Here is a 137,493-nt window from a genome sequence, read left to right on the forward strand (position 1 = left end):
GGGAAATTACTGCTTCTAATTCCTCATTTTATTGTCCTATGGTGCAGACAAGTTTCTGTGGTATCAGGGAATTTGCTGTCTATGCCAGGCACTCACATGGGTGAGAGATGGTGTGGAGTTTGCTGGGTAAAGAACCATTAAAAGTGACTCCAGGAGTCAATAAGCTCCCAGCTCCAGTTGTGTTATCAGTATTGATTCAGTTAAAAATTATTTATCTTAATCCCAGGCCTGCGGCTGCTGTTGGTTTAGCCCTTTGGAGAAGGCGTGTTATGAATGAAGGCATCTGCCCGGCTTCCAGGCTGTGAGAGGTTTTCTTATGATGGAATTTCTTAGGGATTTTCTGCTGGGCTGACCCAGGTGCTCTGCCTTGCTAACTGGCTGGAGGCTGAGGTGAGTGGCAGAGTGGCTGGCACTCGCAGGGATGTGAGCATTGATCCCGCTCTGTGGGGCTGGCAGGGACGGGAGCACCCTCATCCCCTTCCAGGGGGTGTCCATGACTGCACTGGTTTCTCCTAAGACATTCATGCCATTTCTTGGCTTGACTGTGCCCCTTCACTCCCCTTAACCTCCCCTACACCTTCCTCCTTCTTTGACTCTCCAGTATTAAACACTAGTTTCCTGTTTATTCTCAAGAAAAAACATTCTTTAACTCCTAATCGCTTTCCTAAAGCCATAACCTGCCTTGTCTGCTGTTTAATAGGGAATCAATATTGTTGTAATACAATGAAATTTACATTGATTTGTCTCATTTTAACTGGCAGCTAAACCAATAAGTTATTAGTCCATGTGCTCCCGCCAGGAGGCCCAGTTGGCTTCTTCAAGCCCAACGTCTTTGCTAATAATTAATTACAAAAATCTGGCATAAGGTTTGCAAAGCCGGTTAGGCACAATTACTACTTGCAGCACTTTTTAAAATTAATGCAAGAGTGGAACCTGTCAGATTGAGATGTCTTTTAAATGTGCTCACGCTGGCAGGTGCAGGCTGGACAAAGACACCCACCTTGCCAAATCATCATAGAATCCCGAATAGTTTGGGTTGGAAACAACCTTAAGGCTCATCTCCTTCCAGTTCCCCTATTACGGGCAGGGACACCTTCCACTATCCCAGCTTGCTCCAAGCCCTGTCCTCCAACCTGGCCTTGGAAACTTCTGGGGATCCAGGGGCAGCTACAGCTGCTCTGGGCACCCTGGGCCAGGGCTCACACTCAGAGCTGTGTGGAGCCATCAGTGAGTGCCCAGCATCCTGATGATCTTACACTTATGCTGACTTTCACTGCAACCGTCTAATTGCCTAATTTCAGCTCCCTGGTGCACACCCTGTTCTTCCACTAAAAACGTGGTTTTAGGATGAACTGCCTGCTCTGGGCACGGGGAGGGTGTGTGAGCAGTGGCGGTGCTCTGCCAGCCTCAGCCCCGCTCTGTCCCTGCCGCAGCACAGGCAGCAAAGTGTGGGCTGGAGATCCGAGCCTGAGGTGTCCGTGCCATGCTCTGAATGCCTAATTAGCCAAACAGCTTCTGTAATTACAGCAGCACAGCCTGCTGCAGGAGCATTCCCTAACTGGCAGCTTCGGGGAGCCCAGTGCGCATCCCTGGCGCAGGAGGGACCTGAGATCAGCCCTGCAGTGACACAGGCAGGGGAAAGGGCAGGGCTCCTGCTGCTTTTGTCTCAAGAGCCAGTGTGGATCAGCCAACAAGAAATCAGAAGGTAAAATGGATTTCAGGCCAAGGGAAAAGGATGTTTGTCTCTGACTCAGGGGACTGGGAGAGCCATTTCTCATTCTAGCAAAACAGTGATTAACTCAGAGACAGGGGGGACTACTCCTCTGAGGCAGGACTGCTCCCAGCTGCAGTTTACATGGGATCTACGGTAATTCTGTTGTATTAATATAATTACCAGACAATCCATTTCAATAACATAATCACAACCCATATTTCATTCCTCAATTAGAATTCTGATGAGAACAATTTCCAAGCCATAACCTCCTCACAAACCCACCACTAAAAAGAGAACAATCCAATAATTTGTCTCTGTGTTAAGCCAATTAGTCAGTGGCTACAGAGCAGAAGGGGTTTTTCTTACTGGGTACTCATCAGCAGTGAAAGAGAAGTTTCAGGGGAAGAACATCTGTCTCTTCAGAGGCCTATTTTTAAGACTGAGCCATTTCTGCGGTCTCTCAGTTCCGTCTTGGCTATCCTTTTCAATTTAGCTGTGAGGTTTTCCACTGTTTTTCCTGCTTCAGCTTCCTGCCCTTCAGCAATGTTTTCATGCTGATGATGACACCAGGCTTGGCCAGCTCCTGCTTCTGCACCCAGTGGAGGGAAGGGTAAGGGTGAGAGACAGCTGAGCTCAGAGAGGACTGAGACACCTGAACTCAAAATGTTTGGACTCTCCCTGTCTCAGAGCTTGATCTGTTCCCAGCTATAATGCAACAGCCTCCAGAGCCTGCTCTACCTCCTGCTCCAGAGCTGCTTCAGACACCAGCTCTCTATGTCCTAAATTTAAACAAATTACATTTCCACCTGTCCAGGAGATCACAACAACATGCATGGGATGAATCCTGCTTACCTCAGCACTGGAATTAAGGAGCAGAAATGTGATTGTTTGCCACAGGAAAGCAGTTCAGAAAGCTGCATATTACACATTGTCGTGTTATACATGATGGCTTTGCATTGCAAGTCCTTGGAGATTGTAATGAATAAAATCTTGACAACATTTTCTCCTGCATTAATCATTTTAAGCTGATCCTACAGGATACAAGGGCAAATTAAATTCTATTTGCAATTTCATGCATGATGCCCGGCACGGCCGGTGCCTGAGCCAGCAGTTTTTCAGTAAGACAAGCGTGTAAGCTGCAATTATGCAGTTACTTTCTCCCATGTGCCAACTCTCTTATTACTGACAAATTTATAAATGAAAATGTGTGAATGGTATTAAACTCACCTTCAAGGAAGGAGCAAATAAAAATGAATGGTTTATAAGACTATATTTGAAGAAAAACACTACTTTTAATGGTTAAAATGATAAATGGAACATGTGTGCATTCACAGACTGCAGGGACCAGGAGGTTCTGATTCCCACCTGCTGGCACCAGCAGCCAGTCTCACACCTGGGAGTAAGCAGAGGCACAGCTGCCTCCATGGGGTGGTTCTACCCTGCCCTGAGGTGCTCCCACCAGAAGTGCAGGGTGAGACACCCTGTTCCCAAGCAGGGCTGCACAGGCAGCTCTGAGGCAGCACAGGGATGGCTCTTCAGCCAGGTGGGATTTTCCAGACAATTCTGGCCCCTTGTAGTGATTCCAGCATGCTTCCTTCTTCCTTTTTAAACTTCCTTTTGGTCCCTTCCCCAAAGGACTGATCCTGTACCGTGAGCCTATGGCTGCTTCCAAAATAAGAATGCCCTGTTCCAGGGAGAAAGGCCCCAGGGGTGCAGGAGGCTCACGAGGGCTGGGATCATCCCTCAGCATCCAAGAACCAGGGCTCATGCTTACCGTAGCAATGGGTGAACCTTCCCAACACACAGAACCTGCTGGGGCCTCAAAATGAACCAAATGATTACTGAGAAAAAGCTCTTGCTCATCCCCTTCTTGTTTTGGTAGCATTATGAGGCAGAGATGAGACAGCCCAAACAGTTTCCTTTTAATTCCAATAGCTGCATTCTCCTCTGGTCTCGTGGGGCAGTCACACATCCACCAGAACCAGGGGTAGAGGTGTGACTCCATTTGGAGGCATTTAGGATATTTTTTCTGATTTTTGGATATTCTTCCTGTCAAGAAAGCTGCAGCAGTAAGCCCAGAGCTGCTGTTGAGCAGAGGAGGAAGGTCTTTCGTCTAAACAGAAAATAAGCAGGGAAAGAGCTTGGCTTAAAAACTCTGACCAAACTGCAAATTATTCTGTTTAAAATAAATGAGTCTGTTGGAAATTTCCAATTGGACAGTTTGGTTTTGAGCGTTGGTGGATCAAAAGCTGCTTGTCCTTGGTGGCTGGAGGCAGTGGAGTGTCAGAAGCAATTCCCAGGCTCTGTGGGGTCCCTGGGCTGGGCTGGTTATTTGCCTGGTGGCTTTAACAAGAGCTCACTCAGGCTTATCTGTGATTATTGGGTCTTTAGGCTAGTCATGGTGAAAATGAAATAACAGCACAGCAGAGGCAGACGGAGCTCCCTTTGCTCAGCAGACCCAGAGCCCCCTCCCTGCTGGGCCACCAGGGCGCTGAACGCTCCATTTAACACTGGAACCGAAGCCAAACAGGAAGAAATTTATTCATGGCATTTTTGCAGCTTTTGTTCGGGATCTGCAGGGGGGCGTTCAGTGTAAATGTGCCTGGCTAGGCTTTTGCTAACCCTTGGTTTTCCTTGAGTGAGGGAAAAGGAAAAACAGCTGCAGACAGACTGTGTGGCTTCTGGCGTCCTGTAAAAACCAGGAGTAAATTCCTGGAAAAAATTTCCCTTGAAATGTGACACAAGAGCAGACAGTGGAACAAACATTCTCCTCCTTGGCTCATGGGCTGTAGCTCAGCACTATTAGTGGCACAGGGCTCACACCTCCCCTGACCTGGCAGGGCTTTGGGACCTGATCCCGCAGGTTAGTGTGTGCTCCATTCAGAGAGAGTTCCCTTAGAGTCTCCTGCCCTACCAGCTCTTGTTCTCACTACACCACTGAGGATTATTTTCCTGATTTTTTCCCCTTTTTGTTAATTTTCTCCTGAATTCTCCAATGTGTTTAGAGCACAATTGCATTTGCAGCATTTATGCCCCATCCCTGGAAGTGTTCAAGGCCAGGCTGGATGGAGTTTGGGGCAACCTGGTCTAGTGGGAGGTGTCCCTGCCCATGGCAGGGATGGGACAAGATGAGCTTTAAGGTCCCTTCCAACCCAATCCACTTTGTGATTCTGTGACTGCTCTTCCCTTGCTGTTCCACGTCTGACCAGGCTGCCGAGGCTTGCCTGGAGGCTCTTCAGAAAATCCCAGGAAAGGGCTTTTGTACCAATTTATTTCACTGCTGATTTAGGCTTAGGAACGTGTCTTGTCACCTCGGTTGTTACACATCCTTTATGGCTTGGCAATGCAGCTGCCTCCCCTGGCAACACAGAACAGCAAAGGTGAAGAGCCTGGGAGGGTGAGGCAGCTAAAGACTTAGAAAGTGATATTCTTCAGAAGAGGTCTAGAATTAGCATTTTCTCCAGGGAAAGGGGCAGCGTCCCTGCTCCAACCAGCACAGCAGGGAAATAGGAATGGTCATAATGCGCTGGTGGTTGAAAGTATCCTGATGGACCAAATTTTTGCTCTTATGTAAACATGTCACTTTCAGAACAAGGTTAGGGTGTTCAGCCCTGTGGAATGGCAGCCAGCTGGTGTTTGAAGCTCTGTACATTTGCATTATAAAGGATCAGATTCAGATGCAAATTATATACCTTGTTTCAACAGAAGTTTTAAGCAGTGAAAATTTTCCTTTGAAGAGCTGATTCCTGTGATAACAGACCTGTACCACCCTTGTGAGGGGCTCACTCCCTTGGCAGAGCAGGGGCGGCAGAGCTGGTGGGGTGCGAACAAAACCAAAATCTCTTGCCAAGAGCCACAGCAAGGTAGGAACTGGCACTTTGCTGCATGGAGTTCACCTGGCACTGCTGGGCGCAGACTGTGTGAAAGCCTCCAGTTTTTGACAGCCTTTTTGAAAACCTGTAAAAGTCCAGTGCTGCCCTCATCTGCTTGAGGGACAGAGAAAACTCACTGTCATCATCCCAGGACTTGCACGGTGATTTCCCAGCTCCATAATTTTACTGGGCCTGTCCATGCCCATCACCTGTTGGGGTGGCTCACAGGTGTGCTCAGGAGGAGGCTGAGGGCAGGGGGACCCCAGCTCTGCAGTCACCCCTCATCCCTTCCCCTGGGCAGCGTGCAATGGAGCAGACTCTCCCCAGGTGGAAGAGAGGGAAAAAATGAATGTGCATGCTGTGGAGCTGGGAATAAATGCCTTTGCTGTCAAGCAGTTCTCTGGGTCTGGGGGCGCACAGGGCTGTAACCCCGGCTGGGCTCTGTGGCGTGCCCCTGGGCTGCTCCCCTGCCCTGTGCCCTGGCGCTCAGCCCTGCTCTCAGCCCAGAGCCCTGGGCAGCCCTGCCAGCGTGCCCGGGGCAGCTCCTGGCACAGGACAGGTGCGGGCGCTCCCACAGGTGTGCCTGGGTCTGTGGAGGTCCAGAGCTGCTCCCGTACCACAGCTCCTACAAGAGCCTTTTCTGTGTCTACGGGGAGATGAAGAGGTGGTTTCCACCCTGGGAGCCACAATCTGTCATGTTCGTATTTTTGTTGTCTCCTCTGAACATATTTAGAGGATTAGAGAAAACCCACATCATACTAGGGATTTAAAGGTTATTAAGGGAGAAATGCATTTTTCAGCACCTGCTGCCTGAAAAGTGTGCAGCCAAGTGTTTTAAATACCCTAGTGCTATTATTCATAGAAAACACTTTTCTTTCCCTTTTTTTTTTTTTCAGTATAGCTGTAGTCATCACTCAGCCTTATAACTATAATGGATGGTTGCTAGAAGCTTTCCAAACAAGGCAGCACAAGATACAGACAGTTAACCCACATCAATTCTCTAAGGAAATTTCATGTTGGGCCCTTCAATTCGCTCCTTTTGAAATTATTCTGATCAGTCAGTGCATAGGGCACTGCCGTAGGGAAAATATTGAACATGAAACAAAGTGGAATGAGATTTGAAATAATAAAAATAAAGAAAAAGCATAGAGAAGAGATTCAGGTACACTTCCAAAATTCTAATGAACTCATTTGCAGAGCCAAAAATTTCTCCGAGACTCCAGTTGATTCAAAAAGAAATGTACTTAATTTAAAACAACTCACTTCAGGGAGCTCTGTACTGGGATGAAATGTATTAAATAATTGATCAACCAGAGAATAAGAAAGAGGGGGCGGGGAGGGAAAGAAAGAAAAACAAAGGGAAGAAAGGTGCCTGGGTGGTGTGTGACCTGGAAATGAAAGACACCTCTACCTGGGGCGTGGGTGACACACTGAAGGGGTGACAGGGTTCCCAGAGCCACCACACTGTCCCCAAGGCTTGGTGGCACCAGCCAAACCAGGGACACATCCCTGCACCACTCCAGCTCTTCACCTCATCCCAAAACTGGAATAACACAAGTTTTATTACATTTCTTTCCAGTCCCAAAGTCACATAGAGACCCTTCATCCTGTGTGGCCTCTGCTGTGGGATTGGTTTCCTTTCTGCTTCATTGGGTGTTTTACAAAGAGTTCAAAATAAAAAAAATATATTTCATCCTTTCTCCTCAGCAGCTCTAAGGGCAAATTACGATGGAGCTGATATGAAAACACACACATTGATAATTTTTGTGCAGTGGCTTGGATTTGGATGTAAAATGGAAATACACATTTAGTGCTTGGCTGTGGCACTGCTGTGCATGCAAACAGCAATTAAAACCTGCAGCCAAATGCCATAAATCCACCAGTGACAGAATAAATGCTGTTAAAGACGGAAAATGAAAAGGAACTGCAGCTCATTTGCATTTTGTAAGAGTAATTTTGTTCAGGCTACAGTTGTTCTGAATGAAATGTAACTTCCAAGTAAAGTTTCACTGCACTGAGGCCAGTGTGTGAGTGCAAGAGTCTTCAAACACTGATGGGCTGCTCTGGAGACAATTCCCGAAACACCAATTATTTTTTGTCCAACAATATGTGGCATCATTCAACAAGTGAGCTAAACCCTTGGGGTGTAAAGCACACATTAAAGTACAGGACTGAAGTCAAAGTGAGAAATTAAAGGAGATTATTTCAGTAAGTATGAATGTGAATTTTTGGTCCTTTTCCTTTCCTTTGGCTTTTGCACTGTGCTCCCTCCCAGAGACAAAGGCATCCCTTGGAAAAATTACTGATTACATGGAAGTGGATTAACAGGAGGCAGGCAGCACCAATGAAAGCAGTTAACTGCTTATTGCACTTCCCTTTGCCTGGTCCCTGGTGATTTTCTCGCCAATGAATAATTCAACAGCCACTGACACATGAGTAACAGCTCCTGATTTGCATTGAGCATCATTCATTAGGAAGAGGGTGAAAACCTCATCTATCTGCCAGCTAACTCCTCATCCCTGGGAGTGTCCAAGGCCAGGCTGGACAGGGCTTGGAGAAACCTGGGCTGTGGGAAGTGTCTCTGCCCGTGGCAGGGGGGTAGAACTGGGTGAGCCTTACAAGAAAGCCCTTCTATTGCAAGCCAATCCATGATTGGATGATAATGCTGGTTCAGGTTCTTGCCCAGGACCTGGTGGCATAACATGAACTTCAGTGGGCAGGAGGGGAGCACCATGCCCTGATCCCAGGCACTCCCCATCCCATGGAGAGAATTCTGGGACTGTCACCCCATCCAGTGCTGGCCACATGTGGCCTCCAGCCTCCATCACCATGGCAGGGATGGGAGCCGGCCTCTCCAAATCCCCCTTATTCCCAGCATCAGCCTTTTGGTGTATTAAATCACTGGGTGCTATGCAGAGCTGATAATCAGATTTACTGATGGAGTTTCTCTGTCTCAGAGGCTCAACTAATCCCTTTTAATCCTTTTCTTAAACTCTTTCTTACAAGTGCTTACAACAGACTTTATCTTTCGGCTTTGCATCTAATTTTGGTTTCCAAATGTGTTTTTTTTTCAAGCAAGCATGTATCTCTACTTGTTATTTCTAAATGGCTGAAGTGGAACATATTATACTTGCTCTACAATTATTCCACTGCTCTCCCAGCTCATGAACCATCCTGAAAAATGCATCCAAACATACCAAAGGGGCTCTGAGAGTTGTGGACGTGGAGTCTGGCAGCAGCTTTGCCTTCCTAAAGGGCATGTGCCAGCATCTGCCTAACATGGGGCTGAGGCATGTCCAAGCTCCAGGCTGACAGAAGAGAGGTTTTTAACTCAGGGATCATTTTTTGGAGAGATTGGTGGTTTGTGGTGTGTGATATGCTGTCAGGATTGAAGCTTGGCAATCCTATGGCTTCTTTTGTTCCTTTCCATAGCTGGCAATAATCTCTCAAATGGAAAAAAGTTCCATTTTTAACCTGTGAATATTGGTTCAGCCGAGCAAGGGCAAGGGAAGGAACAGCTGACCTTTATGAGTAAGGTTTAGATTGGCTGTCAGGGAAAATTTCTTTGCTGGAAGGGTGGTCAAGCCTTGGAACAGGCTGACCAGGGGAGTGGTGGAACCACCATTCCTGAAAATGTTCAAAAACCATGTGGATGTGGTGTTGAGGGACATGGTTTAGTGGTGTACCTGGCAGAGCTGGGTTAATGCTGGACTCAATGACTCTAGAGGACTTTTCCAACCTTAATGATTCCATGATTCTAAGTTAAAGGTGATTTGGAAACTAGTGGACAAAAAGAAATCACCCATTTCCTTTTTTTTTCCTTCTTTTTTTGAGTAGGTGCAACAATCATTCCAACAAGCAATGAGATTGTTCTCCTGTGAACACCTCCTCACTGCATTCCAACTCCAGTGCCCAGGCACCTTTTGGGATGCTGCAAATTATATAAAAGCCCAGCCTGAGTCACACCAATTAATCTCTGCATCCGCAGCCCCACTCACTCCTTCTCTTGCCTCTCCTACGTGTGGGCTTCCAACCAACCAGCTCAGCCTGTTCCCATAGCAACTGAGCAGCACATCACCACAGAGTCAGGCTGCTGGGCTTTTCAAGTTCTCATCAGAGCTTTATTCCCCCTCAGAAGGCCAAGCTGTTCACTGTGACCAGGGACAGCCACTCTGCCTCGGCTGCCAGCACAAAATGGGACTCAGCAGCAATGGCCCCATGCCAGCGCCCAGCAAACTCAGGAGCTGAAGTTTGCTGTCAATATTTGCATCACATTAATCAATTCCAGCTGCAGATGAGGCAAGAAAGAGAGGATACAGGAGAGGGATGCTATGCAGATGTCTAGGGATGTCTTTTGTCCTATTGGCACTAATATTGCTTTCTTTACCAGTAGGTTAAAAACTGTTTTAATCATCTGCTATGAAGATCTTTAAGGTCCTTTCCAAGCCAAACCATTCTATGGTTCTAAAACTGGCAAAATTGCACATGCTCTTCCATCTCTGCCTGTTCCATGGCTGTGTCCAATGGCTGTGCAGGCATGGGCTGCATGCCAGCTCCTGGATCAGCAGGAAGATTGGGGCAGTCAAGTCTTTCTGCATCCCACCACTTCCAGAGCATCCCCCAAGGGCTTGAACAGGCTTGGGCAGCAGCAGCAGCAGCAGCTTCCCAGTGTTTCTCAGCTGGGGCTTTGGAAAGGGGAGGCAATGACCACTCACCAAGCCCTTCACACAGGGAAATTGAGTTCAGGCCCGCAGTTAGGGTGACAAGCTCTTGTGGGTCTAAAGGTCTTTGAGAAATGCTTCTGAAAAAGTGCTGTCCCTGGGTTCCAGGGGATCCCTCCACATAAAGCCAGGCAGAGTCACCCAAAAAAATCCCACTCCACTGGGGAGAGAAGCAAGAAACCAGCAAGTCTCAGAGCTGCATCTGATAGGAAACCTTATATCTTCTGCCTGGAGTTTTGGTTTTCTATCTAAAGCTGCTAATATAAATATTTACTGGCAATTTTCCCCATTATATTAGCAGCAGCACTTTGTGCAGGCTGAGTTTCTTAAGGAAATACTTTAAAAATTTACATATTCAAATTATCTCCAATTTTTTTTCCCTCAGGAGTAGAACTCTTGCACATATGGCTTTGCTTATACAACTAGTTTGATTAGATTTTATGTTTCCATCTGTAATTTATGGTAAATTGCCTACAGATTCATTAAAAAAAAACATCCTTTAAATATGTTCTGAATAATCTCTTCCATGTATTTTATATATAGAACAAAAGTGAGGTGATTCTGTATTCTAAAGGGACACCTACTGATAAGAACATGTTACATTTGTAGCAGTTTAAATGCAGGATATAGAAAATGTCTATCTTGTTGGGATTTTAAATCCCCACTAAAATGCATTTCAAGGAATCAATCAGTACTGAGTCACTGTACAAGAATTGCTTTAATAAATCTAGAGGTGTCAGACTCTAAGTGAATTGCACATTAAATAAAATCTGATTCTTCATTGAATGTATTGATTATTATCATTAAGAGCAGATCTGCTACTGTTGGCAAGCAGGAGGCTGACAGGATGACAGCAGCACTGCTGAGCTCCAGAGAAAGGATGTTTTGTGTGCAACCTGGGAAGCATCTCAGAATCTCAGAATAGTTTAGGTTGGAAGGGGCCTGAAAACTCACCTAGTTCCATCCCCTGCTCTGGGCAGCGACACCTTCCACTAGACCAGGTTGCTCCAAGCCCCAGCCAACCTGATCTGATCTGAAGTCAACTCCATGCACATCTTGCCAGCTCAGGGAGAGCCCAGGGGCAGAGCAGGAGCTCACCCTGGGATGGGGACTGTGGGGATAGAGGGGATGGCTCACCCCTGTGCTCCTGACACGGCACCGTGCCCTGCACTGACCCAAACCACTGAGCCATCACTGCGGCAAGTTCTCAGCTCATTGCTTGCACACAGGTAATCATTGTAATATAAAGTGTTCAACCCATTGCCCCTGCATTTTCCATAACTCCTTTAACCAGTTCAGGACCAATATTCCATAAATATATATTCTCCCCAAAAGGCCATTTTCCAAGTATGGGTTTGATGTAAAACGAACTATTACAATATCTGATTTATAAGGCATGTGAAGTTTCTAACTGAAAAAAAGAAGGATGATGTATTTCTCAGGTGTCTTGCTGATTTATTTGCCATGTGGCAATTGATTAGTCATGTCAGCAACTTCATAAGTAACATAATTAATTCTGAAGTTATCCTCAAGTTATCCAAGTCCTGTGTCACTGATGAATGTGTGATGAGTCTGAGTTATAGGTTGCCTCTGAACTTGACTGACTCGAAATAAGTCACCAAGCTGAGTTGTAAATCACAAGAGATGGATCTGAGTACATCGCTGAGTCACAAGCAGGTTTTAGATCACACACATCCCGATTTACGGGCTGGTGAGGTGGCCTCTGCTCTGTCTCATGGTTTGGGAGTAAATGCCACAGTGTAAATCTGGGATGCCAGTATCAAACAGCACCTTCCTTGGGGACACACAAGGTGGAACAGCACCCAGGCAGAGCTGCACTGCTCCTGTCACACCCAGCAGCACTCAGGAATCATCACTGATGCTCCTGTCACACTCTGGAACCAGCACCAATGCTCCTGTCACACCCAGCAGCACTCTGGAATCATCACTGATGCTCCTGTCACACTCTGGAACCAGCACCCTGCTCCTGTCACACCCAGCAGCACTCAGGAATCATCACTGATGCTCCTGTCACACTCTGGAACCAGCACCAATGCTCCTGTCACACCCAGCAGCACTCAGGAATCATCACTGATGCTCCTGTCACACTCTGGAACCAGCACCAATGCTCCTGTCACACCCAGCAGCACTCTGGAATCATCACTGATGCTCCTGTCACACTCTGGAACCAGCACCCTGCTCCTGTCACACCCAGCAGCACTCAGGAATCATCACTGATGCTCCTGTCACACTCTGGAACCAGCACCAATGCTCCTGTCACACCCAGCAGCACTCAGGAATTATCACTGATGCTCCTGTCACACTCTGGAACCAGCACCAATGCTCCTGTCACACCCAGCAGCACTCTGGAATCATCACTGATGCTCCTGTCACACTCTGGAACCAGCACCCTGCTCCTGTCACACCCAGCAGCACTCTGGAATCATCACTGATGCTCCTGTCACACTCTGGAACCAGCACCAATGCTCCTGTCACACCCAGCAGCACTCTGGAACCAGCACGGATGTTCCTGTCACACTCTGGAACCAGCACCAATGCTCCTGTCACACCCAGCAGCACTCTGGAATCATCACTGATGCTCCTGTCACACTCTGGGATCATCACTGATGCTCCTGTCACACCCAGCAGCACTGGGAACCAGCACTGACCTCTTCCTGCAGAGGGAGAGCTCCAGATGTGCCTCATGTTCCCTTTCTTCCTCTCCCCCCGAGGTACCCACAGTAAGCCTGACTGGTGCTGGCAGATATTGCAGGCTATTAATTAAGATGTCATTTACAGGCCCACTGGGTGACCTTAATTAAACTATAAAATGGCAAACACTAATAAGGAAGATCATATTGCTGTGGGGGGTGAATCAAACACATTAACCTCCTGGCGAGGAATTCTTTCTTCATCCGACAGGCATAAGAGACCTCGCAGCTTAATGCAAGGTGTCCTCAGGGTCACTGCTGGGCCGTGCATGGCACAGCTCCTCCTCACAGCTGTGGTTCCTCCTGTGGAGCACAGCTCGGTGCATAACCCCTGCAGACTCCACGCTGGCACAGGGACCTTTCCTCAGAGCATCAGACACTGCTCTCCAGGAGCATCAACATGGGGCTCCTTTCTCCTTGTCCTCTTTTTGGGGCTCTTCTCCCTTTTCTATTTATTACCACAGACTGAGGTGGAGATCACCAGAAACTCTGAGGCTGCACATGAAGCTCTTCTGTTTGTTTTCCTTCCTGTGCATCGCTCCAATGCTGCCACACTAAACACTCATTTCATATTCCCAGGGGGTGAGGGAGATGCCATGAGAGACACATTTACATCTGTAAACTGCAATCAAAGCTAATTAAACCAAACACAAATACTGATTAATAGAAGAGGGAACCTGATGTCAAGTCCCGTGGCTCCATACCAAGTAACAGAGGCTTCTTTTTTAAGACACAGATTTGCTTGTTCCCTTTAATTCCCAACATCTGGTGGCACATCTCCAGCTCCTGGCTCCAAGGCAGCTGTACTGCATTTGGAAGTGATACAGGGAAAAGCATCTGACAGCCAGAGCTCTGCCTGAAATGCAGCTTCCCTTTAAAAACTCACCACTGGGACACTACAATATGACATAAGCTCCATCCTTGTGCTCATTTTGCACCAGGCCACTGGTTTAATTTTATTTCATTAAAGCTGAATTTATTCCAGCAAAGCAGTTAAAATATTAATTAATAGACTTGCTGCATTTAAGAGTCCTGGATTCCTTGCTCCAGGCATCAGCTTTCCAGATGAGGTCTCAGATGGAAGTAGGTGCTAGCAGGAGAGATAAGGGTGCAGAAACAGCTCACACTGGAGTGAGTGGCCACAGCAGTTCCTGCACAGTTTTCACAACTCACAGAGAAAAAAGCCCTTACAGAACTGAGTATCCACAATATTTATTTTGCTGTTAATGAACATGGTCTCAGCCCCTGTAATAATCACAGGATTCCCAGTGTATTTAAGTATTATTGTATTTAAATAATTGATTGACTTAGAGCTCACTAATATGAATACATCCAGGAGTGTTTAATTGGATCATTACTTAATCCTGGCTCCGTGCACTGTATCATGTTACCAATAAATCAATTTTGCTTCTCTCTGCCTGTCAGATCTCACTGCTGATGGCTCAGAGGCCCAGGCTGGGCTGGGAGCACTGCAGAGAAGGTGACACAAGGGAGGTGGCCAGTGCTGCTCCACAGGACTCCAGGGGCAGCTGGGTCCTGGCACACACGGGGAAGCTGAGAGCAGAGAAAAGCACACCATTAGAAGGAAATGGAGCATGTGCTAATTTGTCTGTGTTTTCAGTTAGCACGCATTTATTAGGATGTCTGACTTGCTCATATCCAGGTCAGCCTGGTAATATATTAACCTCTGGTGCCACAGACGTGCACAGGAAAAAATCAAACCACAATTCACAGGGATTTTACACACTGCCCAAGGCACTTCGTGACCATGCCCAGCACTGGCAGCTGGAGGTACTGCTGGTTGCCACCACGGCATCTGTCACCCTGACGAGGAAGGGATGCAGAGGCTCCTGGCGGTGGGGCTCTGGGCCAAACAGCAGAGGATTGGACCCCTGTGGGACTGGGGACAGGGGGCTGAGATGCCCATGAGTCAGAGAAGAGGGGATTGAAACTGTCCTGTCATGGGGATGAAGGGATTGGGACCCCTGTGAGACAGGGACCAGGGCACTGGGAGCGCTGTGAAAGGGGAAGCAAGAGGATCAGGAAGCAGGGGATGCTGAATGGGTCAGGAGAGCCAGTGCTAGATCACAGACCGAATGCTCCTGCAAATGTCAACAAAACCATACACATATTTTCATTTCTACCTATTTGACCTATGAACTAACTGCAAAATTTCTCTCTAATCCCTAGTAGATGAGCATCAGAGCAGACCTAGGGTCCAGGCTAATCCCTTTATTATGAAGCAATGCTATGGAAATCAAATACCAGCAGTAAGTCAGGAGATTAACAAGCTGGGAAATGCACAAATTAAATTGCATCCTCCCTCTCTGCTCTGGCCCAGCCAATGGCTCTTTTTCTGCTGTGGCCACTGCAGCTGCCCCAGCAGGAAAACAAGGCCAGAAATCCCTTGATAAAAATGAGCCTCTATTTAATCCCTGATGCAGGTAGCAAGCAGAGTGTGCCCAGGATGAGCCCCTGTCCGTGCAGCCCCTCATGGTGGGGTTCTAGGGGATGTCCTGTGCAGGTCCAGCAGCTGGACACAATGATCCTTGTGGGTCCCTTCCAGTTCAGGATATTCTGTGATCCCAGGGATCCTCCTGGGGCATGGCAGGAGTCAGGCTGCCAGCTCTGCCCTGACCCAGCAGCATGGCGCATCTGCCTTTATGGCACAGGACCATCTAAATGAATATTTTATTCATTCCCTTAAGAACATCTTCACAAATGCACAGTTGAATAAAACATGAGGATGCATTTTTGGAAGAGCCATCTAATGCTTCCAACAGCCCCATCACAGTGTATTAACCAGAGAAAAGATTGAGCTGTTGTATTTTTATTTTAGTGATTCTGATGGAGTCCCATGGCATGCAAGGCAGTGGGGAAGGTGCCCACGGCCCCATCTCCCTGTGGCCACGTGTCCCCATGTCCTGGTGGTGGGGCTGTGGCTGCTGTTGGCTTCTGTCCTGAGCGTGGGAGGGATGGGGCAGCATGCCTGGGCGCTGAAGCCCCTTGGTTCACATCCCCAAAACAGGGATATATCTACTTGCAAACAAGCCAGACTGGGGAAAAATAAAGCAGTGTTCTTAGTGAAAGGTATTGGCAAAGTAGAAAAAAAACCTGACCCATGTGCTCACATCCAAATACACTCGTGCCAGAACAGCCACAGGCACCTGCCACCTCTGAATCCTGTAAGCTGGATGAGACAGGTTCTGCTTCTCATCTCTGATAAACCAGTTCCAGGTTTCTCCATTCCTGAGCACAGCACGGGAGATGCACAGGGATGTTTTTGCATGGCTGAGGTGATTCTAACAAAAATCTTTCTACTTCTGGAAAAGACAATTCTTTTCTTGTTTGAATTCATTGAAAAGCAGCAATTAAGCCAATGGGCAGAGAGGAGCAAGCAGAGCCACGGCAGGAGAGTGGAGGGGGCAGGGGTTATAGGGAATGGGAACCAATTAAGGCCGAGAGGAGGAAATTTAGCACAGAAACGTTCCTCCAGCCCTAAATTGGACTTGCACTCACCAGTGCAAGGGGCCACTGATGGTAGGTTCCTTGTGGGATGCCATAGGAGCAGCACTTGCAAAAGTCACAAGGGTGGCACTAGTTAGAGCAGCAAAGCATCAGGGAAAGGGAAACAGCTTTTGGGGAAGAGGACAGACCAGGTGTGGCCTGAATGCACCACGGCTGGGTGAAGGAAAGGGCACCAAAGATGTGACCCTTGGAGGCATCCCCTGCTCCCACAGTGACACAGAGTTCACCATCCAGGAGAGCGCAGCAACCCCAATGTGGACAAGGTGAGGTCCATGTGAATGTCCTCCCTTGGAAAGCTCCTCTTCTGGAATAGCTTGGCATCACTGCTGACAGGTAGCACTGATTTATAATGCAGAAATAAATGAGCCTGCTCTGCAATTTCACCTAATTTTGTCTCCCATTTCAATTTGCCATCTTTCAGCATAATGCTGGGTGGTTAATTATGTTTCCATCTTATTTCTTTGATAATACTGCACCTTGTACTGCTCAAAGGGTTTCATTTTACCTTTCATTTCACCTCCTAGCACAGCTCTACATTTAGTCAGCTTGTAATTTGGGGGTATTTTATGCATTATGCTTTTAGTATTTGTAGGTAAAATGGAATCCTTGTCTTTTAATTCACTCTCTAATAATTCTCCACCAAATCTTAATACAAAAGATATTTTTTTCCCCGAAGACTAATTGAATGGGGTGTAATTATAATACCCAGGGAGATGATATTGAAAGTACGTTAACTGTGACAGTTTCCTCTGACTAATCACCCCTTGGGCAACTTCAAATCTTGTCTGTGCAAGCTCCCAGTCAGATACTGCACAGATGTGCCAAGACAGAACTTGGCACAAGACTTTCCCACCAAGATGGGGACTTGGGCAGGGTGGATCTGGGACCCTGGCACGAGAGCTCGGGGTGTCCAAGCTGCTGATGCAGCTGCAGGGGTTGATTTGTGTTGTCATCTTATTGCAGGGGTTCTATAGTGTTGTCTCCTTACCACAAAAGTTTCATACCTTCTTGGTGTTTTCTTGTGGGCGTCTCCTCAGAGCACTGACTCTGTCTCCTTCACAAAGCAGCCAACTGACTCCAGTTCCCTTCTTAACCAGCCACCCACTCTTTTATAGCACTCTTCTTCTCACTGGTTAGAGCTGTGGCCTGTTAAAGTCAGGCCTGTTCCTAATCTTTGATAATGGGCCCAGCTGCAACTCCTTAGGGGTGAGAGTACTTTCTATACTATCTTTATTTTCTTATATTCCATCCCCCTGCAGATTTGTCCTTCAGGGACCAGCAGTGTGGTCACACGGAGAGAGAAGGGATGAGGGTGTCTGCTGGGGACCGTGCCGGTGGCATTGTCCCACTGAGGCGGTGAAGAGACAGGGCACAAAGTCCTTGTCTCAGCCCAGGGATGTTCCCATCACCATCACCCTCCTCCTCGGTTTATTGCTCCTGCTAGGATGTTTGTCTGCTTGGCCAAAGGAAAGCACTGAAAATACAGTGAGTGGAAGAAGGGCAGAGGGCCAGAAGTTGCGGCAGCTGCATCCTTCCCTGGCTGCTCAGGAGTCAGAGGTAACAGCAGCAGTCCTGCAGGCTGCAGTGCTCTCCTTGGAAACACATTTACCTGCCAGGAGAGGAGCAGCAATTTGCAGTATTTGTGTACTCTGATGGTGTGATAGCAGCGAGGTCAGCACTCAGCAGACACCAAGGGGCTATTTCCTCACTAAACTGTGGGCTGCAGTAAGTGAAAAATAAGCTTCAAGGGTGCCTATTATGCAGACAATAAAATGTTTTTATACCAATGTAGGTGTCAAGCTCAACACTTCCGCAGAGTGGATCCTTCACGTTATGAGCCAGCTATGAAAATGCTCAGCCAAGCAGGGAAGTTCCCATCTACAGCCTGGTGTTTCCTGCTGGAAATAACAGATTCTCCCTCTGCATCCGACAGCCTAGGTTCTCAGAGGGCACAGGACTCCAGCAGGGAACCTTTGAAATCCCAGTCTGGCCTTTGGCAGGGGGAGCATCTTCGGGGGCATGGCGCTGCAGCAGTGGGAGCTGTCACACAAAGGGGAAGCAACAGGAAAAGAGGAGCTCTCAGCAAAGCATCCTGTAGAAATTAATGCACTTTTCCTTAGGATCACTATGAGCTACTCAGCCTTTGCTGGCCACAACAGGCTTTCAGCTCTCCTCCGAAGCCATCATTGAAAAAGCTGGTTGGGACTGGAATGGCCGGGGCAGAGTCTCCAGTCCATTCACCTCAGATTCAGCAGCATGAGAAGCACTCCCAGAGACTCCTTTTTGTGATAAGCGAAAAGATCATTTGCAGAGATTAAAATGAATTTATTATTTCACAGTCTGGTATTTACATCACATCTGGAGAGAGTATTACATACCCCATTACAAAAACGTCTCAATAACAAGTCCTGTGGTGGGAGCCAGGGCAGGAGGCAGGTGGCAGCAGAGACAGCAGGGAGCCCCTCACTGCCATGGTCCACACCATCTCCAGCCCCTCCTGCACCAGCACATCCCCTGCAGGGTCCCAGAGCAGGGCTGGGGGTGCTGGTCCCACAGCCCCAGGGTCCCCAGCACCTCTGACACCGGGGGCACAGAGCTCACATTGTGCCCCACCTTGAGTTGCCACACCACAGGCAATGGTGGGTTCTGGAGAAGGTCATGAGCTCAGGGCCAGAAGGTAGTACATTTTTCTTTATTTTGGATTACTACAACAAAATCTAGCTTGGTCAGAGGACCTTTCTGATGCACCAGACACCCCAGAGCTGCAGACAGAGAGGTCGCCTCACACAAATCTGAAATTCAATTGCAAACACAAGCAGAAACTCAGTGCCTGGGATTTGCATGGTGGAAAACACTAAATTTGCGACCTGAATAATGCAATTACTGAGGAAGGAGAAACCAGCAGCATGCACCATGGAGACATCTCACGATCCCTGGGAGCCAACAGGGTGTCAGACACCCTCTGACTACGCTGCCACATCTGCTGCCTGTGGTCATGGTGGTGGGGCAGGGAAAGGCCAGGCTCTGAGACCAGAGCAGCCCTCAGTGACCCAGGATCAGGCTGGAGCTCAGCAGCTGCTCCTAGGAACCCCAGGGCTAGGAGCCACGTGGGGAAGGGTTTCACATAACCACTGATTTCCCGATTCCAATGCAACCTGGATTCAGCATCTCGGGGGGGAAAGGCCTCTCACAGCAATGATTTCAGCTATTCAGACTAAAGCCCACTTTGGGGGCCTGCTGCCTGTCTGTCTCTGCATTGTCAACAGCTCTTACATAGTGGGAGTATTTTATTTAGGAGGGTTAGAAAACGAGCCCATTTCTTGGTTGGTGAAGGTGTCCCCAGAAAAGGAGGAAACCGTGGAGTGACGGGATGCTGGCACTGCGCTGGGACCCCTCCTGCAGCCTCCAGGGAAGCTGGGGTGCAGAGGATGCTCTGATCCAGCAGCTGCCACAGTCCTGCTGGCGGGTGCAGCCTGGCAGCCCTGCAGCATCCCCCCTCTGTAGGGCCACATCCTGCTGCCCACGGGAGCACCAGACCCACGGCAAGGCTGCTCAGCCCGTGCCACGCTGCACGGGGGCTATCGAGTGACCTGTGGAGGAGAGCAGAAATCATCCAGTGCATCCAGCTGATTCCCCATCCATGAATTATCAGCAAACAGCCTCAAGAGGTGCAAATAAGATTGGCTCTTTACTTTAATTTAAAGGAGTGGCCATTCCAAATGTCACCTTAAGGATGGTTTGTGATTTTTGTGCTCTGGCTGCAGCTCCCACTGAGGTGTGCCTGCATAGGGGACTGAGATGCAAATCCAGCCCTTTGGCACCATTCCAAAGTCACTAAAGTCATCCAAAGTTACCGGAAGTCCTTTTGAAAACACAGGTCTGTGTTCCCAAACTGCTGCCTCCTAAGGAGGGGCACAGCACCCAAAAGCAGGTTGGCCGTGGAGGGGTCTGCTGGATGAGGCAGGAGAGCAGAAGCTCCCAAGTCCTGCTCCCATTCCAGATGGGAATGGTCCCAGTGAGAATTCAAGACAGCAAAGCCAGAGCAGAGGCTTGGTGCTAAGTCAGTTGCTGGGGGAAACCAACCAAACAACACTGAGAGGGGAAAAAGACAACCAGCTCAATGTAATGCTGTAGGTACTGGTCAGTGATGGATGCTCAGGGCTGGAGGAACCTTTTTGGGTGTCCATAAAAACACTTCAGCATGAAAGTGCTTTCTGTGCACAAAAATAATAGCAGCAATGAAAAAAATCCTGACATTGCTTACTGCGATAATTTTGTGGTGGGGGATGTGGGGTGAGGAAAACGAAAGCATGAGGAATAATTACACTCAACAGTATGAACAATGATTACAAAATTATACAACTGATTAACCATGGCATATATGTAATTACTAATGAGTTTGATAAAATTTTAATTACACCTTGTTCTTTGGGGTATTCAGCAAGCCATGAAAATAATAATCGTGTAGTGCTCTGTCAGAAATGATTGCCTCAGACAGGGAACAGGGACAGGTTCAGGGCTGTGCCACTGGGATGGGAAGGGCAACCCATGGCCCCGGAGCAGTGGGAAGTGCTGGGGAGCAACCTGGACACCCTGGGAGCACTGGGATGTTACACAGACACACCTGGGGTGTCTGCTCAGGGGCTGAGCCATCCAACACCAAGCCTTCCAGCAAGAATGATCAATTGGAAAAGCTCTGTGATGCACGCAGGGTTGTGGCATGCCTGCCAGCCCCTCCAGCACCAGTGACAAGTGCACAGCCCAGACCCTCTGCTCTGCTCCTTATCAGTGTGTGTGCCCTGAAGGAGCTGGAGCTCTCTCCTTCCCCCAGAGCTGTGGGTGCTCTCCTGGGTGTTGCTTGCTTGCCCCAGGCTGGGGAAGGCACACCTGGGTACCCCCCAGCACCTGGCAGGGACGTACCTTGGTCGTCTTCACTTTGTTGCCACTGCTGCAGCTCCATCCCGAGAGGTCAGGCAGCACTTTGCATTCCTCCCCGTGCAGACACGGCTCCATCTGGCACCACCACTTCTGCAGCACGATGGAGGCTGGGGAGAGGAGGGGATCAGCAGCCAGGCTGCAGCACAGGGCATGGAGGACCAGCTCTGCCCACCTTCGGGTGACACCAGCCCCTCTCTCCAGCACAGCTCACATTGAGGAGCCCTGGACCAGGAGCTGCTCCTCACCTGCCTGGCCTCACCTGGCCCAGCTGCTCCACCCACCTCCAGAACACCCTGTGTTCTCTCACTACCCAAGGAAAAAAAAGCCCAGTGTCCTCACTCCCAGGGAGGGCAGTGCTGTTCAAGAACCTGTTTCAAGCTCCACTTAGGGAGCAAAGGGATTGTCTCCTACCACTCTGCTCTACTAGGGTCCTGTGATTCATGGCTCCAGTCTGGGCAACCAGAGTGGGCTCTCTCATATTTGGGAACAATATGACCTGAGCAGCTGGGGACAGCAAGAGCCTTCCCTAACAATTTATTCTGGCATTACTAGGTGTTGCACAGAACTGCAGTCACAGGCCACTGGTTGTCAAGCAAATCAATACCATGCTGGCAGGGGCTAGTGATGGCTCTTTGGTCGTAGCACATAATGGCATTCAATAAAACATACAGGTTGTATGCCTGGTGCTCCTCACAGGCAAAGGTGTTGCATGGCTGGAATCATATCCCTGCTTCCAGCTGTGGCAGCAGGGCGAGGAGACGTGCAGGGATCAGTGCTGCAGACCTGACCCCAGCACAGTGATGCTGGAACCCCCGTAACTCCCCCACAGCACATAGCCCAGGGCTGCACAGAGTGGAGTATCACAGCCACACCAGCTCAGTGAGTGCCCAATGAGAAAGTGCCCCAAAATGTGCCCCCTTCCCCATTGCTCTGCTGCAGGATCCCAGGGCAGGTCTCCTCTGCTAATGCTAGGGACATGGAGACCCCGCACCTGTTTAACCCATGAAGATGAGGTCAGGGATTGAAAAGGAAGGGTTGCACCGTGGGTACTCACCGTCCACGCAGGAGGGAGCTGCCCGTGTTGTCCCTGCCACCTGCCCTGGGAAGCAGGAGCACTTCACCGTCTGGGAGCGCTCCTCGATCTTGTTCTTGTTGCAGCACCGGTGAGCTGCAATCACCTCGCACGTGCCGGGCTCCACATGCACTGCAGGAGAAACAGCCCCATGAGACCAGAGAGCTCAGACCATCCCCTGCCCGCTGCCCTGGGCAGCACTCAGAGAGCTCAGAGAGCTCAGAGAGCTCAGAGAGCTCAGACCATCCCCTGCCTGCTGCCCTGGGCAGCACTCAGAGAGCTCAGAGAGCTCAGGCCATCCCCTGCCCGCTGCCCTGGGCAGCACTGCTGCTGTGAGCTGTGACCAAGGCACAGGAGAGCCTGGTATGTGCAGCGGTGTCCCAGCTCTGGAATCACCTCTGGGGCTGCTGGTGACATACAGCTGGTGTCTGGGCACAGCATCTTCCCAGTCCTTGGGTAAGGAAAAGTGCTGGTACCTGCTCCACACCTCTCATATCTCAGCTCTTGCTCCTAATAGCCCTCACACGCAGGGTACCCTCCAAAATGCATCCCCTTTTGCCACGGCCAAGCCAAGAGCTTTATTGAAACTAACGAGCACATTAGCTAATTGCAGCTGATAATGAGATGCACTTTGCTACAAGAGGGGATGGTGCACTGCGCTGCTTTTGGCTTCAAGCACAGCACCATCCCTTCCGACCACAGCTACAGTCAGTGCCTCCACCTTGCCATCACCCACCCTCTCCCTGGAGGAGGATCGGGTTTCCACCCTGCAGCGGCAGAGAAATGTCATGGTGTTCATCAGCAATTCAAGCTGTGCTGCTCCCCCTCCCAGTGCCATTAAAATATTAAGGAAAATAGAAAACTACCGTGTTGGCTGATCACCTCTGGGATCAGAGTTTAGAGCTGGTCAGCATCTCAAATCAGTGCTCCAGCTGGGTAATGGCCCACACAAGCACAATACAAATCAGCCAAAAAGGGCTGACAGACTTCATTCCCACGACCCCAGAGATGCCTGCAGGTCCTGCTTAATGAGCACTGGGGCAGCAGTGCAGAGCCACACATGGGCACGTCCTGGGTCCTGTGGGTGACTGGGGACACTGGGGTCACTTTTATTCCCTAGCAAACAGGAGCCAGGCTGGGTAGAGGACAGGGAAGCTGCATTCCTGCAGTGTGGCATCCCAAAATGTATGCAGGTAAGCAGGCATCAGGGCATTCCTGGTTGCTCCATGCCCTCGGCTCAGGACACTTCCCACCGCACATGGGCAGGACGGGCTGCACAATCACCATGACACTAATTTACTCCATTTAGTGCTATTTCATGGTCATTTTCTTTTAATGAACCCTTACTTTCATTTCTGTCCATAATAATTGCACCATTATTATATGGAATATTTTGTAATAATATCTCTGGCCACAAATTTTATCTTCTCTTTGAAATGCCATAGTAATTCAGCTTTAATAATAAATTCTATTCTTTTTGCATACAGAAATGATAGACTTCGGTGAAAGTGAAAAGGAAAGCAATTCTTTGCAGAACAAACATGACTGTTTTGCCCTTTCCTTATGGTTCACGAGATTTTTCAAATAATTTGAGGAGGAAGTAGAGATCCTTGGCCTGGGCTGCCTATGAGCCCCCATTCCTCTCACACTGTGGTCCAGGACCACAAGGAATCACTCTTCCACCCCGTCCACCTCACCAGGGAATTTTACACTCTCAAGTCTCAGTGTTCACATGCAGTTACGGTTTTGACTCATTTTCAGAAAAGCTGCATTAGCAGAGCTCCTCCCGGGAGGGCTGCCCAGGCAACCCCTCTGCTCCCTTGCAGTCCTGCTCTTCGGCTGCTCATTTCCAGCTAATTTTAAAAGGTTCAGCCAAGGGAGAGCCAGGCAGCGCTGAGAAATCGGTCATTACAACCATGCAATAGCAGTTTGCTAACGTGTCAAAGCCCTTTTAATTTGCTCGGAAAGGTGCAGCTCAGAGATAAAGAGAAATTTGATTCCCTCTGCCTTATGGCAGCCAGCTGAGTGTGGGGCATTGCAGTGCCCAGAGTCCTTGTCCAGGCAGAGCTGCCTGTGTGGGGCAGGTACCCCATTGCCCTGGCACAGCCCCACAGCCCCCTTGGGGCACACACAGCCCAACAGCCCCTGGCACAGCCCCAGAGCCCTGGCACAGCCCCACAGCCCCCTTGGGGCACACACAGCCCCACAGCCCCTGGCACAGCCCCTGGCACAGCCCCAGAGCCCTGGTACAGCCCCACAGCCCCCTTGGGCACACACAGCCCCACAGCCCCTGGCACAGCCCCTGGCACAGCCCCAGAGCCCTGGTACAGCCCCACAGCCCCCTTGGGGCACACACAGCCCAACAGCCCCTGGCACAGCCCCTGGCACAGCCCCTGGCACAGCCCCAGAGCCCTGGTACAGCCCCACAGCCCCCTTGGGGCACACACAGCCCCACAGCCCCCTTGGGGCACACACAGCCCCACAGCCCCTGGCACAGCCCCTGGCACAGCCCCACAGCCTCTGGCACAGCCCCACAGCAAGGGCCCTACTGATGGCAGAGCTGAAGAAGCAGCACGCAGCATCAGGACTCATCCCGCTCTCAGGGATTTGCCTGAAGGTCTTAGAACTGTAGAGTCAGAGCCTGGCTAGGGTTGGAAAGGACCTTAACAATCATCTTATTCCATGCCCTGCCATGGCTAGGTTACTGCAAGGCCCATCCAGCCCAGCCTTGAACACTTCCAGGACTGGGTTCGAGGGCAGTCTGAGCCAGGGCCTCACCACCCTCACAGGGAAGAATTTCTTCTGAATGTCTAACCAAAACCTGTCTCCTTCCAATTTAAACCATTCCCCATTGCATTTTCTTCTGACAATCTGGCACCCTGCCCTGCCCTAGGACACGATGCCATTGGAAATTTGCCCCCTCCAGGTGCCAGCCCCCGCCCTGGCAGCAGGACACTGCATCTCCTCCCCAGGCCATGCATTTGAGCCCCTGGGCAGCCAGGTAGGGGCCATCCCAGCTGCCAAAATGCAACCTCAGCTCCTACACACCAGATTCACCTGTTTTCCCAGCCCTGCCACTCGGGGTTTTCATGTCCCATGCCTGGGAAGTGAGAGCAGAGAGGCTGAGCCCATGTGCAGCGTGAGCAGCGGGCCCCAGAGCTCCTGCAGCTGCTTCTCCTTTTGCTGAGCAGCAGGAAACTTGGAACAAAATGCGTATCAGATGGATGGTGTGTTTAACACCGACAGCAGGAAACCTCCCGAGAGCCTGGGATAAGTTCCAGAGCTTCTGGCATGCTTCTCCCTCCCATTTAACTGGCATTTCCCCACTGGAACCCATTTTTAAAAGACACAGGTTATCTCATGGAACCATGAAGAATTGTAAGAGCAAACAGCTTTTGAATCCTGCATGCAAAAATAAAATGACAATGCTGTCCTACTCTGATTGACCTTTAAATGAGCAGCAGAACATGGGGTTTTTATGGCATAACCCGAAATGACACATTTTGAGTATCTCAGGGAGTGTGGGCACAACCCCACATGTTCAGTGTAAAATACTGCTTGCTGGTGGAGAGCTACAAAATGAAGAGAGGTTGGATGCATGTAAGTGTCAGGCAATGCCAAGAGAACCTCATTTCCCAAAAGAAAAAATCCCAGCTGACTTTAATGCTTTTTTCCTTCTGCTTCAGGTTGAGTGATGAGCACAAAGGCAAAGACAGCCCTTTGATTATCAGCTTTAGAAGGTGCTGGGGCCACCTTTGTGGGAGTTGGATCCAGACATTCCAGCCTTGCTCATCATGAAGCCTCACCATGTTACATAGGGGATTAAACTGCTGGTGAATCATTCTTCACCAAGGAGTCTCTTATTCTGTGCCCAAACGACGTGCTTGATTCATGTGGCCCCTTAAATCCAAACACATTCTGCAGGAAGCAGCACTTTGCTTGGACAAAGCAGCATCTCCATGCGCTGGGTGGGCACAAGGGATCTCGGGCACGTGGTATGATTTGTGTGCAGGGCCAGGAGTTGGACTTAACGATCCTTGTGGATCTCTTCCAACTTGAGATATTCTGTAATTCTATTATCAGACCTGGTTGTCACAGTCAGACGTGTCCCTGGGTAGCAAACAAAGGGTTTGCATGTGGACTCTCTCTTCAAGAAATTTTTAAGTTTGAGGTCACAATTCCTCTGCTACTGATAATTTTTGGGTGGTTTTACGTGTGAATAAACACAATTCAAAGAAGCAGCTCCCTACAAAGTAATACCATGGAGGAGCAGGGCTCTCTGGCACTGGGATTGGGCAGGTTGAGTGAGCATTTAAGCTGCCAGCAGTGCCCATATCCCTGGCAGACCTGATTCAGTGCCAAAAAAGTCATCCCAGAAAAAAAGTGAAGAGTTTTCTCCCAGTTAGAATCACAGAATAGTTTAGGTTGGAAAGAAGCATAAAGCTCATCTTGCTCCACTGCCTGCCACTACCAGAGCCACCTTCCACTAGCCCAGACTGCTCAGAGCCCTGTCCAGCCTGACCATGGACACTTCCAAGATGGGGTATCCAGGGTTAGGAGGAGGGAAAGGCAGGTAGCTGCTGCCTGACTGGGTGAGGGAGGCACTCTGGAAGATGTGTTTTGGTTTTAAGCAATGCGGGTGGGGATTACAGGATTAGAACTGCTTTAACTGTCAGGCAAAAATGACAGAAATAGGACAGGGTTAGGTGTGGGGTCAATCAAGAGCGTGAATGGTTTCAAATTAACCCCTAGATGCCCTTTCCAAGCAGAGGCATAGGAAGCAGACAGCAGATGCCCTGGGATCTGAGTGCTTGCCTGTGCTGCCAGGTGCACAGCCCCACCAGTAACACCAGTAACACCAGCATCCACCCCCTCATACGTCCTCCCACTGTGCTCCAAGGAGCCTGTACAGATGTACATATGGATCATTATATGTGTCTCAGATTTTGCTATAGACATGAAGAAATTCCTTCTTTAAATCCTTAGACCATCCCAGCTCACCAAGCCACTGGTTTTAAATGCCCCATCATGAGTATTCACAACTTCTATCTCCAAGCAGCAGCTGCTATGGCTGCATGTTCCCACCCATCTTGAAGGAGCAGTCCCGGCAGTTTCCTGCACATGTGGACACTCCAAACGCCAATCCAGCAGCTGTCACAGTGGCACTGTGTTGTGCCTCTTCGTGTCCGTTTGCTGGATGCTGCCCCACACATTTGGCATGCTCATTCTTGCTGCCCAGACCCCAGGAAAAGGGATGGACTCTGAGCTCCTTGAGGCTGTCAGCATTTGGTCCCCAGGGATGCCCACCTGCTCCAGGTGTGCACCACAGCCTGGAACTCCTCCTCCCCCGCCAAGAAATGTGAGACAGAACTTCACCAAGCAGCTCATCCCCACGTAACCCCCACCTCAGGCATCCCATGAAGACCCCAAGGTACTGCCATTGTCATGGGGACCCAGGTGACTGCACAAGCATGTGACACATGCAGCAAGGGTCTCGCTCCCCTACCTGAATGGCTTCTGTGCTGGTGCGTGGAGGCCAGCGTCAGTCGTCCCCACAGCGTGGTGAGGCAGAGGCTGAGCACGAAAACCCATTTGCTCAGGCTCTGTATATCTCTCTCACTCATTCTACTGGAAACAAGAAGAGATATGTGGAGGAAAAGGGACTGAGGAGGGCTGGGAGGTGCAGATCCACTCACCGGTACAGCTCCTGAACGTTGTGAGCACTGGGGTGTCTGGCTGTGGGGACATGGCCCTGGGGGGTGAAGGGATTCACCCACCACCCTCAGATGACCTCAGACTTCATCAGCAGCATAGGCCATCTCAGCAGGACAGAAAGAGATCCCACCAGCAGTAGTACAGGTGAGTGATGGTTACCTTTTACTGGTGATTCACGGTCACATCTGTGCATCTGCCAACCTCAGGTGGGTCAGGTCTTTGCAAGGAGCAGACATCAGCACATCTGAAAGGAGAAAGAAGGACCTGGGCAGTGATACCTGCCATCAGCATGAGCCACTGTGTCCCTGGGAGTTTCACCTGGGAATTTCACCAGCCCCACTTCAGGACACACACTCTCAGGTGCATGAGCACGTGTCCATCGCACCACTGAAACTCCTCCAGGGGCTCAGCCCATAACCCTGCTCACCCCTTTAAACAGCAGGGCCTGCAGAGCTGCTCCTGATTTTTACTGCTGAGAGCACAAAATCAGGTCCTTTATAGTAGGTCGTTAAAGCAGATGACAAACACTAAATGCACAGGCAGTGTGTGTGGGAAGAGCCAGAGCAGATCAGCAGCAAGTCATTTCAGGTTCTGCCTTGTCTGTGAGTGGGTACGTGCTGTGACTGTCCTTGTGTCGCTGAGGTCCCTTGCAGTGATGCCCAAGGCTTGGCACTTGTAAAGCACTTGCTGACAAACAGGAGGATGGGCTGATCCCGTTGGATGTCCTGGGGCCAGCACCCACAGGAGGCAGGAATTGCAGCAGGAATTGCAGCAGACTGCCAGTGGGATACACAGAGCCCACGGCAGCGCCGGGACCTGCAGTCTGGTCTCCCAGGCATCACCTTCCTCTGGGGCTGCTCCTCCTGCCAGCACAGACACCAAATTCATGCAACCACACACTCAAAACTGCATCAGCTACCCCTGGACACACTGAGAATCTCTCTTGGCACCACACTGGCACCACTCCTACTCCATGCAGCGCATGCTGGGAAGAAGCCAAGTCTTACACCATCTGAAGCCCCTAGAGAAAAATGTAAATCCCAAAGGTTTTGTATTTTACTGCTGGGTTCTTTAAATGTGTTCTCTTCACTATTTACAGCCATTCAGATGGGAACAGCTCTGGCACTCCGCAGGCAGCAGCACCAACAGCCGTGTCACTGCTTGGCAGCTGCCAGGTGGCAGGGTGACCTCCCAGCCTCCATTATCACCTGCTGGGGTCTCACCAGGTCCAGAAAACAACTATGTCCCCCATAAAATATTAGTGCTGGATCATAACTTACTAACAAGACACCACAAAGACAAGTGGCAATGACACTGAGGCTGGGCAGTGCTGCCAGGACCAGCAGCAGGTGCCAGGGGTGCCCCTGCCCTGTGCCAACCTTGCACCCACAGTCCCCTCCATGGGCAGTGCACTGGACAAACCCACACCCCTCAGAGAAGAACTCTTAAATTTTCAACCCTGTTTGAAATTTCTATCTGCTCCAGACCATGAGACAATGAAACCACAGACTCCTCTAATGAAGAGGTGATGCTTCTTCACACACAATATGCTGACATTTTTAATCAAAATGAAGTGATTTGAAGTGGTAAAAAGGACATTTCTTGTTTGGAAGCATTTTGAAATGAATTTTCCTGTTTTAAACTGGCATTTCAAAATGAAAAATGCTTCATTCCGAATTGGTGATTTAAAGTGATATTTTGCACTTTGATTCTCCCATCTGGGAAACAAAAATCAGAAAATGTCATCAAAAGTGTTGACGTTTGCGCAGGAAGAAACCAAAGGTAGATTGACAAAACCACGTATTTTATGCTAAAAAGATAATTTAGAGGTAAGGGAATGCTTATAATTAATGCTGTGGGATGGTCAGCTGGGCCAGGAACAGATTGAAGAATGTCTGGCAGCATCCCACGTGCTGTCCTGACTCCATCCCTGCCCACTGCTCCAGCCCCTCCATTGCCAGGAAGGATCCAGTGTGGCTCAATGTGCAAGAAAACCATTGCTCCTCGAGGTGATGTGGTGGGACTCTAGACTCCTGTAAACCCATATTTAGGTGATCTCTGATGTTCTGGCACAATATGCTCTGCATGAGGCTTCTCAGAAGGGGATCATACAACAGCTGGTGCTGCTGGAGTCCCTTTAGAGACGAGACAGCCCACTGTGTAAATACGGATGTCAGCTCAAAGCATGCACTATTTGCTCAATGACAAAGCAAACAGCTCTCTCAGAGCTGCTCAGTCCTTCACCTGAACCCAGAGGCAGTGAGTGCCACAGCACTGCGCCCAGCAGGGAGTGGGGCACGTGCCCCACACCTGGGGCCACCCTGCCCAGCCACGCTGCACACAGCAGGAGCTGTGTCCCAGCTGTCTTGGCCCATGACGGGGCACAGCTGGCAGCCCAGATGTGAGGACAGCAGACACAATGCTGCTGCAATTTTTGCAACAGCGAGTCCCCAGTGCCAACACACCTCCCATGCACCTTCCAGCAGAGCAGTCAGGTCCCCATCAGGAGACCCTGGTTTCCTGGCTGCTGCTGCTGCAGCTCCTGCTCCATGCAGGGAGCACAGCCCAGTGCCCGGGCACCAGGCCTGAGCCCCACAGCACACACCAGAGTCCTTCTGGGGGAGCCCATCCCCAGCTCATGCCCATGGGACCCTCCAGGCCATGTGAGTTTCCAGGAGACATTCCTAAACCTCTCAGCTGGACCAAAACCCAAGCACTCCACTGGCCACTCCATCCCACAGGGGACAGCAACACGTTCCCAGTGCAAAGTATATTTAGCTCAGAAAGGCTGAGCTGTTTGCTATAGCCAAGGAAGCATAAATAAATTACAGTGTTATTATCAATAATGCAATCCACACTGTCCATGCCACACTCCGAAGGGAAACCACTGAGCTGAGCAGGAGCCACGCTGGGGGCCAGGAGAGCACAAGGGGAGCAGGAGGACATGGTGCATCCCAGTGCTCCATGCCGGCACAGGCACTCAGAGCTCCCACTCATGCCCAAACTCCCATTAGAAAACACAGCTCCGCAGGAATTGCTGTTTTGACAGTTATCAACCTCCAGTGTCGTGAGATTACAACTACAAATGTTTGGTCTGACTTGAGATTTTTCAGCCTGGAATGTCAGCGAAATGAAGAGTGGTGCTCTGGCATGTCAAAACATTTAATTTTGATTGAAGATCTTGGTATTCTCCATTCTGTTATGTGCTGTTTGGAATTTTGTGGATTTTTTCACTAACATTTTTTAGCTGCTTTTGCCTTTCGGGTCTGAGCTGGGACCTGAAAGAACTGTCAAATTCCCCAGTCTCTCGGACTGTCAATCTCAGTTGTAACCAGAGTGTCAGGAGTTGATGGTTCCTCTGTGAGGGCCCACGTCCCTCCCTGTAGGCACATGTGGGCATGGGCCATCATCCACATGGGAGCTTCATCGAGGTTCTCCAGCACAGACACACCACAGGAACAGCTCCCTGCTGCCCTCGCAGACAACAACCACTCTGCCTGTCACAGGAGCTATGGACGTTTTCCTCCTCCTCCGTTAAAGCCCCATGTGGAACTGTGCCCCTCCAGCCAGGGTCCAGTGCCCCACGGTGCTAATGAGGCGAATGAGCAGCCCCCCAAGCCCTCTGCAGCAAAAGGGATGGCTGATGAGCAGGAGGAGGAGATCGCTGCTTCCCTGCCTTGGCACCCACAGCATGGACAAACTCCCGACTCCAGAATGGGACTGGTGCAGCTCATGCTCTCCTGCGAGCCCTTGAGCCTCTGCTCGTGGTGGTGGGGCCATCTGAGCCATCCTGTGCCCCTCGAGGCACCCCACGAGGCAGCTGGCTCTCAGTGCCGCTGCCCTTCCAGAGCAACGGAGCATCCTTGGCCGCAGAATCTGGGATCTCTCCGGCAGCGCTTTGCCTCCCTGAAAGGCGGGTAGCTTCACAGCTCTGGCAAAACAGCCTCCGTGACGAGCCCACTCCCCGAGCTGGGGCCGGACCGGGCCCCGCCGGCTCCGAATCCCCCTCAGCCCGCAGGGACCGCGGCCGCCGCTGCTGTCGGAACCACCGGTAACGGGGCGCAGGGCAGAACCGGCCCCGTTAAACTCACTGCAGGGCCCTCCCGAGCCCCGCTCCGGCCCCGGGGAGCCCCGGCGGGGGACCGGGACACGCGGGGACCGGGCAGCGACGCACGGCGGCCGGGCGGAGCCGCGAGCGCCGGACCCCACGGCGGAGCCCTGGACCGGCATCCCGGTGCCAGCGGCACGCCGATCCCGGCGGCTCCCCGGCCCCGGCGGGACTCAGCGTCCCCTCGGAGCGGCGCTAGGCACCGCGGCGGGAGCGGCCCCGGGGCCGCCGTCTCGTTCCCCCCGCCAAACTTTCCGCACGTACCTGCCGGTGGCCTCGGGGCGGGCGGGGGCCGACGCTGCCCATGGCCGGGGGCCGCTCCGCTCCGCCGGGTCAGCGCCGCCTCCGCGGGCCGCAGCCGCCGGGGGCCGCGGGCATCGCCGGGCGGCGGCGGCGGCGGCGGCGCGGGGCTGGGCGGGGGCGGCGGGCGCGGAGCCGAGCGGAGCCCGGCGGAGCCGGTGCCGGCGGGAAGGGGCGCAGCGCCGCCTGCTGCTGCTGCCGCTGCCCGGGGACCGGCCCGCGATCCCGGGCTGGCACCGGCACCGGCACCGGCACCGGCTGTGCACCGAGCCGCTCGCCGCCGCCCCCGCCCGCCAGGGCGCTGCCCCGCCCCGGTCAGCCCCGGCGCCCGTCAAGGCTGTCAGGGAGGAGGAACAGCAGAGAGAATTAACGGGAAAAATTATTTACACACACAACCCCTTTCCATTCCCCCCAAAAAAACAAAGCGGGGGGTGATGGCCCCCGTGAGTTCCGAGGGATAGGGAACGGTCCAGGGATGGACAGATGGAGAGACAGACAGCCTGATGACTGGCCCTGGCATTCTCCTTCTCAAAAGATGAGCCTGATCAGAGCTAATTTACCCAAAAACTAATTTTCCCTGCCAAAAAAAGGTGTGATGGATCCGCGAGCACAGAGGGGTGCTAGATGGTGTGGGAATAGACAGACAGACAGATGGACTCACTCCTGCAGCCCTCTTCTCCTCAAAATGTGAGCCTGTCTTTGGTGTCAAACCACCAGAACTCAGCTTTCCTGGAACTGAAATAACATCACCAGCCTGGATCGGGCTCTGCAGGAGACTGTCCCTGACACAGGGGATTCCAACACCGGGGACCACAACACCAGCCTGGGCCAGTTCTTTCCCAGGGCAGCTCCACGTTTGTCCAGAAACTCTCTCCTGGTGCCCCCAGGGCACAGCTTGCATGGCTGCTCTCGCAACAGGCGGCAACAGGCTTTAAAGCACCAACAAACAGCAAGGGCAAAGGTTGAATTTTCACAGTTGCTGCCAAGAGTTAGACCTGCAACCTCAGCACAGCTGAGATGAGAGGCTGAAGTTCCAGGCACTCATTTTTGTTGCTTTGCTCAAAGCTATTTGCACATCGATGAAAGCCTTTGGTGTCTGAAGACAGCTCACTGCTTACACCTGGACCTTCCACCCCACACTCAGCTGGAAGCGTGGAGTCATTTCCAAGGCCAAGCTGAGTTAGAGGTGCGCAGCAGCTCTTCAGACAACTCACACGTGGGCAGTTTGCAAATCCCCCAGCCATTTGCCTTCCATGGGATCCCAAAGCCTTTGTGCACGCCCCCTCCCTTGGCCAGAAGCCAGCCTTGGAAAGGGCACTGCGGCGCGTCCCTGCCCAGTGCCCCGTGGGCACCACTGGCAGCTCCTCAGGGCACCAGACAGAGGGCAAGGCAGAGGTCCTGAGGGGACCCACCAGCTCCTGGGGCGCCCACGACCCCCAAAGTGCACACAGGTATCCAGGGGAGAGTACCCCAGCCCCTGACAAGATTAGGTTACTTTGCTATTTTGCCCTAGGAAACTGAGTTCCTTTTCCCCCTTTATAGAGTCAAAATTGCCATATGTTAAATTCCAATTAGTTAGACTTGGTTACTCAAAAGAAAAAGGAAAAGCTCTACAAGATTAACCCGAACCCCAGTAATAAGATATTAAGGAAATACAAGCATCTCATTCTTCAGATCAGAGGGTTTTAATAATAATGACAAAAATCAATATGAAACTAAATTAAATCTGCTGTTTATATTCATCAGGTAATTTGATCGAGAGCCTGCCAATGCAGGTCTCTAGTGCTGCGATAAGTAAATACAAACACACTACTTTCAGATCACAAAGTTTTAGTGGAACAATCAAGAGCAAATTAAATCAGAGCTATTTTCCACACCAGCCAAATTCCAATTAAATTAGGCCAGATTATTTAATAAGGAAGTGTAAAAAACTCTAGCTCTTATTGATGTATGATACAGAAATATAAACTTGTCGCTTTCCAGATCACAGCATTTAAATGCAGTGGAGGAATTAAGACTTCAGTAAAACTGGTTTAATTTAAATTCAGCTGGAAGTGAACATAGAAATTCCTTATCATCATCATCCTGACTTCTTATTGAGTGTCCAGCAGCACTGGATGAGGGCACCCAAGTTTCCAGTATCCATAACAAGCCAAGTTTGGAAAGGAACTGCCCAAGAAAACCCTAGCAACACTTCCTGATGTATCCTTAGTGAAAAATCCTGCTCCCATGTAAGAAATTTGTCCCATGCCTGGAATCCTTCTGTACCTTTCAGGTGAGCAACCAGCATTTTTTCTTTTTCAGGATGAAAACACATGGATTGGGGCTTGGGCTACAAGAAGGGTTAGGGGCAAATGGTCATGCAAAGGCAGATGCACGTGTTAGAAGGCTTCTAATGCTCAGTGCAATCACCTTATCTGCAGTTGATAATAGGCAGAAGGGTAGAAATTATTTTATTAAAGCTGGAAAAAGCAGAACTCCTGACATTTTATTCCTGGGGAAGATTTATCACACCCTGTTTTCAGTGGATCACTGAATTATGATCTTAATTCAGTTTAAGTTTATTTATTTCCTTCATCTGATGAGGCCCCAGTGCCTCCAGGCTGTCTCAGTACCAAGTACCAACATCTGAGGATTTTGTTCCCCTTTTAAAAGGTTTTGCTGACAACAGGGGATTTCAGTGCAGATTCCCAGCCTGCCAAAACAGCAATCCAGGCATAGGATCTCTGGGCACTGCTGCAAAAGCAGGCAGAGGTCCTGCTCCCTGCATCCTCTGGAATGTGGGTCTGAGCATCCAAATTAAAAAGTAAGTTCCCCAAAGGCTCCGTAAATTCCAGTGAGTGTTACTGTAATACATTTATTCTTCGTCTTCTGTATTTCTACTGTCAGGTAATATTAAATGAGACCAGGAGGCTCCTGAAGACTTTGAGAGCAGAATTGTGAATGAAGATCCCTTGAGAGATATGAAAATTGTATGGAAGATTTTGAAGCTGCAGAGGGGGAAAAGCCAAGTGACCCAAGGAGGTTAATGTGCCCCCTTCCCCCCTCCCCTTTGCAGCAGGGAAAGGGTAAAACCCTCTGAGAATCTGCACCAAATCCAGGTCATCTGCTCTGCAAAACAGTGATGTGCTCACCTGCAGAGAGGTCACAGAGATACCCAGAGCAGCAACGCTCCAAAGGCTTCTCTGCACTCCAGCAGAAACAGACAGGGAATAAAGGTGTGTGCTTGCAATCAAATTATCCCTTCAAAGAAATAACAAAAAATGCTGAACTTCCCAATTACAGGGGACATACAAACCTTGGAAACCATTAAGAACCACTTCTTCTGTTGATGAATTATCCAGAGTGCACAGAGCTATTTGCTGAGCTTCACTGTACTATGCTAATTATAAATTAATATATTACTCATTACACAGTAAGGCTCTACAGTCAACTAATGCAGTGCTGCAAAGAACCTGTTTTAAAACATCCTCTGGTACTTTTATGATCTAGATGTTTAATTTACTTCTGTTCTGGCTTAAATGCAACCAACATGTCATTCTTTCACAAAGAAATATCTCTAGCTCCATCCTACCTCCTCTGGGGCTCAGCAGCATAGATGAAAGAGGAAACTTAGAAAGGCTTTTTTGATGCTAAGCAGTTACATGAGAAATTAACTAAAATAGCATAATTTAAGACCAATTCCCGTGTTACTGATTTTTAAATCACTGTTTATCATGGCAGCATGCTGGAGTGCTCCACCTGAAGCTGTGTCCAGGGAAGGCGAGGATCTGACCATGCTCAGGGGTAGCTTTGGGTGAGATGGGGAGACAGGAAAGCATGAACATCCCAGGCAGGACCCCCAGAGGGATGGGGAGAGCGAAGGGCAGAGCTGCTGGCACCTGAAGTGGCTGTTTATTGGCATTAGTCTGACTCAGTCTACAACATCTGCATCCCCAGGCCTTGTGCCAGGCAACCTTGTGAAGAGGAACATCAGCCTGCAGATAAGGAGAAAACTTTACATGGATCTGTCTGGCAGGATGAATAGGGGGAAATGGAGCCCTCTTTCTTGGAAAACAGTCTTTAACATGGCATTGTTTCAGGGAGCATTCCTGCAGAAACGTGTTTATTTGTCAGACCATTCTTTCCATGCTGTGCTCAACATAACGGAAACAACAAATACCGAGCAGGGTCACAGAAGTGAGTCTGGAAACTGCCAATTCATTCTTTCCAAGGAAAGCATCCTGGTGACTCAGCAGTACGGGGCAGATTGGCAGTCCCACAGCGGGGAGACACATTCCCTGGAGAATCCAGTGATTTTCAGCCTTAATAACACGGTGATTTTGCACTCAGAATATCTAAGAGCACCCCACGCATGACCAGCAGCTGGACAGGGATGCTGTGAGGGGAAGGCATCAGGAGCTGAGGAGAGGAGCCATGAATGCTGGAGAGGAGCTAGAGGGGTGTTGGCTTCAGGCTGGAAGGGTTGGTTTGGAAGGGACCGTAAAGATCCAGAAGGGTCCTTAACCCCCCCAGAAGGGACCTTAAAGATAACGTAGTTCCAACCCCCACCGTGGGCAGGGATGCTGCCCACTAAACCAGTACCCACTGAAGGGTACTGAAAGAGCTATAAAGTGTACTGAAGACCTTAAATCTTGGGATTAGAAGGTGGAAATGCAGGTACCACTGAGTCACTTCTGTACGGTGATCCTAATAATCTGGTACAGTTTGAAGATCTCTGGTAGAAGATGACTAAAGCCTGGAGGGCTTCTCAGTGCTGCTTCTGTTTGTAACTTACAATGCAAAAGCCCCGTGCTGACAGGAATCAGTGGTTCCTCTGTGAAACTGAGGCACTGGGGCACACGAATTTTAAGAAACAGCCTCAATTTTCCTTTACAGTAGGCAAGCATTTTTTTTAATCTTTTTTTTTTTTTTTTTTTGCTGTCAGAGGAGGCAGGCAGGTGCTAAGGTCAGGCTGTGCGAGCGATGGTGTTTAAGCTGGCGACTCTTCCCCTCCCAGCCAGGGAGGGTATGTTGTTCTGCATCAGCTAAATCCGCATCCTGCTCACGCTGGAGCGCAGCATCCTGGGTGAAAGGGAGGGAGAGGTTCAGCTCTCAGCGCTCTCACGGCGCGTCCCTGCTGCTCCGTGGGCTGCGGGTTATTAATAGCCCGGGACGGCCGCGCGTGGGCTGAGGAGCCCGACAGGGGGGGCAGAGCGCCTGCCGCTGGACGGCAATGTTGTCCCGGAATAGGTGGCTCTGCTGGAATCTCGGGACGATCCAGTTAGGAAACTCACCTGTGGGCAGAGCGCGTGGCCATGGCCAGCCCGTCCCCGCGCAGCCCCACCTCCAGCCGGGAAAAGACTTTCCCAGAGCAGTTCCTGGCCGGGATGGCTCGTGTCCCCGGGGCTCCCGGCTGGGTGCCGGTCCCTCGCCGGGAGAGCTCGACCTCCACCTCCACCTCCACCGGGCTGCGGGATAACGGCGGGGTTCATTACCCGGGAGGGCTCGTTCCCCGCCGGCTGCGGGAGATGCGCGTACCCGCTGCGGCTGAGCTGCCGCGCCTGCTTCCCCCCCCGTGCCGCGGCGGGGGGGAGGCGGGGCGGGGCGGCGGGCTCGGCTCGGCTCGGCTCGGCTCGGCTCGGCTCGGCTCCGCTCCGCCCGGCTCGGCTCGGCTCGGCCCGGCCCGGCTCCGCTCGGCTCCGCTCCGCCCGGCTCGGGGCTCGGCTCCGCTCGGCCCGGCGCGGGATGCTGCTGCGGGTGCGCGCTGCCGTGGCGCAGCTGGCGGCGGGGCTGGGCGCGGGGCCGGGCGCGCAGCCCCCCGCAGAAGGCCGGGGCGGCGGGGCCGGGGCCGGGCGCGGATCGCCGCCGCCAGCCGCGTTCTGCCGGCCGGCCTTCCTGCAGCTGACTCCCGAGGAGCTGCGCCGCGCCGACGACCACACGGGGCGGGCGGTGCAGAGCCCCCGCGACGGGCGCCGGCGGCTGCCCTGGAGCACGGGATACGCAGAGTGAGCGGGGCCGGGAGCGGCGTGCGCGGCCCGGGAGGGCGGGAGGGATGGCCCCGCTCGGCACGGAAGCTCGGGCGCGAAAGTGGGTCGCGGCGGGCGGTGAGCTGCGGCTCTCCCTCTTCAGCAGCAGCAGCGGCAGCGGCAGCAGCGAGGAGCGGGCGCTGGGGGTGCCCGTGATGGGAGCGCGTCCGCCCGGAGCTGCGCTCTCACCGGTCCCCGAGGGGTTTAGGTTCTTCTGCCCGTTTTGTTTTCTGCTCTTTCTGCACAACACCCGCTGTCACCGACGGGTACTGAGGGCGAGGAAGCTGCGGCGCCTCTGGCAGGACTCGTGGGGAGCAGGGAGCTGGGGATTTCTTGGGAGTGAGACTCCTTGAGACTTCCCCTTCAAGGACCTGACTGTCTTCTTCTTTCACCTGTCTGTCACTTCTTTCACTCACTGAAAACTGCGAGTTTTAGCCCTAACTAAGGGGGAAGGTCAGACTTTGAAGGCTTTTGCTGCTTATTGCTGTCAGCCCACTCCCGCAATTCCATCCTCAAGCTGATCTTCCTGAAATCCTAGAGAGCTTTATGGGATATTGATTTTCCCTTGGAGATAGTGGGGTAGGAGCACCCAGAGTGAAAAAGTCTCTTTTTTGGTGTCCCAAGAGTTCTTTCTGCAAACCACTTGGGAAGTCTCCTGAAGAAAAATCACCCTGCTGTGTTTACATCTTCCTGTGAGCAGGTTCTGCAATCTAGACCTGAAATCTGCTGTGTCAACTCAGGCTGGGAAAAGTCACTGTGAATCTTTTTGCAAAAGTTCTGCTGGTTTCATCACCATCACCTTCTCCCGTCCTTCCCTGAGCCCCCTGCTCCCCCTAAGAGGTGATGGGACATGGGCGAGGCTGTGATTCTCTCTGTGTGTCCCAGGGGTGTATATCTGAGGCTGGTACGGGCTTTGAGGCAGCTATTCTGCCTGGGGCAGTCCAGGGACCTTCAGCAAACCCAGTTTGTTTCTGGTCACCTCCCCTGGTAGGTGTGTGGGCAACTGCTCCCCTCTGGACCCAGCTGTGGGTGGGACTCAGTGCTGCTCCTGGCCCCAGGTCAGCCCACACAACTGGTCTGAGACACCTGGGACAGGACAGGAGCACCTGTGCAGGGCATCCCTGCATCTCTGGGGGCACGGGGACATGAGTGGAGGGTTGGGGGTAAGATGTGCTGGGGGATGGCATTTGCTGGAGCAGGATGTGAAAGAAAGGGTCTTTACACCTTTTTTCCTCCTGGCAGGGTGATAAACGCAGGGAAGAGCCAGCACAATGAGGACCAGGCCTGCTGTGAGGTGGTGTTTGTGGAGCAGAGGCCCAGGCCGAGGGGCTGCCTGTCGGCCAGGGAAGGCAGCAGGGAGCTGGATGGGGTGAGACCCTGGTGCTTCACAAGCAGGGCCACGACAGGAAAGGTGCCCAGCAGCAGGGCATGAGATGGGGCACGTGGCCATGTGTGCACACTGGGGGTTCCCTTGGTTCGTGGCCCTTCTCCTCCCATGCTCCATCCCCGTGGGGCTTCACCAGGGCTGGCCCAGGCAGAGCCGTGGCCCCCGTGCCCTGGTGGGCTGCAGAGGTGGCTGCTGTGCTGGCACCGTGCTGCCTCCGAGGCACAAGGCATCTGATGCAGGGCTGGGCTCCAGCCAGGGCTCAGCTGTGTCCAGGCGCCCTTGGTCAGCTGCCCACACTGCTCCTGCCTGCCCTGAGACCCGTGAGACTCGTGTCACTGTCCTCAGCTGGTGGCCAGCTGCTCTCAGTTCCCCGTGCCATCTGCTTCCTTGCAGGCTCATTTAGCTTTCCCTCCTCTCCCTGCAGGGCAGGAAAGGTTTTTATTTCCACTACTGGGCATTGTTTGATGGCCATGCAGGCAGCGGTGCTGCTGTCATGGCATCCGAGAGGCTCCACCTGCACATCTGTGAGCAGCTCCGGGAGCTCGTGGAGATCCTGCAGGACCCCTCCCCACCTCCCATCTGCCTCCCACATGACACACAGACTGGTTCTGCAGACCCAAACCAGATGTCCAATGTAGAGGACCGTGGGGAGGTCCCCAACGATGCTGTGCCACGGTTTCACCTGGAGAAAGCAGTGTCCCATGAGAGCCTGGTGATCGGTGCCATTGAGAATGCCTTCAAGCACATGGTGAGGATCCTCTGCCTGTGGGATCATCCAGAGCACCCCCTGAGAGCCCCTCTTTGCTGTCTTGTCTGCATCAGCTTGACCCCACTGGTAAAAGGCAGCTCTGGGGACTGCAGGGAGGGCTCCAAGCATGGTGGTCTCAGAGAGGGCTCTGTGCTGCTCTGCATTTTGAGCTTTCAGAATGCAGAGGCTTTGGGCTCTGTGGTGCAGAAGGCTCCCCTGCACTTTGTCCCAGGAGGCCCAGCTGCTCCCCTCCTGTCTTGCTGTTCCCTGCCCCAGTGAAGCCACATCCCTGGCTGCCCCACAAGCCCCACAAGCCCTGCAGCCACTCCGTGGCACTGTGGCGAAAGGTGCCCTGGCTGGAACTGTGGTATCAGGTGCTCTCTGGGGCTGCCCCTACCCTGTCTGTCTCCCCAGGACGAGCAGATCGAGCGGGAGCGGGCGTCCCAGCACCTGCCTGGGGGCTGCTGTGCCCTGGCTGCCATCTACCTCATGGGCAAGTTCTACGTGGCCAACGCTGGTGACAGCAGGTACAGCCCCGCAGGGCAGCCCCCAGCTCTGCCCAGGAGGGCGGGGTGGTGCCGGAGGGATGCTGGTGAGGAACACCCAGCTCCATCCCTGTCCAGGGGAGGGTGGAGGTGGCACAACTGGGCAGGGTCATCCCCTGCCCGCTCCATGCCCCGGGGACAATGTGCTCTGCTGTGATCTCTGTGCTTGCCAGGTACACAGACAGGGTTGTAGAATTGCCTCCCAAAATCTGGGATGTGCTCCCTTCTTTCCTAACAACATCTTCTCTGCTACCCAGATGGCTCTGGGCACCCTGGCCCCTGCTGCTGGCACTGGCCTGGGCTGCAGCTTGGAGAGTGAAAATTGCACTCAGCAAATCTTTCAAAAATGTGCAAGAAGTCATTTTAGAGTACACTTCATACCAATGACCTATTTCAGGAGCAGGACACAAATCTGTGTGCAGTGGGAGCTTGGAGCCCAAGCACTTTAATTGCTGTGTGTATTTCCAGGGAGGGCTACTCTAACTGCCCCTGAGTGTGCCCACAGCCCCAAGCAATGGCAAAAGGTCCACCTGACACTAAAGGTGACACTGCAGGTGAAACTGGTTTGACCTGTCCTGTATTTATCATTGGATCAGAGAATGGTTTGGGTAGGAAAGGACCTTAAAGCTCATCTTGTTGCATCCGCTGCCATTTCAGACACCTCCCCCTAGAGCAGCTTGTCCCAAGCCCTGTCTGACCTGGCCTTGAACGTTTCCAAGAATGGGGCAGCTACAGTTGCTCTGGGTATTTACTGCAGGTTACCTTGTCCTCAGCAATGCCAGCCCAGCAAATACAGGCTCTGGTCAATTTTCTGAGGCTGGATGTGCTTCCAGCTCTGGGACAGAGGAGGAGGAGAGCCCTCGTTCTGGGTGCAGGTCCCGCTCCGTGGCAGCAGCAGCCAGGCACCAGCCATGCAGGATGTCAGCATGCACAGGGTGCTGAGGCTGTGGCTGTGCCTCTGGGGAACAGCCTGTGCTGCCTTCCCAGGCGTCAGACACGGCCAGAGCTGAGCCCAGCCCGGCCCTGCAGCATTGCAGGAGACTCACAGCCACCAGATCAGTGTTGGGGATCCTTGGGCCTACCATGACATCCAGAAACACCTCATAATCAGACATTTATGTTTTGTTGAGACATCAAGCTGTAAGAGCAGACTCAGCAGCAAGTGGCAGTGCTGGTGTGGGATGGGCACGTGTACCTCTCCTGCTGCAGGCAATTTCTGCCCCTGCTGTGTGCAGCTCCCCTCTGAAGGCAGCCTTCGTGCTGCTCCTTTTCTAACCATATTCTGTCCTTGGATTTGGTCTGCTTCATTCCCCTCTGCCCCATGTTTCTCTCCCATTTCCCCTTCCTCCGTGCACAGGAGGCAGAGATGCCATGCCCTGCCCAGGGACAGCAGTGAACCCAGGAAGCAGCCCCCACCTCAGGCTGGGAAAGGGCGGCAGCAGAGGGGAAGGGGTTGCACCATCCTGGGAATCAGCCCTGGAGAGCCAGGCTCAGCTCCTCAGCCAAGTCTCCTTCTGTCTAATCTCATCCTCCCATGTTTCATTGCAGGGCCATTATCATCCGTAATGGGGAAATCATTCCAATGTCCAGGGAGTTTACTCCAGAGACAGAGAGGCAGAGGCTGCAGTTTTTAGTAAGAAGGACCTTTCTTCTAACCTCATTCCTGCTGAAACACCTCCTGGCCTCTGCGCAGTCCCCTGTGCTGCCTGCTGGACTGCTGCCATGGTGGGGTCTGCACCCGAGGGCAGCCCCATGGCGGGGACCTGCTGCTGGCACTTGTCCATCCCAGGCTGCTTCCTGGGACGGGAAGAGGCCCTGGGATGCAGGGAGCTGGCATGGGGGCATCTTGTGGCTGGCAGAGCCCTGGTTTGCTGTGTCAGAGGAGCTGCAGTGCTCCTGCCCAGTCCTACTTTCTTCCCTGGCTGCTCCCTGGAGAGTCACAGCTGATGTGTGCCAAGGTTTCTGTCCTTGGCCCTGAAAGCTCCCCGTCCCTCTCCTGGATGAACCCCTTGGTGCCACCCAGGGAGACTCTTTAAGGTTATAAAGACCTCTCTGAGGGCAGCACAGGGGAGGAGCAGTTTGTGTTGGAGAAGGTCTTGCTGGATGAAATTTCCTGGCTTGCAATGTACTTGGAAAAACACTGAGGCGTTTTTTCTGGAATCTATTTTTGAATGACCGAGAGGAGGGAACTGCTGTGATCAGAATCCTCCCCAGCTGGCTGGAGGGGCAGGGCACAGCCTGGGGACAGGCACAGGCTGCTCTGCCACGTGATGCTGAGGCTGCAGTCAGGGCTCCCCCAGAGCGGGCTGGGGGTCTCCATGCCTCTGCCCCCACCCCCTGCCATCCCATCTTCCCAAGGGATCTCCTCTTCTCGTCCTGCTTTTCTTTCCCCTTCAGCATTTTCCAGCACTCCCTGCTCCATGAGGGCTTGGGGCTGCCCTGGGCAGGGCTCTGTGCTGCTGCTTGTCCCTTGTCATGGTCACAGCTGGGACTCTGTTTCAGAAAAGACCCATCATTCTTTTCCTGGGGTGAGTGCCATGCCCTGCACTGACCCTGGGATCCTGGGAGCTTTGCAGCTATGACTCCTTCTGGGCAAATTCCAGCTTCTCCTGGAATTTGCTGGGGCTTGATTGTTTGATCCCCTTTGGAGGCCATTCTTTCCCCAAACTCTGTGCAAAAGCTTCACCCTCTTGCTGAGTGCTGGCATGGCTGTCCTCAGCTCCAGTTTCCCCTCTGGCTTAGCACAGGTGGGTGGTTTGAAGCTGCTTTACCAGCACCCATTCAAGTGGCTCCAGAGCAGCTGAGGTTATCCCACCATGGGATGTTGTAGCCAAAGTCCCAGAGGATGGTGGATCCTGCTCTGTGCAGGGCTGGATCCACAGCTCCTGATCTGGGCAGGGCTGGATCCGCAGATCCGCTCTGTGCAGGGCTGGATCCACAGATCTGCTCTGGGCAGGGCTGGATCCACAGCTCCTGATCTGGGCAGGGCTGGATCCACAGATCCTGATCTGGGCAGGGCTGGATCTGCAGATCCTGATCTGGGCAGGGCTGGATCTGCAGATCCGCTCTGTGCAGGGCTGGATCCACAGATCTGCTCTGGGCAGGGCTGGATCCACAGATCTGCTCTGGGCAGGGCTGGATCCACAGATCCTGATCTGGGCAGGGCTGGATCCCCAGATCTGATCTGGGCAGGGCTGGATCCACAGATCTGATCTGAGCAGGGCTGGATCCACAGATCTGCTCTGGGCAGGGCTGGATCCCCAGATCTGATCTGGGCAGGGCTGGATCCACAGATCCTGATCTGGGCAGGGCTGGATCCACAGATCTGATCTGGGCAGGGCTGGATCCACAGCTCCTGATCTGGGCAGGGCTGGATCCACAGCTCCTGATCTGGGCAGGGCTGGATCCACAGATCTGATCTGGGCAGGGCTGGATCCACAGCTCCTGATCTGGGCAGGGCTGGATCCACAGCTCCTGATCTGGGCAGGGCTGGATCCACAGATCTGATCTGGGCAGGGCTGGATCCACAGCTCCTGATCTGGGCAGGGCTGGATCCACAGATCCGCTCTGGGCAGGGCTGGATCCACAGATCCGCTCTGGGCAGGGCTGGATCCGCAGCTCCTGATCCGCTCTGGGCTGGATCTGCAGCTCCTGCTCTCCCAGCCCTGTGGCTGAGCCAACACTCCTTCCTGCAGGCACTGCTGAGGCCCGAGCTGCTGGGGAAGGAGTTCACCCACCTGGAGTTCCCCCGCAGGATCCAGCCCAAGGAGCTGGGGAAGAAGATGCTCTACAGGGACCAGAACATGAATGGCTGGTAACCCCCAAGTGGCACTGGGGTCCTGCTGTGGTGGCTGCTCATCTCTGGCATCCCATGGGCAGGGGGTTCTGCTACACTGGGCACCCAGGTGCCAGGTGGTCAGAGGAGGTGCTGGAAGCTTCACCTGCTGACACCTCATCTCTGGCTTATTTTAACCAGGGCTTACAAAAAGATAGAAGAGGATGACCTGAAGTTTCCACTTATCTTTGGGGAAGGCAAAAAGGTAAAGTACTGTGGCAGAAGCTTGGCAGGGGTTGTTTGCTGCCTGCTCTCACTGTTTTGGGGGATTTCAGCCCATTTTTGGTAGTGCTGTCATCATCAATTCTCCGCTGGGAATGTAACTGGAAATAAAGCTGCCTAAAGTTCTCTTTTGATTCCACCCTTCTGCAGGCTCGGATGATGGCCACGATTGGGGTCACGAGAGGCCTGGGAGACCACGACCTCAAGGTGTTCAGCTCCAACATCCACATCAAGCCTTTCCTGTCCTGCTTCCCAGAGGTAAGCCTGGCTGTCAGCAGCTTCCCACCCAGGGGCCCCTTCAATGGCCAGAGCCCCGTGGCAGGCCCAGATCCACGAGATCTGGCCCAGGGCAGCAGGAGCCCCCTCTGCCCCTCTGCCTCTCACCCTCGTGCCTTGCCCTGTCCCTGCCAGGTCAGGGTTTATGACCTCACGCAGTACGAGCACTGCCCTGACGATGTCCTGGTGCTGGGCACCGACGGGCTCTGGGATGTCACCAACGACGAGGAGGTGGCTGCTGTGGTGATGGAGGTGCTGACCAGCTATGAGCCCAACGACCCGTGCAGGTGAGCTGCAGGTGGGCAGGGGGCCGGGCACGCCGTGCACTCCACCACCTCCCCTTGGCCTGGCTCCTCGGAGCAGTGCTGCGGCCACGCATCCCTCTGGGCTCCACGGAGTGCATTGCTCCCCTGGATGTGCATATCTGAGCCTGCATCTCTCCATGGCACCCCTTCCTGCAGCTCTGGCTTGTCCCTCCTTGCCAGGATGCTGCGTCAGGGGTCAGTGCTGAGCCGTGCTCTGCTGTGCCTCCAGGTACACCATGGTGGCCCAGGAGCTGGTGGTGCGCTCACGGGGGGTGCTGAAGGAGCGTGGCTGGCGCCTGGCCAATGACAAGCTGGGCTCTGGTGATGACATCTCTGTTTTTGTGATCCCCCTGGGTGGCCCCGGCAACTACACGTGATGCTGAGTGAGCCTGGGGCAGCTCACCTTGCCTGCATGGAGACACGGTGCAGTGGGACACTGAGGCTGCCTCAGGGCCACACCTCCCCTGAGCACTTGTTTTTGAGCCAGCCGCAAGAAGAGCAAGAAACCCGGAGCCTCAGTCTGTGCTCCTGTCCAGAGCATCCCCCTCCATGTGCTTGCATCCCAGTCCCAGGTGGAGAGGCCTTGGATAGAGTGTGAACACTGGGGTTGAGGGGTGTTTTTATGCTGCTACTTTCTCAATGCTGTGAAATGCCTGAAGGCTCCTTGGCTCCTCAGCATGTCCTTTCCCTCTTGCCATGGCTGCGCTGGCTGCAGCCCTGTGTGAGAGCCATCGGCCTGCTGGGGCACTCATACCTGCTGCAGTCACCCCCTGTCTCCTGCCCTGGGATGCTCTGGCCAGTGACACTGAAGCTGCTGCTGCAGGTGGGAGCTGGGGCTCAGGTGGGATGTGACTGGGAGTAAAGGCAGCTGGGCAGTGCTAAGCCTGGCACAAGTCCAGTTGTGGCCCCACAATGGCCATCCCAGCCTTGTATTCCCAATTTTCAGCCCCTCACACCTTCACTCTGTCATGGACTTTGCCTCAGTATCCAGACAGGGAGACTGGAGCAGGGACCAAGCTCTGCTGTGCACTCAGAGCCCTGAGCAGGGATTGCACCAGCACTGGCTGTGCCACAGGTTCTACCCCATCCTCTCTTGGCTTGGGTCACTGCGGTGCTTCTGGAGCCAATTATTTATTACCTGCAGAGCTGAGCTGGAAAATGTCTGAATCCTTTCGTGGTGTGGGGAGCCTATGAATGTATGTGTATATTTTGGAGTGGTTCTGAGTTAGCAGCCTCACACAGAGCAGCCCTATTCAGGTGAGCTTAACAGCTTAACTGCACTGGATCTGCTTAGCCCCGGGCTGGGAACCCACAGTAAAAGCAGCTTGGTGTGACCAGGGCAGGGAAAGACAGCTCCCATGTCTTCCTTAATGGTCTCAGAACTGGTGCAGAGGGGAGCTGAGCAGTTGATGTCTGCACCGGATTTTTGCATCACACACATCTCTAACCTGGAGCATCCATTTCCCAGACCTCTGCAGAGTCCTGAACTGTGAGGGATTGTTCCATCCTGGCCCTGTGGGGATGGGGAGAGCTGGGCCATGGTCCCTTGCTTGGGAAAGGCTCCGTGGCGCCATCCTGTCACTGGGTGCAGCCAGCTCTTGTCAAGTGTCACCTCTAGTGAATGTTGTTTGTGTCCTGTAACCAGCGAGATGTAAATAAACTGGGTGCACACAACGGAAAGTGAAAGTTACACACGAGATATGGGCCTGTTGGCACCCATGCTGCAGGGAGTGGTGCTGGGGCCGGGAGCCTGTCCTTGTGTAGCACTGTGTGTTTAAATAAAGATTTTGCCACTCGCAGTCCTACTTCAAAGTCTTTCTTTGCAGAGCTCCCGCAAAGACGACTTACCGAAAAGCCAATTAGCTCTGATTAATGTATGTAGGCAGGCAAACAGGCAGAGCCATGTGTGCGCTGTCCATCTGCCCCTGGCGCTGCTCAGAGCCCGTGCAGCGTCCATCCAGCGGGCAGCGGGAGGCACTGGTGCTCTGCCAGTGTCAGCGCGGGGCCCAGGGGACCCGGAGCCCTGGGTCTGCTGGGAGGCAGCAGGATGGCCAGTCCTGCGGGAACAGGAGCACCACACGCGGAATGGGAGGGAGAAAAGGCCGATGGCTGTCCTGGCTGCGGGGGAGGCAGTGGGGCAGGCTGAGGAATGTCACTGTCCCTCCCCGGGAGTTCGAGCAGCAGCTGCCTCTGCCCCGAGGGCGGGCTGCCTGCTGGAAACATCCCCACGTCCCTCTGACGGGCACCCCTGATGCTCCTGATGCTCCCTTCACACTGCTTGCCCAGCCCTGCTCCCCCGGCACATTCCTTTGCATGCTGGTGGCTGAGAACTGGCTCTGCTTTTCCAGGTCACTGCCCGGCTGTTGGATAAGACTGGGAGGCAGTGGCTGCTGCATTTAAAGCTTCCTCTGTGGTTCCCTTTTTTACTAAGGAAACATTTCCTTTGGAACCAACTCCTGGCCTGGGGCTTGATAAATAAAGAAAAATAGTCTGCAAGTCCTTAAAATAGCAGCGGTTTATGAGCCTGGGTCCGGGCCAGGCTCCTGGGGCTGCCTTTCCCTGGCGGAGGGACGGGAGCCGTGCCCTGCAGCTGGATGTCGGGGGCAGCAGCCGCCTGGGGTCCCGCGGTGGGCACGGGGAGCCGGGGCACACCGGGGTCACCCTCGTGCGGGCACAGCCCCGCTCTGCCGGTGCCCCGGGAGGGGACCCTGGGCACAAGGCGTGTCCCTCGCCACCTGTGTCTGTCGCGGTGGGCAGCGGGCTCTGCTGCCGGCCTCACCTGGCACGGGGGGTCGAGGGCAGCAGCTCAGCCCCTCCGGCAGCTGGGGCCGCCCCCTCCCCGCTCGGCCTGGGGAACCCGAACCGGTAAAACGCGCTCGGGGCGGGGGGAACACCGGCGGGCTCCGGGTCCCGGAGCCGGGCAGGGGCAGTGCTGGAAAGGGCTCGGCTCGGGTCGGCTCAGCACCGCACGGCTCGGCACAGCCCATCACGGCACGGCCCATCACGGCACGGCCCCGCTCGGCTCGGCACAGCCCATCACGGCACGGCCCATCGCGGCTCGGCACAGCCCATCAAGGGACGGCACGGCCCCGCTCGGCTCGGCACGGCCCCGCTCCGCCCTCGGCGGGCGGCCCCGGCCGGGGCGGTGCCCGGAGCCGCGCGGGGACGGAGCCGGGGCCGGAGCGGGACGGGGCAGCGGCGGAGAGAGGTGCGGGTCTGGGGGAGCCGAGCGGGGAGGGGGACGCTGGTGCCGTGGGGGTGCCGGTAAGGAGTGGGGCCGGAGCGGGGCTCTGGCGGAACGGAGGTCTGGGTTACCGCTTGTGATGGGGTCTGAGTTACTGGCGGAGTCTGCAGAAACAGGGCTTTGTGCGGACCGGCGGGCTTGGGGGAGCTGGGATCAGGGTGTACTCGTGGGGTTTGGAGGGATTGAGATCTGGGGTTACCGGTGGGATGCGGGGTTACCGATTCTGGTGAGGTGTGGGCTCAGAGGTGGGCCCGGCAGGGCGCTGGCTGGGGTGCGGCGGGACAGGGTGGGGTGGGTGTGCCCAGGGTGGGGCGGGGGTCCCTGGGTGTGGCGAGGGATGGGTCAGCTGTGCCTCAGTCAGGGCGCGTTGTCATTCCTTGAGGGTGGCCTTGGGCTGCGGGTCCCAACTTGCAGCTGTCTCCCAGGCAGTGTCTGACCTGGGGTGAGAGCCTGGGGGCTGCTGCCCCATCCCACATCCGTCCCCACAACCCCACTCCAGCAGTGTCCCCATGTACAGCCTTGCCCATGCAGTGGCCATTCTGTGTTTTCTTCAGAAAGAGGGAAAAAAGTTCCCTTTCCTTACTGCTGAGCTCATTCTTAAACATTTATATTAGGGGGGTTTGTGGGGAGGGGAAATAATTGTGTAATGTCTTAGGAGCAGGGGAGCATTCCAAAAGCATGACTGCGTGGCCTTTTCCAGTGCTAGCAGTCTGGCAGCCAAGCCTCTCAGTGGCCGCCAGCCTCCCTAAACCCAGCCCAGCCTCTCACAGCCCCGGGAGAACAGAACAGGATCCCTGGGCTGCATCTGCATGAGGGGCTGGGACCCAAACCCAGCCCAGGAGAGTGGGAGTGGATCCCTGTGTGATGCCTGGGCTGCATCCTCCTGGGGAAGTGGCAGCAGGGGCCTGGCTGAGCCCCCCAGGCTGACATCCCTGGGAAAGGGCTCCAGGGGAAGCTGGAGACTGGAGCTGGACGATTGCCTGGCTCTGTGTCATGGGGACCAGTTGCATTTTGTCTCTATTTTGCCAAGTGCTTTTGGTGTCCAAACAGTTTCAGTTTATGTCCAGCTCCTGCTCCTCCTCAGCTCAGGTAGAGACTGCATAGGATTTTGTGCATTTTTCCTTGCATCCAGATTCCTGACAGCTACAGCTTCTCTGGGTAAATGTATAAGTGGAAAATAAGCCAAGTCCCTGTCTTCCAACAGGTTCTCAGGAGCGTTTACCCAGGCTCAGCTCCCACCTTGCCGTTTGCACGGGAGAGGTGCGCTGACATGAAAAGAAGGAGTTGTGTTAGCAAATCCTGATCGGCGCTGGGGCAGGCAGGCGTTGCCCAAGCACAGGCATCTGCTGAGATTGTGCCGTGTCATTTGGAGCTTTCAGCAAGACACTCGGCTACCGTGAGGCTGGGAAGGCTGTCACTGCTGCAGGAGGTAAAATAAGAACATGGCATGATGTCCTTTGGAAAAGGAGGTAAGGGCAGGCAGCTTTTTTCTCAGTGTTCAAACACTTGTGGTTTGAACTTTGTTTAGGCTTTCAAATTCTGCTATTCCAAGTTCCTTTCTCTGTTTTGCTTGTGGATGTTTTTTGTGGGATTTAGCAATGAAAGCGAGCCAGCCTGGTCACTCTGCTCCGGGTCTGGGTCTGGGCAGTTGCCCTTTGCCACTGGAGTGTGTGTTAAGCCCAGCCTGCCTGGCTGTGCCCAAAGAATATGTCCAAAAAAACGGGTGAGGTCTAAACTTGAGCGCTGGGCTGAGCTCCTGTTTTGACAATCACTTGTTTGGATATAGCAGGTCTATATCTACAGCAGGTCTATATCCAGTAGCCCACGCTCTGCCCTGCCCATTGCACTTCTCCTTAGCATCTCTGTTTGCTTCCAGCCCCTTTTGGAAATTTTTTCTGCCTTTCAACCTTAATGATTGCATGATTCTGTAGTAAGAGTCCCTCTGGTGCTTGCAGCAGTGGCTGGGACGCTTGTCCTGTACTACCTTGGCCATGGCTTAGGTGTCTCAGCAAATGAAATTCCCCACGGTGGGCATTCCTGTGGGGCTTTAATTGGGAAGTTTACTTGTTTTATCATTGTACCAGTGAGTCCAAGCTGCTAAAAGCATTTCTGCAGTGGAGCTGCCCCGCAGCCCTGGGGGTATCCTGTGGGGTGTCCCTGCCAAGGGGCTGCTCCCAGCACGGCTCTCTCCCCCCAGCCCTGCCCAGAATTCAGAGCTGTGCCTCTGGCCAGGGCTGTGATCCCTGGTGTGACCGGTCTGGCCAGGGCGGGGCCCTCAGCACTGCTTGGCAATTTCTGCTTTAGAACAAAACCCCTCTGTTACCTCTAGGAAGTCGAGTCTGGCCCAGGAGGTTCATTGAAAGATTTCTGTCCCTGGTAGGAGCCCTTCAAAGCATTCACATCTTTCTCTGCTATTCCTGGGTCCCCTTAGCAGACACTTGGTGATGGACACATCCTGCTGCCAGGGGCATCCCCTATATCCTGCTCAGCAGGAACTGCACATTTTGAGGCACAAAGCTGGGAGAGACCAGCAACACAAGGGCTGCCCTGCAGCCTGGCTGATTTTATGGTGATGCCTTTAGAGCAGTGGCTTGGAAAGCAGAGCAGAGCTATCTGGGGTCGTGTTGCAGCTTTTTGGTGAGCTGAAGGAGATGCCTGCTCAGGATTGGGCTGGTGCTGGCAGTGGTGGCACAGATTAAACCCACTGCTGTCCCCGTGGGGGCCCAGCCTGGCTGCGCAGCAGGTGCAGGGATGGGCGCGGGAGCCCTGTGGGCTTGGCAGTGGGAAATGCTGGCACACAGCTGCTGCTCCCTTTTGTTTTCTCCATGGATGAGCAGGAGGCATCTCCAGCGGGGCCCTGCGGGTGCTGCTCACACCCAGGAGCTGCCAGTGTGGGTTGCCAGCGTGGTTGGGCAGTGCTGGCTGTGTTTTGGGGGGCTTGGCTCCCCCCTGCCTTGCTGCCCACGCTGGGGGACCAGCCCTGCACACGGGGGCCTTGCTGCGTCAGGTTGAGCTTCTCATCCACCAGCACTCCCAAGTCCTTCCTCTCAGGGCTGATCCCACTTAATTCTTCTGCATTTGTACTTGGGATTGTCCTGTTTGTCTTCATGAAGTTGTCTTCATGTTTTCCACTCTTTTTATCTGCTCATAATCTGGCAACAGTGCAAACAGAGTCCTCACCCCAGGGTCTAGCCTCATCCTGCTGACCAACAGGAGCATCCCCTGGCAAAGAAGATCATCTCTCCTGGAACAGAGAGCTGCTGGCATCTGGTACTGGTGCTGTGCCAGCTGCTGGCTCCAGGGCAGGACTGGGGCACCCAGCCGACCCCTCAGGCTCACAGCCCTTCAGCCTCCTTGCCCTGCTCGCCTCTGCACATCAGCTCTGCATTAGTAATGGGCTATTTCTGGATGGCTCTCCTGAGTAATGGAATGAATTGTGCTGAGATTTTGGGTGGGGACAGCCTCTGCCCTCTGAGTCACCCCTGGGCACCGCGCCGGGTCAGGGCTGGAGCCGTGGGAAGGAGCCCTGGGCGGGGGACAGTGCTCAGCCTGGGGCAGGAGCAGGGCCCCTCTCAGGGCAGCCCTGGGGCAGGAGCAGGGCCCCTCTCAGGGCAGCCCTGGGGCAGGAGCAGGGCCACCCCAGGGCAGCCCTGGGACAGGAGCAGGGCCCCTCTGGCTGGCTTTGGTTCCAGCCCAGTGCCTGCAGACTGGGCACGGACACATCCTGCTGTCCATCTGCCTGTTTGTGTCCTTGGGCATCTCCTGCTCCTCATGCTGCAGATGCTGCCAGCTGCCTGTGCTGTGGGTTAGATACTGGCACGGCCCAAACTGCCTTTCCTCTGGGAGATAGGGAGTCACAAAGCAGTATATCATGTTTTGCTGTGGGCAAAGAAGCTTTGTGTCCAAGTAAACAGGCTTTTTTCTCCCTGAGCTCTCTGTTTTCTGTGCTGTGGACATGCTACTGGAGAGAGGACGAGCCTTTGGTCAGACAAGAAGGATGGTTTGCAACAAGGGTTGGACTTGCACATCTTTGGGCCTTTATGATTCCGTGGGACTGTGGGTTTGCCTGGCCCAGCTGGGCAGGCTGGAGCAGCAGGGCATGAGGAATAGGGACAGGAGCTGTTCCCCCCCTATTCTCAGCACTTGACTCCCTAAAAGTGCCCCTGGTTCCTAAAAGGGACCCTTTGGAGCACCTTTTAATTTTTTTCTCTGACTTCAGTGTTGCACAAATGTGCTCACCTTCCTGTAGACATGCTGCTCCACTGGGATGTGTGCCTGACACCAAAGACCCCAGCTGAGGAATGTCCCATCTCCCAGATGCAGCCCTTGATTCTCACTCTTCTCACCTTACAAGTGCCAGCTTTCTATTTTTATTAGCAGCTCCAGAGCACTCAGCAGCCATGACCCATTCCTGCCTCAGCTTGTGAGCCAAAATGCTTGGAACCTACAAAGATCCATGGCTACAGCAGGGTCTGGTCTGGGATGGGTGAAAACTGTCTCTCTTTTGCCCGAACCATTGGGCAGTGTGAGCTGTGAAACTGGGGTGGTTCCCCGGGTTTGTGTGACAGGGGTGACCTGCCAGGCACACGGATGAGACAAGCAGGTCTGCAGCCTGCCTTTGGAATGCCAGGCAGCCCTTCAGGCTCATTTCCTAATCCTTTCCTTGCAGCTAATTGTGATGCAGCTAGAGTCCTGCTTTACCCTTTTCCTCCCTCTTCTGTTGGCACGGGGTGAGGGTGGGGTCCCTGGGCCAGGGACAGATTCCTGGCCTTTGGTAAGGCTCAGTGTGAGAGCCCTGCTTGAAGGCTTGTGATGTTCTGGCCCTCCCAAGGTGATGCTGGCGTGATCCAGCCCGATCCACTCCCAGGGCTTGCAGCTCAATGCCTCAGCATTGCTGTGTGTGTGTCCTTCCCACGGGCTCCCAGCATGAGTGGCTCCTTCCCACCCTGCTGCCTGGGCAGAGGGTTTGGAGAGGGACAGGGCTGAGGGGGAAAGCACGGAACATCCCTGCCTTCAGGAGAGGGTTCTTGGTCACCTGTAATTTCCCCAGGGCAGTGTGAATTTTCAGGGGTTAAACCCTGACATGTCAGCCTGTGTCATTCCCAGGATCTCTGCAGGGACAGGGAGCTGGTGATGTGCTGAAGGCATGTGAGGAGTAGGACAGGCTCTTTGGACTGGGAATCTGGGGATGGAAAAGAGGTTTTGGTCACAAGGTTGGGAGGGGTGTGATCCCACTATGGCTGATTTTCTCATGCCTTGTTCAGATGCTGTGCCAGGCATTTTGTGGCATTGTCCTGGCTGGTTCTCAGGCTCAGCTGTAAACCCCTTTTGAAAGTGAGGGATGCAAAGGCATAGTTTTCCTTGCAGAACTGCATCCTTTTCCCGTGGGGCACAAAGCTGCCTGCTTTGTGTGGGGTTTCAGCTCTGTTTGCTGAGTGGTGACTGGCAGCCTCTCCTCCTGCCAGTGCCAGTTCGGCTCTCTTGGTTCCATGGCAAAAGCTCCTTTTTCAGACAGGCTGGGACAGGGCCAGCCTGTGCTGGGTGCCAGGCACACAGGTCCTGCTTGCCCAGACCTCCAGGAGCTTGGCTTGGTGTGTTCCAGCTGCTGATAAGGTTATTTAGGGTCTGGTGAGCATGCTGGGGTGAAACCCGAAGCACAGTTTCTGCCCTGAAGAATTTATAATTTAAAATAAACCCAGCATGTGCATGGAACTCTGAGATTGTCTAAAACCCTGGTTGCCTGGGTGGTGGCACAGCAAACGCAGGGAGGGTTGGATGTCTGGGGAAGGCAGAGTGGTTCGTCACCTCCCACAAGTCCCTGTGTGCAGCCACCAGCACTGACCACAGCAGGGGTGGCTCTGTCAGCCACAGCAGCAGTGCTGGGTGTGGATGGTTCCACTCAGGCCAGTTCTGGTGGTGCCCATGAGTGGAGTGTGTGGAGCTGGAGGGGTGTCTGGCAGAGCGCTGGGACCCTCTGTCCTGTCAGTCACTGTCACTCACAGTGGGATGTGCCCAGGTGCTTGTGCCTGTATCTCCCAGGCTGTTGTGCACAGGAGTTTGGGGGCCAGGAGCACGAAGTGCCCGTGCTGCTCTGTCCTGCTCACCTGCTCGTGTCCCCACAGCGATGGCAGCCATCAGGAAGAAGCTGGTGATCGTGGGAGATGGTGCCTGCGGGAAGACGTGTCTGCTGATCGTGTTCAGCAAAGACCAGTTCCCCGAGGTCTACGTGCCCACGGTGTTTGAGAACTACATTGCTGACATAGAGGTGGATGGCAAGCAGGTAAGGGCCGTGGCCATTCCTGTCCCCTGGCTCCGTGTACCCTGCTGGCAGTGCCACTGCCCAGTGCTGCTGCTGGGGTTGCTCTGTGTGCTCGGATGCACCTGCAGCGCACAGAGGAGCCCATGGCTCCGGCATTTCTGGGTCGCCCTGAGCCTGGCCCAGCTTGAGGAAGAGCACAGCTCTACCTGAGGAAGATAAATCTGTGACTCGTGACCTGCAGAGCCCCTGAGCCATGTCCTTGTCCCCTGCAGGTTGAGCTGGCCCTGTGGGACACGGCAGGACAGGAGGACTATGACAGGCTGCGGCCCCTCTCGTACCCGGACACAGACGTCATCCTCATGTGCTTCTCCATCGACAGCCCCGATAGCCTCGGTACGGACGGGGGGTCCCACAGGATTTGGTGCTGCTACTGAACCCCCTGGGGCCTGGGAAGCGCCCAAGCTGCCCCTCGAGGATGCCAGAGCCTTCCTTCATCCCCCGGCCTTATGTGCACTGCAGGGAAATGCTGGCAGCCTGCAGACTGGGCAGAGGTGGTGGGAGAGGGGGTTCTGTGGGGCGAGCTCTTCCTTCTCCAATGGGAAAAGCTTGGGGCTGGTTTCTGTCAGGAAGCTGTGGGGCAGCAGCCCCTCCGCTCATAGGATTCCACGTCTGCCTGTTGTAGAGAACATCCCTGAGAAGTGGACGCCGGAGGTGAAGCACTTCTGCCCCAACGTGCCCATCATCCTGGTGGGGAACAAGAAGGACCTGCGCAACGACGAGCACACGCGGCGGGAGCTGGCCAAGATGAAGCAGGTGGGGACAGCCCCGGGTCCCCCAGCCAGCAAACCACTTCTGCCCACACCAGATCGTGGCTGGAAGGGCTGCACGCCCCAAGGGCAGTCGCTGTTGTGTTCTGGCAGTGTTTCCAAACCCTGTTCTTACTGCTTCCTAGGAGCCGGTAAAGCCAGAGGAGGGAAGGGACATGGCCAACAGGATCAACGCCTTTGGCTACCTCGAGTGCTCGGCCAAGACAAAGGAGGGGGTGCGGGAGGTGTTTGAGATGGCCACCCGAGCTGGGCTGCAGGTGCGCAAGAACAAGAAGCGCCGAGGCTGCCCGCTGCTGTGAGCAGCCCTGCTGGCAGCAGCACTGCCTGCCCTGCCGGGGCACTGCTGGCACCCAGCCCCAGCCGCACCTCGTGGTGCCACCACCTGCCCCGCACCCTTGGCACCAGAGTGCCACCCACGCTCACAGGGGTCCCTGTGACACTCCGGGGCCACGAGGGGCCAGTGCCTTCAGCACCTGCTGCTCTCCGCGGGCCGGCGCTCGTGTTGCTCCCCGTGTCGCCCTGTTCTGTACTGAGCTCCCTGGTTTTGCCCTTCCCACGGGCATTGCTGGGGTGTTCCCTCTTTCCCCAGCTCTGGCAGGTGCCACAGAAGCAGGAGGTGCCGGTCACAGCTCACGTGTGGGGTGTGCCAGGCCCGTGGTGTGCTGTGCTGCTCTGCTGGGCGTGCAGGCAGCACACAGCCGTGTTAGAGACCTGCCCGGGCAGTTTCAGCCCTGTCTGCGCAGAGCTGGGCCCAGCTGCTGCCAGCAGCTCAGCTCTCCTCCTGGGACTGTGCCCAGCTCTGCCGGCACCGCCGCCTCCGAGTCTGCCTCGGCCGCGGGCTTGGCAGCACTAAACCAACTGCATAATTGGGAGAATAAATGCAAACTGGTATTTTAGTAATTGCAACTTGGCTTGTGTGGCGTTCTTGTGGCTCTCCTTTGTGCCTCTCAGTGCTCCAGGCTCCTGCCCAGGCTCAGGGCCGTGTGCTGCAGGGTGGGGACTTGCCTGGCCCCAGCCCCTGTTGCTTTAACTGCTGGTGGAGGATCAGGGCTCACTGCCCTGTACTTGCAAAAGAGCCAGGAAGCAGTTTACATGGGAAGGGCCAGGCAGGAGCTTCCCAGCTGTACCCAGTCCCTGGGTGATGGGCGCTGCCATCACTGCTGGAGCCATCCTTCCTCTGGAGCAGCTCAGGACAGGGCTGCAGTGAGCCTGATGCTGCTCTGAAGCCCTGTCTGTGTAAGCAAGGCCCACCTAGGACTCAGCAGTACACTGCTTTTCTTTAAACATTTATTCGAGGGAAATAGAGTGTCTGCACGGCCATGCCAGCTCTCAGGCCAGGCAGCTGCCCAGAGGAGAGCTGAGCCAACCCATCCCAGACCAGGTCCCTGCCTTCCCCAGTCACTCATCACAGCAGCAGTGAGCTCCCCTGTGCACCCAGTGATGCTCTTTGGAGGCCAGAGCCTCCAGGCTTAAGCCTTTCACTGAATGGTGAGACCAGTCACAGAGAGTAGTTTTGCCACAGCCATGTAAAAAAATTATTAAAATGGAGAGTTGTCCCAGTCTGGTGCTGGTGTGGGCTTCGTGGCTGGCAGCAAAGGCTGGCAACACCTTCTGGTCCCGTGAGTTCAGCCCCATCTCCACAGGGATGCATGGAGCACTCCGGGACTGGGACAGAAAAAGCAGGAGCTGCTGCAGGCTTGGGACAGGCTGAGGGGGATGCACCTTCATGGGGCTTCTCCTCCCTTCCCAGGCGCATTTCCTGCAGAGAAACCTCATGGCAGAGCTGGCTCCTGACTTTGAGATGGAGACAGGCAAGGCCTAAGCAAAAACTGATTTAAGTCCTGCTGCATTTGGGGCAGGAGAAGCCTCCCAGTGCCCCAGCTGTTACCCTGGCCATGCTGCCAGCTCTGCTCACCTGGGTGCTAAACTCTGAGCTGCAGTGCCTGCAGGTCGTTGGCGAGTCTGTCCTCAGCTGTGCCCTCCTCCTCGAAGGGGTATCCGGTGTAGCCCCCCTGTTCCTTGCAGTACCTGAGGAACCTGCAGGTGCAGAGCGAGTGGAGCATGGGCACGAGGTGGCACCGGCCCTGCTGCTCCGTGGCAGTGGGCATGGCCTGGCACCACGTGCTGGCAGCAGGACAGGGCAGGTGCTGGTGAGCACTGCCAGGGGCCAGGAGCACAGGAGCAGCTCACCTGAGCCAGTGGTGGTCCTTGCTGAGCACAGTAGGATTACCCACCACAATCAACAGAGCCTTGGCCCGGGTGATGGCCACGTTAAGCCTCTGAAGAGGACAAGCAAGAGGGCGTTACCTGCTGCAACACCTCTCATGGCCCTGCAGCCCCAGCGGGTGCAGGCAGCTCTGGTGGCATGAGCAGCCATAGCAGCTCTACCTGCCTGTGAGAACCACAGGGCAGAGGGGATGCCAAGGGAGAGGGGGCTAGGCAGTACCTTGGGGTTCTTGAGGAAGCCCAGCCTGAAGGTCTGGTCGAACTGGAGGTACGTGCTGCAGCTGCGCACCGTGGAGATGAGGATCACCTGCCGCTCCTGGCCCTGGAACTCTTCCACAGAGCCCACCTGGGGCACGGACAACAGGTGAGGGCCGGGAGCACCCCTGGGCTGGGGCTGTCAGGCCTCCTTCCTCCTGTGGCACAGTGTGCTCCTCTCTCCTCCATGCCCAGGACCTACCTTCAGCTGGCTGATGTCCGGCAGCTCCTGCAGATCGGGGTCCAGGCAGGTGATGGCTTTCCGGATCTTCTCTACCTGAGTGGAGGCATGTGGCGAAATCTAGCCTGCACAGGGCCATCCTTGTGCCAGCCCTGTCCCAGCCCATCCATCCCAGTGCTCCCTGTCCCTAGGGAGCTCTCTGCTCTGCCCCTGCCCTGTCTGCAGAGCTGTGTCCCTCACCTGCTTCCTGTAGGGAGAGATGATGCCGATCTCCTTGGGAGACACACTGGGGCAGCTTCCCCTGCCCCGACTCTGCAGCAGCCTCTTGAGGTAGTGGACCAGGACCTCAATTTCAGCCGTGTTGAAGAATGAGGGACTCTTGGCCTCTCTCTGGTCTTCCCCACAAACCCCATGGAAGATGATGGGGAAGCCCTAGGGATGGAGAACATTTGGCTCTGCTCTGCCTGTGCCTTGGGGAACCCCCTGGGTCCGTCCCTCCTGCGCCCCTCACTTTTTTGGGAAGCTCCTCCCAGGTACAAAACAGATTCCGGATGTCAAGCCCATTGCTCCTGCACACCTTCAGCTCGTTGTCATAGAAGAGCTCGTTGGGGATCCTGAGAATGGCCTCGTGGGACCTGGGAGAGACAGGACCATGCCAGGGTGGGTGCCATGGGGGTCCAGAGCCCTCTTGGGCACCGTGCACCCAGGAGAGCAGGTGCCCTCCCATCTCCCACACCAGCTGGGCACTCTGAGGCTCTGGGCGACAGATCCTGGAGCGCCATGCTCACCAATCCCTGCCGGGCTCGACCCCTTCCTGCACTATCCCTGTCCCCACCTGTAGTTCCAGAGCAGCTTGGTGATGAACTGTGGGTTGTATCCTCCACTCGACTTCTGGTACAAGGGGTTGTGCAGCATCAGCCTCTCCAGCAGCGAGGTGCCTGTGCCCAGTGATATCCTGTGGCTCCCCACAAGGCCACTCAGCCCCTGTGGGGTGCCGGCAGCACTCCCACTCCTCTCCCTACTCACCCAGACCATACTGGATTGCCAGTGGTGAGGTCAGGACGGGGCCCAGCTGCTTGGGGTCTCCTGCCAGCACCAGCTGCCCCCCACTGGGGTTGTTCTCCTCATCCATGGGCGCCAGGAGCCCTGGGGACAGGGAGAGCTCAGCGGGGAACGGGAGGACCCCAGGCCATGCAGAGAAGCTGGCCCTTGGGGCAGCAGAGCAGGTGGGCACTGCTCACCCGCGACGGCGACGACGCTCTCCGGCTCTACCGCGTGGCCACACTCGTCGATGAACACGTGCGAGAAAAACCCAGGGGCGAAACCGGCTGACACCAGCCTGGAGGAGAGACGCAATGAGGCTGTTCTCAGCATCCTGCCCCACCTGGCCATCCTTCCCCTCCTACCCTTCACCCTCATCCTCCCACAGAGAAGGGATGTCCCTGCTGCTGCCTGCCCTCCTCCAACCCCTCCCAGCTGAGTCCCAGAGGGTCTGCTTCCACAGCCTGGCTGCAAGGCAGCCCTGGGTCCACCTGCCACGGATGCTGGGGACAATCCCAGCTCCTCTGACCTTCCTGCTGTCACCAGTGTGGTGATGATAATCCGGTAGTGGCTCAGTCTCTCCTTGCTTGGGTACACGTAGCTGCTCTGCTCATCATCCCAGTTGCAGCAGGGCTGGAGCACAGGCATTTGGTGAGGTCCCATTATCCTGGGGGATGCCAGCCCAGATGTGCTGTCAGGATTTCAGGGTGGAGGGGCAGGGACCTACCCTGATATCAGTGGGCACTTCCCTGTAGCTCCTGGAGCTGGCAATGAGCCTGTAGACATTCTGAGGGGCAATGTCCTTGATGATGCACTGGCACAGCAGGTCTGCAGCACTGTTGGAGGGGGCACAGGCCAAGATATGGGCATCCTTGAAGCATGTCCACACCTGGGTGGGAAGAGGAGGTGACAGCATTGAGCCCCATGGATGATAATGGGCAGCAATGCTCAGGGCTGGATTTGGGCACCGGCCACCCACCTGCTTGATGGCCTCCACCACAGTGACCGTCTTGCCAGTGCCAGGGGGGCCAAAGATGAGGTATGGGGCTGGCCGGGACACCCCCGTCACGATGTGGGTCACAGCTTTGCACTGCTCCTCGTTGGTCTCCAGCTTGCGGTTAAACCACCTGTGGGAGCAGAGGCTGCGCTGCCCGAGCCCCATGGCCTCCATCCCCTCGGCCCTCAGAGCCTCCACCCGCAGAACTGGGACTCACCGCGGCTGGAAGGGCCCTGAGAAGAGGGACTTGTGGCAGGAGGCGGAGGGGAACAGGAGGCTGGACAAGCCTGGGCGCACGGCCAGCACTACAGCCCGGTGCTGCACCTGCAGTGGCAGCCGGCTGAAGGTGAAGGTCACATCGAACTTCAGATTCTTCACAAACTTCTTCTGCAGCCTGGGAAGGAATGGTGTGAACAGGACACGGGGCACTCTCCCATGCCCTCCTGGCCCTTTCCAACCCACTCTTGGCCTTTGGCATCTCTGAGAAAGGCTCCTGGGACCACACATCACTCACTTGGAGGAGAAGCCCAGCCTGACCCTGTCCAGCTCCACGCTGTGCACGTAGCCCTTGTAGCGGACGAGTGGGGAGTGGTCCCGCTCGCTGCTCAGGTGGGCAAACAGGTGGTCCCCTCTCAGCAGGGATGGGCGGTTCTCGGCCACGCCAGGCACCTGTGCCAAAGGGCCAGTGTGATGCCAGGCACTCTGGGAGTGCCAGTGTTGTGCCAGCACCCCTCCTGTCTCTCAGCCCCCCACGCACATCGAGAACCAGCAGTGCCCTCTCCTGCACCATGGTCACGTCCTGCATGTCGTAGCGACGGATGTCCACCTCCATCTGAATTTCCTCCAGGTGCAGCAGCAGCTGGAATTTCTGGTAGTAGTTCTCAGCCTGCAGAGGTGCTTCCAGCAGCGAGCTGAGGACAGCAGCAATGTCATTGTGTCCCAGGGACAGCTTGGCACTCAAGGAGCACCTCAGCATTGCTCTCAGCCCTTGGCACTCACCGCATGGCAGCCCAGCTGGAGCTGGCACTGGTGTTGGGTCCGAGCAAGATCGTGTCCTTGAGGCTCTTTGGGTACTGGTAGGTGCCCAGAGGGATTTCCCGCTCCAGTTCGTTTTTCAGGGAGCTGGGTGGAGGGGACAGTAGTGCCTCAGGGACTACGTGGTGTCCCCAGCCCCACTGTCACCAGCCATGGAGCAGGGTTGAAGCACTGTCCTGTGGTGCCAGGCAGTCAAGGAGCTGAACCTTGTCCTGGCTGGAGAACAGGCTGGGCCTCTCTGCTCAGGGTGGCAGCAGGTGAGCTCATCACATACCTGTCAGGGGGGATGCCATCCTCGGTGATGACTGTGACATGGCGCTGGAGGCTGGCCTCGTAGGGCTGGAAAGGTGCTGAGGGCCCCAGGTCCTTGGCCAGCTGGCTCTCAGCAATGGCAGCGACGTAGCGGGAGATGCTGAAGGACACGTCTGGCTCCTTGGTGAACTCGAAGGACACCACAGCACTGAAGTGCCCATTGCAGGTGGTGAGGCACCGCGCCTGGATGGGGTACATCCCACCTGCGGGGTGAAGGGTGAGGCTGGGTCCTGCATCCTGCGTGTGGGGCAGGGCACGGGGCAGGGGACGGGATGGACCCTACCTGGGTGTAGCAGCAGGGACTGGCCCTGCACTGCCCCTTGCTCATCGGTGAAGGAGAGCTCCCGTGCCTGCTGCTGTGCCTGGAACCGCTGCAGTGTCACCACCTCTGTGCCACGGTTCTGCACCAGGACAGCGACTGTCCGCGGCTCGCCCGGCACCACCGGGAAGCGAATATTCCCGTTGCCCTGGTCATAGTCTGAGGTGATCTCCACCCCGTGCTTCCCACGAATGAGCTCAGCCCTGTGGGGAGGGAGGGTCAGGCTTTCGCAGCCGGGCTGGGGGATCCAAGGGATGTGCCAAGGTGGGGTGCTGCTGGTCATACCACTGCTTGGCATAGCGCTGGGGCATTTGTGGAGTGGAGCTGAGCTGCTGTCCTGAGGCAGACGTGGCCACGGATGTCTGTGCATTGCTCCTGGGTCGCCGGTACTGGTCTGCCACCACCACATGTCTCTTCACCTGCAAGGAGCAGCCGGAATCAGCGTGGCCCTGGGACTCTGCAGGGGGCTCCTGAGGGGCCAGTCCTAGTGGGCACTGCCCCAGCACAAACTCACCTTGAATTTCACCAGATCTCCGCGCACCTGAACCTGGTGGGTTGTCCTCAGCGCAAACAACATGCAGGAAAAATTGGGCGTCCTTGCCTCAGTCCTGCGGAGACAAGGGAGAGGGTTTGTGTGGGAGAGTGTGACTCAGCGGCCACGGGCACAGGCAGCTGGGGTGAGGCAAGTGGGAAGATGAAGCAGGACACTGAGGCTGCAGTGAGGGGGCTCTCAGCAGGTGCCCTCTGCTCCAGCAGAGGAAGAAAGGCTTCCCACTGGCCTGTGCAAATCTTACATCCCTGCTGGCTGCTCCAGCTGTGCTATTGCTGTCCCAGCTATGCCACAGCCATTCCAGCTGTCCCACTGCATCACTGCCTGGTCCTGACAGCCACGCAGCCCCTGCCCATGCCAGTGCTGTGGAGCTGAGCTGGCACAGGTGGTGGCTCTGCTAAGGCACAGCCACTGTGCTCCCAGCAGCGATGACTCCCCAGGTACCTCCTCGCAGTCCCACCGGTGCACCGAGCCCTGGCTTTGCCAATGATTAACAGTGGTGACATTGCACAAGGGCCAGTGTGATTGGTGTCAGCAGGGTGAGGTGGGGAGTGTGGTGGGCAGTGGGTGTCCAAGGCCATCCCCAGGCAGCTGCTGGGGGCCCATGGAGCTGGGGATCACCCCAGCAGGGCTTTGGTGAGACAGGTGAGCTTGGGGACCCCAGTGATGCTGCTGGGGACCAGTGACGCCGGCCAGGCACTGGGGATGCTGGCCCGGGGTTTGGGAGATGCTGGCCCGGGTCTGTTCCAGGTGATGTCGCCCGGGTCTGGCCGAGGGCTCTCACCTGCCGCGGAACTCCTGGTTGTAGATGGTCCGCAGCGTTTCCCGCAGGCTCGTCTGCTCCCGGCCCGTGTCCTGCAGGAACTGCACGAATTGACACCCCCAGAGACTGGCCTCCGCCACGCTGAACCGCGGCATGGTCGAGCCGAGCCGAGCCGAGCCGAGCCGAGCCGGTGCCGCGTCCAGGAGTGCCCGGTTAAGCCGGGCTGGGCTGGGCTGGGCTGGGCTGAGCCAGGGCGGGTCGCGCACGGAGAAACGAAAGCGAAAGAGGCCGTGGGGCCGCGGGCCCGCCCGGCTGGGGCGGATCGGGGCTGGCAGGGGACAGCCCGGGGCAGCAGCCGGGGGGAGAATGGCCCGAGGCAGGCGCGGCACCCGGCAGGCTGCAGGGTGATTAGCGAAAGATTTGGAGAAGGACAGAGAGATAGAAACGCTCCTAAGGCTGGAGCACTGGCGGTGAACTACTCCCAGCGTGCCCAAGGAGCAGGAGCCTAGCCTTGAGGCAGATAAAAGCTGTGTTGTGTGCAGAACCTTATCTTGCGCCCTGCTTCGGCTTCACATTCTTGGAATTGCCGCAGCGATTTCCTGGATGGTCCGGGGCCGCAGCCCACAGCACCTGAGGCCCGCACAACCTGCCATTTCCCCTGGGTGCTGCGCAGGCAGGAGCCGCTTAAACTGCCCGTGAGCAGCTCCTGCAGAGCTGCGCAAACCCTCCGAAAAGCCCAGCTTTTAGGATACAACCAGGATACAAACCGGATGTGTAGGATACAACCAGGAGTGTCTGAAGTAGGCTAAAGTAAGACTCTGAGAGTGAGTGGAATGACCTCCTTGCTGCCTTTTTCCCAGGGTGAGGAGCCGCAATAAAGCTCTGTGATGGTTTCTATTTTAGTTTGGAAGCTCAGCCCTCCAGTTCCCATGTCTGTGTACCAGGGCATTTGGACTGATACCATCCCTGCCTTAGTCATGGAACTGTTAAGATTGGAAAAGACCTTTGAGATCATTAAAGTCCAACCATCAACCCAGCACTACCACTGTGATCACCACTAAAGCAGGTCCTCAAGTACCACATTCACATTTTTGAACACTTTCCGGGATGGTAATGCCATTTCCTAGACTTCAGGAATTAAAAGGAATGAGACCATGAAAGAACAGACACAAATGGCTTTAAACAAAGACTGGTGTATTTGCACTAGACTAGTTGATACAGAGGATGCCTGAGGGATGAATTGTCAGTCTCAGCAGCAAATACAAATATATTTTAATTAGTTAAAACTCACAAAGGATAAGCACTTATTTTGCGGTGTTACTGTGGAAAACCTGAAGCGTAATGCACAGGCAACCCCACCCCTCTCTTCCCAACCCTTTTTCCTTTGTGTATTTAAAAACAAGAAGACATGAGCCAGTTTAAAAACCAGAACCTGCAAGGCGCCCAGTGATAACCAAGTGCAAACAAAGCAAAGGGAGTTCACCAAAGGAGGTTCACTTTGTAGTGAATCTGTGTTCCCAGATCTGAGAAAGGCGTATGTCTATCTCTTCATCCTCCCCTTCAGAGAAACTGTTATGACTGCTAGGTTTGATGTTAGAGGGGGAAAATAATAATGCAGAGCAAGCACGTAGAAGAGATTAATTCCAAAATCCCCTCTAAGCATGACAACAAACTGTCCACAACTGAGACAAATGGAAAGGATTTTTTCTTTCACTTTGGTGCAAGTTTATTCATTTTGTACACAATCCATCCATACACCTGCAATACAAATCTATGAACCTGCCACAAAGCATTAAAGCACAACATACCTATTATTTTGTAGACATTTGCATTTTTAATCACCATCCAGCCCTTGTGGATCAGCAGTGACTCATCTTGTAGTTCTGTAAAAATGCAGATGTCTGGTAACCGTACGTACACGAGAAAGGGGAGAAGAAAAATGTTCACTTTTAGGGAACATGGCTCAAATCTTCAGATTAAAAAAAAGTTACGTCCCCGGAAGAGCTGGGTCAGTAGGGAATTCTGTAAAGGATCCTGTAAACTCATTTTCTACAGCAAAATCTAAGCCTGCAGGCATCTGCTTTGTGGAGGCTGGGAATAAGGATACACGAGGACTCACTGTCTTGCACTTACTGTGTCTTGCAGCGCCGTGAGCTCTTGGCAGGTTTGACAAACTTACTGGATACCTGGAGTGCTGGATACAGGTGAAGGGAGCGCTCCTTACCCTCTCCTGGGGTAATAATAGGGCTTTTCCAGCTAGGAAGTTTTCCAGCCAGTGACTGAAAACAGCTATACTTCTGAGCCATGAATGGCTGAATTTAAATGACCTATTAAATGCAGCTACAACAGGAAGTTTATGTGGCAGGAAACACAAAACACAAAGACAACAATTTGTTCCACAGTTCCCTCTCAGGCTAGAAAACCTGGTAACTTTGAAAGCCCTAAAAATGCTGCTCTGGTTTAAAAACCATCTACTTGGCATAGGACCGTATTTGTTTTTTTGCACACGACTGTTTCATACACCTCCTTGTTTCTGCATTAAGCATTCTGCATTTCTTTGCCAATCTTGTAGCTGAGGATTTTGTTCCAGTCAATCTTGGTGCGGGTGACGGGCAGCTGCCGGCGTAAGGCTTTGAAAGTGGTGTCTGACATAGTCTGGTAGTTTTCACTGATTGCTGTCTGCAAGGGCAAGCACATTTGGTGAGGGCACACATAAAACACTATGAGAACGCTCAACTTAGTGTTAAAGCCACAAACTCCTTTCTGTAAGGTGTAAGGCCCACTATTAACTAAATTAATAAGGCAGTTATCAGTGTGTGTGCAAGTCAAAGGCTTTTTATTCACCTTCCCTGTAATGTAGCAGCATCTCCTTAGGTCTTTCACTGACTTATCTCTTTCCAGTCTCTTGGCACAGAGGCTGGGACAATGCAAAAGCTGTTGCACAAGTTTCCTCCTTGGAATTTTTAACTGTCACAGAGGAAAATACATTGACTCACCCACTCCTCCCTCCCATGCTTGTTCCAAGAATCATTTGTAACCCTTTAAAAAAACTGTACAGTAAACCTGATACTTAATTACAACACACCTTTGTAACTTTACAGCTTTGTAACTATATTTTTTAAACAAATACTGCTACCCTTTTCTAAGCAATTCTTACAGGCAATACCAGATTCAGCTAGGAACAGAACGAGAGGTCACTTTTCCATGTTTCTATTAACTGCAAATGGAGACTGATATGATTCTGTTTTATGTAACTACCACTGATCTTACCTGGTACTCGTTTTCTGCATTTTCTATGATCTTAATAAATTCCTTAGCAGTTTGGACATCACTCTACAAAGGGAAAAAAAAAATTGCATGTTTAAGAGCAACTTACAAAACTTACATAAGCTACACAATAGATTTATTCTCAAATGATAGGCTGAGTATAGATAAAGTAGGTAACATCATCAGCTTGTGCCTTGTGGTTGTAGCTGGGTTCCTTTCACTTACTACACACTAGGTAGAGCTTGTGCTCCAAACTGGAACAGAGCTGCACCCTAGTGAGCAAAAAGGAAGTGGACCTTCATAGTAAAATGAGTCACTTTGCAGCTGTTGCTCCCTCTACCAAACTAGAGGAATTCTTAATTTGCCTTAGCATATGTCTCTTACTGTTTCTTTCCCTTGGACAGAGATAGAAAAGCATATTCTGTCCTTTTTAACCCTAACTACTAAGAGAAGCTTTCCAATAGAGACTTTCTAATAAGACTGAATTTTAAGCAGTTGGGAATCTGGGATTCCTACCTGACTGTAAACACCACAGTGACTGTTCACTCAAAAATTACTTTAAAGTCAAGAGAATGCAGTCATAGCAGCATGCTTCGTGAGCTGTTAAAGGAGTGAAAACAGTTGCTTATCATAAAGATCTTTTAGCATACTTACTGACACCTGTACAGAGTCCTGAATGTCTTTGTGACTAACCAACTGGACATTGCCATCTTCATAGTAATGGACCTGGACAAAAAGACACAATGCAGGTTTTATTATGACCACTCCCTCCAGAATTCCTGAGTCCCCCAAATGCTACTAAAATGGCACAACAGAGCATTGTGTCAGTCTTCTCTGCTTACATGTGGACTAAAAGCAGGATGGATTTTCTAAAAGGTTTCATTCTTTGTCAAGACTGTTCAAGATTATGTTAATCAGTAAATGCCTAGAGCTAAGAGCAATTATAAAAGACTCAAGGTAGAGATTTTAGCCCTGTAAAGTGAAGCAAAGTAGAGGTCTATAGGGTAATGCCACATAATAAACCACAGACCAGATCTGAAACTAGTACTAGAATACTAGATTTAAGAATTACTTTCTTGAATTGTTTATTTAATAACATCCTGACTTGAGAAGGACATCTCTGCTGCATTTCAGCACCTCACTCTGGGACAAATGCATTTGTGTAAGACAAGCACAATGCACCTCCTCCTGTTACTGCTAGGAAAAATAACTCACCTGGATTTTGAGCACTGCAGCCACTTGAGCTGTTGGTGGTGTGATGGTAAACTTCCATTCTGATCTCCAACGCCCATTCCTAGAAGCAATCAAAGCATGAAAAAACTATTTCCAAGAAGCTCTAACAGCAAAAAGAATGAAATTAATGACCAAGTTGTTTCTGATCTTGTCTTATCACCAATACCACATGGGATTTAGTGCTTTAGATGGCATGGAGTTAAATTTCTGCAGCCCAGCTGAATACAATGCAGCTTCAGTACAAAGAAGAGATTGTACATCCAGAGATGTAAAGGAGTATCTATCCAGCTCTGATAATGCCTTTTCCTCTGGAGAGGTCACAGGAAGAGTTTTGCTAAGTGCCAAGGGGGCTGCAAGGAAAACACACTACAGAAGGAAAAGAACTTCTTGGGAAGTCCAAAACTCCCTGTCCTTCAGACTGTGTCAGAGCTAGAGGATGGGTTGGTTTGAGGAACCAGGCAAAGGAAGAAAACACACTATGTTGAAATAGTCTTACCAGAAGTTTTTGGGCTGAAACTGGTGGCTCTCAATACAGGCAATAATTGTCTGCTGTCCATCTATAGATTTACCATAAACCTGTATTTAGAAAAAGAGTTAAAAAGGCCCAAGAGCTAAGGAAAGCCATTTTTAGTCTCTGTTCTTGGCAGCAGGGTGCAGGCTGCTGTGGCAGTACCTCACTGGGAACATGCACCACGAGTTACATTGTCCAACACCTCCCCTGGCAGGTATCTTATTATGGGTAGGTGTGAAGGTGCTTGGCAGTCATGCCTATGAAAAAGGTCTAATTCACCTTTACCTCTGTGTGCATGCCAAGATAGCTGCACCCTCTTTGGAAATGTCATTCCAAAGTTAGCCAAAATGCTAGTGAGGATGGAGAATTCCAACAGCTCTGCCCAGCACAGTCTGCTCTGGGACTGAGTGACTCAGAGCAATACACTTTCAGGGAAACAAGATGGATACTCAACAGTGCAGAAGCCATTGGGGTAATGATCTTTGACGTAGGCTCTCAATGCACTGTCACAGGCATCTCTCCATTGTTTTAAAGCCGATTCTGTGTCCTCGGGCTGGGGATCACTTGCTTCTTTCCTTAAGTGGTCAAACTTAAAAGAAAGCTTGTTTCTTGGGTCTAAAAATCTGCCATTGCCCAGATCACCATGTTCTGTGATTAAGACCTGGAACAGAAGTTGAAATGATGATACATTTAGGCTGATATAGATGTATTATTTTGCATTTTTCCCTACTTGCGTATTAGTGTTACATTAGGTACTTTCATTGAGCTATAAGGTCACACAGGAAAATCAAGATTTTATGATATTAATAATTTAAATTAGTAGTTGTTGTGAGCCTAAAGGTAACTCTGCTCTCCACAGTAATACTGCACTTAGATTTCTGTCCCAGAAAAGACTGAACTACAATAACGTATATATTCGGCTTAAAATTGGGTATCCTTACAATAGAAGCAGGTTGCTTTGCCTTTAAAGTTATTTTAGCTGTATTCCTTCTTCGTTTCTAAAGGAAACAGAGACTTTTACTCTGAAATCTACCATTTATTGCCATGCTCCATGCTTTGCAATAGCTCTACTTCTAGGCAAGAAGGGTACATAGATGTGACTACTTCTAAAATATACCAACTAAAGCAGACCACAAAGCAGCCTTGCACATTCTCTTCTTTTTTCTTTTTCACCTTAATTCTCTGGTTTCCCAGATATTGATTTTATTGGGGTGGGTTTTTGTTTTTTTTTTTTTTTTTTTAGTTTTTTGCAAGTTGTACTGTAACTTTCTCATCAAAGCTATTTCAATGAACAGTCCCCTTAATATATGCCTCCCATACTCCCATAAACATATCTAGGACACTAGAAAAGCTGGGTCAGAGCTTGACTCAGAGAACAGAGCAGATGGTCAGGCAGCTTTCTGGCTTCTCTACGACTTGCTGTTTGTTCTAAAAAAAAAGAATTAAAAAAACCCTGAAATAACTTGTTTTGCTGGCATAGACTGGATAGTATTAGGTATAATCACTATACCAAATCAATGATTTGGTATAAATAAAGATAAGTTTGTTTTTTAGGGTAGCTGGGAATGGATTAAGATTGCAGAAAATAAATCAAACAAACTATTAAGAATCTATTATCAATTGTCAGTAGGAACTGCAAGCAAGTAGCAACATAAGGATTTTTAAGTGAGCTTTAAATAGACAGTAATCTTTAATCACTCATACTCTTAAGTAAAATTCCAGTGACTTCAGCGTGGAGCTTTAAGGAACAAAGAATTGGATTTGCTAAGTAGTACAACACAGAACTTAAAGAGAATATTTGGTTATGCTTTGTTCTTATCAAAGTAAGTTTGTCATATTGATATGTGGGGGAAGGAGGAGGAGTGGTACCTTGTGAGCAGAACGAGTGAGTCAGCTGATGGTGATGTTGGCTTGTGAGCCAACATCCTAATGAAACAACATTTTTATTGCTTTTTCAGAGTGCAGAAATACAACCTGGAGTGTACAAAGTTTCCTCTTACCTGATCCTCGTACCCTTCTATCTTCACTGGGGTGAACTGATCCATGTTGTACTGTGCAAATGCACTGTGGAACACCAAAGGAACATGAACTTTAGCTGCACGTGCACATTTATTCTGACTCAAGGATTATATTGCAGCAAACATCAACTTAATTGGGCAAACAATACACACAAGCACTGTTAAAGGATTTTCCAATACCTTTCACTGTAGATAGCTATAAACCCCAGGTCTAAAAGCATGTTTGTCTAGGGATGGCCAGGAAAATACAGAGTTCAAAAGTAGAACAGGAGATAGCCTGCGGAAATGTGAGCAAGCCAAGGCAAAACAGGAACACCCCAGCTACAATTTAGACAGCAGCAAGGTAAATAAATGAGTAGACGAATATTTACAACAATTTTCTTATGCAAAGACTTGCTGACTGACATGTCACCTAGCTTGAAATATATCTTAGCATCAAAAAGCCTGTATGTGTAATCTTTAAGCACCTTCTGATGAAGCTGTGGAAGTAAACAACAAATTTTTATTGAGGGCAGTTCCTTTTCTAAACTTAGGCTATGGATTAATCAGTATTTCAGGCTTCACTAACTTTATAAATCAGATGATTCAACATGATCAGACATTGCTGCTGCTGCAGAGTTAAACTTTCTGGCAGCATGCCTTCCTGTCAGTTTTATAAGCACAAATTCCCATCTAGGGCTTTTAAAAAGAATCATCCACACCTTTCATTATGTATTTTGTTAGGTGGGCTAAGGAATTACATAAGATTGCTCTGAATGCAGCAAATGGTTTTCTTTGTCACAGAATGATGGGTATAAGAAAACAGAAGGATCTCTGATGGTAATTTGACTTGTGTCTGGAATCTCAGTACTTACTGTGCTGCTCCTTCCCTGAGAAGATTGTCATTGTTAAGCAATAACCGGACATCTGGAGAAGAAAGGGTCCAGGTGTGTTATTGGATTTTTTATCAAATGCTTCTCTTTACGCACTTTATTTTCAACTGTACACGTGCAAACATTAAAAGATGAAATAATTTCATTAGGCAGAAATAGTCCAGAAGAACTGCATGCTTTCCCAGGCCACTTAACCTTAAAAGCAGTATGGTGTGACACAGCCTTAGATTCTTATAATAGATAAAACATGAAGAAAACACCACAGATCATTTTTTCCTTAATTGCTTACCATTGAATACTTCATTGAACTCTCCAGGGGGAGCATGAGTGATGAATTTTGCAGCTATACGCACCTACAATGAAGTAGAAAAGTAATTAAATACAAAAGATAACTTACTGAGTTCACACATATTGAAGCAATTCACCAACAAAACCACCTCTGAAGGGACAGAAGGTGGCAGATTTAGGGAGAAATCTAGGCATGCATTGTCAAGGTAGAAATAGTCTTGTAAGACTGATTAAAGCAAGGCTGGACAGGGCTTGGAGCAACCTGGTCTAGTGGAAAGTGGGCAAGGGGTGGAACTGGATGATCTTCAAGGTCCCTTTCATTCAACCCAAACCATTCTGGGTTTCTATGGAGGCACGTGATGATGAAGGAAGGCATTAATAACTGAGAAAGCCAAATTTCAATGTCCAGAAACTCCGAATCTGGAAGAGAAAAACCCTGTCTCTTCTAAAAGTGTAATAAAACTGCAATGTGTTCCGAAATCCAATATACATGTCTTGCACAGTTAGAATTTAGGTGGTCCAAGTATTGGTTCTGTTGGAATTGGTAAGAGTTTATGGTTTTCATTATAAAACCTTTTATAGCTTTTGCAGGACCAAAGGGAATAGAAAGATCTTGGAAGAAATGAAAAAGGAAATGCCACAAAATTAAACCTCTCCCTTAGAGTAATAAAAACGTCCCATTTCCTCTGACAGCTAACATTTCCAGCTAACAAAGCTGACCAATGAGCCTCTCTGGTCTAACAAGACATTTACTGAAAGTGACTAAAGAATTGTTCATTAGAACTCTATTTTCTACTTTTCATTCTGAGCAGCAAAACAAAGAATTGTGTTTATATATGTAACTGCTTCACCTGAGTTATCACCAGAGCTGGAAATAACTCACTTCTCTCAACAGTCTTCTCTGTTTTAATTAGAAATTGTTTGTATTGTTTGTCACATAATTATTTTAAGCAAGCCACGAAAAGAAATAAATACCTTTCCAAACAAAAGCTAATTGCCTTATTCCAACAGGATCAAGTAACAACTCTGCCTTAACTGGACTGAGCTTCAGATAAAAATAGACTGTCTTCCAAATTAGCAATGATTTTGAAAAACAGATATATATTATTTGTGCCTGAAGAAATTACACAATACAAAGAAAACATTAAAAAGACAGTATCTTGTGTAGTTGATCAATAAAATAGAAAACACTTCGGTCAAACTATTGAAATCAGGAGTGCAGGAAACAGGGTGGGGAGAGATTAATTTGAAATGTCAAGCACTTGAACGGTTGTTGGTTTTCGGAGCGGGTTGATTGGAGGGCGGTGTCAGGATGCTCCTCTGCAGAAACACCAAAATAGGACTTTCTGCAATCTGCCCCATTTCCTGGCCCCCGGGGCCATTTCAGGTGTCATTTCAGCTCTGCAGCATCAACTTCCTGCTTCTAAAATGGGGAAAGTGTCTGAGGGGAAGGGAAGCTGCTCAGCCGTTAGTTTAAACTGGCAAAACAGCAGCAGAATGAGCTTGAGCAAAACGGGAGATTTCAGAGGAACTTACAAGAAAATCACGGAATCACAGACTGGTTGGGTTGGAAGGGACCTTAAAGCTCCTCCAGTGTCCCCCCTGCCATGGCTGGGACACCTCCCACTGTCCCTGGTGCTCCCAGCCCTGTCCAGCCTGGCCCTGGGCACTGCCAGGGATCCAGGGCCTGCCCACCCTGCCAGGGAACAATTCCTAATTCCCCATCTCCCACCCATCCCTGCCCTCTGGCAGTGGGAGCCATTCCCTGTGTCCTGTCCCCCCTGTCACTCCAGGCCTTGTCCCCAGTCCCTCCCCAGCTCTCTTGGAGCCCCTTTAAGTGCTGGAAGGGGATCTAAAATCTCCCTGGAGTGTTCTCTTCTCCAGACTGGACACTCCCAGCTTTCCCAGCCTGTCTGAGAAATTAATCTCTTACCTAAAATATGCCCAAAGAGAATAAAGGAGTAAAGCTTGGAGGATGGAAGGAATTAATTTTGTTGCTCAACTGACGTTTTTGGGTTTTTCCTTTACTTTAAAGTACCGGTAAACTCAAACTTAAAAAATTAACATATATAAAGTTCTCGTCTCATCTGAATAGTCACATGCTACAGAAAATCCTTGCTGCATGTTTCTCTTTCAGATCCTCCCTTGAGGTTATCCTTCTCTGCCTGTGTGAGGCATAGAGTTAGTTGAAATTGAATGTTCTAAAGGCCTATATCAATTCTGCTCTGGAATACTTATTTCAAACAACATCACCTAAAATACTAACAGATGAACTGCACCTCTAAAGCCCTGCTTGTTTCACAGATGATGTCACTGAAATGAAGCTGAAATTACAGTTTAAAGGAAAAATGAAAGCAACAGCCGGACTTGTAGGACCCTTGAAGATCCATGAGCCTGAACAACTCCTCCAGAATGTTAAGAAATGAAGCAAGTAATAAGTGTAACACTTCTATGATGTAAGGAAGAGTAACAGTGCATTTTTAGACTACTGTGTGCAGACAACAGTGTATTACCAAGCGGAGAACTTGCAGTATGTAACTTTCTCCACATTCGTACACAAGAAGAAGAAACTGCTCATTTCCCCCTTTCCTAAAATAATTATGGCTCTATTTACTCTGACTGAGGCCTTTTCATCCAGCTTAATTCTCAGGATCTACATTGCAGTTCTGGGCTGAGCAAAAAATGCAACAGCACACTCAGAGGTTGTTTAGGAAGTGAAGAGATTGCAAAGCACCTTACAGACACGCTGGTTACTTTGCTGATTTGGGAAAACCAGCATAGAAAACACATTTTCACAAAATTATTTTGGTTGGGAAAAACCTTCAAGATCACCAAGCGATCCAGCTGTGACTGTCTCCCACGCTGTCAACAAGATCAGAGCACTGGGTGCCACGTCCAGTCCTTCCTTGATTAGGGATAGGGACTCCACCACCTCCCTGGGCAACCCCTTCCAATGTCTAATTGCCCTTTCTGTTAAGAAGCTCCGCCTGATGTCCAACCTACACCTCCCCTGGTTTAGGTTGAGACTATATCCATTTTCATGCAAAACGACTGGCCGAGACCCATCAGCTGCACCGAGGCAATAAGGAACTCGAAAGGCAATGAGGAAATGGGAAGGCAATGAGGAATTCGGAAGGCAAAGTACTGGTAAGGAACAGCCGGTGCTTCAGCCGGGCGGCGGCGGCCCGGTGGTCTCGGGAGCCCGCCCACCCCGAAGCACTCGCAGGCCGGCACACCGGCACCAGGCGAGCTCGCCCGCCGCTCCCCAGCCAGTGCCCTCCCGGGGGCAGCGGCACAGACCCACGGCGGAGAGAGGGCCACCCCCTCCCTTTACCTTCTCCTCATCCGACACCCGCTCCTCCAGGTCCGCCATCTTGGCAGCTGTGTGCCCGGCCCCGTACAGTGCATGCCGGGAGCGCTGGGCGGCGGACCGAACGCGCTGGCCGCGCCATCTTAACTGCGGGCAGACGCCGCGTGGCGGCCATCGTAGAAGAGGGTGGGTTCTCCCGGTACCGGATGACAGAACCGCCGCCTCCCGGAGCCCTTGGGGGTCCCGGTCATCGTGTGGGATATGCTCGGGAGAAGAAGCGGTGATGGACTGGACAAACAGGCTGCCCACGCGAGCCCCGCCCTGGTCGTCCCGGCGTGCCCCATGGGCTGAGACGGCCGGGAGCCGTAGACCGGAAGCGCGGCCGCCGCCATATTAGCCGCGGGCAGACGCCGTGCTGGCACCATCGCAGGAACGGGCACGTTTCTCGCTACCGGGAGCACGGCGGCGGTGGATTTGCCGCGCCCTGGAGCCTCCGGGCATCCCAGCTGGGGTGTGGGGGATGAACAGTCCGCGTTTCGCCCTGGAGTAGCAGCGACGGGGTCGGTGAGCGGGCTCCCCACGCTGGCGGAGCCCCGCCCCGGTGCTGTCCCGCCCCTGTCCCGGCGTGCCCCGCCGGCGGTGATGGCGGAGGGCAGCGGCAGCGGCGGCGGCGCGAGCGGCCGGGGGCCGCCGTGCCCCGGGGCGGCCTCGGCGTTCCGACGCTGGGAGCAGCTGCGGCAGCGGGCTGCGACACCCTGGGCCCGCGGGCTTCTGGCCGCGGCCGCTGGGCTCGGGCTCCTGTACGCGGTGCTGCGGGTGCCGGTGCGGCTCCGGGACGGCCTGGCGGCCGGTGAGGGCGTCAGGGGGGAACGGCGCGCCGGGGGGAGGCGGACCCTGCCCGTGGAGTCCCCAGCTGTGTCCGGGCTGTGTCGGCGGTCCAGCGGCACCGGGCAGGGACTGTCCCGCTGTGCCGCGCTCCGGCGGGCGGCTCCGCACCTGCCGTGCGCGCGTCTGGGACCCGCTCGGGAGGAACGTTGGGGGGCTGGAGTCTGTCCAGAGAAGGAAACGGGTCTGGAGCCTCAGGAGCGGCTGAGGGAGCTCGGCCTGGAGAAAAGGAGGCTCGGGGCCTTGTGGCTCTGCACAGCTCCTGACAGGAGGAGACAGCCCCAGGTCGGGCTGTGCTCCAGGGAGCAGGACAGGACCGCCAGCTGTGCCAGGGGAAGTTCAGGTTGGACATCTGGGGGAATTTCTTCGTGACAAGATTGGTCAGGCTTTGGAACTGGCTGCCCAGGGAGATGATGGAGTCCCCACCCATCGTGGTACCCAGGGAAGAACAGGACCTGGCACTCAGTGGTCTGGTCTTGTTGGCAAGGTGGAAATTGGTCACAGGTTGGACTCGATAAAGTCGTTTCCAAATTGATATTCTGGTTCTGTGAGTGTGTCCCAGCCGTGCCTGCAGGCAGGTCGTGCATCCCACCTTTGCTCAGTGGCACACTGAGCTTGTCCCCAAGCCTGGGTTAGAGACACGGCCGAGGACTGGGCAGTCCTGGGGCAGCTGAAGCCAGCCAAGGCCCTGCGCCGGTGCTGCTGCGTGCTCCCCCCTGGGGCTCTGTCAGGCTGGAGCCCTGCCCTGTCCCTGTCCAGCCTGCGCTGGTGGCAGGTGACAAGGCTGATGTGTAGTTTGAGTCCAAACCATGGCCAGAGCACCTCTGGATAACTGCATTCTCTGCATTGTGCTCTTGATAGCAGGAGGGAGAATGTTTGTTAGCACTGTATATAAACCTGTATTAGAGCAGAATGATTTTGTCTTGAAATGAAATAATGTATTAAATTGGCTTCTTGTGGGTCACCAGCTACTGTATGGGTGAAACTGTAAGATGCTCTGTCTATAAATGTACAGTGATTTTTTTTTGTTGGGGTATAAAAATTGGCTGTCACAGGTAGATACAAACAAAATAATACATGGTGAGGGTTCCCCTAAAAGTGCAGTATTATAAAGCTGCTAAGGCTGTAGTGTGCTATGTATTTGCATGATATTTGGCATTCTTTAATAGACAAGCTATTTATCTTTTTCAATTCTATTTATTAAGTCTTTGGTTTTGTTTCTCTTAACAGTGACCATGTTCTTAAGCACTTTGACTCCAAAATTCTACTTTGCCCTGACAGTAACTTCATCTTTTATATCTGGACTGATATTTGTAAGTAGCCACTTCTTTTCTTTTAAACAACTTTAGCGCCTCTCAGATGACTTTATGAGGGGAGTGAATATCAGGGAGTGAATATCAGACTCTAGAGGGTGCCTTTGTGCTGGGAAGGAACTTCTCTGATGTATTGTTGCAGCGCTTTTGCTGTGTTGTGTGTTGGGGCTGTATGAGTCTGAGAAGATAACTTGTGTGGAATACTGGAATGATTTACCTGCCCTGCACAGCTCCAGCTGCTCCCTGGGGCCTGTCACTGCTCACCAGAGAGAGCAGACAGGCTCAGGATCCACGCCGGTCCAGGGCTGACAGTTTGCTGTAGTCCTTGAGGGCTTGTGATACATAGGTATTTTAATAGCCTCAAAAAGAGATGGTAATATTTTTGGCCCAGAATTTCTGCTAAGTGACTGTCATTGCTGTTAACTTAGCCTTGTCCCTTTGTTAGACTCGCTCTGGTTAGCAGAACATCTCAGTTTAATGGGCCATTTTATCCTTTATTCTTTTAGATTATTTTTGTGAAATGAAAAAAATACCCCTGTGCTGAATATTACAAATTTGGTACTGCAGGTAGGGCTGCAGCTTGAAATATCCTCACCAGAAAAGAGGATATAATGTTTTTTTGCCTATGTTCACAGTTTCCCTATACAGGTACTTGTGGAAGGGTTTTGGAGTTACCCTAATGACTTTGGGAGGGAGGAGCATAACATTTGACTAAAATATTGCTGTTTTTTTCCAATCTCTTTCATGCTCATGTGAGTGATCCAAACTAGATCATTGGTGTTACTCTGTGTGCAGATAAGTTCCACCCCTGATCATTGGCAGGGAGATGGACTCGCTGTGAATGCTCTTTGTCCCTCCTGTTTGCTGGGAAGGTGTCACTTAAGAAGCTTTCTGGTGCCTTTTTCTCCTGTGACAGGTGTTTGAGTGGTGGCACTTCCGAAAGTATGGCACATCTTTCATCGAGCAGGTTTCTGTGAGCCACCTGAGGCCCCTCATCGGGGGTGCAGAGAGCAGCCCCCCAGCCCCAGCAGCCTTCTCGGCCGGGGAGAACGAGAGCAGCAGGCAGAACATGCCAGGTGATTCCTCATGTGTGCCAGGAGCTTTCCCTAAGCTTTGAGGGGGCTTTTAATAGCTTTAAAGTGCTTGTACTTAGCCTTTCACAAAGTCTACATATTACAAAGCATTTTGTTAGTAGTGATAAAAATAAACTAAATAATAATGGCTTTTCACTCTAAGCCGTTCATTGTTAAAGATATGATTTAGAAAATGTTATACATTTAGCTAAAACTGTTTCAGTAGTTATTTACTGTTCTAAAGATAAATATTGCATGAGTGTGCATGAATTGCCTAATCTTCTTGCTCTGTGCTTTTGTACCCCAGCAATGTTGGGGAGCAAAAATATTTATGGAATAGCAGAAGTTTATGAAGATGATGATTGCATAATAATAAAATTAAAGCAGGTTTTGAAAACAACTGATTTGCTTTCCTGCATTTTAATGTCAAGGTAGTATTTCCTGTGCTTTTAATTTAAAAAATACTTTTATTTTGTTATTCCTCAGAGTGCAAAGTGTGGCGAAATCCTCTCAATCTTTTCAGAGGGGCAGAGTATAGCAGGTATTAATTTTCTTGCTTTCCACTGCATATTTTTAAATTTAATCAGGGGCATGCACATGACTTCTTCACAGAGCTTGCACTGGTAATGTCAGGAGACAGCTGGAGACCTGCAAGATTATAGGGGTGATTGATACCAATCCTGTGTTTTAAAGGCACCAAGCCAAGCTTTGGCAGTTTCAATGTTAAGAACAAAAATATTACTGTAACATCAGGGCTTTTTGAGAGTAAAGTTGGAAAAAAAAGCTTTATTCAGATGTTGACACGGTGATTATCAATCTAAATTCTCTTTTATTAAACTATATTGTAAGTCTCCTAGTGTTACTTCATGGGAGAAGCTGCTTTCTAGGAAGCCAGTTCCCAAGTTGTTTAGAACTTTACAGGTTATTGAACAGTAGTACTTGAAACTTTGTGTTAGAAGCTTTAGTCTTTTATTACAGATTTTCTGCACTAGGCACATCAGATATCACCTTGATATCAGCATTGCTAATTGCTATGAATGCCTCTTACTGAAATGTGTTCTTTTAGGTACATGTGGGTGACTGGGAAGGAGCCTCTTACTTACTATGACATGAATTTGTCTGCTCAAGATCATCAGACCTTTTTCACATGTGACACAGATGCCCTTCGGCCTTCAGACACAGGTACTGATGTGTGTGTAAGGTGTGGAAGTCTTGGACGGGGCCAAGGGTGTGTTTTCAGTGAACTTGAAAATAATGCAAGTTTTTGTCACATATTTCATGAAACTACAGCCTTTCTCAACTACCAAAGAGGTTTAATAGATGTAGGGGATCATAGAGTGGTTTGGGTTGGGAGGCGTCTTAAGGCCCATCCAGTTCCACCCCCTGTCATGGGCAAGGACATCTTCCACTAGACCAGGCTGCTCCAAGCCCCTTGAAATTTAGTCTTTAGTGAAATTTAGTGGAAAGATGTTGTTTTACATTGTGCATTCTCTACAACTTTAGTGCTGTCACGGTCCTGATATTTTTTAAGATCTCACACATTTCAAATAATTAACACGGTATTGCAAACCTCAACAGCTGAAATGTGGTCTCATTTAAACCTTAGTAATGAATAGTGTAGTCTCCAGATTTTTTTCCTTGTGTTCCACATGTTCAGTGCAGAAAATGTTCTTTACCTGGTTATTGTCAGAGTGGGTGTGAATTATTGTCAATTTGTCACATTCCAGAGGTGTTCCTTGTCAGCTGGCTGTGACATGTTTGATATGAAAGATGTGTTTTTATTTCACAAAAGGGAGTGAATTGTCTCGCTTGCTGAGCCAAGACTAATATTTTGTTTCCGAAAGAAAACTCAAATATTTTTCCACGTTATTCTTGCTGGACAGCAGGAGGTTTTGTTCCAAAAGAAACATGTATAGATTCTTCAGTTTTCTTATCGTCCTTGAGATAGGCCAGATATAGAACTCCATGAATATAAGGTTTTGGAGTTCTTTCAGGACTGGTTTTTAGTGTGAAAGTTAATAATCCTGCATAGAAAATGGTAGCTCTGAATGTGTTGTTTTCCTTGAAGCTGGTTTTCAGTTTGTGTTTTCCAGTTTTACCGAATGGAAGCATGGTAGGAGGGGTTTAGAGTCATTGCACTGAAATAATTTTGAATTCAAGTTGTAGTTCAAAGGACACTTCTGAATAGATTTCACCCTTTTTACTTGTTCCCAAACCAAATAAGCTGATAAATTATATCTTGAATTGGCTTCACCTTGTGATGCCACTCAAGTGTGCTTTGTAAATTTAAAAATAAATTGTTAACCCTTCATGATCTGACAGTTGTCGAAAAATAATCATGGAACAGAATCCCAGAATATTTTGGGCTGGAAGGGACCTTAAAGCTCATCCAACTCCACCCCCTGCCTTGGCAGGGACACCTTCCACTATCCCAGGTGCTCCAAGCCCCATTGTCCAGTCTGGCCTTGGACACTTCCAGGGATCCAGGGGCAGCCACAGCTGCTTAATATTTTAGTATAAAACTCTACCTGTGCAAGACACCACTTACTCCATCACTGTTTCCTTTGAAGTTCTGTTTGAAAGCTTAAATTAAAGTTCCTTGCAGGTCTATGCAAGAACCTGTGTTTAACAATTGCTTCTGCCAAGCTTTCAACAAGTCTTGGGAAACATTTCCAAAAATCTGTAGCAATTTAGAAATTGTACATCTGCCTGGTTATGTAAGCTGTGTCTGTGCTCCGTGTAGGAGTTCTGAAATGGTCAGCGAGGAATCTTCCTGGTGGTGTTGCTTTCTTAAACTAAATTTGGGCTGTAATGAGCTGTTGCAAGAATTTGGTGCTTATGGTAGGAACAGGCTGAAATTCAAACACATGTTTGTTCTTCCTTATAACAATCATTCAGCAAACAGGAATTTTCAGACTGGAAGGGAATGTTAATTAGGGCTGGCTCCATGCAGCCAGTGTTGCCTGTGCTGGCTCCCAGGTCTTTCACAGGTGTCCATGTCCCTCACAGCCTTTCTGTGTGTTTTCCACAGTTATGCAGAAAGCGTGGAGAGAGAGGAACCCGCAGGCCCGCATTAAAGCAGCGTATCAAGCTCTGGAGTTGAACAATGAGTAAGTTTGTACATTCAGTTGCTGTATTTCTGGTGTGAAGGATTAAGTGGAAGGATACTGAGCACACTATCAGTTTCTTTATCTAATAATTCACTTACAGCAAAGTTCTGAATGCTTAAGGGGAACTCTTAAGACTGGGACTTGCACATGGGGCTGTAAATTGCCCTGGAATATTGAACTCTTCTACTAAAAACATCTTTTGTGCAGCTTTTTTTCTTAAATTGCTGTGTTAGTGGCAATAACAAATGAGAGATCATATTCAGCTATGGAGCAGTCCTAATTGGATATAAGATCATGTATTTCAGGGATGGTATCATGGTACAACTGTACTTGGAATTCACAGATGCCACTCCTGTAAAGGAATTAAAAATACTCTGTAGCATAAACCAAAGAATTTCACCCTTAACTGTGATACACTTTGCTATGTTGTCTTGTTATTTCAGTTGTGCTACTGCATATGTCCTCTTGGCTGAGGAAGAAGCAACAACTATTGTGGACGCTGAGAAATATTTCAAGCAGGCTCTGAAAGCAGGAGAAATGATTTACAAAAAATCTCAGAACTGCCATTCCCAGAGCCCCCAGCACGAAGCACAGCTGAGTAAGGACTTTGAATCACATGAACTCCTGGGTTTGTGTGAGCAGAAATGTAAAGAAATAAAGTTATAATTAGGAGAGGTAAAGATTGAAACTGATAGACTAATTCTTTTTGTCTTTGTAATCAGGAAGAGATACCAATGTATTGGTGTATGTGAAAAGGAGACTAGCTATGTGTGCCAGGAAACTTGGCAGAATACGAGAAGCAGTAAAAATGATGAGAGATGTAAGTAAAAGTAAAAAAAACTAACTGAGTTAACAATTGTTTTCAATCCCATTGTTCTAATTGATGAGTTTAAGTTCATTTCTAGGCATCATAATTAATCTCACTGAATTATTTTCCCATGGGTTCACAGATGATTGAATGGGGCATTCTGTAACCTGGTCTTGTAGGAGATGTCCCTGTCCTTCTGCTGTGGCAGGGGGCTGGAATGAGATGAGCTTTGATTGCTTCCGACCCAAACCATTCTGTGATTTTATGAAATGACGCAATTCTTTTCACACTACTTCTGTGCCAGTCTCTAACACTCTGAGACAGAAGGACATTAAAAAGCCCTAGATTATTGTACTGATTTCTCTTAAGTATTTCAATTATTCAACTGCAATTCTACATGTAATTTTTTTCTCTTTACTGATTTGCAGTTGATGAAAGAGTTTCCACTTCTCAGTATGCTGAATATCCATGAAAACCTCCTAGAGGCCCTTCTGGAGTTACAGGCTTATGCAGATGTCCAGGCAGTTTTAGCCAAGTATGATGGTAAGTGATGCCTGTTGGAAAATGTGGGTGTTTTTGAATAAGAGAATAAGTGAGATGGGCAGGGGATGTCTGTCCACAGGCAGGAGTGACCATGACCTCAGCAAGGTGAGCAGACTCCCTGCAGTAACAAATAGGTGCTTGTGGAGTGCAGGTCAAGTTCTCCTTTTGACTGCTGAGGTCAAATCTAGGCAAACTAAATTGCATAGGAATTACTTTCTGTGTTTTTAAGTTACTGCTAATCTGTAAAGAAATCCTTGCTTCAAATCAAGGATTATTTTAATTAATCTCTTCTACATCCCTGGATATGCCTAAATTCATCAGCCTTTTTCAGCCAGCACATAGCCCTGTAAGTAATTGATGTAAATAAGCTGGAAAAGGTAATTTTCCTTTTTGTCATCTTCCAGGCTTGGCCTTGTGCTTCTGTAATATTGAGGCTGTTTGTCAGAGATTAGCAGTGTGCAAACATGCTGCTGCTGGAGATTAGTGGTGTGCATCAAATGGTGTTGCTTGCTTTCACTTTCTGTCTTGATTAGTAGGTTTCGGATATTGTGCAAGTCTAAATAGAGGTTAATAAAGTATATACTTATTTTTTATTGCCCTCAATTTTGCCACCTGGATAGTGCTCACTTCATGAGTGTACAAAAGGCTGCTGTCAAAGCAGGGCCTTAAATCACCTTTGGAATGGAGGGGACATAGTATTTTATGACAGTTATTGTCAGAAGTTGTTGAGTTCTCTCTTATGTCAATTCTTTATCACCTCAGGGAATCAAAAGTATGATATTTTTGCCCAAATCCTGTGCCACTTGTACATGGCCAGCCTAGCACCCTGCTCCCATTCCTTGATCCTCTTCTGGGTTGATTCTTTTTCGTTTATGAAAACCATTTGCACTTTGCCCAGTGCTTCTTTCTGTTAACACCAGGAATTGTGACACTTTCTTAAGAAAGCAGCATTGCTGATTTTTTTCTGAGCATCTGGAAAAATGAGTACAAGCTTCAAACTCCCTGCAGCACCCCTGTGTTTGGCTTGACACAACAGCCAGGCTTGTAGTAAGTGATGGACAGGCCCAGGATGGGATTTACAGAAAAAGCAAGAACCATCTGACTATACACAACATGGTACTTGGGAATTAGACCCCAGACTTTGTCTGCTTTTAAAGTAAACTTGCACTGTGGAGTGCTAACCTTCTAATCTGTAATTGTCAGCTCAGACTTGGCTTCAGATATGCTACAAAGCTACAAGTAACAGAATTTTTCCCCATGGAACTGCAGGAGAACGGAAATCGCGTTTTTGTTAAAATTCATCTACCTGTCTGTAATGTAATTTTTTGCAGTCAGCTTCTGGTCAGTCTCTCAGTATTGTACAAAACTGTGTTAATGTACAGTTGCAAAATTAAGTAAAGATCAGAAGCTTACTTTAGATCTTTGTGGGTTAATGCAGGAAGTACATTCTGTTCTTGAGTGTATTTATATGCACATTTCTCCTTGGATTCTGTTTCAGTGTGTCGGTACATTTAGAAACAAAAGGTGACTCTCACCTAAATACAACTTTGAGTTTTCAATCTGAGATTGACTGGTGACTGTCAGGAAAAAGAAATTCAAAGTTTCTAATCACAGCTGAAATGTTCCACATGTCAAATTCATTGTCTCCCATACCCAAGGGAAAAATCTTTAACTCAAGGGATGTGGGTTTAAAATGTTTGTATTGCCTTAGAATCTTACAGCTTAATTATTTTATTTTATCACAGATATCAGTCTTCCCAAATCAGCAGCAATATGTTACACAGCAGCTCTGCTAAAAGCCAGAGCTGTTTCAGAAAGGTAAGCAAGGACATGAGTGAAAACAATGGTTTGTTCCTGTATCTTGGGTTTGATGTAAAATATGAAGGAAAACGGTCTAAATCCTTAATGTTTTAAAATTACTTCTAATCTGTAAAGAAATCTTTGCTTTGATTATTTAAATTATTTTGTCTTTAGGATTACTTAAATTTTTTAGTCTTTTTTACATCCCTGATTATGCCTAAAACTACTTTTAAACATCCATGAAGTTAGTACAGGGAAGGATGTTTTTCACAAGCCCGTGTATTGGCCAAGTGCTTTTGTGTAAATTCTGTTTTGAATGTTTTGCTTGGGATTTGTGTTTTGGATATTTGTGGTAGCTGATGCTGGCGTTTCACCGTGGTCTGATCCCAGCCCCACCTCCCAGCAGGTGATGCTGGAACAGGGAGCTGAAAGTCAGGATCAACATGGATTTTGATGTGTCATATGTCATGGGTAGCAGTCAAGATACCTGACTTAACATGAACATTTTTCTCCTAGAGGGGTTTGCTTATCTTTCTTGATAAATCAACCAATTTTTAATGAACTCTTAACCTTGCAGTGCAAATAAACACCTGGTTAGCATTTATTATTTATTACTTTTGTTCAAGGTGGGTTTTTCCCTTCAGGTTCTCCCCAGAAACTGCCTCCAGGAGAGGACTTAGTACAGCAGAAATTAATGCTGTGGAAGCAATTCACAGAGCTGTGGAATTTAACCCTCATGTTCCAAAGGTAAGAGTATTTTATTTCCTGCTGGACCACTTGTAATGTATTCTGAAAAGTACTGTATTATAATGTAATTTTGTTATTGGAGCCTTTCTAGCCCCATATTTTCTTGAATTCGGTTATAACTCCCGCTATGGAGTTGTTAAAAACTTTAGTATTTATATAATAAATATTTTGTGGCCAGATTTTTTTTTAAATAATAGTTCAAACAGGTTTTTTTTGCACAAAAATTTAAACTTCAAATTTCCTAACTCATTGGAAATTCCAATAATGTATTACTGAAGGCCCTTTACTCTCAATAAGGGTGGACATTAATAAATATAAATGTAGATATTTAAAGTCATAAAATAATCACAGAATGGTTTGTGTTGGAAGGGACCTTAAAGATATCTCATTCCAGGACCCTGCTTCCAAGTCCCTAAAGCCAAATTAAGTTCTCCAAACAATAATCACTCTAGTATTCCAAACCCCTTTATTCTGCTGGGCTTCCAACCATGGCTCCATGGTTATTGAGAGATCTGCAGACACTTATTTTCTTCATCCACGTGTAAACAAGATTAGGAGTCTGTATCACCACAGGCTGTAATTTAATGTCTGGGATCAAAACACATATTGCAAGAACATTGGGTGAAAATAAAGTCTTGCATTGCTTTTGACTGTACTAGGGATGCTTGCAGTATGAACCTTGAAGCAGGAGGCTGGCTCAGTGCAGGGTCTAATCCTCTGCAAATGATGATGGAGCCCCGGTGGCTGCTGCTGGGGAGGCTGGAATGATCCGGCCGCTCCGTTCTGTCTGCCTGTCCAATCCAATAGAATGTGCACTGAGGAAGCTAATTGCTGGGAGAAATTGCTGCTTCTTTGCATGACTGATCAAGAGCGTAGCAAGTTCATTTCAGACAGTCTCAGACAGATTTTTCTTTAGCCTCTGCCTTTAGGGGCAGAAGATTATAATGCATTATCATTATCTAAAAGTTCTTTTGTTTTGGGTATCTTCCAGTTACTTCTGGAGCCTCATATACCTTTTTAAAGAAGTCAGAGATCGTTTCAAACAGGCTGTTGTTAAAATATGGTCTGTAATTCTGCAGACACATGCAGAAACTGATTCCAGGTTTCAGTAACTTGATTTTCTCTTCTAATTGTACATCTATCCATTCTTCATGGGTTTTTTATTACAACGTTGCCTTGAGGCACCAATTGGTTAGATGACAGAGCAGAATTTTACTGGTGCAGGCTGTTTAGAACTCTGAAATGTTTATGGTCAGAGCAAACAAGTGAATAAGGGCAGAGAAGTGAAGCAGCTTGCCTAGTGGATCACAGAGGGAGAAGAAAATGTGATCTTTGAATTTCTACTCTGTTCTATCCCACAGACTAAAAAGGAGTGTGTAAAGCAGGAAATCCCTCTGTTCGCACATTGGATGGAAAAGATTGTCTTTGTTCAGAACATTTTGCATGAGGAAAATAAATTGTTTCTCTTTGTCCTGCTTTCACAACATTGGGGCTTGTTTGGAAAGTTAGAACCAACTAGAAAAGTGGTCCTCTTAAGCCATTTCAAATTAGAAATCTGTAACTGCATTGTGGTACTTTATGAAACAGTCTTTTGCAGTCATCTTCTGAATATCTTAGAGATTTTTATTGTGTATAAAGACTTCAAAACTTTCAGTTCAGTACTGAGACACCTTCAGTACTGACACCTTCCCTGATTTATGCATAAACATGGATGTGAAAACCTGCCAGACTGGAATTTTTCTGTTTATGTGGTAACATGGGCTCAGGGAGAGCCAAAGCCTGGAGTTGAGCATTGGTGTGTTGTGGCAATACTTTCAGTGGAGCTTCACCACCACTGCTGGGTTTATATTCCCAGTTAGCATAATGGAAAAGTGGGCACTGTGGAGAGCATGAGGATTGGGTCAGGGGTCAGATATTTGAGACCATTTTCCCACAGCAGTGCTGTGTGAGTGATCCTTTACTGTGTTAAAAAAAAAAAATGAAGAGGATTAGAGAGGATTAGCAAGAATATTACCCTCTGGAGTGCAGGCCCAAGGCACCGAGAGAAGAACCTAGCCAGGCAGCAAATGTGCTTTATTTGGCTGGGGCACAACCTCTGCTACATTCCTTGAAGAGTCTGAATGGGAAAAGTTAAGTCCTCAAACTGGATTAGTAAATAATCTCATAGTTTGTGGCATCTGCTGAAATAAATCGGTGAGTTAGCTGCATTCTTACACTTTGGGGGACACTCCAAGGAATTGCCAGCTATGTTGATCAAAGATGTGGATTAACTTTGGCTGTTATTGAATGAGACACTATATGGTAGGAGAGGACAGCTCACAGGTAAATACTAGAGCTGAAACTGTCATTTCATTCTTGTAAAAAGTAGTCATCTGTTTTTAAAAGCTAAGTTCAAATGAATACCTGACTTTTTTAGTGTAACATGAGAAAACGTGATACATTAAAAAGTTGCATGTTCTGTGTTGCAAAGAAATAGGAAATGATTAATCTTTTTCTTCTTTGACCCCTCTGAGCATCCTATTTTCTGCTGATGGAGGAAGAGGGCTGAAATTGAAAAAATCTGAAATCAAAGATACTTTGTGGTAGCCCAGTAAGGCCACATGAAAGATTTTCCTGGGTTTGGTTTATTATTCTTCTTTTGGTTAGCATGCTGACACTTTCATGTTTGCTGTTCATACTTCAGAGCTAACAAGTCCTCAACCACCTACATTGAAACTTTCAGTGATGAAGTAATGAGCAAAAATACTGCTGGTTTGGGGTTTTTTATCAGCCTAAATTTGTCCCTCATTGGTGTTGCACCTGCAGCATTATACTTAATGTCTGTTCCACAAGAATGTATTTTTGTCTTACTGAAGGTGTATGTTTTTTCTTGATTTTTTTTTTTTTTGGTGTGTGTGAAAGCCTGATTTAAGAGTCATATACACAGGGAGAGTGTTTTGCTGCTTTTCATTCCTCACTTAGTGCAGCCTGGCTGCTGTGTGACAGAAGCTGGCCCTGGCCCCTTGTGCGCTCAGTTACGCCTAAAATGATCAATTATGTCTCACAATCAAAGGTTTTGGACCATTCCATGTAACCAGGTGTACTGTCTGTTTTTCCTTTCAGTATTTACTAGAAATGAAGAGCCTAGTGCTGCCTCCAGAGCACATTCTGAAGCGAGGGGACAGTGAGGCAGTAGCATATGCTTTTTTTCACCTCCAGCACTGGAAGAGGATAGAAGGGGCTCTCAATCTGCTGCACTGCACATGGGAAGGCAGTAAGTATCTCCTGTTATTCTTTTCTGTGCAGTAGACTAGTCTCTCTGCCTTTACCCCCCTCAGACATGATTGGTTCTCTTTGTGAGAAGCTGGTTGCCTGATTAGATTCAGATCTAATATCACTCACCCTTTTTGCAGCATTTAGGATGATCCCATACCCATTAGAGAAAGGACATCTTTTCTATCCCTACCCGAGCTGCACAGAAACAGCAGACAGAGAACTGTTGCCAAGTAAGTGGTTTCTAAGCAGTAATGATAATAAAACACAGGCTAAGGACATGTTCAGTTTGTGGTATTTTGTATTTACCTTACTGTGATTTTTTTAGTTTGAGCTTCCTGTGAAGGGGATTCAGCTATTTGTTGATGTCCCTCCCAGCAGATCCTGAAGCACTTGACTTGTGTGTGTGGTAAATGTCAGCTAGATGCAGTAATAACCTAAGTCCTTCAGAGATTAAATGTGTGTGTGGTACATTCAGACTGAGTCCAGCCAACCTTGAGAATAACAAAGTTGACCATTTGTTAAAAATTGCTTTTAAAAGAATTCATGGATTTGATTGTAGCAAGGAGTCAATCCATGGTTCCAGTCCTGTATTGGGTATCCAGTAAAACCTGTCTGTGATCTTAGAGAGAATCTTTGGGTAACCTGTAGCTTCATAGAAGATACATTGCTTTCTGTCATTAATTCAGTGGTCTGTATTGATCTGCTGGCTGCCTCTTGGAACTTTTTCTACATGTATTTCTATGGATTTATCCTAACATTTGATACTGAAAAGTCTTTTCTAGCTGCTCTTTGCTTCAATGTTACTTTATGCAGTGATGGGCCTACATATTTTTTTTCTACAAATAGACTATATCATTACCGGCTGTGCTCATGATATTTAGGAAAATAGCATTAATTTAGATTAGAATTGAGCTGTTAATTATACATCTTAATTGAATTCCTTTGGGTTGAACTTCTATATCTTGAAGAAACACAATTCCCCTGGGACTGGAAAGGGCTACTGCAAAAGCACCAGCAGCCCTTCAGAGACCACAGCTGTGGAAAGGAAAACTGCACAGACGTGTTTCTATTTAAAAGCCTGAAGTTATATTTAAAATGTGTAATTTAAATTTGCCCCCAGACTGCTTTAAATTACTCATTTCTCACTTATGCAGGATATTGCACAAGGAATTCCTTGGTTAGCAACTAACCCTAAATTGTAGACTTCCCAGCATAATTAAACACCAACACATGCAGATATTTTCAACAGGATCACTCACGCATTCCTGTTTTGTTTTAAATATAGAGCTACCTATAAATAAAATCATCTTAACACTTTTATTGCAGTACTTCTTCAAGAAATCTTGACACTTAATTATAAAAAAAATTATCTATTTAAAATAATGTTGACCAAACCATTGATTCAAAAAACCTGGTTTGGTCTGATGAGTAACGCTTCTCAAATGTCTGTGGACGAATAGAATTAGCTTTAATTGTCTTTACCTATCTTGAATTTGATTTTAATTTCCCAATGTAGGAAAAGCTACTGCAAAAAGAATTAATTGCTACTTTTTAAGCATTTACTAAATTTTATTGCTCCATGTTTTAGAAATGAGGTGAGTTTCTATATAATATAAATCTCTGGGTACCATTAACATCTCTGATGGATGTTAGACATGGATCTCCAAATAGTCTATGTAATTGTGCCCCAAAATCATACGATTAAAACCAAAACAAACCCTGAGCACTTTGCCATTAATGAATTGCAAGAGCACAAGACACTTTTGCTGGGTTTACTCTTCTAATGGTGCTTTAATGTGTTAGTATTCAGAAGCAGTAAGTGAGAAGGTAAAGTGTCTTTTTCCTCCACAGACTTCAGTTTAAGGAAGAATACAATTGTATTTTCTCATTTTACAAAAAAAGACTCATTTATAATTTGAGGTTTGTGTTAGATTTTAAAAACAGCTTGTCAAGGAGGGCAGTCCTTTTATGATTACTTATGTCTATAGAAACTATTTTTTCTTCATTTAAAAATTTTCTGAAATCATTAGATAGCAATCAGAGCTGGAGGTATCCAGAGCCAGTAATTGCAAATTCAGCCAGCAGGTCCTCGGCGAGTGACCAGTAGTAGTGTTGTGAGTGCTGAAAGCTCCACATGCCACCCTTAGCCTGGCTAATCACCTGCTTTGGATTCTGTTACCAGAAATTGGAAATTGCAAGGAGCTGCTATGTACATAATTTATAACCCCGTCCTGGCACTGTTTTCTTTGAGGTCTGCTCTGTCAGCTGCTCTGAACAGATTTACTGTAGTCCACAACCAGAAGTCTTCAGAAGTACTAGGAAATAAATGTGTATGCATCATGCTGGTTGTTTTGTACTTGCTCAGCTTCTTATAGGGTGTGGAGATGTGTTGTTCTTTCCAGGTAACAGGATTAGAGCTCTAGAGAGTTGAAAACACCTGAACTGTTTAGTTGGTTCAGGTAATTTTGACAACTTGTGAACTTTACTGGTGTTTCCTCTGTCCTGTTAGAAAAGTAGGTACTAAAAACTGAGCCTGATTAAATACTTCAAAAATAAAGCCCATGCAAGTGAAAAAGAAGCCTGGGAAGAGAATATTAATAATGAGAACAAATATGTGAAGACTCTTCATAATGAAAACAAGCATGTCATGTAGGGGAAAAATTTTTAAGAAGTTAAGTGCTGGAACCTAAGATGTGCAGCAGGAGTCTTTCCTTCTGAAAGTTCAGAAATGAGTTACAAGGCCATAAATAATTCAGAAAGCAGTTCTTGATTATCAAATGTCAACATTCTTCATTTCTTCCTTTCAGCATTTCACGAAGTCTCCGTCTATCCCCAGAAGGAACTTCCCTTTTTCATCCATTTCACAGCAGGCCTGTGTTCCTTTTCAGCCATGCTGGCCCTCCTTACCCACCAGTTCCCTGAGCTGATGGTCATTTTTGCAAAAGCTGTAAGTACTGTGTATCACGGGGCTTGCTAAGGTATCTTGTGGGTTTTTGGGAATTTTGAAGTCCAGGGCAAAGTAGCCTCTAGTCCATCTCATGCTTGTGGAGGATAAATTATTTTATCTGTTTTTATAAGAATCTTGGTAGTGACAAACACATGTTGAAATTTGGACAAAATGTCTACTTTGACAAGAGATTAACTATTACTGTTACATACCATGGCTTTGATTTGCTCTGTCATGGTTAGAGAGCAGCATTTCAGCACCAGAGAAATTTTTCCACAGAGCACTGTGGTGAGTATGGATTTTATCCTTGTGGAAGTGCACAACTGCAGTGGGAGAGCCTCAAAAATTAATTTGTTGAGTGGAGATTATGAGCAGAATGAGTAAGAGACTCAGCTGCAGGAAACAGGTCTCTGTGAGCATTGAAAAGCCACAGCATGATGTAAATGGAATGGATGAGAACAGGTAAAGTAACTGGTGACTTCAAACCAGATTCAGAACTGAGTTTAGCTGTCACTTAACCTTTCAGGAGCTCAGCCAGTGGTTGTACATCTATTTTTAGGGTTTCTTTCCCTTACTTATTTGTTGGCGTTTTCTGTCTGTAACCTCGTCATCTTTCCCTGGATTCTGGAAGCTGAGGAGCAAAGTGCATAGGCAGCTTCCAGTTCCAACTTCTCAAACTTCTCCAAGCAGTAAGTTTGGCCTTTACTGAGCTGTGGATCTCGTGCAGTAGAGCAGAGTAGCAAATAAAGAGCTCTGAACTCTTAAGGGAATCATTTATTCTGGCTTTGCTAGTCAAAATAGAGGGTAAAAGACATTTGCATCCTGGCTGGTTTAATGCAACAGGTAATGGAGACCCAGGAGGAAAGCCTTTGTTTTTTGAGAATACTTTGTTCCTGGGAGTGTTGGCTTTACTGGCAAGCCCAGTCTAGTGTCCAAGTCATGCAGGTCGGAGAGTGGAGCCTCATTTCCACACAGTGGTGTTGATCTTTATGCTGGAAAACGTAGTTGGACATGCCAGTGACAAATTTCAGTGCTGCTCATAATTGGCTGGGTTCATAGTAACTAGGGGCTAACTATTTGTTTGATTAATTCTGTAAGGGCTGCATTAGCAAAGTTGTATGATTTCCAAAGAGATACAAGGTCAAATGTTATGGTAACAAAGAATTGCTTGGTGAAGTTCTCTCTGCTGGGTTTCTTGAACTTGTAAGAAACAATGATACTCAACATCAAAGTAACATTTCTGTTTTTATTGCTCACAAACAGGGGTCCTACAACTAGATGACTTTAAAGGTCCCTTCCAACCCAAACCATTCTGTGATTCTATTTCCGTTAGTAGATATCTTCAATAGTTTTACTACAGATAATGCTTTGATGGCTGCTAACACTCTATACATACTCTCTTGTCTTCTGGAGGTCTGTAGCAGTAGCATCTACTTGCATTTTCATACCAAAAATGGAAGATTATCTTCTATTTAATGATACCAGCCTTTCCACTTAAGCGTACTCTAATAAAGCAATTATTATTTGTTATATTGAGCATTTTATCTTCAAGTAATTCTAGTGCTTCAGGCTTTTAAAATTATTTTTCCTATGTATTTCATTACTTCAAGTATTTTTAATCTTACTGTTCTTTAACTTACTAAATATAATAATTTGAGATAATAAAGTTCTAGCTGGTGTTTCTGGAGTGCTTTGGCTGTAGATAAAAGCAATGCAAAATGTATTTCCAACTCTTGAATTTCCAAGAAACCTAGAACACAGTTTTAGGAATGGCAGTTGGAAAGTATTGTGTATATGGAATTTTTCACTGTAAATTTCCAAGTAGTGACTCCTTAGATTACATTTCAGTTACTTCTTAATCAAACTCTTTTTCCAGCAGTTGAATCCACAGCAAGCTGAATGCCTCAGAAGGGGTTTAAGAAGTTGAATACCTTTCTATGGACTTGAAAAGTCTGAGTTTACATATTTTCATTTGTTAGTGCTTGAGTTTGTTTCCTCCATAATAAATCACAGGGTAAACCTTGGCAAATTGCTAAAAATATTCCAAGTGGCCAAAAATCACAAGGAAGCATTTAGTAGTTCCAATGTACACAGTGTGATGCAGCGGCGGCCGGAGCGCTGGCAACGGGGCCGCGGCCCTGCGAGCCGGCGCCACGGGGATTTCTGCTGTGCTGCAGCCCCGCGGCTCTGCAGGTGCTGGGGACTGCTGCTGGCAGAGCCTTGGGCATTTACTGATGCACTTGGAGCCCGTCAGGGTGCCCAGAGCAGCCGTGGCTGCCGAATCCCTGCAGTGTCCAAGGCCAGGTTGGGTGGCGCTTGGAGCAACCTCAGATGGTGGAAGGTGCCCCTGCCCTTGACAAGGTGGTGAAATTAGGTGATCCTTAAGGTCCCTTTCAACCCAAACTATTCTATGACTCCGTGATAACTGTGTGAGTTGGTGCTGCTGAGGACAGTGGGACAGGCAGTGGCAGAAGATCCACAGGGGCTGCAGTACCAGCAGGTGCTCCCTGGGCCTCACTGTTTGTTTCACTCAGATTTCTGATCTCTTGGAGAATCACTGGTCTTGATCATCAGACAGCTCTGTTTCTGAAATAGCTGCAGTAAGTGACAGAAGGTAGGAATGTATGCAAATGACAATAATCTGAACTGTCTGAAGAAGCTGAAAAATGCTGCTAGATAAAACAGCTTATGTCAAAATTGCAGACAAAAGGGTCTGATTGTTTTTTCATTCAGTATGAATTTTTATTTTTTAATAATTACATAGATGGAGGACTAGGTGGACGTATATCATCTTGTAAAAGTGAGGTTGCACAGTTCCTTCTGTAATACAAGACACCAAGAAGGACACCAGTGACACAGAGTGATAGCAGGCACTGTAAACAGATCTCAAAAGTTCCTGAAAACAATGAACCTACCCTCATAGAGTCACAGAATGGTTTGGTGGGAAGGGACCTTAAAGCCCATCCAGTTCCACCTCCTTCCACTACCCCAGGGTGCTCCAAGCTCCATCCAGCCTGGCCTTGGGCACTTCCAAGCATGGGACAGCCACAGCTTCTCTGGACAATTCCAAGCAGATCAATCCCATTTTTTACATCAGAACTTTGTTACTGGAATAGACCAGTGTAAATTATTATTAAAATACTGAAAAAATAGTGCAGCAATGTTCCTGCTGTATCCTACTTGAAAACAACTTTATTTTTCAGGGAATTGGACAAAATCCTAAGACAGTCCCTGTTCCAAAGTGGTTTTATATGGATTGCTTGATACTTTCACAACAAAGAAAGAAGTCATGGGATTTAAATTTAAAATTGGCTAATTTTTGTGATTGCAAGATTAGGAGGAAAACATTCTTCATTCTGGCTGTTCCCTAGCTCCCTGTTGGAGGATTCCTTGCCATTTTGTCTGTGGCAGCTGTCTAGGGACAGAAAATAGGGCAAAGCAGAGCCGTGTCTGGCAAGTTCTGCTTTATGTGACACTCTGCTTTACTTTAAGAACAAATCCCCCTACCACTTTCCCCAAAGCTCATTAAGTGAGACTGGAGAATTAACTTTTTAGCCAGCTGCTGAACTTTTCATATTTATAAACACTTGAGTCTTTTGCTTATCTAAGAGAAAATGTGTATAGTTTGGAGATGTGCACTTCCCTGCCAATGTGCAATGAGTGGTTCTACACTTGGTAGGGAAAAAAAAGCCTGAAGTTTCCTGTCAGAGCTGAGTGTCGATGCCAAGGGCAAAGGTTTCTTGCCTTGCTAATCTACATCTTAACTCATGCACTTAATGTGAAGGTGCCACACGCTAACAGGCAGGGAAGAAGCCCACTGCAAGGAAAAGCACCTACATTGCTGTGAATGTTATGTTTTAAAAGCCTTTTTAATGTAATATTTGAGGTTATGATAGAAGCCAGGAGGGCCAAAGTAAAACTTTCAAAGTAAATGAGTCCTGTTGTTGCTAACTCATGAAATGAGGGTTTGCACAAGGATAACCTGAGTGCCAGCAGAATATCTGGGGGATGGGTTGAGAAGGTGCAGGGGAGTTTGCATGATTTGTTTTAGCCTAATCTTACTTCTGGAACTGTTTAGATGGCATCTAGAATATGGATCCCGTCTGGAAGCACAGACTGGTCTTGTGGATGGGCTGTTCCATTTGGGTCAGTGACCTGTAAATAATCTGTGCCTGAATATTGAAAAAATTGGGTGATCTCTAAGGTCCCTTCCAACCTAAAGAGTTCTGTGATTCTCTGAAAATCCGCTGTCCTGTGCTCCCTGGTGTGTTGAGCCCTGAGGGCACAGTGCTGAGCAGCTGGCAGAGTGGCAGTGTGGAGGAATGCCATCCTAACCCTGGTGTTTCTGCCCAGGTGCTGCGGGTGCTGTGGCCAGTGAGTGCTCCCAGTGTTGTGGCCTCCAGCTGAAGGGACTGCGCCCGGGGTGAGTGCACGAGCCTGGGCTGGGCCTTCCAGAGGCTGCTGCTGCTTCTGTGTGTCTGCATTAATGTCTGATGTTTACAACATGCCTGTTTCATGGCATCAGCAGCGAAGGGGTTGGAATTCTGTTGCCCTGAGGCAAGACACAGGGTGGTTTTTGCTCATACCTTGAGTATACCTCACAGCTGCAGAAGGAAGTTGGTTTGGAAACTGAGCTGATTTATGGTTGTGTTGTGTTTCTTCCAGTGCTTTGGGACTCTTCTTTCACCCTTCATCTTCACTCTGGAACACACTGAGGACCTGCCGCTGTCCAGCCCCTGGCATCAGCTGACTGGTGTGACTGGCGTGTATTTTCCATGATAGTTTGATTTTATTCTTATGAGCCTCACTTGGTGGTTGGCTGAACCCCAGCTGTGGGAGCCAAGGAAGAAATCTGGGCTCTTCAAACTGATATCCTTGACTGGCTTCCATGCTCATGGTGCTTAACATGTGAATTTCTCCTTTGGCCTTAATCTGTAATCATCTAAGAAAATAGTTCTTGTTGAGCAATAGTTTATTGCTCTCTAAATCAGTTGGACAACTGGAAGCTCATACTTCCTCTGTAAGAAAGGAGAATACACAAACTGAGCAGGTGTTTGGAGTACTGATGCTTCCTTCTCAGCTGCAGATGCACCAGATACTTGGCTTAGATTTAATTTCATAAGCCTTTTTCAAAATATTTGTTAACAGCAAAGTATGGTTCTGCTTTCTTTATTAAAAGGTTGCTACTTAACACATTGAATTTGTTGACTTATTAAGTGTCTGTTAAATATAGATTACAATGTGCAAACAAAGATTTGTTTCTTCTCTATTGTATGAGCTTGCATTACTCAAGGAGATGGTAAACTCCTCTGTTTCACATTACTACTTTAGATTTAATTGTGCATCTTTTATTCTCAAGACAAGGCATTTTGAAAGACAGGATGGCTTCTGAAACTGCCCAAAGTGTTGTGGTATCTGCAGGGGAGTCTGTTGGGAGACCTGAACATTCAAGTGTTAGTCTAAAGTAGTTTCAGTGTTGTTATGAACACTTGAAGAGAATGGAGATGTGGAAAACTCTTGAAAGGATTTGCTTCACATGCAGAGCAGCCCTGAGGGTTTGTTTACTGCAGAAGTGAAAAGATGGCTGTGGCAGCCACGTGGTTTGGGGTAATTGGTGTGACTTCCATTTCCACTCTCCCATTAGAGCAAAAGAAGAATTAATTACTTTTCTTTTTGCTTATTTTCAAATCCTTCTTTACCTTTTAAACCAAGTTCTGTGAAGTAGAAAGTCACCTCTGCATCTCATGTAAATGTAGTTTATTTAGAACTTTGAAGGGAAACGTACTTGCTTAGGTGGACATGCCATTGTTTGCTCTCCACTGTATATTTCTGTTGACTGGACTTAAATCCAGGTTAACTGTTTGAATTCATCAAGGAATCAAAAGGGAAGCCCTACAGAAAGATACTACCAGTGTTTTTAGAGTTACCTAACTACTAGAATGTAATTTTCTCAACTTTTTTTCCTGTTGGTCACTGGGGCTGTTTCTCACCTTGGAATCACTGTGGTGATTAATAGGCCTGTTGTGTTCATGTGATTTCACTTCATGGTCTGCAGGGGCCCATAAGGTAACCAGCCTAATGCTTTTTAAAGTTGAACCTTTTCCAGCAGTTGTGTGGGGTTATAAATGAAGCTCTGCCTCCCATGTATCATCCCAAGAGCTGCTTTCTCTCACTGTCCTCCCTTGACATAACAGTAACAGAAAGGGGATGGGCTTGTTCTGAAAGGAGAGCTGGCAGCAGGCTGTGTAATGAAAATCTTCCTGTCTCTAGAAGTGCCAGCAATCCTAGGAAGGAGTACTGTCGATGCAGGATTGTCCGTGTTTTTGGGAAGTGTTCCTTTGCCACTTAGGAGCAGACACCTGACCCATACCTTAGTAATACCATATCAATTGTGTGTGTGTATATACACATATACATCTGTATGTATATATACATTCAAAATTACGATTATTACTCAGGACAAGATGAATATTGATGTAACTTCTTTGAAACAAGGACTGTGGTGACTTTACAGCCATTGGGATGGCAATAGCTTTTCCACAAGGCTTTATGTGGCAGAGGTGAGGCAGTTCAGACTAATAAATATTTCAGGGTAACAAGATCTGTTCATTGCAGCCGTAGTTCATGTGGGCTATAAATCACATCAGAATTCTGGGGAGTAATCTCTGACAGGTATTTGCCATGCTGGGAGCCCTTCATTTTTGAAATTTGGAATAGATGCCTGTTAGTGGCTTTTATGCATGTATGTCTGTGGCAGAAGGACTTTTCATGCTGTCAGACACCTTGGTCACTGAGGTTATGGGGACAAATTCATATGGAGATGGCCCTGGAGGGGTTCTCCATCCAGATTTGTCACAGGCCAGTTCCCTTCCTGCATCTCTCCAGCACTGGCTAGGCAGGTTTATTCCCTGCTCCTCATCCTGGAATTGTTGTGAGGGTGCCAAGCCTCATAGATCCATGACTCTGAGCAAGGCAGGGTGTAAAGGTCATAGTTGAGACCATTAATAACAAGGTGCAAACGGCTGGTTTATATGTAATGTGAAGCTTTTTACTTATTTCATTTTTGCACTTTGGGGGCTCTGTTTGCTTATGGAGCGCTTGGTGTCTGGTACCTATTTAGCCTGAGAGCAGGCAATTGGGTTCCTTCAGGCCTTCAGAGGAATGCAGAAAATTGTTCTCTGGTGTTGTAATTCTGCTGGGATAACTGGAGCTTATTTGTCTCACTGCTTATTAAATGCATACTTGTCTAGAGGTCCTCTTTTTTTTTTTTTCTCTTTTTTTTCCTGAGAAACGTTGGGTGAATCCCAAGGACCACAAGTGAGAGGAAGATTCCAGGAGGAGGGGGAGAGGGAAGTGCCTGCACCTCTCCACAAGCTGCATCATCCACTCCAGTGCCAGCAGAATGAAGAGGTTAAATATGAGAGCAGACTCCCTTAGGGAAAGGAGATGTATGTATGGGGCTCGGCCAGACATAAATTACTGTTGCCCTTCCCCCTGCTCAGGGGGAGACAGTGAGGGGAGCAGCACCTCCCAAGCACTGATGTTTGGGGTGTGTGTTTGGGAGCCAGTGAGGCTGTGCTGAGGTGTCGGAATGGGCCCAGCTGTGCAGGCCAGGAGCACGTGTGAGCTGTGCTGTGCTCTTGCACAGGGCACTGTGGGGTTCATGGAATCATGGAATAGCTGAAGGCACCTGCAAAGGTCAAGTCCAGCTGCTGGCCGTGCTCAGGACAGCCCTGTGATCCCCCCTGTGCCTGAAGAGCACTGTCCAAAGGCTCCTGGAGCTCTGGCAGCCGAGGGGCCATGACCATTATCTGGCAAGCCTGTTCAGTGCCCGACCACCCTCTGGGGAAAGAACCTTTTCCTGATAGCCAGTCTGAACCTCTTCTCCAGCATTCCTACTATACCAGATTCTGAGCAGTGCCCAGCTTGCCCTGTTTTGCTGTTAAGAGGGACAGACTCCTCTTGTCTGCATTTCATTAGGATGGCTGCAGAGGTGATGTATGAGCTGTTGTCACCTGCTTTTGGGAAAAATATCCACAGATCAGTCAGGATGACAGTAGCAATCACAGTGGGCTTCTGTGTTCAGTGTCCTGTGCTCTGAATTCACCCATCTGACAGTAAAGGTGGATAAAGAGTAAAGGCAGCTTCGTTTCCAGCTCTGTCTCCTGGCTGCCTCCTCCCTGTCTGGAGCCTCCTTGGCAGGGTGTGCTCTGCACGCCCCAGCCCTTACTGGAGGGACAAGGCCGTGATCAGGGATGCTGCTCATGTGCTTGGAATTTTCCTCATTTCCAGCCTCGACTGCTGTTTTGTGCTCTTTGGTGGGATCTTCAGTGAGTCTGGTCATTGGGGAGAGCGAGGTAACACGCCCGTGCTGACGGCATCACTGAGGGTGCATCCACCACGATGAGCGTGTTCCTCCACTGGGATCTTCCTCCTTTGGTTCTTTCTGGCCAGCAGCATTTTCCTTTTACTCTGGATGCTTTGGGTTGTGCAATCACAGTGTGGCCTCATCGGCCGGACCCTTCTCTTAACAGCCTCTTGATTTCTTTGCTAATTTGGCTGTAGGCTTTCATCAGTTATAAAACAGAGTGACACAGTATGTGACTATTGCATTCTCCTGCCTTGACTCACTGGCTGTGATTGCAGAGCAGTGACCCCCCTGATGCTAGCTGGAGCAGCCCTCTGTGACTCTGCTTCGGGAATATGGGATGTGAAAGCTTGCACAGACCTTGACAGGCTGTGTGAATGTTAGGCCAAATGCCACAGTAAATCTGCCCCGGAGGGCTGGGTCTGTTACGGCAGGTTTGTAATCCCCCATGGATTACACTGGTCACAGGTACCTGAGCAAAGCCTTCTGTGCCTTTAGGAACCCAGTGGAGAACAGAAAAGGCCCGTGGAGAGACAAGGGGGTGTTGGGATTGGGATGTAGCTTGGCAATGAGGTCACCTGCATTGCTGAGCTCAAGAATTTACGGATCTTGCCGTTACCTCCATCCCAAAAAGTGGTGGTGTCACCTGGGCTAAGGCCTGTTCTCACCCACATGGAGAAAATCAGAATCATAGAGTCTCCTGGACTATGGAAGAGACCCAGAAGGAACATTTGGATGTCAAGTCCAATTCCTGGCCCTGCACATGATTCCATGTTTCCAATGCCTTCTGCCTCCTCCTGTGTGTCCTGTCCAGCTGCTTCAGAGAAGGTAATATATTCAGAAGCTCATAAGGAATTAATTCTGCACCTTGTCCTTCAGTGCAGCCGTGCTTTTGACTGAAAGATAATTTGAAGATGAACTTGCATGAAAGGCTCCCTCCACATTTTAGTCAGATTACTTCAGAGGGGTTTGTGAGAGAGACTGAGTGTTCCCTGATGAGACTGTAGCCTTCAGAGAGATGGAAAGCAGCTGCTTGCCAAGGGTGAGTGTGCTCAGGGGGGCTTCTGTGGGGCTCATCTGCAGTAGGGCAGTGACCAGTCTGAGTTTCCTTCAGCCCACAGTGGGACCTTCTCTTGTACAAGCACTGGGAGTTTGCTCTGGCTGAGTGGTGTATTTCTGTTCCAGTTCTGTGGTTTTCTGCTGATTGCTTGTTAATAAATGAGTGTAGCCTTGCATAGTCCTTAGCAGGAGAAACTGTCACTTCTTCTGTCAGGTGGACTTGAGCTCAGTGGGCTGTGCCATGACTGCTCCAGGTACTTCTGTAGCACTTGATCCAAGTATTTTTACTCCTCTTATTTACTGCTGTGACAGGGGAATGCAGCTGCACAGGTGGACCTGGCAGGACTAGGGAGGTTTCCTGTCTCAGCTGTGGTTTCTCTACAGAGCACTGGAGGCATCCAGTTTCAGCATCACCGTGATGAAGCCAGAAAGAGGGGAAGCCAATAAACCAAAGGCAACCTGTCCTCAGGAGTTTCCCTCTTTGTTTTAAAATATGAACCTCTGCATTCAAGAGGAGGATATATTTAGGCAGCAGCCATTGATTAAGGTGTCATTCATCAAGCTGGCCCACAGATCTCCTGCAGACACCCCCTGGGGTCCTCTGCAGAAGAAGAAGTGTTTGTTGACGGCTGACCCCGGGTCCCCAGGCACTGGGTCCCTCCCAGCCCAGGGAGTGTGTCCTGCTCTGGGAGGGAGGCTTGGATTGATGGCTGAGGGGGCAGCATTTTTTTCAAGTCTGTCGTAAATTGAGAGGAGGTGGAGCAGTAATGAAGATAAATGAGAGGCTCTTCCCGGTTGATGAGCCTGTGCTGACGGATGCTGCACTGGCTCGGGATGCCTTGGGCCTGCCTCAGACCTCCTGCTCACCTGCCAGCATTCCTCAGTACAGCCGGGATGGGAAAATTGTCTCCCTGAAATTCGGGGGGTCTTGGAAGGGCCTGGGGGGAGGCCAGAAGTCTCCTGGGTAAACACCAGCTCCAGTGCAAGAGCAGGGAAGGTGCTGCACAACCCTCTTGTGCTGTCAGGGAATTGGTTTAATTCTGTAAAAAGCTGTTTAGGCAGTGGGAAGGTGAGATTCCTGTAATTCTCTCAAGATCTCCAATAAAATGTCACCTTTTGGCTTGGCTGTGGCTTTGCGGCAGCTCTGCTGAAGGTCCTTTTTCTGCGTGAGCACTCTCAGGGGTTTGGCGTGGAGGAAGGTGCTTAATTCAGCCCATGGCAGGCTCTTTTAATTCTTTGAGCAGTTCCTCCATCAAAACTGGTTTTAAAGTGGATTTCTCTCCCCGCTTAAACTATTATTTCCTAGGGCCATTGAGTAAGATCGCTGTTCAGAAATGCTTTTGGTGCAGTAGCCGATGGGTGGCTTAGGACCAGAATAATCTTCTTTGCCTTAATCCCATCCTGTTCCTTTGACCTTCCTTCAGACTTTGCTTTGTAGCCTGCTTGGCTCCCTTGCCCACACTTCTCACTGCTTCCAGAGAAAGCCCCAGCTCCTCAGAGACCTCTGACATGGCCTCTGGCTGCCATAAAGCAGACCCCAGCAAAAAGTCCCTGTTGACTTGGCCTCTCTTATTGTTACAAGTTTGGAACTTCCATGAAAACTTCCTCTGTGTGAAACATCCTTGCCATCAGCACAATGCTGAGCAGCATTAGGAAAATTAACCCCATTTTTCTGGCTCAGGGAGGAGGCACAGCGTGCCTGGGGCAATGTGCAGCCTGGCTCTGGTGGGGGAACTGCAGGAGCACTCTCAGCCTCAGGAATTGCAATGGTTAAGGTAATTTTTCTTTTTTACCTGGGTCAGTTTAGTTTCCAGGTTCAACTGTTATACATTCCATTTGTTTGTGTGGATTGGAACCTTTTGACCAGACTCTATAAAATATTTGTACATTAAGTATTTTTATAATGTCTGCTTGCTCAAATTGGTGGAGAAAAGAGGAAATTTGTACAGATGAGAGGTGGATCCCTGTAACTTACCTACCAGCAACTCTGCAGCTGCCTTCCCCTCCTCTCATCAGCTTCAATTTTAGTTGATTATGTTTTGAGTGTTTAGGGCTTTTTTAATGGGAAAGAGTTGTAAGTTTATCTAGCATCCCCTGTTGACCCTGTGCTGTAGAACCATGGAATGGTTTGAGTGGTACAGGACTGTAAAACCTTTCTTGTTCCACCCCCTGCCATGGGCAGGGACACCTTCCACTTGACCAGGTTGGTCCGAGCCCTGTCCAACCTGGCCTTGAACACTTTTGGGGATGGGGCATCCTGAAGTGTGATCCTGCTGAGAAAGGATTCCCTGGGGCTCTGGGTGCTCAGCTCTGTAGGAAGCTTTGGGACAGCAGGAGCTGCAGACAGTGGGGAAGAGAAACACTGTGGGCTGGTTCCTGTTCTGGGGATGTGCTCAGCTGAGTGAGTAGGAATTCAAAAAGCAAAGGACATAATTTTCTGGTACAGGTTTATAATGAATTTTGACTTAAAATAATAAGCAATATACACAACATACACGTGAGTTGTACAGAGATGCTGTTGTATGGTTGACTTCAGAACCTACCAGTAAGTTCACAGGTTTCATTTGCTCTCTCAAGCCCCGTGTGTCCACCAGCATCTAGAGGTGGCCTTTGTCTCTGTGCAGTCCTTCAGAGTTCAGTTCCAGGTTACAGCTCCACTTGTTCCCTGTGCTGGGGACACAAGCCTTGTGCAGAGGTGGCTTTTGCTCAATGGGGTTAGTGATGTGTCAGGTCTGCTCCAGGGACACACAGGTATCATGGAACTGTCTTATGGATTCACAACACCCTTCCTCTGGCCTTGCAAAAAGGAAAGAGCAAGAATGCTTTTGCAAGAGTGGATTATTCTGAACTAGTGTTTTTCGCTGGTGAAGCTTTACTGTAACAGATTCTCTGGGGAGGTGCAGGATTCCTCAGCCATCACGTCCCGACAGTCAGTCCTCCGAGTCTCTGTTGGTCGCACCATCCCTTTGCCAAGAGAACCTTTGCAGGTTCACAGTTTAAGCAAGGATTGCAGCCTCCTGCTACGTCAGGAATTAGTTTTGCTGAACACATCGAAGGGCCCACAGTACCTCCTGGGAACCGTAGTCCTTTACTTAGTGCTTTGGAGAATTAATTAAATAAAAGTTGAACTACATGCAGTTGAACTACAGCTCCCAGAACATCGTGGCCCTCAGGGCACAGGGGTTTAAAAACAATTGCAAGGGAGGGTGGCAGTGGCTTCTTCCCTCGGTGCTCCCGTCCCATCAGGTCTGGTCCAACCACTCGGCCCGTTTGGGGGCCTTACACGTGTGCACGTCCACAGTGTCCTCGCACTCCTTGCAGCGCACAGCGCAGCACCAGTGGAACTTGCACTCGCACTTGGTGACGCGGGTGACGCGCGTGGTGTCGTAGCCGCGGCCGCAGCACATCACCTCGCAGCCGTCCGTGCCGCGGGACGCCTTGCTGCACACGCGGCCGGCCGTGCCCAGGGAGCCTGCGGGGGAACGGAGCGGGTCAGGGTGTTCACGTCCCTGCGTCCCTGCATTCCCTGCCCGCCCATCCCGCGGGGGAACGGAGCACGTCACGATGCTCTTCTCCCTGGGTCCCAGCACTTCCCTGCCCGCCCACCCACCCCAGGGGTTACTGGGGACACTGGGCATCTCCATCGGCAGGGGGACCTTGGGTGCGACTGCTTTATGGACATGGGATGCCACAAGCCTGGCCAGGGATGCAGCTTTGGTGTCTCTCATGTCCCCTGTGATGGATGGTTGGAATGAGATGATCTTTCACATCCCTTTCAACCCCAAACCACCTGGGTTTCTATGGCAATCTGCATGGCCTCCCTCCCATGCCCACTGCTAGAGCCTGTGTTTGCTGGTGCCAGAGCATAAGATAGTAGGGGACAGGGATCTGTAGCCCTTTTGTGCCTTGGGGAACCTCTGGAGCAGTGTGTGCCCACCGAGCCAGGTTTTGCAGCTGGCAAAGCTCAAAATGCCCTCTCTGCTTAGGCTGAGCATGGCAGGACCATGTGCTCCCCACTGAACTCCCATGGCTGCTGTGAAGCTGGGAATGCTCCAGGCTGAGAAACCATTGATCATCTCAGCTGGAATCCAGCAGCCCTGCTGCCTGTTCCCTGCTCTCATCCCAGCCTCGGGCTGCATTCAGAGGAGCAGCCTGTGCATGGAGCAGGCTCTTTGTTGGCTGTTCAAGGGAGCTTTGTGCTGCAGAAGATGGGCTCTTCTGTGACGACCAGAAGCCTGAGGGGTTTTGGACAAATGCAGTCCTGCCTGTGCAGGTGTGGGGTGCTGTGTGGACTCTTGGGTCTGGGTAACCCCCTCTCCAAAGATGGGTTGAGTGGAGGAGCTGAGCCCCCAGGCTGGGAGCTGCTGGCCTGTTGGGAAGGGAGGAAGAGATGTTTTTGGGTAATGACTCCAGGTTTTACCTGCTGACTTGTCCATCACGCAGTAATCAGGTGAGTTCTCAAAATACACCAGATCTGTTTTTGTGGGCTTCCTGAAGTTCTTGTTGGCCACGGTGAAGCCAGTGCCATCCTGATTCATCGTCACCTGGATGGCCCCGTTGTATTTCTTCCTCAGGTAATCCCCTGTTTTTCGAAAATCTGACATTGCCAGCCAACAAGTCCTTAGTGTGCAGGAGCCGCTGACGCCGTGGCATTTGCACTCCAGCTTCAGGAAGCGCTTCACAGCCTGTGGGAAGAGAGATGGGTGAGGACCAGTGGTCACCCTGGGCATAGATACTGCAGCAGTGTCTACTCATTGCTGGTGCAGCTTACCAGCCCCTGGCTGTGTGGGATGGGGCTCCTGATGGGAGACAGAGGCTGTGTATGGGGATCACCAATGCCAGCAGCAGCAAGGACACAGGAGGCAAAGGTGAGCGAGGTCCTGCCATTCCCTAGGGCAAGGCAGGGCAGCATCCAGCCTTATCCACAGCAGGAGCTGCCCTCCAAAGGTGCTCAAGGTCCCGTTTCTCTGGCCAAGCTGTTCTGGATGCCCAGTCCCCTCGGCAAGGTCACAGAGCTCTGGGCTCTGCTGCAGGGCTGCACTCACCATCCTCCCGCAGCGGTTGTTGTGCAGGTTCATCAGCGCCCGGGCGTCCTTCACCTTTTTCTCCTTGGCATCCACGAAGGCCTTGGCAAAGCGGATGCCGTAGTTGATGTTGTCGCTGCAGCCGCCCCAGTCGAACTCCCCGCGCTCGTCCTTGGAGCGGCCCCTCTTGAGCGGGTCACAGCTGCACACCTTGAGGTCCCCCTGGCTGCACGCCCGTGTGATGGCATAGACCACCCCGGCCGAGGAGATGGCGTACACGAAGGCGGCCTCCCTGCTGCCTGCCCGGGGAGAGAGACAGGAACGGGGAGTGAGCGTGCCAGGCTGTGCCAGGAGCCTGCAGCCCATGAGGAACCAGGCCTTGGGAGCGTGCCAGGCTGTGCCAAGAGCCTGCAGCCCATGAGGAACCAGGCCTTGGGGAGGGAGACAGGAACGGGGAGTGAGCGTGCCAGGCTGTGCCAAGAGCCTGCAGCCCATGAGGAACCGGGCCTTGGGAGCGTGCCAGGCTGTGCCAAGAGCCTGCAGCCCATGAGGAACCGGGCCTTGGGAGCGTGCCAGGCTGTGCCAAGAGCCTGCAGCCCATGAGGAACCGGGCCTTGGGAGCGTGCCAGGCTGTGCCAAGAGCCTGCAGCCCATGAGGAACCGGGCCTTGGGAGCATGCCAGGCTGCGCCAAGAGCCTGCAGCCCATGAGGAACCGGGCCTTGGGGAGCGACACCATCCCGTATGTGGATAAGCCCAGCCCAGCCATCTCTGCTGACCACAGTGTCCGGCCCCGGCTGCCCTGGAGCCCTCAGGCTGACTGCAGTGCTCAGGGCACATGCCCACGGTGGTGAGAGCCAGCACCTCGGGCCAGGGCGGCTGCCCTCCCTCCTTCCCTCCCTGCCTCCCTGCCTGCCTCCCTCGGGCCGGGCGCGGCTCCTCCCGTACAGCACAGCTTGCTGCTGCTATTCTGTGTCTCTGGTTCAAGTTCGCAGCTGGTTTTATAATGCTGTAAAAGAAGCTGCAAATCAAAACCATGTTAGTCTTCATTTTGAGAGCCTTTGAAAGCAACTTCAAAGGCAGCAGAGCTCTCTTTGGGCCTCGCAGGATGGGGCTGTGGCGAGGAGCTTTCATCATTCCCCATCCTTTGCCAGGAGAGGATGCGAGCAGGAGAAAAGGTGCTGTGATGGGAACAGAGAGGCTGAGCAGCAGGCTGCAGCATGGCAGGGTGAAATCTTCATTCAGCATTCCAGTTCCCTTCCTCCAGTTGGGTCAGGCATCTGGCTTGTGGCTCTGCTGCTTGTCCACCCCACGGGCAGCTGCTCCATCCCCCTGCCAGCAAGGGGCAAGCCTCCCACTCACCGGCTCCTTCTGTGGCACTCACGTGTCCTCCATACGAGCTGTGAGTGCAAAGACTCTTCCAGCCGCTTTTGATTTGGAGGCCACATGGCTGGATGCTCCCAGCACGTCATGGGATGCAGCAGCATCTGTCCTGCAGCACTGTTGCCTGTGCTGGGGCTTGTGCTGGCTCCCAGGGCCTGTTTGCGTCCAGAGCACTCCCGGGGCAGCTGGAGCCCATGGTGCTGCTCCTGCTCTGGAACCGCCCCACCCCTGTCCCCATCATGCCTTTCCTCTCTCTTCCTTGGCTACCTTTCCTGGGTGCATCCCTGCTTGTGTTGTATCCATCTCTCCCGTCAGGGCCATGCCCAGTCCTTTGTGCAGGGCTGGCACCTGCATCCATGGTCCTCCTCCACCTCAGAGCCTGGAGCAGGGACTGGAGCTGCATCTGTGCCTTGCCTCCCTTGCCATGCGAGGGAACAGCCAGTTCCCACGTGAATTGCTGAGTCCTGGCCAACCCTGCTCTCCAAATATTTATATATCCCATTACTGTTTACATATGCGCCTGTTCTCCGGAGGTGTCTCCTCCTTCCCCCTTCTCCCCCAGTGCTCCCCCTGCTCCATCTCATCTGGTGCAGCTATTCCAAACGCACTGCTCCGCTCCCATTACGACTTGATTAATTTACAAGGAAAGGCAAAGCTCTCCTCAGGGAGTAATCCAAGCCACCGGGCATGGCAGCCCAGTGGGAGGAGAGACTCTCAGCAAGAGAAGTCCCAGGGTGGTGGGAAGGGGACAGGGCAGGACCTACTTCTCAGCATGACCCGGCCGAAGACGGTGTGGTCGCGGTCCAGGGTGCTGCAGTTCCAGCGGTGGTGCCGGAATTGGTGCTGGCACTCCCGGATCCACTCCTTGGCTCCCTCCCCAACCGACTGCATGATGTCAGGGTACCTCTGGCAGAGCTGTCGCTGCTTGTTCACCAGCCCGGGGATGTTGTCACAGATCACCCTCGCGCCCAGTGCCCCGATGTACCTGCAGGAGAGAAGGGTGCCACGTTACTGCCCTGCCTGCACAGGGCAGTCACAGCATCACTGAATACCCTCAGTGGGATGGGACCCACAAGGATCATCCAGTCCAACTCCTGGTCCTGCACAGGACACCCCCAAAATCCCACCCTGTGTCTGAGAGCATTGGCTAAACGCTTCTTGAGCTCTGGCAGCCTTAGGGCCAGGACCACTGCACCGGGGAGCCTGTTCAGTGCCCCACCACCTTCTGGAAGAACCTTGTCCTGATATGCAGCCTAAACCTCCCCTGACACAGCTCCAGGCATTGCCTTGGTTCCTGTCCCTGGTCACCGAGAGCAGAGAACAGAGCTGCCTCTCCACTACCCCAATGAGTCTTTTTGTTTAATAAAGTAATCCCAAGATGCATGAGCCAGGGGCAAGCAGAGCTTTTCTCAGTGTGTGCATCACTGCAGGAAGGGGCAGGGAGTCTGTGGAGCCCATGTCCCCCAGCAGACAGCCAGCTCTGGGTGCTGTGAGTCATGGATGCCTCCCATAAGCCTGGCCTGTGTCAGCTCCTGGGGCAGCAGCACAGAACTTGCTGATGTGCAAAACCTCCCTCCCAGTCTCTTCCCAACATGCCAGCCCTGTGCTGTCACCCAGCCCTGCTGAGCACAGCAGGATGGAGCCCAGCTGAGCCCAGGGGGCTCCTGCAGCCTCTGCCCTTTCTCCTGCCTGCCTTTGTCAGGAATGTCCATGGCACAGACACCTGTGGATGCGCAGGTGAGGGAGGAAGAGGAGCAGGCTGCACCCGTTGGTGCTGCACTCCTCACACACAGTTATCCCCCAGCTGTCGATTTCTCTCTGTGCATCTCCTGGACATTCACTCTCGTGCCCTGAAGCTCCACAACTGGCAGAACTCTGCTGTGGCTCCCACCTTGCCTGCATCCCACCTGTGTCCGCAGCCGTGGGGAGAGAGCAGGACTCGGAGCAGACAGACAGACAGACAAGGCACAAAGAGCAGCCTGCCAGAGCCTGGCTGAGCCCATGGGCAGCTTTCCACAGCCACGGGGGAGGGACCCGAGCTCTGCCCCGCACTCTCCCCATCCCGGACAATGGCAGCAACGTGGAATTTTCCATCCCGGTCGGCTCCCGCCTGCACCACCCGCTCACCCCTCTGGCTGCTTGTGCTTGAGGATGATTTCTGCTGCGGAGCACAGAGCTGGGATTCTGGCTGGAAGGGATGAGGTTTGGGTGATATTCAGATTTTTTCTAACCCTCAGACTGGAAGCAAAAACCTTCTTTCAATAATAATAAAAAGCAATAAGCTTGGACAATATTTCATTGTCTGTCTCTGGACATGTTCTCTCAGTTCTATCCACCCCAGAGAGAGCTCCCAGGCTCAGGAAAGCCCTGCAAGCACAGAAAGCAATGGGATCTGCCCCCTCTTTTAAAATATTTTTTTTAAATGCTGGCAGAAGCACAAGGTCATCCCGGGCTGGAGCGGAGGATAATAAACCCAGCTCCCCATGGCTTTGCAAAGCCAGACTCCAAGGGGCACTGAGCTTTATTGTCACAAGCATGCTCACCAGCCTTTCATCCTGAGGCAGAGGAACAGAGGAGTGGCAGAAGCTGTTTGGGAAAGAAAAGCCAACAGGAGCTGCTCGAGCACTGCTGACTGGGGATGCTTCAGTGCCTTGCTCGTGCCAGGCTGAGAGCAGCCCCTTCCTTCCCGTGGGGACAGGGCAGAGGAGCATGCCACCAGCTGGATGGTGGCACGGTGACATCGAGTGGGACTGCAGAATTCTTTCCCGAGGGCATGGTCAGCTCCCCATCCCTGAATTCATCCTGCCCAGCAGGGATGGGGATGGCTGGCTTACCCCTGCCTGTGCAGGCAAGGCAGTGATGGGATGCTGGGAGGCAGCAGGCTGCACGATGGAAGTTCAGAAGTAGCCAAAGCTCCTCTTTGCTGGAGAAAGGTGATGCTGGGAAAGGTAAAATGTTCTGTGATGGGCCCCTCGCCAGGGACCTCGTGGTCTCCAGCCCCAGCAGAGGGCTGAGAGTGGGCTGGGACACAGCAGCTGCCTCCTGGACCGAGAGTGATGGATAAAGCACTCACACCATCCCCTGGGAGACCGAGATCAAGGGAAACCCTCCAGACAAGATAAACACCAGGCACTCCCTTTTTCACACTGGAAGCTAATTACTTCTCCTTAATTCTCCTGCCAAATACCCAGATCAGAGCAAACATTATCAGCAGGAGAAAGTGGAGGGAGAGCAGAGCGCAGGGCACCAAGTGCTGCAGTAGCAGCTCGCCATGTGCATCCCACAAGGGCCAGTGGTGCTTCTCCCTTTGCCTGTGGCAGCACATTTACCACAGCACCCACAGGCCTCCATCAGAGTTCATGTACTGAAATCTAACACACAACTAAAGGGAAAATTCCTCCCATGACCTGGAAAGGCTGCGCTTGTCTCGGCAAAGATGAAAGCTTCCACTTGGTGAGAAATGGTCCAGTAGAGTTCAGTTACTCTGAAATGGAGCAAGACAAGGAACAGCAGAAAATTCTGCCAAGCAGAGTTTTGGGAGGGAAAAAACCCAAACATTTGTTTTGGACAGATGAAAGCATCCCTTCTAATTTTATTTCTCAAAATCTGTGACATTTTAAAAATACTGCAATGAGAAAGACAATGGATGTTCCGAGAAGTCCCCAGCTGCCTTATCAGAACTTTGTTTTCAATCAAACAAAGCTGTGCTGGAAGTGGCACACTGCTGCAGTGCTGTACTCTGGGGTAATCTGCATTTTTGTAGCTGAAAAAACCCACAAAACCCAAGCCCCGAGTTCAGAAAAGTCTGTGAGAGATAACTTCTCCTGATGCTGGAGGCTACTCAGGCCTGGACTTCAGGGTTGGGAGGAGAGAGGCAGGAGCTGGACAGCCTGCAGTGAGGAGGAGCTGGGAGGCAGGGAAGAAGGGAGTGGATAATTAAGTGCATGTGGGGATAACAATCCCCCACCCTGTCCAACAGGATTCCATATGCTGCTGCCTCCTGAGGGTGTGTGAAGCCCTGGCATCACCCTTTGCCAAGTGCAGAGCTGTTTGCCCAGCTTGGGTACAAAGGAGCTGGCACAATCCCTCTGACCACCCTGGGCTGCATGGTGCAACTGAGAGTGCTGCAGGGTCACCTCCTGCCCATCAGTGTGCAATCAGGAGTGCTGCAGGGTCACCTCCTGCACACCAGTGTGCCATTCTGAGTGCTGCAGGGTCACCTCCTGCCCATCAGTGTGCCATTCTGAGTGCTGCAGAGTCACCTCCTGCCCATCAGTGTGCCATTCCAAGCTTTTCCAAGTTGCATTTCCCATTTTCCCTGGATCTGGTGTGCGGGGCCGTGCTGTGGGATCTGCGCCATCTCTCCTGCCCTCCCTTCCCTGCTGCTCACAAGGCAGCAAAGGCAGCCGAGGATGGAGACCTCATCTCCCAAGGGCAGGTGCTTGTGCAGGCTGCAGGGTGAAGGCTCCTGTCCCTCCCTGTGAGCTGCAGGGCTGCATGCAGAGGTGCAGCTGCATGCAGAGCCCATCCCAATCCGCGAGTGGAACAGGAGACTCCCGTCACGCGCTGCCTCCAAGCTGTTGTTCTTGTGGAGAGTCTGCTGACTTTGGCTCTTGTAAACAAGGAGAAACCCAAATTGCTTCTAAGATAAACATGCAAATCAGAGGCAGACGCATCTCTTTAGCTGGTGGCGTGCAGGCCGTGCTAGCCCCACCGCGGCCGGGCTCTGTGTCCGGCTCCTGCGCTTCCCACAGCAGCCCTCAGCTCCTTGTGCTGCCTCTGCCCCCTGCTCAGGTGACAGAATGCACAGCTCCTCCCCAGAGATCACTGGGAAGAATCTCTTGGAAAAAGGGGTTTTGTAATAAAGAAATCAATTTCATGGGAATTAATGAAATTACATGGAATCAGAAACTGTCCTGTTGTTCTTCTGTAATACCGAGGTGTTCCTGCAAAGTGGGTGCCCTAATTCAGTTTCCAATCAAATTTATACTAGACACTGCTTTAGCTAAGACTTGATTTTTTGCTATTTCATAAAGCATTGGAAAACCTATTTGAACAAGATTTTAATAGGGAAATCTTTGGAATTGCCATTCTCAGACAAATCTACATTTTAGTGCTCTGAATTAAAACAGCTGCTTGAAATGTCATAAATTCCTATTGCGGGGTTGCACCAATACCATTAAAGGCGCAGTTTTAAATTAGATTAATAGAAGGTAAGCTTAACTAAAACCACTGTCACAGCCTTACCCCCAGCTGCTCCCAGGGGTTCTGGACAGTCTCTGGGATCTGCTGAGAGCTCTGAGGCTGAGAAGAGAACATGGTTTGGCTTCTTGGTGGCACCAGAGGCTGTTGGAGTCCATCCCCGGGGAAGAGCGATTCAGTTCCCCATTGCTCTGTAACTACCCTGGCTTCTGGTGTCTTCCCATCCCACTGGATCTTCATGAAATTGTATTTTGGAGGGAGGCTGGAAAGCCCTAGGCAGCTATTGGAGACAGCTTGTGCAGATAGGATCAAATCCAACACCCTTCTTTGCCTGCTAAAGAGCAAATTCCATCATGCCTGGCAGCATTTCACCTCCTCGAGTTCTTTGCATACTTCCAGGGATGCTGCACCTTCCTTCCTCTGCTCTCCCTGCCGTGGCAGACAATTTACAGCCAACTGCCAAGCACTTTGGGCTGCAAGGTGCTATAAACATCTGAGATATTATTTTAGTATTACAAACCCTGAGTATTTTATTAAGCCCCACTGGGAACAGGGCCATCCTGGCCTGCTGGAATTGTTAACGCCTTTGAGTGATTAATAGTCCTAATTTCCTCACTTACAGCCACTACTCTGCATGTTGAGAGCCTTAGTCTCACTTCAATAATTTTTAATATCGTAATTCTGAGCCACTAGCAGTGCCACTCAGGGGACATTTTTTATTTTCTGCACCATCTTTCTCTTTCTTGTGCATCCCTCTGTTAAAGTCGTCTGCCTTCAGATCCTGCTCAGAGTGGCCTCTCTGTGGCTTTCCTGCGCCCCGTGCAATCTTTGGGATGTAGTTTCTGTGGGGAGGACTGAAACTCTGTGCTCCTGGGAGATGGAGCAGATGGGTGCTGCAGTCTCTTGTCCCCTGGGCAGATGTGGGAGATTTTGCTGTTGGCATCTTGCGTAACAGTAACCTGAAAACTGAGGTCTGAAAACTTTGGTCAGCACTAGCTTAAAGCTGTTCCTCAGGGACATTGTTGCTGGTGCATGAATACAAAATAATTTGCTCATTAAAATTATGCTTTACCCTTAAGAACCAATTTCTTTTCTCACCAAATCTCAAAGCCCTTTGCTAAAAGGTGGGGAGGTAAGACAGCCTCAGGTGATAAAGCTGGATGTACAATCCTCTTTTCCATGGCATATCCTGTGTGTTGGGTGTGAGCTGCGCCAAGAAGAAGCTGTGATTCCATGGGCTCTGGCCCAACACAGATCTCCTCATGGCACTGCTGAAATCACTTTTGGTAATAGCAAAAGCTAATGAGTTTGGAAGAGCAGAAGGATTTTTTTCTTTCTGCATTTCTTTCTGAGAAAGATTTCCCATAGGTGAAAGTGACCCTAATGAAAAATGGACTGAGCAGCACAGTTAGGATTATTATAACTGCTCAGAGTGACTGAGAGAACCCATCTGTTCCATCCACCCTAACCAAGAACACCAGGGCTGCTGCAAAGGCCACAGGGTTCATTCTCCATCAGCCTGACATTACTTTAAAACTTATTTTTCACAGCATGGCTGCCCGGACAGCCGGAGCTGGGGAGCGCCTCGGGATAAAGACTTCCTGGTCACTGACCTCCTGCTTTTATTGCCATGCAGAGCCTCTGCAACAGCAAGCTGACAGCACCGCAGATCGCCGTGTCCCCGGGGCTGCACGTCCTCTCCCCTTGGAGTGGCAAGGTCAGCTCCTGGAGCTTTGTCCCTGCCCATGGCAAAGGGGCTGGAATTAGATGCTTTAAGGTCCCTTCCAACCATTCTGTGATTCTGTGATTCTGTGATTCTGTATCGTGCCTGCAGCCGTGCCAAGGCTGAAAGGGTGATGAGCTGCTTGGCTCTGGTGGCAGAGGCTCCTGCAGGGCACAGGATGGGATTGCAGCTGTGGACACACAGGTAGGGACACCCAGGATGGGATCACAGCTACAGCCCCTGGAGCCCCCACTCAGCCTGCCAGACCCTGTGTGAGCAAAGCCCCCGGGTCTGCCCAGCTGAGGCTGGCACGGAGGGGAGGAGCAGCACCCCCCCAGTGGGTTACACGTGGGCTCTGCAGCTCCTCCATGCAGCTCTCTTTCCCTTGGCTTGATTTCAAACATTCCTATTGATGCTATTTCCCCTCCCACACACCTTAGTATGATGCCTGCTTAAGTGAGCCTCTCTCTCCTGTATCCTGTATCCACACATACGTTGTGGCTCCGTTTTTCCATCACTCCTTGTGCCCATCCTGCAACTGAGCACGGACAGCGCTGGAGCCTCAGTGGGAATACAGGCAGATCCTGGAGGAGAGCGCAGCCAGCAGCCCATCCTGGTGGCAACGTCTCCTTCTCCATCTGCACTGGGGGTCTCCTCACCAAACCCTTGGCCAGAGCCACGTCCAGGGCTTGCTCTGGGTATGTTTTCCATGCCCATAAACACACTCCTCCTCCCCTGGCCAAGGAAGGGAGCTGGACCATGATGGCTGCCTGGCTCTGGTCATCCCTCACAATCCCCATATGTGCATCACACCCCGGGATGCAGCAGCTCTCTTGGAGCCCCTGTATCCTGACAGCACCATGGGTAGCCCCATGTGGTTGCCAGGCTCCCACACGCTCTCCAACCCACACCCAAACTTGCAATCCTCTTCCTTCCACAGATTTGTTTTATCTCTTTGGGAGCCTGATGCCTCCCATCTGTTCCAATGCCAAATGAAATTAAATATTTGTAGTTTCCAAGGGCTGTGGTTAGCAATAAACAAGTTAGCTAACAAGGATTTGGTGTGCTGGGGAGCTGGGGGGGTCTGCGTGGGTTGCAGGAGAGTGGGTGTGTGTGAGGGTGGGATGCAGGGGAGTACGCAGGGCTTTGTGTACATTTTTCTTTAACCAAACCTTTAATTTTAGAATGGCTTTCCACACCAGAACGGCTCGCCGGGCTCTCAATAGCAAGTAAACTCTACTTAGTTATTTACAGCAAGTTTGTTTATTGCACAGTTTATGTTTATAAGCAACATTTGTCTAATCTCCCAAATCTTTCCCAAGGAATTTCGGGGGCCGCTTTCGGGGCCTGGCGGCTCTGGTGGCGCGGGGCACAGCCCTGCCAGCGCCATCCCCCAGACGATGCTGCTCTCCCTGCCCGTGCACGCAAGTGTAAACGGGATTTAGGGATTTTCCCGTTGCATTCCTTCCTAATTTCTGTCTGTGTTTCAGCTGGTATTTTGTTGCTAAGGAACACTTTGGAGTTTGGAAGCATTTGATCAAGGGTGCTGCCCGCCACAGCCACCCCGCTGTCACCGTTAGTCACAGAGCCCGGCCACAACCACACAGGCCAAAACCACACTGTCCCCAACCTGTCCCCTCCGCTGTGCTCCGAGCACGTGCACACACACACACACAGCCACTCTTCCGGATGCCAAAGTTCACCAATTCCTGGCCTTTATGTGAAGCGGTTGGGCCATGCCTGACGTCACTGAAAATTAATAATTTGCAGTTGTTTAGAAGAAACATTTGGTTGATATTTCCTTTCCATGTACTGTGATCAGAGGAGACCCAACTTTTCCTATAAAACTACTTAAAAACTTGACTCTGAAAATGAGAAGCATTTCCTCCAGTTCCCCAAGTTTATTGTGTGTGAATCCCTAGAAGAATTTGGCAATAATAATTAAAATAAGGAAGGATGATGCACCACCAAATGTATTTACTGTAATATCAGTGGTGCTAAAGATGTGCTTGGAAACCTATGCAAATCACTGAATAAGTTTTTTCCCAAACCACAGCTGGTTGAAACCATTTTCAGTAAACCACAATTTAATCTAAACATGCAATTTTATCAGGACTGACCCATCCAGCACAACAGCGCTCGCTTCAATTTAGGCTTTTCTTAGGAATGCTCTGCTTTCCAGAAGAGAAAGCTCAATTGAAAGTGTGAACCGTAAGAGTTTAATATATTCAAATTCTAGTTGTTTTTTGTTTTAAAGTCATGTATTTGAGGTGCTTGGGACCGATACAGTTTGGTAACGATGGCCAGAGGCGCGGTGCCTGGCTGGGGCTGTGGGGCTGCCCGGCTCCCAGCACAGCTCCCCGGGCTGCCTCCTCTCCTCTCCTCTCCTCTCCTCTCCTCTCCTCTCCTCTCCTCTCCTCTCCTCTCCTCTCCTCTCCTCTCCTCTCCTCTCCTCTCCTCTCCTCTCCTCTCCTCTCCTCTCCTCTCCTCTCCTCTCCTCTCCTCTCCTCTCCTCTCCTCTCCTCTCCTCTCCTCTCCTCTCCTCTCCTCTCCTCTCCTCTCCTCTCCTCTCCTCTCCTCTCCTCTCCTCTCCTCTCCTCTCCTCTCCTCTCCTCTCCTCTCCTCTCCTCTCCTCTCCTCTCCTCTCCTCTCCTCTCCTCTCCTCTCCTCTCCTCTCCTCTCCTCTCCTCTCCTCTCCTCTCCTCTCCTCTCCTCTCCTCTCCTCTCCTCTCCTCTCCTCTCCTCTCCTCTCCTCTCCTCTCCTCTCCTCTCCTCTCCTCTCCTCTCCTCTCCTCTCCTCTCCTCTCCTCTCCTCTCCTCTCCTCTCCTCTCCTCTCCTCTCCTCTCCTCTCCTCTCCTCTCCTCTCCTCTCCTCTCCTCTCCTCTCCTCTCCTCTCCTCTCCTCTCCTCTCCTCTCCTCTCCTCTCCTCTCCTCTCCTCTCCTCTCCTCTCCTCTCCTCTCCTCTCCTCTCCTCTCCTCTCCTCTCCTCTCCTCTCCTCTCCTCTCCTCTCCTCTCCTCTCCTCTCCTCTCCTCTCCTCTCCTCTCCTCTCCTCTCCTCTCCTCTCCTCTCCTCTCTCCTCTCCTCTCCTCTCCTCCCCTCTCCCCTGAGCTGCCAGCCGGGATCAGCCTGCAAGCTGAGAACACAAACTGCTGCGGGAGCTAAATCCAGCTTCCCCCAAGCAAGCCGCAGCCCCTGCGCTTTGAGCGAGGCCGGTTTTCCTCCCGCTTGCTGGGAAGCGCAGGGAGCGCAGACCGCGGTGGCCGTGCCGGGGGACAGCGGGGCACGGCACGGAAAATAGGTGGTTTTAACGCTGCTCCTAAAGAAGGAATTCTCACCCTGCAGCACGTGCGTTACCAGAACTGCCCAGCCCCGGGCAGATGATGCTGTGGCTGCTCCATTCCTCCTTTTTTCCCAGCCATGTTATCCCTGCACCCACTCCTCAGCTCTAACGAACATCTCTTTCTCCAGCCTCTGTGATAATGGAAATAATCCAACTTCTCCACTGTCCCTTCCTTCCCTCCTCAGCTTTTCACATTTGAGCAGCCTCACCTTGCCCACAGAAGCAATCCTGCCTTCACCTGCCCTGCTGGGTTGGGGCAGAGCTGGCTCTGGAAGCCAGGTCAGTGCTTGTATCAACCTGAGACTCCCCAACAGTGACTCATTTTCTCTCCCAGTGATTCCAGTTCCCCTCAGCTGACCAGGCTTCGGGAAAGTTCCTCTGGCATGGCTGTGAACAGCCTTGCTCTTTCTACTTCCCGTTTGTCCCCCAAAGCATTTTCTGGTCTCTTGAAGAAGCTGCTTTCGTGCTCGGTTGCCGCCAGGAGCCCGAGCAGCCTGTCCCCTGAGCTCCCGCTCCCTCCGAGCCCCACCGCTTTCCCACCAGCCCCTCTCACCCTGGAATCGCTCTCCTGGGGATGCCAGCCCGGCCGGGGCCGCCGCACGCCCAGACGTGCTCTCAAACACCGGGAATACTTGTGCTATCTGCATGACTATTAAGTGCTCCCGGCCCCTTACAGAGCGCTCCACGGTAGCTGAGAATTTCCAGAAACTACCGTTTTCTTTCAGTGGCAGATGGGTTGAATTTGATTAAGTTTTGCCTCATCCACCGTGATCTGTAATGATGATGAGATTGGCATGGAAAACATTGTTTTCCACAAGATTAGCGAGGACTTTTACAGGGTGGGGGACACTGAGAACTTTACTGCAGCCAACTATTTTTTTACTCTAGTGTTGCTGAACTACTGAAACAGCACAGGGTCACTTGGAAAATTTCTCGATCCTTGTTTTCCTAATTACTGTCATTCTGAATAGATGAATTTTCATTGTTACACGAACCGGGGCAGAAGGGGACTAATTTCCAGAAGGTTTTTGTTATGGCGTCATTTCTGTCTCTTACAAAGCCTCATCTTATCTAAAGGAAGGGGGACATCAACTTTCTTCGCTTCCCAGGCGCAGAGTAAATAACTGCAGCCCGCGGGGATGGGAGCTCCGGCGGGGCCGGGCTGGGTCAGCGGATCCGAGCCGCTGGCGCTTCCCCTGCCCGAACCGCACCGAGGGGCTCATCCTCCTGCTCCTGCTCGCCGTGTCGGGGAGGGAAGGCTGTCAGGGGCGGCACAGCGCACGGGGTTCGGCCCCCGACAGAGCCGGAGGTCCCCGCGGCGAGTCCCGTCCCCAGGGAGGGAGCGGCGGCATTTTCGGGCGACGGCGCCCCGGGGAAGGACTCGGTACCGGTACCGGCCCCGGGGCGGCCCCGCTCCGGCAGCCGCTCCGCTCTGCTCCGGGGGCCCGGGACGCGGCCGGAGCCGCGCAGGTGGAGCCGCGGGGAGCCCGCACGGCCCGGCCGGTCCCGCCGGCTCCCACGGCCGCACGTCGGGCGCTGCGGGGCTCGCTGCGCTCCCGCCGGCGCTGCCCCGTCCCCTGGTCGGTCTTCCCCGTCCCCATGCCCATCCACGTCCCCGCCCTGTCCCCGTTCCCGGCCATTCCCGTTCTCGTCCCCATCTCCATCCCCGTCTCCATCTCCATCCCCGTCCCGCTCCCGCCCGCGGTGCCCGGGGACCGTCGGGGCGGCGGCGCCGCGGCCGGGACTCACTCACCACCACGAGGAGTCGGCGCGGGGCGTCAGGGCGAGCAGCAGGAGGACGAGGGGAAGGCAAAGCCGGGGGGCCGCGCCCGCCGTCCGAGGGAAGGCTCCGCACTCCGCACGCCCGGGGGCCACGGCAATCCCAGGAGACGCTTCCAGGCGGTTTGGGCTGAGCATATCTCTCCGGGGCGGGGTCCAGACGGAGAAACGACCGGGGAAGGGGGTCCTGCCCGCGCTCCCCTCGGGGCACTGCCCGTCACGGCCCCGCGGCGCGCCCGCCGGCTCCGCGCTGCTGAGCGAGCCCCGGCTGGGCCCCCGCGCCCGGGCTCATGCTGCCGCGGGGGGCGGCGGGCGCGGGTCCCTCCCCGCGGGGCCGGGGGCGCTCAGCGGGGCCCGCGCCCCCCGAGCGGCGCGGGGCGGGCGGCGGGGCCGGGCCGGGCCATGGAGGGCCTTGCGCGGAGGGCGAGGGCGCTCTGGGGATGGGAGCGCGGGGGCCGCGGCCAAATATTGCCGGCGCCCGCCGTGCTGCGGGCTCTCATTGGGCAGAGTCAGAGGCGCGGAGCCGCCGCTCCGGCCGGACCGACCCCCGCCTCCCCGAGGGCACGTCGGACAGCCCCCTCCGGACTCCTGCCCCCGCGCCGCCCCGCACCGGGGCCGCTCCCACCGCTGCGCCCGCGGGGATGCGCCGGGAGCCGCCGCTCGCGGCCGCCCCGTCCGGCCCCGCCCGGGGAAGGGGCTCAGCGGGATGCGGGATGGGGATGCGGATGCGGGATGGGGGATGCGGGATGGGGATACGGGATGTGGGATGGGGATGCGGGATGTGGGATGGGAGATGCGGGATGGGGATACGGATGCGGGATGGGGATGGGGATGGGGATGCGGGATGGGGATGCAGGATATGGGATGGGAATGCGGGACGGGGATGCGGGATACGGATGCGGGATACGGGTGCGGGATACGGATGCGGGATGCGGGATGGGGATACGGATGCGGGATGCGGGATGTGGGATGGGGATGCGGATGCGGGATGCGGGATGTGGGATGGGGATGCGGATGCGGGATGGGAGATGCGGGATGGGGATACGGATGCGGGATGCGGGATGTGGGATGGGGATGTGGATGCGGGATGGGAGATGCGGGATGGGGATACGGATGCGGGATGGGGATGGGGATGCGGAATGGGGATGCGGGATGGGGATGCAGGATATGGGATGGGAATGCGGGATGGGGATGCGGGATACGGGTGCGGGATACGGATGCGGGATGCGGGATGGGGGTGCGGAATGGGGATGCAGGATGCGGGATGGGGATGCGGGATGGGGATGCGGGGGCCGGGGCCGGCTCCGTCCGCGCTGCCCCCGCCAGGTGTCACTGCTGGGTGGGAAACGGCGGGGGAGCCGCGCTCCGCTGGGCCCCGCGTCCGCCCGGGGCGGGCAGGAGCGGGCAGCGCACCGAGATCGCCCTGCCCGAAGCTGGCGGGGCGGCCGGGACGGTCCCCGCCATGGGGCGGAGGCGGTGCGGACCCCACAGGTGCCCGGGGACCCGCAGGCAGCGGTCTGGGGACAGGCATACACTGCCCGGGATGGTGCTGGCCACAGCGAGAGCCGCCATCGGGTATCGGTGCCCAAGCTCAGACACAGCCCTTTGCCCTCCCTTCTCCTCGTGCCTCTGTCACCTGTGCCTGTGGGACGGGGAGAGCTCATGGATGAGCTGCCCTGGGCTCTCAGCTTTCCTTCCTTCATCACCCTAAAACCGGTGACTGACAGCTGGTGAAAACCAACCTTGCCTGGCAGTTCCCTCTTCCCTGGCTGCTCCTTCCACACCATGGAGGTGAGCAGGCATTTTGGTCACCTCTCATTGTCAGCACTTTAGCGATATACCTGATTAATTACTGGGATTGTAAACGCCATTATTCACCAAAGTCCTTTCCCCATTGCCAGAGCCCTCAGCTGCCCCCTCCCCACGAGCCAGCTCAGCTCATTCTGCTCTTTCCTTCCTATTCCTGTTGTTCAGATCAGAGAGAGACTTCCCCAGCCTGAAAGAAACAGGGGCTAGAAGCTCACACACGGTTATAATCCAATTATACTTCAGAAAACTGCAGTGACAGAAAGCTGGTGCTGGTGGGGTGCTGTCCTTTTGTCCGAGTGCACACACAGAATATTGCATTACAGCTTATCCCCAGAGTGGTGGCATTGAAAAGGTTGATATTTATAGACTGTGGAAGGCTGTGAATTTGTTTAGAAGACCCATCACAGTGGACAGAGTGCTGGATGCTCTGTTGTGGCCGTTTTGGGGGCTTTTTCTATTCCTAGGTTGTTTCTACACAAAGACAGGAGCCTGAGTGTCCTGCTCTCATGGGAAGGGAAAGGGAGGAGGTGAGAGGCATGATGTTCCTGTGAATGTGCAGGTCTTGGCTGTGGTGCTGGGCAAGAGACCTCTGGCTGGGGCTGAAACTCAGGAAGAGAGCAAGGGGCTCAGTGCCAGCCCTGGGAGGGAGGGTGCTGCTGTCTGCAGGAGGATCACAGCTAATTCTGGTGTTGAAGTGAAATGCTTAGGCTGGGTGCCAGAGCTTTGCACCCAGGATTCTGAATTTCTCTGTCAGTCTGGTGGCTTATTTGGTGCTTCTCTCCATAAACCCCACGTGAGAGGCCACGGACTGCCCTGGGTTTGCAGGTGGCTCTCCCTGCACTGGGCAGTGAGGATGCCAGGGCAGCTCTCACTCCTCCGACGGGGCAGAGCCTCATGTTTGATCTTCCATTCAAATTAGCAGTGCTCAGGGTGACTGGGTGCTTCATCCACATGAGCTGTGGGGAGTAAATAAACAAGGCTCTGCTTTCAAAGGCTTTCACAACTCATTAACTTCAAAGGAACGGGCTCTCTATTTTCTCAGCAGGTCGGTCATTCCACAGACCTACTCTGGGTGCTGAAGGTGGTGACTGGTCATGCCAGAGCGCTGGGGCAGCTGCTGCAGGGCCAGTGTCACACACAGAGCTGTGGTGAGGGGCACAGGAGCAGTCCATGGTCAGTGCTATGCCTAAGGAGGAGAGCAGGGTGAGTAAATGCATGGGCAAGACTGGTCTGCAGCATTCCCTGCTCCAAGAGCTGCTCCATGGGTGGCATCCAGCCTGCAGGGTTTGCAAGCCATGGGTGGGCACCAGACCCCCCTTCCCTGCAGAAGGTGCCCCCTCTTTGCTGGAGATGGGGCAGGGGTCTCGCAGCCCCTGCCTCTCCAGCTGTCCCTCCTGGGTGGGTTGCTGCTGTCACTGTGCGGGCACAGGCGCTGGGTGCCAGGGCAGGGGCGCTGGGATTGCTGCTGTGCCAGGAGCTCACCTCTCACGTGGCAGCCCCAGGAATAACTCCGAGCCTTGCATAATCACGGCCAGGGGAGAAATCACTGTCCTGGGATAACCCTCGGTGCCAGGCTGGCTCGCCTCATGGGAAGCCCTTTTCTGAGGGAACAAAGACCTCTTATTGATGTATTTATTGGGAACTTATTTTGGGGTTGATAATGCAGCTCGACCAAGCTCCTGGGCTTGTAGGGAAGGGGCTGGTGAGGGGCTGTGTGCTGCTGGGACGGCAGCCTCTATCGAGCTCGTTTCCTCTGCAGCCACAGCACACAGGGCACACAGTGCTGGACATTGTCACTGCCCAGGGCCCTCTGTGAGCTTTGCCTGGTCCAGCAAAGGCGACTGTTGAGTCCTGGTGCCTCCAGCACTTGGCTGTGGTAGGAAGGCTGTGTTCTCTTATCCCCCAAAAGAACACAGCTCCCAAAGGCTGAGCAGTCCCCAGTTAGCCCCTGGCTGTCTCCTGGGGCTCTGAGAGGGTAAGAAAGCATTTTGGGTAGATACAAATAACCAGAGCGATGAGCTGACCCCTCGACATGGCCCCCACCTCCATAGAAACAGGAGCCAAACAAACAGGCACAGGCAGCCCTGTTAGCAGAGTGACAGCATGTGCTTAGTTAGTCTATCCCCTGCTCCCAGTGTTAATTGCCCTGCTCCTTCTCAGATTCATTGATGAATTGCTGGGTGGACATGCAGTGCCTGGCCTTGCAGCCATGTGGTGTGTGTAACTCCTTGGCCTCCATTGCCATCTGGGCACGGACATTGTGGGGACACTGTCCCTCCCACGTGTGCCCACGGGCTGGAGCTGAGCAGCTCCTGCCTGGCAGACACGGGAACGGGATCAGGCTGTAGGTTCAAATGCAAGCAGGAGTAAAGGTCAAATAGTGACATTAAAACCCTGATGTCAGACCTGGATTTCCAGCCAGGAGCTTTTGTGCCTTCCCAAGGCCTTTGCCAGGTGCGGTGTGCTGGAGGGAACTGGTTTTCCCATCATGAGATCCATCCCAAACTGTGGCATCAGCTCAGACCTGGCTCCATCCCTCCCCTCCTTGCCCCCCAGACTGACAGGCTGGAGCAGCCCCATGTGCCCGAGCACCCAGGCTCAGATGGATCACCCCAAATCCAGCTCCGAGCACCCAGGCTCAGATGGATCACCCCAAATCCAGCCCTGAGCACCCAGGCTCAGATGGATCACCCCAAATCCAGCTCCGAGCACCCAGGCTCAGATGGATCACCCCAAATCCAGCTCCGAGCACCCAGGCTCAGATGGATCACCCCAAATCCAGCCCTGAGCACCCAGGCTCAGATGGATCACCCCAAATCCAGCTCTGAGCACCCAGGCTCAGATGGATCACCCCAAATCCAGCTCCGAGCACTCGGGCTCAGATGGATCACCCCAAATCCAGCTGTGCTAGCCATGCAGTCGCCGAGTGCCAGAAATGGTGCAGCAACACCTAAAAATCCCCACGGCTCGCCGAGCAGCCCCGGTTTCCATCATCCTGCAGAGGCCTCTGCGAGCGCAGCGTGCGGGAGAGCGCGGCCATCAATCTGCCCGGCCCGGCTGCCACCGGCACCCAGACGGGCTGACACTCCACAGGCCTGTGGAAAAACACGCCGTGACATCACGCAGAGACACCAGCCACTGATTGATCTCCCGGGTCACTGGCTGCTTTATTTATAACCGGGGAAGGGTTTGGGGTGGGTTTTTACAGGAGTGGAGCAGCACGGGCTGCCTGCTCCTCATCCTGGAGCACTCTGCCTTCCCCTGCACGCCTCTGCCTCCCCGGTCACTCCTGAGCAGCCAAAATGGGGCTCAGGGGCACCAAAACCAAACCTAAACCAGCCCTGGAGCCCAGCTGGAGGCACTGATCCCACTGTGGCACCTTGTCTGGATTCCAGCTGTTTTCTTTGCTCCTGGAGTTTCTCCTTACCCTCCCCAGCAGACACAGCTCAGTTCCCCCCAAAACACAGCACATCAAACTTGAAATGTTTTGTGAAACTCTGTCAAGCTTTGGAGGAAAGGGAAGGTGGCCGCCAGGGCAAAAACATTCTATTTCTTCAATTTCAAAACAACATTTCCCATTTCCAAAGGCTATTTTTTCAGTGGTTGTTAACATTTTCTGCTTTATAACCATTTTCTGTGGCTTTTAACATTTTCACTCTGCTTTATAACACGAACCAAAATTGCAGTTAAAATAATATATTTTGAGTTTATCAGTTTGAAGCATTTCAAGCCATCAATTTCTCTAGGTTTTATTTTACAGATAACCTGGAAAGCTTTGGGGTGGGTGATTCTGAATTGGAACAGAAACAGGTTTCAAAATGTTTTGCAAAGGCAGAACTTCATCCCTGTTGCCAAGTGGGAAGTGGCCAAGGGAGGAAAAAAGCCCTATCAGGTATATCTCCAGCATTGTTTCTAAGTGGAGAATTTTCCCTGTGATTAATGAAAATGGGGAAATTGGGCCAAATCCTTCACGTGCTTTGACCGCAGAGCTTGCACAAACACGCTGGCTGGGCTTTGGCTGGAGTGACCAGGTTTAATTAGCTCGCTCCTATCTAGGGATGCGGGCTGCTGCTGTCACTGCAGGGAGGGATTTATGTTTCCTTTTCCTCAGGAATATGGTCAGTGTCTGAGTATTAAGAATAATCATTTCACTGATGTGAGGCAAATTTCTTATCCCACGCTGCTGATAGTGAGGAGGATGCTGTGAGCCAGGGACACGGCTCGGATGGGTGCCTGGGAGACATGAGGATTTAATGCTGCTGTCATGAGCCCACCCTCAGCTCCTGGGCACAGGGGTCACCTGCTCTGGGTGGAGGTGGCCCACCTGGCAAAGGTGACACACCTGGGCAAAGGGGACCCACCTGGGCAAAGGGGACCCACTGAGCTTATGCAGCCTCATGTCAAGTCCTGGGGGCACACCTGAGCACCACAGTGCAGGAAAGTTATAAAGCTGTTAGAGGCTGTCCAAACGAGGGACACGAGGATGGTGAAAGGTCTAAAGGAGCCATACAGGGGCTGAGATTATTTGCTTTGTTCAGCCGAGCGAGGAGCAGCTCCTGGGCTGGTGGCATCACTGCACCAGCTCTCCTGGTCAAAGTTCCACAGGTGTTTTCTGCCCTTTGAAGAGGCAATGCTGTGCCTCCCCAAACCTGATCCGTCCTTGCTGCCTGCTCCCTGTTGGAGCCCAGTGTGGTCGCTGAGTCCTGATGAATCTCCACTGAGGTTTTTCAATTTAGAATGGTGGGGGATTTGGAAGGAGAAAGAAAGTGGAATAAGTGAGGACGTGTGGACAGCCTGAGCATAACTCCAAATTAGGGCAGGAAATGCACCACACATAGCTCTAACCTTATCATCCAGGATGGATTTTAAGTGCTTCTTCAGTGACTCATCATCCCTGAATGGGTTTGAAGGACTGTCTGCCAGAGAGGAAAGGCCAGAGAGTTCAGATCAGATAACAGGTTATTACAAAGCCCTCAGGCTGCCCTGGGGCACCTGCCAGGGCAGCAGCCAGGGCTGGAGGTATAAAATATGGTCTCTCAGGTGTGGTTCAGGTGGTCAGGGGTAGAGAACAGGGCCTCTTTCTCCTCTTACTGATCACAGAGTGGTTGGGTTGGACAGGACCTCAGGGATCGCCGTGTTCTGACTCCTGCCATGGGCAGGGACACTTCCACTGGAGCAGGGTGCTCCATGGCATGTCCAGGCTGGCTTACAAGAATTCCAGGAATGGAGCAGGGTTCACACTCACTCCTGGCCAGTCTCATTCCACGGGCACTCGGTGCCTCTTGCCACCTTCAGAAATCTCTTGTGTGGCTCCTTGAACCCTGCCTCCCACAGTCAGGTGAGGATGGGGAAAACACAGTCTGAAACACACATTACTGAGCGAAACCCACTGTAAAAAGCCATCTCTGTATTGTGCCTTACATGAAAGGTACTGCTGTGGTTCAGAGGTTAACTTTTATCTTAAGCTCAGCTAGAAGCTGAAGATTTTTAGCATTTTTTAAAATATCAGAAAACATTAAAAAAGGGATAAATTCTGATCTCTGCTATGTTGGTATTAATGGGGAGAAATTTAATGAAAGTCTGTAGAAGCTTCTGATTTACTCTTGTGTGAGATTGGATAGAAATAGCCCAAAGAATCTCATTGCTGCTGCCCAGATTCAGCTGCACAGTGGAGAGCTATTAATGCTCTGTTTTCTTGCCTTTGGTCAATACATCTTGCAAGGCAGGAGGAAGCTGGATTATGTCTGTGAGTGTCCCAATGTCATGCTATGTTGGATAATGAACTGTGGATAAATTGGATCAGCTTTTCAGCTGCCAGCCTCTCAGAAATCCAGCAAGGAGTCAGGGCAGCAAGCTGTGCTTTCAGCCTTTGCTCTGATAACCTGTGTGCTGCTGTCAAGAGCTATTGTGGTGATTCCAGGCTGGAGCAGGTGAAAATCATTGTTAATCTGGAAAATGTACATCTCTCTTTAGCTTGGTGCTTCCCCGTACCTTAAAAATGTCTGGTCTGGTGCAAATCCACTTTTCAAGGAAATAGAGATGTAATGAGAGCGGCCCCTTGCTGAGCGGAATTCAGGCACTGCTTTTGACCTGGTTATTCAGCTAATCCTGGTGGTGAGGAGTGTGGCTTGAGAAGCATCCAGCCTCTCTGGAGGAATGCAGAGACCCTGAGGTTGGACACCTAAAGGTTTGTGTTTCCATGGAAATGGAGGGTTTGATCCTTCCAAAAGAAGAATATTGAAAGGCCCCCCCTCGGCAGCAGGGCCCTCAGCCCTGGCAGTGTAGAAGGGTGGCCAGCTCCTCTCCTGCCCCTCCGCTGTGCTGATGGAGGCGCCTTCCCTGCCCAGTGCCCTGCAGAGTGTGAGATGTGCCCTGCAGAGAGTGTGAGATGTGCCCTGCAGAGAGTGAGATGTGCCCTGGAGAGTGTGAGATGTGCCCTGCAGAGAGTGTGAGATGTGCCCTGCAGAGAGAGTGAGATGTGCCCTGCAGAGAGTGAGATGTGCCCTGCAGAGTGTGAGATGTGCCCTGCAGAGAGTGTGAGATGTGCCCTGCAGGGTGTGAGATGTGCCCTGCAGAGAGTGAGATGTGCCCTGGAGAGTGTGAGATGTGCCCTGCAGAGAGTGTGAGATGTGCCCTGCAGAGAGTGTGAGATGTGCCCTGCAGAGAGAGTGAGATGTGCCCTGCAGAGAGTGAGATGTGCCCTGGAGAGTGTGAGATGTGCCCTGCAGGGTGTGAGATGTGCCCTGGAGAGTGTGAGATGTGCCCTGCAGAGAGTGAGATGTGCCCTGCAGAGAGTGTGAGATGTGCCCTGCAGGGTGTGAGATGTGCCCTGCAGAGAGTGAGATGTGCCCTGCAGAGAGTGAGATGTGCCCTGGAGAGTGTGAGATGTGCCCTGCAGAGAGAGAGATGTGCCCTGCAGAGAGTGTGAGATGTGCCCTGCAGGGTGTGAGATGTGCCCTGCAGAGAGTGTGAGATGTGCCCTGCAGGGTGTGAGATGTGCCCTGCAGAGAGTGTGAGATGTGCCCTGCAGAGAGTGAGATGTGCCCTGCAGGGTGTGAGATGTGCCCTGCAGAGTGTGAGATGTGCCCTGCAGGGTGTGAGATGTGCCCTGCAGAGAGTGTGAGATGTGCCCTGCAGAGTGTGAGATGTGCCCTCCAGAGAGTGTGAGATGTGCCCTGCAGGGTGTGAGATGTGCCCTGCAGAGTGTGAGATGTGCCCTGCAGAGTGTGAGATGTGCCCTGCAGGGTGTGAGATGTGCCCTGCAGAGAGTGTGAGATGTGCCCTGCAGAGTGTGAGATGTGCCCTGCAGGGTGTGAGATGTGCCCTGCAGAGAGTGTGAGATGTGCCCTGCAGAGTGTGAGATGTGCCCTGCAGGGTGTGAGATGTGCCCTGCAGAGAGTGTGAGATGTGCCCTGCAGAGTGTGAGATGTGCCCTGCAGAGAGTGTGAGATATGCCCTGCAGGGTGTGAGATGTGCCCTGCAGGTCCCAGAGGATCGGCCCTGTGCACTCCAGGGTCACTGGGAGGGATCCCAGCTCCAGCAGCCCTGCCCCACGCTGTTCTGCTGCCAGGGGGACACCTCAGCTGTGGCTCGGGGGCTTTCAGCACGTCTGGCCGCTGTGGTGGGGTGAGGGCAGCAACGTGTGCTGCTCTGCTGGTGACACAGGGTGCTGAATTAGCTCCAGCCATTGCAGGGGCTGCAGCCTCCTGCTCCTGCCCGCTGGGATGCTCTGGGGGCAGCTGCAAAGCTGGGGCAGCTTGAACACCGAGGAGCCTGAATCATAGAAATTATTTGTGTTGGAAGGGAGCTTAAAGCCCACCTCCTTCCGAGCCCTGCTGTGGGCAGGGACGCCTTCCACCAGACCAGTTTGCTCTAAGCTCCATCCAGCAGGGCCCTGGACACTTCCAGGGATGGGGCACCCACAGTTTCTCTGGAAAACGCGTGCCAGGGCATTTTTGCATTTCCTAGCATCTAATCTAAATCTTGCTCTTTCAGTTAAAGCTGCTCCCTGTGTAGATGCCCTGTGGCTGGCAGAAAGCTGAGCCTGTTCCCTATGGACCCACGAGCACTCAGCCCCATGAGAGCCCGGCCCCACGAGTGCTCAGCCCCACGAACTCTCAGCCCCATGAGAGCCTGGCCCCATGACAGCTCAGCCCCATGAGCACTCAGCCCCACGTGAGAACTCAGCCCCATGAACGCTCAGCCCCACGAGAGCTCAGCCCCACGGGCTCTCAGCCCCACGAGTGCTCAGCCCCACGAGAGCTCAGCCCCACGGGCTCTCAGCCCCATGAACGCTCAGCCCCACGGGCTCTCAGCCCCACGAATGCTCAGCCCCACGAGTGCTCAGCCCCACGAGCGCTCAGCCCCACGGGCTCTCAGCCCCACGAGTACTCAGCCCCACGAGTGCTGAGCCCCACGGGCTCTCAGCCCCACGAGTGCTCAGCCCCACGAGTGCTGAGCCCCACGGGCTCTCAGCCCCACGGGCTCTCAGCCCCACGAGTGCTCAGCCCCACGAGTGCCGAGCCCCACGCCTTGTCCCGGCTTTGCCCAGCCCTGGGGGCTCCCGCTGGGGCAGGGGGGCTGCCGTGGGCAGGGTGTCTGTATTTTCATTGGAGCTCCCGGGAGCGCAATCCCGTTAAGGGCTGAGCGTCTGATTCAGCCGTGCCGCGATATGGCTAATCCTGCCAGCGGGAGCGGCATTATCCCGGCCGGGCACGGCTGCCAGCCCCTCCCAGCGAGCCCCAAACCCGAACTGTGCGAGGCTGTGTGGGCTCCTTTGAGCCCTGCCGAGCAGCCTGGGCCCCCGGGCACGGCGGGCACCCCGGCCAGAGCGCGGGCAAATCCCCCTTTGATCCCTTTGTCCGCTCCTGGGGCTCTGCTGCTCAATAGATCACAGCCAGCGAGTTCATTTACTCATTATCTATACATTTGCCAGGATTTAAATGCCATTTTTGCTCACGTCCTCCCTTCGTTTGTGTGATTTCCCCTTATTTCCAGGACTATTGCCCTCCTGCCGTGGCTGGGTATTGCAGGCAGGACATAGCCTGGTGGGGTTGGTGTCACTGCTGCCTGCCTTGGCTTCTTGCAGGGTTGAAAATGCTCTTTAAAAATAGGATTGCTACAGAAAAGGCCATTTAAGTTGCAAATATTTTTTGATAACATGTGGGTTTGCCTACATCTCCACTGAAAAAAGAAAAAATAAGTCCAGTGCTGATGAATAAGAATACGTGGATAGAGCTGGTAATAAAATGGGTGGGTTCTTCTGGCAGCTGTGAGGGTGTGGAGATCCACGGGAAGTCCCCAGTGCCAGGGGTACTGAAGGTCTCACTGTGCAGCAGCCTTGCACTGGGTTCATTTTTGCCATTTTATTAAATTTGGCCACAACCCTCCTGTTGAGCAGATGCTCCAGGAATGCCCATTTCATCACTTTCCACTATAACCTGAGACAGTGAATCTGGGGTTAAAAGCCTGAAGGGAAAGCTGATAAATGTGTATAATATAAACTATTGAAGACTAAAAAATTCTGAAAACACTGGAGAAAGTAAATACAATAAATTTGGGGCGACATTTCTCTTCCTATCTTAGGTTTTCCAGCCACAGCTTTCCAGCCCTGTGATAGCCCAGAGCTCCACATCCCCTCCAGACAGGGTGGGCTGGAGGAGACTGATGGGTGCCGTTGGCCACTGCTTTGGTCTCTACAGGGTGTGTGGAGTTGTGGCTATGCAGAACACGGTGAGGGGTTTTTGCTTTCTCACCCGGCTTTTTTTGATGGCCAATTCCCCCTTGGCTGTTGGGATCCTGCCCACCAACACCTGTGTGTGACCAGGCTGTGGGCAGGCAATGGGATGGCAGCAGGCACTGGGCTCAGTGCCTCTGGTGCCACTGGCAGTCACAGGGAGATGCTGTGATCGCTGTGAAGATGCTGAGATGCCTCCAGGGCCTGCCAGGTCACTGTGTGCATTCAGCATGGTCCTGTTTGTCCAGCAGCGCCAGGGCCCTTTATGAGGGTGAGTTACACCACGTTTACTGGCTGCTGTGTGAGGCTGTCAGCCTGTGGGGCCCAGGCTGGGCTCCCAGGGCATGGCATGAGCATCCAAGTGAGCCACGAGCCCGCAGCCTCCCCCGGGGTCCCGCTCCTGGCTCCCCACCAACCTTCCTCCCGATAACTTTGCCTGAATGCTTTGCAAATCAGCCAGCAACCAATTCATCCCTGAAGTATTTTAGAGATGTCACTGTGGGAATGTTAATGAGCGTGATTCCCCACTCCGGAGCTGGAGCATGTGTGGCCATGCAGCGGGCAATGCACCCATGCAGTGGGCGATGCAGCCATGCAGCAGGCGATGCAGCCATGCAGCAGGCGATGCAGCCATGCCGCAGGCAGGGGGACAGAGCTTTATTCACTGTGGGGCATCCTGGCCCTCAGACCCTGCTTCCCCACGGCGCTGCTTGGCAAACCTGCAATGAGAGATGGAGCCATCGGGCTGGCCAGGATCTCGCGCTCAAAACTTGTTATTTCTGGCTGGAGCTGCCAGGCGCCCTCTCCCCTCGTGGCACTGAGCACGGCTGTTTATTGGAGCTGACGGAAACACAAGCAGTTGTCGGCGCTGCCGCGGGAGTCGTGTCCCCAGCAGAGCAAGGAGCACGAGGCAGCTGATGACTAACACAGCGCCGAGCTTTATGTGCTCCCAGCTGAAGGGTCCCATATGTTCCCCTCTGCAGCCAGGGCAGAGCAGCTCCTTTGGCCCCCGAGCAGGAAGCCTTGTTGGCTCCAAGGCCTGGCTCCCAGGAGCTGAGCAGGGAGCAGGGCCAGGACACACCTGAGCAGAGTCCCTCCTGCTGGGGAGCCAGGGCCCTGCTGTGGCCTGTTGGTGCAGCCCAGAGCTTGGCAGCAATACGGGCACCGTGTGCATTGGCAGCGCCAGGGCTGGTGAGCTCTGCGGGCAGCACTCAGCCACACTGGAAAGATTTATGGAGACCAAAACCTCTCCAGTCTACCCTGGCTAACCTGAATCTGTTACTCTGCAAGGGACTGTTGTGATCTAATTGGTGCCCTTCACTTGGAGCCATCTCTTGGAGCATTTTGGGAGGATCCAGGAGCAGGAGTAGTGGTGTTTCCTCAGCAAGCTGCTGTGTCATTAAAACAGCCCGTTGGCTCACACAAACCATGGTTAGTAAATCTGTGTGCAGCTTTATTGCAAGAGGGATTAGGAGATCCTGGGGTGCTGTTAAACCCACATGAAGCACACGTAGATCACATCCTCCCTGAGCACCCGTGCTCCTGGTTGCTCATTGCCACATCTGCCCACGGTGCTGCCCACCTGGGTGCCTGGCCTTGGAGCTCCCTGGGGAAACACAGGCACTGTAAGGTGATCACACAATTCTGAATGGAGGAGCAGCTCGTAGGAAGCCCATTGCTTCTCACAAACAGCCTTCTGTGGCCAGTGAAGGCCCCCACACTCTGCTCCGTGGTCTTGCTCCCAGCACATCCGTACTGCCCTGTACCAGACCTGGCAGCCTGTCACTCCTCGGGAAAGCACCTGGCAAGGCAGGCACAGCAAATGGCTGTTTCAGCAGGGCTGGTGCAAATGGCGGTTTCAGCAGGCACATGGCACGTCCCTGAGTGCCTGACTCTGGGAATAACTCCCCAGTCTGGGAGAAGTTTGGCATCCGAGCTGCTGGGAAATAAAAGGCAGCCGTGGTGGTGGCTGTGTCTGTCCTGCACTGACTGACAGGCGGCTGTGCCCAGGCCGGTCACCTGCTCCCTGGGGAATTCTGACCTTGTGTACTTTTAAACTCGAGTGCAACCTGAGTCTGGAGCCGGCAGAAGCAGCAGGTGGTGATGGTGAGGCTGGCAGCAGGACATGAGACCGTTCCTGAAGCGATGCCCTTGATGCCCAGCATTTCCTGGATGCCACGAGCCTGGGAAGGACAGGCTGGCGTGTGAAGGGGCCGAGCTGCTGCCCTGGCTGCCCTCGAGTGGCTCCTGGAGGAGAGCTCCCCTCTGGGTGCTGCTTTCCCCAACCCTGATCCCTGTTTGACCCCGGCCCTGCTTCCTGCAGAGCTGGTCCCGCTTCCAGGGCCGGGCTGCCAGCCTGGCCCTGGCTGGAATTCCCTCGCAGTGTCTGCAGCCAGTTCCCATCTGCTCCTTCATTCATGTGATTAATCTGCCAAAGAAATTCCTGATGTAAACACAGCATTATCAGAATTTGCTCCGGACTTGGCCCCTGGATTCCCTGCCAGCTTTTGCTGGAATTGCACTTCTGCTACAGCGACTCTTCAGTGCAAACAAACCAGGAGAAGGCAGGGCGAGGGGCCACGGGGTGGGCTGGGGAGGCAGGGATGCTGCAGGTCAGCGCTGGGAAAGGCTGCGGGTGCGATGCTACAGGGATCAGCTGTTTGCAGGGCAGCCAGGAGGCAGCGGAACGCCGCTGGAATGTCTCGGCGCTCCGGAGCACGCCAGGAGCAAGACCTGCAGCGAACGGGGCCGTGCTCCGCTCCGGGCACCCCGGCTCGGGCCCCGGACGGCGCGGACGGCGCGGCCCGGCATCCCGGGGACAGCGGGGGCAGCGCTGGCACCGCCGGCCCGGGGTCCTGAGGGGCCGGGACGGACACACGGACCCCGCGGGGCGCTCCGGGGGCGCGGCGGGGCCAGGGACGGAGCCGCAGCGCTACCTGCTGGCTACGGGCCCGGCTGGGTACCGGCTGGCACCGGCCCGGCTGGGTACAGGATGGTACCGGCCCGGCTGGGTACAGGATGGTACCGGCCCGGCTGGCACGGCTGGGTACCGGGTGGTATCGGTCCACGGGGCCACCGTGCCAGGGGGGACCCGCACCTGCGGGAGATGCTGCAGGGTCAGAGGAAGCCTCTCATTAAAGGTGTTTTTCAAATGAGACTATTTTCCCCCTAGAGCAGCTGTGGAATATTTCAATGTATAAAGTAATTTTCCCAGCTATTTTGTCAAAGAGAAGTTTTTAATATAGATTATCTTCTAACTTTATGGAGCTTTTATCTCTTATTTCATTCTGTGGAAGAAAAAGTCACTTCCCACTTGCTCCCCTGCGCAGCATCCCAGCTGGGATGGCTCTCCCACACCCAGCTCCATCCTGCTGTCAGTGCCCTGTGCTCTGCATGAGCCCTGGTGGCTGTTTATGCAGGAGGGCACCGTGACCCTCCCAGGCTGCCTGAGTCTGGGGGAGATAACAACCTGCCCGTGCTCAGCCAGGGGAAAACTCCCTGCATCCAGCTGGGTCTCCGTCCCTGCCTTCTCTGGGATTTCATCCTGGCCTTGCCCTGCCTCTCCTGCTGCTCTGAGAGGAGGGATGGGCTCACGGAGAGCCCCCAGGCTCCATCCTCACTCCTGCTCATTCCTTGCCCCCTGCCCACCGTCACAGGTGCCACTGCCCCAGGGGGGCTGGCAGGAGGAGGCCCAGGGCTCCTGTTCCTGCACCAGGGCTGTGGAGGTGTGGGCCCAGGGCTCCTGTTCCTGCAGGGATGGCAGGAGGAGGCTCAGGGCTCCTGTTCCTGCACCAGGGCTGTGGAGATGCGGCCCAGGGCAGGATCCCAGCGCTGCTCCCACAACAGTCCGCAGCCATCACTCGCGCGCGCGAGCTCTGTGTTTGTTTTTGTAATCCCCCTTTTTTTTTAATTGTGATTTTAGCGGTGGTGAAAGGTGCTGGATTGACAGGCCGTGGAGACGGAAGGGCCTCTGAACTCTACAGAAGTTTACATTTACAAAGGACACAGAGAATAAATAGAAGACAGTGTTTAGAGTCCTCTGTAGACACTTCAGACTTGCTTATAATTCTGCAGCAATTCCATCACCTCCAAGGTGATTGATGCTCTCTATAAAGTCTTGCCTTAAAACATTTTCCTATGTGTCAGGGGAAGAAGTTTATTACACTTTACTGAAAGGGCAGGATTTGTCTTGAGCTGAAGGCTGAGTCCTTCCCAGCCCTATCCCCAGGAGAAAAAACAATCAGAGTGCTGGAAAAAAGGAGCCTGACCCAAGGCAGGCGTGTGGTTTGTGGTTAGCTAGGTCGAGTGCTGGGTGTGGGACGGAGCTCTCCCTGAGTGCTCCAAACAGGGCAGGAGTAACAGATTTTCATCAAACTGTTGTTTTCTAAAAACTTACATTTTCTTTCAGTGGGAACATGAGATGGATCTACTTTTGACAAAAAGAAAATAAATATTTTTTTAAATTAAATCACCAAACACATTGAGCCTGCTTTGGGATAGAGCTGCTTGTGTTCTGATAAAAGTTGCGCAGATCATAGGTCTAAATTTCATTCCATATTTCCACTGAAGCAGTTATTTTGGGTTTTGCATAGAAAATTCATGGCAAGGTAATGCTTTTTCTCCCTGTGCCAGGGCATTCCCAGGGCTGTGGCACCATGGGGCTCTGTGGGGAGCTCAGCTGTCCTGATGCACTCACAGGAGCATCCCTGGGATCAGGGCTGGGTCCCTCTGTGCCCCCCCTGGCATCAGCGCCGGATCCTCTCTATCATCCCGAGGATCAGCTCTGGATGCTGCTGTGCAGCCACGGCCACTGTGCTGATTTATCACTGGACCCACTGCAAGGCATTATCTGTGTCTGCCTGCATTTAATCTCCAGTTTGATGTTTGAGGGAGACCCCGATGTCAGCTCAGCTAATTGTCTGCTAAAGACTCTGCTCCTTCCCTGCTCTCGTGCTAGATTCACCTTTTCTTTTTTCCTTTCTGCAATGCCCCCAGGTAAAAGACAAATGGCAACACATAAAAAATGACTCGAGTCCCTTAATTTGAACCAGAGGAGACAATAACAGTCTGGAGGCAGAGCTGGATTTATCTTTTCTCTCCGATGGAGGCCCCTCCTCCGGCGATGGCTGCGGGACGGTGCGAGCAGCATCTGAAGCAAATTGAGGGTAACCTTTCATTCCACAGGGATCTTCCAGCAGGGTTTGCCGGTCCCAGGGACATCTGCAGCCCTCATGTTGGATTTTGGCAGCCTCCGAGCCCATTGTCAGCCAGTTCCATTGCATTCACTGGTAATGGATGGAGAGATGCCTGCCAAGTCGGCCCATGCGTGCGGAGCCACGAGGGGCTGGGGGCTCTGGGCACGGGGATAGCGACAGAGCCCGGGCAGCTCTTGGCTGAGGACGCTCATTCAGGCCCTTTCCAGAGGCTGTTTACCCAGCCCAGACTGCAGCGTTTTCCCTCTCTGTGCTCTTTTCCTGCCGGGCTGGGTGCGGGTGCCTGGCAGCCGCCGGGCCCGGCTCAGGGAGGAGCAGGGAGGGAATCAGAGTCTCGCCCTGCCGCCTCATTCACAGGGAGTTCCTTCCTTCTCGTGTCCAACAGCATGGAAAAACCAGAACGATGCATATCGAACAGAGGAACGGGGAATCTTGACCTCTGGCTGGTGAGCCGTTGGACCAGCAGCTCAGCGAGGAGAAGCTGAGTGTCAGACTCATGATGCTTGCACTGCATTCAGTGTTTATGGGTTTTGCAATTACTTTGTCCAAGTTTTGAGGTGCTTGACTGTGCATCAGTCATGGCTTGGTTGCTGTTACAAACTCACTTTTATGTCCACACTGATTCTACACCGACCCACTGCCCTCCTGGCCATTCCCTTCCCTTCAGTTCTCCAGCTCATTTTCTTATTTATTATCAAAATCATAGTGTGACCAAGGAGTGTGATCAGGATGCTTTATAAAGCCTTTAATTGCATTTCATAACCTCTTTCCCTAAACCACCTTCAGTGTGTTTAGAGATGTCCTATCCCTTGTTTCCTGTTCTGGGGTTGTGCTGTGCAGGGACAGGATTTGATGCCCTTGT

At 51.6% G+C, this 137,493-nt stretch overlaps 7 protein-coding genes across 15 annotated transcripts; 3 read left to right on the forward strand and 4 right to left on the reverse strand.

Annotated features, from left to right (window-relative positions):
* Window positions 1-18,850: 18,850 nt before the first annotated feature.
* Window positions 18,851-38,112, reverse strand: TAFA3 (TAFA chemokine like family member 3). The gene is made up of 6 exons (XM_059487948.1): window positions 37,956-38,112; window positions 28,431-28,515; window positions 28,063-28,181; window positions 22,539-22,688; window positions 21,467-21,591; window positions 18,851-20,136 (listed from the first exon to the last, which is right to left on the reverse strand). The coding sequence occupies exons 3-6, from the start codon at window positions 28,178-28,180 to the stop codon at window positions 20,125-20,127; spliced, it is 405 nt and encodes a 134-aa protein (XP_059343931.1). The 5' UTR covers window position 28,181; window positions 28,431-28,515; window positions 37,956-38,112; the 3' UTR covers window positions 18,851-20,124.
* Window positions 38,113-38,406: 294 nt separating this feature from the next.
* On the forward strand, window positions 38,407-47,770 carry PPM1J (protein phosphatase, Mg2+/Mn2+ dependent 1J). The gene is made up of 10 exons (XM_059487916.1): window positions 38,407-38,666; window positions 39,930-40,056; window positions 40,499-40,822; window positions 41,237-41,349; window positions 42,916-43,000; window positions 45,063-45,181; window positions 45,344-45,407; window positions 45,575-45,682; window positions 45,836-45,987; window positions 46,235-47,770. The coding sequence occupies exons 1-10, from the start codon at window positions 38,407-38,409 to the stop codon at window positions 46,380-46,382; spliced, it is 1,500 nt and encodes a 499-aa protein (XP_059343899.1). The 3' UTR covers window positions 46,383-47,770.
* Window positions 47,771-49,082: 1,312 nt separating this feature from the next.
* Window positions 49,083-57,241, forward strand: RHOC (ras homolog family member C). Its single transcript, XM_059488019.1, has 6 exons — window positions 49,083-49,213; window positions 50,454-50,718; window positions 55,372-55,529; window positions 55,781-55,901; window positions 56,191-56,321; window positions 56,461-57,241. Exons 2-6 carry the CDS (start codon window positions 50,697-50,699, stop codon window positions 56,632-56,634), a joined length of 606 nt encoding a protein of 201 aa, XP_059344002.1. The 5' UTR covers window positions 49,083-49,213; window positions 50,454-50,696; the 3' UTR covers window positions 56,635-57,241.
* A 367-nt stretch (window positions 57,242-57,608) lies between these two features.
* On the reverse strand, window positions 57,609-64,228 carry MOV10 (Mov10 RNA helicase). 4 transcript variants are annotated; one of them, XM_059487926.1, is made up of 22 exons: window positions 64,036-64,228; window positions 63,216-63,309; window positions 62,987-63,120; window positions 62,666-62,904; window positions 62,345-62,585; window positions 62,035-62,157; window positions 61,793-61,946; window positions 61,550-61,704; window positions 61,253-61,429; window positions 61,018-61,165; window positions 60,766-60,927; window positions 60,568-60,671; window positions 60,239-60,336; window positions 60,024-60,143; window positions 59,833-59,935; window positions 59,509-59,632; window positions 59,238-59,429; window positions 59,019-59,093; window positions 58,782-58,907; window positions 58,526-58,614; window positions 58,251-58,372; window positions 57,609-58,094 (listed from the first exon to the last, which is right to left on the reverse strand). In XM_059487926.1, exons 1-21 carry the CDS (start codon window positions 64,167-64,169, stop codon window positions 58,258-58,260), a joined length of 2,907 nt encoding a protein of 968 aa, XP_059343909.1. In that variant the 5' UTR covers window positions 64,170-64,228; the 3' UTR covers window positions 57,609-58,094; window positions 58,251-58,257. The 4 variants fall into 4 exon arrangements, with proteins under 4 accessions (XP_059343909.1, XP_059343906.1, XP_059343907.1 ...); XM_059487923.1 differs by having other exon boundaries at window positions 60,239-60,671; XM_059487924.1 differs by having other exon boundaries at window positions 57,609-58,129; window positions 60,239-60,671.
* A 1,487-nt stretch (window positions 64,229-65,715) lies between these two features.
* On the reverse strand, window positions 65,716-75,637 carry CAPZA1 (capping actin protein of muscle Z-line subunit alpha 1). The gene is made up of 10 exons (XM_059487880.1): window positions 75,538-75,637; window positions 72,205-72,268; window positions 71,898-71,949; window positions 71,026-71,089; window positions 69,480-69,686; window positions 69,011-69,090; window positions 68,497-68,575; window positions 67,936-68,007; window positions 67,285-67,347; window positions 65,716-66,693 (listed from the first exon to the last, which is right to left on the reverse strand). The coding sequence occupies exons 1-10, from the start codon at window positions 75,574-75,576 to the stop codon at window positions 66,553-66,555; spliced, it is 861 nt and encodes a 286-aa protein (XP_059343863.1). The 5' UTR covers window positions 75,577-75,637; the 3' UTR covers window positions 65,716-66,552.
* A 303-nt stretch (window positions 75,638-75,940) lies between these two features.
* ST7L (suppression of tumorigenicity 7 like) lies at window positions 75,941-97,185 on the forward strand. 6 transcript variants are annotated; one of them, XM_059487959.1, is made up of 16 exons: window positions 75,941-76,073; window positions 77,629-77,711; window positions 78,628-78,787; window positions 79,271-79,325; window positions 79,851-79,966; window positions 81,816-81,894; window positions 82,338-82,492; window positions 82,617-82,714; window positions 83,131-83,245; window positions 84,991-85,063; window positions 85,672-85,792; window positions 88,895-89,045; window positions 89,185-89,277; window positions 91,855-91,994; window positions 96,348-96,417; window positions 96,660-97,185. In XM_059487959.1, the coding sequence occupies exons 2-15, from the start codon at window positions 77,634-77,636 to the stop codon at window positions 96,399-96,401; spliced, it is 1,488 nt and encodes a 495-aa protein (XP_059343942.1). In that variant the 5' UTR covers window positions 75,941-76,073; window positions 77,629-77,633; the 3' UTR covers window positions 96,402-96,417; window positions 96,660-97,185. The 6 variants fall into 6 exon arrangements, with proteins under 6 accessions (XP_059343942.1, XP_059343939.1, XP_059343940.1 ...); XM_059487956.1 differs by lacking the exon at window positions 75,941-76,073 and adding an exon at window positions 76,151-76,363; XM_059487957.1 differs by lacking the exon at window positions 75,941-76,073 and adding an exon at window positions 76,151-76,363 and having other exon boundaries at window positions 85,690-85,792.
* A 6,669-nt stretch (window positions 97,186-103,854) lies between these two features.
* Window positions 103,855-120,035, reverse strand: WNT2B (Wnt family member 2B). The gene is made up of 5 exons (XM_059487836.1): window positions 119,848-120,035; window positions 108,591-108,811; window positions 106,467-106,744; window positions 105,842-106,106; window positions 103,855-104,893 (listed from the first exon to the last, which is right to left on the reverse strand). The coding sequence occupies exons 1-5, from the start codon at window positions 120,009-120,011 to the stop codon at window positions 104,664-104,666; spliced, it is 1,158 nt and encodes a 385-aa protein (XP_059343819.1). The 5' UTR covers window positions 120,012-120,035; the 3' UTR covers window positions 103,855-104,663.
* Between the last annotated feature and the right edge of the window lie 17,458 nt (window positions 120,036-137,493).

This window comes from Ammospiza nelsoni, chromosome 23, assembly GCF_027579445.1.
Source record: "Ammospiza nelsoni isolate bAmmNel1 chromosome 23, bAmmNel1.pri, whole genome shotgun sequence".
NCBI lineage: Eukaryota > Metazoa > Chordata > Aves > Passeriformes > Passerellidae > Ammospiza > Ammospiza nelsoni.

Coding starts and splice junctions, on each gene's coding strand:
- MOV10 (XM_059487923.1), bottom strand. CDS start 64,169: ATGCCGCGGTTCAGCGTGGCGGAGGCCAGTCTCTGGGGGTGTCAATTC. Junction 61,166..61,252: donor TCAGGGCCCTTCCAGCCGCG/GTGAGTCCCAGT, acceptor CTGCTCCCACAG/GTGGTTTAACCGCAAGCTGG. Junction 60,144..60,238: donor GAGCGTCGTCGCCGTCGCGG/GTGAGCAGTGCC, acceptor CCCTGTCCCCAG/GGCTCCTGGCGCCCATGGAT.
- RHOC (XM_059488019.1), top strand. CDS start 50,697: ATGATGTCCTTTGGAAAAGGAG. Junction 55,902..56,190: donor CGACAGCCCCGATAGCCTCG/GTACGGACGGGG, acceptor TGCCTGTTGTAG/AGAACATCCCTGAGAAGTGG. Junction 56,322..56,460: donor AGCTGGCCAAGATGAAGCAG/GTGGGGACAGCC, acceptor ACTGCTTCCTAG/GAGCCGGTAAAGCCAGAGGA.
- TAFA3 (XM_059487948.1), bottom strand. CDS start 28,180: ATGAGTGAGAGAGATATACAGAGCCTGAGCAAATGGGTTTTCGTGCTC. Junction 22,689..28,062: donor CCAGCACAGAAGCCATTCAG/GTAGGGGAGCGA, acceptor TTTCTCCTGCAG/TGCATGTGGAGCCCGGCACG. Junction 21,592..22,538: donor AGCTCCCTCCTGCGTGGACG/GTGAGTACCCAC, acceptor TCCTCTCCCCAG/CCTCCATCGTGCTGCAGAAG.
- PPM1J (XM_059487916.1), top strand. CDS start 38,407: ATGCTGCTGCGGGTGCGCGCTGCCGTGGCGCAGCTGGCGGCGGGGCTG. Junction 38,667..39,929: donor TGGAGCACGGGATACGCAGA/GTGAGCGGGGCC, acceptor TCCTCCTGGCAG/GGTGATAAACGCAGGGAAGA. Junction 43,001..45,062: donor GGCAGAGGCTGCAGTTTTTA/GTAAGAAGGACC, acceptor TCCTTCCTGCAG/GCACTGCTGAGGCCCGAGCT.
- CAPZA1 (XM_059487880.1), bottom strand. CDS start 75,576: ATGGCGGACCTGGAGGAGCGGGTGTCGGATGAGGAGAAG. Junction 69,687..71,025: donor TAGAAGGGTACGAGGATCAG/GTAAGAGGAAAC, acceptor CTTCTGTTCCAG/GTCTTAATCACAGAACATGG. Junction 68,008..68,496: donor CTGCAGTGCTCAAAATCCAG/GTGAGTTATTTT, acceptor CTTTTTGTCCAG/GTCCATTACTATGAAGATGG.
- ST7L (XM_059487956.1), top strand. CDS start 76,156: ATGGCGGAGGGCAGCGGCAGCGGCGGCGGCGCGAGCGGCCGGGGGCCG. Junction 77,712..78,627: donor TTATATCTGGACTGATATTT/GTAAGTAGCCAC, acceptor CTCCTGTGACAG/GTGTTTGAGTGGTGGCACTT. Junction 89,046..89,184: donor GCACTGCACATGGGAAGGCA/GTAAGTATCTCC, acceptor CCCTTTTTGCAG/CATTTAGGATGATCCCATAC.
- WNT2B (XM_059487836.1), bottom strand. CDS start 120,011: ATGCTCAGCCCAAACCGCCTGGAAGCGTCTCCTGGGATTGCCGTGGCC. Junction 108,812..119,847: donor CGCGCCGACTCCTCGTGGTG/GTGAGTGAGTCC, acceptor TCTCTCCTGCAG/GTACATCGGGGCACTGGGCG. Junction 106,745..108,590: donor CGGCCGGGTCATGCTGAGAA/GTAGGTCCTGCC, acceptor CTCCCCGGGCAG/GCAGCAGGGAGGCCGCCTTC.